Source organism: Acipenser ruthenus, chromosome 27 (assembly GCF_902713425.1).
Source record: "Acipenser ruthenus chromosome 27, fAciRut3.2 maternal haplotype, whole genome shotgun sequence".
Classification (NCBI taxonomy): domain Eukaryota; kingdom Metazoa; phylum Chordata; class Actinopteri; order Acipenseriformes; family Acipenseridae; genus Acipenser; species Acipenser ruthenus.
The window spans coordinates 21,259,584-21,386,238 of NC_081215.1; the positions used below are offsets into that span (position 1 = coordinate 21,259,584).

The 126,655-nt window shown below is 37.0% G+C and overlaps 3 protein-coding genes across 5 annotated transcripts; 1 reads left to right on the plus strand and 2 right to left on the minus strand.

The window, feature by feature from the left end:
• Positions 1 to 7,099: 7,099 nt before the first annotated feature.
• LOC117432034 (polypeptide N-acetylgalactosaminyltransferase 18) lies at positions 7,100 to 99,423 on the minus strand. Of its 2 annotated transcripts, XM_059002213.1 has the most exons (12): positions 98,807 to 99,423; positions 57,287 to 57,479; positions 54,618 to 54,784; positions 43,786 to 43,969; positions 42,349 to 42,546; positions 40,666 to 40,780; positions 36,047 to 36,136; positions 34,382 to 34,567; positions 27,810 to 27,947; positions 25,162 to 25,257; positions 11,874 to 12,038; positions 7,100 to 7,863 (listed from the first exon to the last, which is right to left on the minus strand). In XM_059002213.1, exons 1-12 carry the CDS (start codon positions 99,042 to 99,044, stop codon positions 7,717 to 7,719), a joined length of 1,917 nt encoding a protein of 638 aa, XP_058858196.1. In that variant the 5' UTR covers positions 99,045 to 99,423; the 3' UTR covers positions 7,100 to 7,716. The 2 variants fall into 2 exon arrangements, with proteins under 2 accessions (XP_058858196.1, XP_033909325.3); XM_034053434.3 differs by lacking the exon at positions 36,047 to 36,136 and having other exon boundaries at positions 7,101 to 7,863; positions 98,807 to 99,421.
• Positions 99,424 to 110,475: 11,052 nt separating this feature from the next.
• On the plus strand, positions 110,476 to 113,470 carry LOC117435142 (phosphatidylinositol N-acetylglucosaminyltransferase subunit Y-like). Of its 2 annotated transcripts, none has more exons than XM_034904930.2 (2): positions 110,476 to 110,622; positions 112,911 to 113,470. In XM_034904930.2, exon 2 carries the CDS (start codon positions 113,133 to 113,135, stop codon positions 113,346 to 113,348), a length of 216 nt encoding a protein of 71 aa, XP_034760821.1. In that variant the 5' UTR covers positions 110,476 to 110,622; positions 112,911 to 113,132; the 3' UTR covers positions 113,349 to 113,470. The 2 variants fall into 2 exon arrangements, with proteins under 2 accessions (XP_034760821.1, XP_033914023.2); XM_034058132.3 differs by lacking the exon at positions 110,476 to 110,622 and adding an exon at positions 110,725 to 111,039 and having other exon boundaries at positions 112,911 to 113,201.
• Positions 113,471 to 113,870: 400 nt separating this feature from the next.
• LOC131701868 (uncharacterized) lies at positions 113,871 to 116,897 on the minus strand. The gene is made up of 2 exons (XM_059002426.1): positions 116,745 to 116,897; positions 113,871 to 115,797 (listed from the first exon to the last, which is right to left on the minus strand). Exons 1-2 carry the CDS (start codon positions 116,835 to 116,837, stop codon positions 114,205 to 114,207), a joined length of 1,686 nt encoding a protein of 561 aa, XP_058858409.1. The 5' UTR covers positions 116,838 to 116,897; the 3' UTR covers positions 113,871 to 114,204.
• Between the last annotated feature and the right edge of the window lie 9,758 nt (positions 116,898 to 126,655).

Sequence of the window (126,655 nt, forward strand, 5' to 3'; positions counted from 1 at the left end):
CCATCTTTGTTGTATTCATGTGTGAAAGATCGTGCAGCATTACCAGTCATGATTATATAGGTGTGTTGTTCCTCTGCTGCCAGTGTTTTGATCTGTAGGGTGAAGAATAATACATTGCCAGTCCTTTCTTGTAAGTCACGGAGATAAAGAATTGCAGTATTTTTCTGGGAATATGCAAGCCCATTTTTCATGTCTAGCCTAAATGTATAAATGAATGCAGAACTTTGTCATGAAGAGAGCAAGGAAGGCAACGGTTTTCAGGAATAAATGAAAATTTAGAATGAGAATGCGCTTTTGAGAATGCGCTTTTATTTCGAACAAACATCTCTCAAAGTAAAGCCATAGCATAATATGACACATATTTATTTTGTAAAAATAAATAAATAAAATAAAATGTTATATATATATATTTATGGTAAAAACGCAAACTGAAGCTTATTGGCAACATTGAGGAGGGGTGAATGTTTTCCCCAGATAAGAGCCATCAAGCAAATATCTGTATAAGAAAAAACAGCATTGAAATGTTTTGAGAAAATCTAAAGAGTTCGCCTTGGAGTGTTGCTTTGCTCTTGAAACAATTGACTCTGCTGTACAATTTAACATTAACACTAGATTGTAAGTTTTCAGATCTTTCCAAAAAACACAACACAAAAGTGATATAAACTATTTATAAGATCTATAGAATCAGTCAGATGTTTCTGAATATGGAGGATCAGATTCTCAGGGCTAGAGAAGCACATAGGCACCTGTTCTTTATGTTACCAATGCTGTGCCCATTAAAGTGGGACAGCAGCAGAATGCACCCCAGAACCTGCACAAACACGATCAGAGCCATGCTTTCATCCCTGCCAGGGCCTTCCCCCTGGCATGACGGAACATTTCAACATCTGGGATCCTTTTACTTTGTGAACTAATGAGAGTGATTAAATATTAGAAGGGTTTACGAGTTTCTGAAGAAGTAATAAAGTGGTTCTTGTCTGTTGTTGTAATGATTTACTAAATTGTCATAAATATAATAGGTGGATTATTGAATAAAAAGCGGACAAAAATATAGTTAGTTTTGTTCTGGATCATGGTGCTACAATACCATTGGTTCATATTTCTCAGTGTTCACATGACAGTGATGTAGTATTAACCTATTATCTGACCCTACTTGTCATGTTAACAATAATTCTGAAACCATCAGTAACTTTTAGGGGGTTCCTCTGTGAATATTTATTAGGATTGAATGTTTAAAGTGAGGTTGAACTGCATATTTTAATCTTTTCTTCAGTATATTCTTCCACTTTTGGCAAACTTTTTTTTTTGTTGTGACATCTAAGATAATGATGTTAAAACACACTGAAGTAGCATGGACACTGTTTAAAAAAACCTTTTGTGTAATATGTACTTTTGTTTCAGCAATCATAAAACTATATAACCTTACCTTGAGAGAATACATAAATGAATACATACATAGATGTTCTGATTGCAGTTTGAGCTTTCTTAAGAAAATATGATGTGCATGGTGTAGTATTGCTAATCCATTACCTTCAGTTACAGTTTTCATATCTGTATCTAAAATAGATTTGACTTATTTCAAAGACTGTCCTGCCCAAGACATTGGTAATGCACAGCACATTCATGTACACACTTACTGTACATTAAAAAGCTCCATCATACAGTAGTTCATTTTGACCAGTCTGTTAGTTGTCAGTCTTCAGTCTGGCTTTAGTTCAGCAATGCAACCTTATGCAATACATGTAAGCGGCTGTCATTTTGCTCTGGTCTGGTAATGCTTTTAAAAAGGGAATACATAATCATGGAATAATATGGCTAAGGAAATTCCAATATGGAATAATTCATTTATTATTATTATTATTATTATTATTATTATTATTATTATTATTATTATTATTATTATTATTTATTTCTTAACAGACACCCTTATCCAGGGTGACTTACAACTGTTACAAGATATCACATTATTTTTACATACAATTACATTATTTTTTACATACAATTACCCATTTATACAGTTGGGTTTTTACTGGAGCAATCTAGGTAAAGTACCTTGCTCAAGGGTACAGCAGTAGTGTCCTCCACCTGGGATTGAACCCACGACCCTCTGGTCAAGAGTCCAGACTACTCCACACATTTAAGGAATGTAACATTGTGGAATAATTTTGTTAATTGTTATGGTTGTCAGTTTTGTTTTGTTTGGAGGCCTTACGTGATTGTGTTATGCTTTGAAGTAGAATAACTAATCCTACAACTTTCGTCATTCTCTTAATGGAAATGGTATACTCCTGGTATTAAATTACTATGCAACTTAATGGGCAGTTGATTAGCTGCCATAGCTATGTATGAGATGAAAATACCCAAGGTGCATACAGTAATTACATTTTCAAGGCTCAATTTAAATGCTGTGTGTCAATTGATAACTATTCAGACATCAAATAGAGTGTTTACAATCACTCAGGTATTTTTTAAATAACCTTAATTTGAAAGCTGTTTTCACATTTCTCATGAAAAGCCTCAAATTGATGTTTGGTCCCATGGAATCATTCCCTTACATTTTCTGTTTTGTTATAATAAATATGTAGTGTCAACAATGGAAGTTGAAGCAATCTAATTTAAAGAGAAACGTTTTGACAAATGTAATTGCTGCCAGTGGCCCTTGGCAACATACAGGCTTGTATTTAGTCTTTATATAACAGTAGGAAATATGTTTTTCTTTCTTCTATGGTGTATACTTACATTTTTATATTGTAAATTCTCAGGTTCACTGGTCATGGTTTTAATTCATACATTTAGCAAGAAGTGTTTTTTTTTTTTTTTTCATTTATGCACTAATCCTACAGTATTTATGTACCATTCATCCCTTAAGTAAGTTGCACAGAATGAAATACCAAATTTGGCAAGTTTTTTTTTTATATTACAGCTTTATAGAGCTCTTAACTTCTTAACTTGTGAAATGCTTTTGGCCAGATACCTTTTCTCTTTAAAGAATTCTAATACAGTACTTGTTCATTTCCTCTTTTTTTTTTTTTTTTTTTTTTTTTGAAGATCAGTGACAGAATACGATATGGGATTTGTGCCTGTCTCATCAGGTAGTTGTTATGGCAACAGCAACTTATTGTCAGGATCCCTGTGGCTGTGTTCTAATAAGAAATCATTTCCTTGAGGTTGGAGGGGCATAAAAACTCAGAATACCAAAAATAAGATTTTGAAACATGTAATAGAGTACAAATACCCAGGCATTGGACTGCATACTGCTTTCAAAACGTTCAACTAGAATCCAAGAATCCAAAGCTAAACTGTGTTTCTTTTACTGTAATAAAATGCATTTCGTACACTCTACTCAGCTATTTACTTGTTTAAATGACCTTACTAACAATTTTGGATGATGGTGATGTGATTTATAGACTGACCCTGAAGGTTCTGTTGAAGAAATTGGATGCTTTATATGATTCAGCAATGATTTGTCACCAGAGCGCCATATCAAAATCATCATTGAGACTTACGGATTGATTAATGTTTTATAGAGGGATTTCAAATGGATCAATCTGGTTTCTGTTAACCTTTTTAGTCATAAACTGGATTTGCTACTGACTGATACTTGTAAGCTAAATCTGCATTGTACGGATCGGATTGACTTGTTTTATTTGACTTATTTTCGTGTTGTGTTGTAATATATATGTATTGTATTCTGCTATTACATTTAATATGGTTTTTATTTTATTTTTATGATGGATTTTAATTATATGTTGTTTTTCCTGCAGTTTGGGCTTTTTTTTAAAAAATAAATGTGTTATAATAGTGATAAGTTTATTTTGATGCTTGGTATATATATATATATATATATATATATATAATATATATTGTAAACGAGCGGCCCTTGCTCGGGTTCGTTGCCCCTTTAAGAATACGACCCAGGACACTGAAATGGATTTTTCAAGCGTGTTTGCGCTGATTTTTAATAAACACAAAATCAAAACAAATACAAAAGCAAAACAAACACCTAACTCCTCTTGGAGCACTAACTCAACTTTCAGGAACACCCTTCCTAACACGGGACAGCTAAGCTGTTTTCCCGTCCTTTCAAAACCACCGGTTTGACACCGCACTTACTTTTTTTTTTCTTCCTCTGGCTACTCGGAGGCAGCGCACCTCTTCTGCCTCCTTCTACTCAGCAGCCTCGAGCAGACTGCCTGCTCATCTTTTATACCCTGCACCTGGTTCTACTTTAATAATAAAACAATTAAACAATTAAATGAAACAATAAAACAATTAGCAAACTAAATGAAACAATAAAATCAATACAATCAAACAATTAACCAAAAGGTGCATTCTCACATGTTTCTCTTGCAGGGAGGTTTTAACCCCCTCCCTGCTGTCTCTCACAACCCGCTATCTTACAATATATATATTTTAGCTCAAAGAGCCAGCTGCCCAACGTTTCGATATGTTGTACATATCTTTCTCAAGATGAAAGAGAAGGTTTTTAAAAAATGTACACAAAAGGTTTAAAAGATTAAAAATCTTTTATTTTCAGGATGTTTCGGGCAAAAGCCCTTCTTCAGCTGTTTAAAAAGAAAAGTGAACACAGTGCAGTAAACTTGTTGTTATTCAAGATTTGTAATTATACAAACATTCTGTGAATAGTGTCATGATTATTAGAATAGAATGTTCATTCCCAGGGGTTCCAAAGTTCCCAGTTTGAAGATAAACTCTCGTTCCTTTTGCTTCCGAACAACATTTGTTCCATAGCAGTGATTGTTCACCTGTTGGTTCATCAATAATACTCATAACTACTGCGACTACATTTTCAACAACTGCCATTTTTAATGACCAGGTCCGTTCTTGCGTTGTGGTCACGTTCACAGGTTCTTGGTCAAAGGTTGCTTAACTCAGCTCTGTTGCCGTCAAAAGGAATTGATTTAAGGAGGGTGCAAAACTGGCAACCATTTTTCCCTTGCATGGTATCTAATCTGGTGCTGAAATGTTCCTGCCTGTTAAAAGTACCAGCCTTCCAGTGATATCATTACTACCAAGAAATAATACATTAACTGGTTTGCATTTTTGTTTTCTTGCAACCAGCAGCGTAATGTGCTAAACTTCGTTTTATCTCAAGAGATATGACAGTGTTTATGCATGACAAAATGTATGTACTGTAAGATGTAGGTGATTTGGCATGTAACACTGTTAATCTTTAGCAAAATGCATTGGATTGCTCCTAATAGGTAATCCTATTCTGTGTTTACTAAACGGTCTTCAGTTTTAATTTACAGTATTTACAGTAGATTTTCTGAACCATGAAATGTTTATTGCATTTCAATGTAAAACAGATTGGTTCCCAGTAAGACATTAAAGGCAATTTCAAATTGTTTTCCCAGAAGAACAGCCATGTCAATGCGGTAGTGTTGCCCTTTGTATTTTAAATGTCTGCGTACTGTACCTACTCTAGGAAACCTAGGTGTGTATTTTTATTTCTGTGCTCGGTAACACAATGTTAAGGGCCGAATGCATTTTTTTTAAATTTTTTTTTTTATTAAATGCAGGATTTGGGATGACGCCTAAAACAAAAAAAAAAGTAGTTAATAACCAAGCACTTTATTTTTGCAGAGTGCTAAGAACAGATCAGGGCCGTGTCAGTTTACCTTCATCATCATCATCATCATCATCATCATCAAACAAAAACAAAACAAAAAAACACAGCATTTTTAAAACCAATTAAAATCTGCCTGCTAGAATCTAATATCCATACCCATTCAAAGATGGGGCATCACAATGGGGCATGTACTATATGCATCAGTCACTTAAGGACTTAACTCTATCATTTTCTATCTCTTCATGAAAGTGTCCAGGGACAAATAACAATAAGACAATAACAGCTGGATTTTGTAGCTTGTATTAATAGTAAATCAGTGCATACAGCAGGGACAACGAGCATCTGTGTATTGCTTATATAGACCCTTTTAGTTATTCCTGCCATGCTTGAATTTAGTTATATCATGATAAACCTTGTCTTATTTAATATATTGTCCCTTCCAGGTACTGTACAGTAGCTTAAATGGTTTTGTATTATAAATATTTAACATTATTTTGGTCTTCCATTCTACCATAGTTGGTCAAACATAAACACAAGTTGGGCATATCAAAAAGTGATAGCACAGCATTTTTCCTCCAGTCATGCAATGCTTGGCAGGATTGGCATTTTTATTTCTCTCAGAAATGCTGCTTTTTCTAGAAACTGAAAATAAATTACATTTGAATATGCAACTACATTTAACAAATGAGTCGAGTATGCCTGGACTGGATTTCCTGCAGTTACCGAATAAGCACACTTCTCTAAGTGTGCAGCCTCTTTAGGCAGATGGGAACACCTGAGTGTCCTTCAAACATCTTTTAAAAGGCAACTGGCTCCCAGAGCTTTTAATGTCACTCTATGGATAATACAAAGATTAAAGCAATGGATCACTGACCACATGTATTTGAAAAAATATCCAGTAATAGATATACCCAGAGACAGATAGAATCAAATATCCTCATAATCTGTCAATTATGCTCATGTTGGGTCCTATTCCCAATGCTCTAATTATTTTAAAAGCTGACATTTGACTTCATTAATTAAATAAAGTTGGGTAAACTGCTAGTGGACTGTTGTCAATAGGACCAACAACAGTATAGAATAGTCTTTAAAGTTCTGTAATTACGTCCAGTTGATTTTCAGTTTGTAATGCATTGTTGTGCCAGAGGTTGGGTTCCCCAGTCAATTTGAACAGAGTCAAAGACTGACTAACATACAGTTATTAGGCAAAAGGAACCAAAATGATTCCAGTGTAACAGGGCAGGGGCTGAGCGCAAACCCGCTACCACTGCACAGCAAGCCAGCAAGCATGCTCCTCTGCATTTGTGGTTTTGAAGCTTTTAACCTAATCTCACCGACAGGGGACAGAATCCGTAACGGCATTGCCAATTACACCAGCACTTACTAAAGCTGGACTGTCATAATATATTTCTTAGTGTGGGTACTCTTCAGACAAGACCATTAATTACCATTACTGCCTATTCATCTGCAATGGATATAAAAATAAATAAAACACACTACACATTTTTCATCAATACTGATTTTTTTTAATGTCAGATATTATATATATTCTCAATTTAATCAATATTTACATTTAGAAAATATTTTAAAATCTTGCGTCTGACATATTCCATCACACCATACAACTTGATTTCATAATAAATTCTGATCCTACTAGTCTGAAACACAAGAAGTAAAATTACAGCAGGAAATGTTGCAAACATGTGCTACACAGTAGCAAAAAAGTATCAAGTACTGAATGAGTGCATAAGGTCAATACAACAATACAACCCCCCAAAATGGACTTCATCATTTTGAAACAAAAAAAAAGTTTATGCATCTCTCTCTCTCTCTCTCTCTCTCTCTCTCTCTCTCTCTAGCTGCAAAATATATGAATCACCACATCCTGGTTGATTTTATAAGCACATATAACTAGAAAAATGTTCAACATTTACAGTATGAATGAGGTTATTATATGTATGCCAGGACACCAAGATGATAGAAATAGTTCTGTCAATCCCCCCCCCCCCCAAAAAAAAACCTGTGTTCAGAAGGCATAAACTTTATTGAGTCTTTCCTCATCAAACAGTCTCCCAGTCCCGCAGTTCTGAGACAATGCTTGACCTCAGCGAGTTAAGACTCTATCATAATGACGACCCTGTCATGAGATTTGTGATAGTCCACCGCTGCCCTGTACACTTTTGGAGAACAAGCTGGAACCCAAACTCATTATCAGTGCTTTCCTGGAGCTCCAGACAACGTTTTGATTTTCTATTCTGGATTGAACCTCCCTGAAAGAGAACACATGGAGATATCAATTCAGGTTTTGCTCTGAGATCATGCCTGATGGACCTTTGCCAGAGGCATCTAAAAATGTAAACAAACACTTTATTGAAAAGGGGAATCAAAGAAATAAAGAAACAACAGAGAGACCTATTCGAGTAACGTTTTTTAAGGACAGATTCTATACCTATTGTGTTCGTCAGTGCCTTCATATCGCCTATATTAAACAGCCAACCAGATCATTACTGGGTGGTTATAGACCTCAAATAGGGCAGTAATGTGCACAGCATCTACCACCGCAGACACTGAAATCCACTTGTTTCTCACCGAGCTGTTTTCTCTTTATTTCTACATTGAACAGACTGCTCCCTTTGTCATCATAGTTCATATTATACAATTTTTCCTTTCATATTATACCATTTTTGTTTTTCAAAACCTATAACCCTACAGAGCACTGGCAGCTCACAGACACAGTACTGGTATTGGAAGAGGATTCATTGCAAATGTCCAGATGAATCTCGAACTTCTTGGCAACACTAGACACAATTCAATTTGGTCTTATTTTAATGAGCAGTTATAGCCATTTTTTGCTCATTCTGATATTCTTAGAGTTGGCCAAATAAGTGTGTATGCACATGGATGTTGCTGTAGCTCATTTAGCTAGTTTTCCCAATAGCTTTAAACATTATTGCCTTCTTATGAAGCAGCTCTTGATAAACATAATACATGAAATACATGTTAGGCACTGTAGAGAGGCTTATTCAGTTGGCATAACACCACTGCATTCAAATTAGTGCAATTACCAAACCTAAATTGAGAGAAACCCAAAGAGAAAAATCTTGTTGTGTACAATATGTATTTTCTCATCCACTGCTGCTCTCCTTTCATGGAGTATATGCATTAATCTAACCTAGAATATTATTAGTTTTTTTAATTTTTTAAACTCTAATCCAAATCCCATTGTGAGCTGATTTAACCACGATCACCATAGCAACCAGTCTTTAATGGTTGGTAAGAGCTCTGTTTTGCCAGATTGCCAGTACCACTCACTCCCTTCTTAGGTCCTATCAAAATACAGTTTCAGAGAATCGGGTTTAGATTAAAAAAAGAATGGAATTGCAAATGGAAATGACTAAGATACATGTATATGGACACATTGTGTGCAGTTGTGCAGATTTCCAACATGTGTACATTTTTTGAGAATACAAATATACTTTCCCATCTGTGACTGTACTGTTGTAGATATCAAGAAACTATGCCTGGCTATATTGTAATTGCAATACATTTTCCTCCAAACAGATAGAAACGATAATGAACCACCAGAATTCACTAGTTAGAGTTAACAAACTGAATCTGATGGAGGGGTGAATTCTGAAAGCCTTGTGTTCAACATAATTCACCTGTCTCAACCAGGGGCACATCAAAGCCTTGAGCATTTCTCTTCAAGATGAAATACAGTTTTGTTTTGTGAAATAGAAAAATCGCACACCTGTAACACGTCAGGTTTGAGAATATTTTTTAAACCTGAACTCATATTATAATGTTTGAATAATGTGTTAGTTTGCATTTCTTAAAACCCTTATAATAACCTTTTTTAAATAGTCAGTTGTCAAATTAGTAATCAAATTACATTAAAAATCTGATGCAGCAGACACCCAAACTGAAATGTAATTGTCCTGGTTTGGAGGAGGCAGGATTAAATTACAGAAGATTACAATTTAACTGTACCTTGTGGGCTCATGGTCATTCAAAAGGTGGTGAGACATTTTTCACACTGAAGGCCTTCAGTCTTTAATGTTTTATCTGCCCCGCAATTATGTGTGTATACATAACCCTTGATACATGTTAAACTTGTAAATGAAGGAGTCCCGTCAGGTTCCAACGTGATTTCCGACAGCATATGTTAACATGCGCCACTAAGATAAGGACTGAAAGGGTTAAAAAGTCCTAAATGCAGTCACCAACTTACTTTAAATCAAGACGAAGCTTCTTATGAAAACACAAATGTCTAAGGGGGGGGAATTACACATCAAATGAATTATTGCAATGACTATTAAAGTGAAATAATGTCAAGCCAGGCTTGGAGTGATGGTTCAGGGGTCACTGCCCATCAGTTTTGCTGCACTGCAGATGTCTCCTATGGCTGATGTGCCTTCAGGCATTACTTCAACCTCCACCGAAGTTGCTCCAGTGAGTTTATAGTTGCCTTCATTCATTTCTGTTAATTTCCAATGCCCTTTTACCACCTTATTAACTACATTAACAAAATTGGCTAAGCAGAACATATGTTTTTTTGTTTGTTTTTTTTAGGTGGAGTCAGAGCTTTTCATTTGGCATGCTATTTAGTTCAAAACTAAAACGCTAGATATTATGATATTATGATTCATACATTGTTGCTGCTTATTACTGTTTTTTTTGGTGAGGGACTGATTGTGTCCTCAGAAACTGAACCCTTTGGATATTTTAATCTCAAATATACAGTAATGGGTATTTAAAAGAACTCCTCCTCTCCCAATGTCAAACATATTTCAAATTGAAAGAAAAAAAAAACCTCATTATTCAAATCTACCAATTAGTCTTTTAAAAGATTAATTGAATGTTTATACCCGTCCTGGGCAAGATTACATTTTTCACAATTCTTTTCCCCAAAGCTGAACTCTCAATTGTCAAGTCAGTTAAGCAGTCTCTGACACATGCAAGCCCCCAGAGGCTGCAGCATGTGGCAATGTGCCCCGCCCCTGTGTGCATTTGTGTGTTATATGTTGCGTGTGGTGTGTTAATGTTGGTGTATTGCAGTTGGTACACGGGATATAATGTGGGTAATAAGCACGAGTGTTTAAAATGTATAATTGTATTTAGGCACGGGGATTGCACTTCACTTCACGTGCATTTAAAGTATGTAATAATATGTGAGCACGGGGTTGCACAGAATTAGTTCACGTGCTGGGATTCAAGTGAATAATTAATTAGTAATTGAATCCCGGCACAACAGTATATATAGATGCACAAAGCACTCACTCGGGGTTGTGTGATCAGTGAGTGGAGAACGTATTTATTGTGATTTGTGACACCCATCCCCATGATTGAAATGCAGATTCTACTTTGTATTCTTGTAGCTTAAGCATTAGGGAAGAAAGACGTAAGACATAGCTACTTATGTCATTAACTTGTATGCTTCAGTTTACACCCCTTTGTAGTTAATTAATAATTACTGTACTGTGTCAGAGCTGACTGGATTGTGTGTGTCTTTCCTAATTGTTTCACATCACTACTGAGGCACATGTAAAACTCTCATTATACACTCACAATATAGATAAAGTGGGCAATAGGAACAGATGTGCTTCAAACTTGTACTTTAACAACTGGAAGGTAAATGGAAAGCTAAATAATTATGCAAAAGTTGTTTTTTGTTTTGCAGCATTTACAGACTTTTCCTTTCAGAAAAAAAGTGTAATAAATACATACGTCAATGTTCACAGACGATTATTGCTCAATAATTATAAATGGTCAGAGATTGAGTAACCTACAGTACATCGCTGATCACCTACTTAGAACAAGATCATTGTTTTCCTCCGTATTTTAGATAAGGTTTATGAAAGTATCGGGAAATGTAATGGTTTGATGTTATTCCATTGTTGTGTAATGGTGGCTGCCAAATAATTCATCTATCTGTCTCTTATTGGGCTTGACACAAGTAAAGGGATCCATAATTCCACGGCAAAGTGCCCTGTGGCTCTCCATTATTATACTGTGGAAGATCATTCGGGTAGCAATGTGCACTGTGACATTTCTTAATTGCACTGCAAATGCTACTCCTGCATCTCCTGATCCCATGACATACTGGAGTGATTCCTAATGACACTATAAAGCATTCTGTCATGCTTCCTAATGACTTAGATCAGTGGGAGCACCCTAGTGGAATAGCCCAGCCCATTGAAAATAGATGAAAAAAGCTACAGTTTTTGTAATCGGGATAACTGCAGTATTTTACGTTGCTTAGTTTCTGGTTATTGCTTACCTGAGTAAACAGCCAATAGAGTTTCATCCTCTTTGCTTTGGAATAGCTGCACTCAATTAGCTTCGGCCTGCTGTTGACATCCACCAGGCACTTATTGTCATCATCATCTACTGTAGGACTCAGGACACCAACATGGAGCTGCTGGCTACTGGTATAGTAAACATTCTGCAGTGAAAGAGACATCGTATTGAGTAAAATATCGTCAAATATATTGATCTATTTTATCCCATATATAAACAGCAGTCATCTGTAAATTGTCCCATATGTTGTACTACATGTTTCACTTTAAACTAAAATATGCTGTAATTATGCCGATATGATTTCTTGTCATGTAATGGTCAGCAACATATATAGCACGCAAGGTTTACATAACCCTGTAAATATGAAGTCCTTGCCTCAAATGGTTTCTGAGATATGAGGCTTTGACACTGTGATGATGGCAGCTTTATAAAATAACTTGCTGTGTGGGTCCAGTGGTCAAAGAAAAGGGTGAGACATAATTGTAAGTGACTCTGCAGCTGATGCATAGTTCACACACCCTAGTCTCTGTAAGTCGCCTTGGATAAAGGCGTCTGCTAAATAAACAAATAATAATAATACCCACAATCAAATTGGACTGAGAGAGTCACAGCGTACAGCTGTGTACCAACTATGAAGCCAATATTTTAAAGGGAAAGGTCTTTATCATCTGGGAAAACACTTGACCCCAATACAGCGACCTTCTTGGGTCACAGGTCAGAGTGAAGGAAGTGGTTAGACTTTGTGTAACACTTGTATGTATGTAATGTATGAAGATAAACACTGACTTCTGACAACAGCTGTCAGCTATAAAGTAGTTTTTCAGATGCTTGTCTATCAAGACATGTTCATTAAAGGGTCAAGATTAAAATTTTAAAGTGTATCTTGCCGGTCAAACACACCAATACATTTCTGTATAAATATGTATTGGTATGGTGTATTGCATTAAGCAGTTAAAAAATATTAATAAACAACAAAGATATGATGGATTTTGTGTGGTGTATGGCCACATCCACTCAGAAATCGTGCTGGCCAGAATAAAACCAGATGTTGCGTACGAAAAGGTAAACACACATGGCGACTGCTGCTGTTATGGCCTATAATACTCATTTTTGTCTGTGATCACAGGCCACAGACTGTCACAGAACAGCAGGCCACTGACAGTGACAGTGACAGTGAAGTCTTTTCAAAGACGATAAATTACAAACATTAAAATAATGTACAGTAGACATAAGGATTGATAAGATGGCATTATATAAAGCAGGTAAGACAACTTCAGCAATGAATATGGACAAATAAACGTTTCTTTACTCACCATTACATCAGTGGTACACATTTTCTGATGCAGTAAAGTTCAGATAGTTGTTTGTAATCCAGAAATACAGGTTTATATTCCAATATGGTAATGCCAGAACAACTATTTACGTGTTTTGTATCCTGATGATGCACACACAATAATTCTACCTGAAACTACTTATTAAAAACAAATGCACATCCTGTAAAACCTGCACCACTAGCATGTAAGTGTCCTGAAGCGTCATTAGTAACTGAAGAGTTGAAACAGTTGCTCTGATTTGGTGTAGGAAAGGTATTACTAGCATCGTTGTCACAGCAAGGGGGGACTTGTTCCTGAAGACTTGCGTGAAGAAATGTATTTATTTCCCTTTTCTGCATCTCATCCGTGTTTGTCGCGTAATGCTTGAGACTGAGTTCACTCTTGTGTCCAGAAACTGAAATAATGTGCCTGTCTTCAACTCCAGCATCACTTAAAACTTGGCAACAAGTGGCACAAACACAGTGGTGTATATTGTAGAGAGAGCAGCTTCGACTGAGATTTTTTTCATTAAACTGGCAATAAATGTTTACCGATGGGATGATTCTCGTACCAGATGTCATCTGATTATTTTTTTTTCATGGAATTTGAAAAAGCCTTGCCTCTACAGCTTAAAGCTTGGAGATGTACAGCTTAAAGCTTTTTCAGGACAATTTTTGAAGTCTGGCTGTGAGTACATTCGTATATCAGTGATGTTGGGACTGTCTTTAGACCACCTTGGTGATTTGTGGTCTGTAATACTGATGTCTGAGTGACATATTCACGGCCAGTGACATCGGTACGTAATATGTCCCAATTACTAGTTATAGGATTTTCCATTTTGCTATGTTTTTATTTAGAGCGTTTTATTTTTAAAATACCGATTCTATAGTTGTAGATAACAAAAGGTAGTCTGAACTACGGACTGCTTATGTAGTTTTTTTATCCTATTGTCTAATAAGATACCACATGAAAAGGCAGCTTTTACAAATGTTTCTATTAGTGGTTAAGAGACAGCTCATGATGAATGAACAGGAGATTCTGAAGTGAATTTTTCCACTATGAAATTGTATCTGGAATTTTGACTGTGAAATTGTATTCATTGCAGTGCTGAACAAATACTGAATTGATTCTCATGGGCTTACTGTACAGTACATGAATCATAGAACTTCCTTATTCTGTCCTTTATTGAAAACCTGCACTGTAAGAAGTCAGCTGACATAGAACAAGTCTAAAATGGATGGTCTAATCATCACACTTAAAAGCCACGCACAACAGACTTTAGACTGTGTGAATGTTCTCTCTTAAACAAAGCTTTTGGAAGCATCAGTCAAAACTCTGCAAAAGATAGAACTTCCCCCTCTATCAGTCAGCAATTGCAGAAATAATTCTGTCAGATTTCCTCTGAGATGTTTGCAGTCTTATTCAGACTGAGAGTGAGTCACTGGAAAGAAACAGAAATACTGTGTGCTCTGAATCTAGTCTAGGATCCGTCCCTGGATTCTTTGACTTCCATGTGGTTAAACCAAGCTAGATACTATTCACTGAAAATACTCATGTTTATTAATTAGTACATTTCTACTTTGAAAGGTTTAGTAATTAAGATCAAAACCTCTTTAAAAAGATGTATGAGCTTCCAGGCTGCAGAGTTTAATCAGAAATACTCAAGTGTTATCTAGGGGATACGATCAAAAGGCACTCAGGATAAGATAATAATGTGCACACAGATAAAAAAAGAGACTTCAGTAGACCTTGCATCTTCAAAATATTCTTACGATGCAGAGAAAATAATTGTAATGTGGCATCCTCATGTTTATTCCTCCAAATTACAGTTAGCACATGCAATTCAACGAATAGGGTAGTATAAATACTACCCTATTCTACAGCTAAATACCAGACCTCTAGTTTCAGTGTGTATTGTAAGAGGATGGTTAGCCATTGGCTATAGACAATGAGCCTGGCTTTTAATTTAATGCCCTCCAGGTACCGATGGCAAGTTATAACTCTTTACTTATCTGCAAGACCAAGCATGATCTGAACCACAACAAAGATTCAACTGGAACGGAAAAAGATGATTCTGAATAAGCAGCACTGTAGATTTTTTTTCCATTGAAATTCCCCAAAATGCAACTGTGTTTGTGTGTAAGTTTTTTTTTTTTTTTTGGTGTAGCACTTTTTCTTCCAAAAAGTAACTGCAGATCCCTTCAATCTAAATTGAAATGTTTGATTCCTTGATGGCTATGGAACCCCCTATTGGGTTTATAAGAAGCTCAATCACTGAACTTTTGCTCCCTCTTGCCAGAACGCTGCTGGTTCCCACAAAAGCTATTCATTTCAATCAGAGCAGTGGTGCTGTTTCAGGGTGCCCCGCAGCTCTTCAATATAAAGCTATTATTTCAACTGTACAAAACTGTTTCACTTAAACACGATTTTAACAACCTATAAATATTATCGATTAGAAACTTTTAACACTGCAGAATAAAAAACACAGACATTACAGAATGTTAATGTGTAACTTGGGATACCACATTTCTTTTGCACAAAACTATCACTATCACATATTGCTTAATGCAAAACCCAGTTTCGTAGTTAATATTATTTAAGAGGTTTATAATTTTAACAAGGTCTGCTGTGTGGAGGCTAGTTGATGGTAGATTGTTGTAGAATCACTCTTTGTGGGGAAATATATATTTATGTTAATATTGATGTTGCATCACGCAGCTTTTATACTTATGGCAGATAAACAGCAAGATCAGATGAAGAAAAAACCTTTAAAAACTATTAATACAAATTCATCGAAGCACTATGACGTTGAATAAGTTCCCTCAATAATTTTGAAAGCCATCCCAGGGTTGCAAAGCACAATTTAAACATCACCCCAGGAGACAATTTCATCGGTAATACCTTGTCAGAGAGTTTAGGGTCGATTTGAACAGTTGCAGCAACATACTAGGCTTGCCTGTTCAATTATTTATGACTTGTGAATCATTGTGACCAGAATAGTTAGCGATCTGTCATGGCAGTGTACTGTAGATGTGAAATAACACATTCTAAAGAGTAAAATACTTAAACATGCATTAAAACTATAATGTCCTTAATCAACTAGAAATGTACGTCAATGTGTTTTGTATTAATGCTACAGCAAGTCAATTTGAAAATACTAGAAATCGGTTTTCTGAAAAGCTAAATTGTGATACTGGAATCATCTTGTGCCTATTATTCCAAATGTCCAAATGTTGGCAAAGCTGTTCTTTTTTCAGTACAGATGGTGGTGGTTAATACTGCAGCTTTTTTTTAAAAAATTTTCAGCCTGCAAGCTTTGCTTTATTTACAAAGTCTGCTCTCTACATAGGAAAATGCACCTTTTCAATTCTATTTTGAAAACCACTGTAACAAATTGCTTGTACCCGAGTCCCACATAAAATGTTTCATTTCGGTTTCTTGTGTAAATAATATAGGCTTCCAATCTAGACATTATCTGAAAAAACATGTTTGTATGAAGTGTTCTGCATCTGCTTTAGGATATTGTGTCCCGTCACCCAGGTAACTCGCCAGAGCTCAATCAAGCACAGTATCCCTTCTGCTGTGATTCTTGTTAGTTCTGGAGGATGGGGTAATTCAATAGATATGTGCTGGTATTGATACAACAACAGCGAGGATCCTTCTCTGGAAACAATTGGAATATTAAATTGTATATTTTTTCTGATTGTCTTTTTATCCCAAGGAGAAGAATAAGTTAAATTATTGATCTGAGTAGTTTCTTTCTAGCTTTAAACTTAGGAACTTCAAAATAGAGATCTATTAGGGCTTAATGAAAGGCACCCATCTTTGATTGCCTTGTTGTTTCACTAAACTTTCACCTCCGTGAATTTGTCCTTTTTTTCCCACAAGCCGCTGCCAAAATACACTTCAGAGAGTTCTGAGCAGATTACATCATCTGTTTAATGGCATTTTCCCACGAAGTGAAAATATATTCCATATATATATAAGGGCAGCAGTGTGGAGCAGTGGTTAGGGCTCTGGACTCTTGACCGGAGGGTTGTGGGTTCAATCCCCAGCTAGGGGACACTGCTGCTGTACCCTTGAGCAAGGTACTTTACCTAGATTGCTCCAGTAAAAACCCAACTGTATAAATGGGTAACTGTATGTAAAATAATGTGATATCTGTATAATGTGTAATGTGATATCTTGTAACAATTGTAAGTCGCCCTGGAAAAGGGCGTCTGCTAAGAAATAAATAATAATAATAATAATAATAATAATAATAATAATAATACTCAATTTTTCATGCTGTTACTGTAGAATGTGGTGCTGATTCATGAGCAATCCGTTTTAAGCTTCTTTCAGTGTAGGACTATCAAACAAAGTTACATTTACTTTAAAACGAATCTATGTTAACCTGTTTTGAAAAACCTAAAAGAAAGCAGCAAACATGTTTTTCCAATTACTGTTGATTGTTAGTCAATTTATAACTATATCTGGGGAAAACATGTGCCAAGCGCACACCATCCAACACACATGTACACAACTGGAAAGTTCATAGAAATTGATTATACTGCAACTTTTCTATGCAAAGTGGTTTATCTTCTTATTTACAGTAGGTGGGGAAAAGACAACACTGTCTAATCAGTCACACGAGGCTAGCTTCATAACACAAACATGTGTGGTACACGTCACAGGTGTTAATTTGTATTTGTGCCATGCCTGTATATTACTGTATACAAATTAAAGTATTTTAATGTGATGAATGACTTGTATTTTAAAACAAATATGAACATAATTAAAACGACATAATGACAGAGTAATTAGGATGATATACAGTATTAACAACCAAAAGCTCTCAGGTTGTCATAAAAACTATTTAATTTTCGTCTGTCTTCTTGTAGTAGATGTTTGTTGTACCAGTTCTTGTTTATAACATACTACGTTAGTTAAGAACTGCTTCAATGATTTCCTTTGTAAGCAAGTACAGATAAAATGCATTTCTTGCCCTTCTAATCCCTTTGCAATTAACACAGGCAGTGTTACTTAGATAATGTAATCCTGTTTCTCTGAATTTCAACATCCATTTATATTCATGAGTTCTGCAAGCTAAGACTGGTAGAAAGAAGTCAAGATTTAATAAGCTCAATGGCTGTTAGTGTAAAATACCCTTTAACCTAGGATCGTCTGATAAAATAGGCTTAAAGCCTGGAAAAAAAATCAGGATACTCATAATTCGTAAGGTTGGCAGAAAAATTAGATTTGCCATTTCCTTTTTCTCTGTTGCAATTACAGCATTCTGCCACTGGGTAGCACTGCACACAAACATTTGGTCAGAGGGTAACATGTTGTCCAGTGTAAAACACTATCTGGATCAAAAGTAAAAAGACTGTGGAAATTTAATCTTAGACCTCCTTGCTGAGAGCTAATGGCTTTCCACATTTGCATGATAGCTTTCCACATTTGCATGGTACAAATCAATTCACTAATAGCTTTAATGCAAGTTTTTTTAATGTACTGAAGAACAGTATATGTTACTGTGATCGATTAACTGAGCACAGACGAAACAGTAAAGAAGCTGCAGTTTATGTTTCTTAAACTATATTAGGATACTGGGATTTTCCACTGTACATAGAAAGGTATATATTACTGTAAACTTTACTGCTACTACATCGTTCAAAAGTAAGGAATACAGATCCACTGATGAGGCCTTATGGGTTGAATTGTGATTATTATTTGCAACAAAAGGCTTATTCTGTAGTGGATGTAAAATAAAAATACAATGGATGCTGTACGTGTTTTTAAGCTAGTCTGTAGCTGTGGTATTTTCTTTTTTTAGATTCGCTGAGGTGCTCCTGAAACTTTTTGGATTGTCAGCATGAGAGACTGAAGTCCTCCCACAGAGCACATGCAGCTCCAACAGGGGCCCACATTGTCCGAAGTGCATGCATCAGACCTGCTTTGGATGGTTCCCTCTCTTAGAAGGAGAGTGAGCAGTTTTGTCTTTATGCCCAGTAACTGTTTCTTTGTGATAGTCTCAGCACGGCATCCTACAAGTTCCTCTGTACCCAATAGGCTGGGAGGCTGACCCCATCTGTTTCATTTCAGTACAGACACTGGAAGGGGTAGTGGAGAACTCAAGCATTAGTAAAAGCATAGGTTTTTAATGCATCCAGATTCCATATAGAAGAGTTTATATACTCTATCCAGCATGCAGTAAGAAACAGCTGTGGCAAAACTTTGGCTGTGTCAACCTGTTCTCTTAAGAAATTGTAGTTGGAACATGTACTGTAAATCAATTTATCGGAAAATATGTTAAATAGATGTAGTGGGATCAGGTAACCACACAAATTATAATATACCTGTTTTATATATATATATATATATATATATATATATATCTATATACAGTGCCTTGCGAAAGTATTCGGCCCCCTTGAACTTTGCGACCTTTTGCCACATTTCAGGCTTCAAACATAAAGATATGAAACTGTAATTTTTTGTGAAGAATCAACAACAAGTGGGACACAATCATGAAGTGGAACGAAATTTATTGGATATTTCAAACTTTTTTAACAAATAAAAAACTGAAAAATTGGGCGTGCAAAATTATTCAGCCCCTTTACTTTCAGTGCAGCAAACTCTCTCCAGAAGTTCAGTGAGGATCTCTGAATGATCCAATGTTGACCTAAATGACTAATGATGATAAATAGAATCCACCTGTGTGTAATCAAGTCTCCGTATAAATGCACCTGCACTGTGATAGTCTCAGAGGTCCGTTTAAAGCGCAGAGAGCATCATGAAGAACAAGGAACACACCAGGCAGGTCCGAGATACTGTTGTGGAGAAGTTTAAAGCCGGATTTGGATACAAAAAGATTTCCCAAGCTTTAAACATCCCAAGGAGCACTGTGCAAGCGATAATATTGAAATGGAAGGAGTATCAGACCACTGCAAATCTACCAAGACCTGGCCGTCCCTCTAAACTTTCAGCTCATACAAGGAGAAGACTGATCAGAGATGCAGCCAAGAGGCCCATGATCACTCTGGATGAACTGCAGAGATCTACAGCTGAGGTGGGAGACTCTGTCCATAGGACAACAATCAGTCGTATACTGCACAAATCTGGCCTTTATGGAAGAGTGGCAAGAAGAAAGCCATTTCTTAAAGATATCCATAAAAAGTGTCGTTTACAGTTTGCCACAAGCCACCTGGGAGACACACCAAACATGTGGAAGAAGGTGCTCTGGTCAGATGAAACCAAAATCGAACTTTTTGGCAACAATGCAAAACGTTATGTTTGGCATAAAAGCAACACAGCTCATCACCCTGAACACACCATCCCCACTGTCAAACATGGTGGTGGCAGCATCATGGTTTGGGCCTGCTTTTCTTCAGCAGGGACAGGGAAGATGGTTATAATTGATGGGAAGATGGATGGAGCCAAATACAGGACCATTCTGGAAGAAAACCTGATGGAGTCTGCAAAAGACCTGAGACTGGGACGGAGATTTGTCTTCCAACAAGACAATGATCCAAAACATAAAGCAAAATCTACAATGGAATGGTTCACAAATAAACATATCCAGGTGTTAGAATGGCCAAGTCAAAGTCCAGACCTGAATCCAATCGAGAATCTGTGGAAAGAACTGAAAACTGCTGTTCACAAATGCTCTCCATCCAACCTCACTGAGCTCGAGCTGTTTTGCAAGGAGGAATGGGCAAAAATTTCAGTCTCTCGATGTGCAAAACTGATAGAGACATACCCCAAGCGACTTACAGCTGTAATCGCAGCAAAAGGTGGCGCTACAAAGTATTAACTTAAGGGGGCTGAATAATTTTGCACGCCCAATTTTTCCGTTTTTTATTTGTTAAAAAAGTTTGAAATATCCAATAAATTTCGTTCCACTTCATGATTGTGTCCCACTTGTTGTTGATTCTTCACAAAAAATTACAGTTTCATATCTTTATGTTTGAAGCCTGAAATGTGGCAAAAGGTCGCAAAGTTCAAGGGGGCCGAATACTTTCGCAAGGCACTGTATATATATATATATAGGTCACTGCAGCACCCTATAGGAGAACAACATAACCATAGTTAATGAGAACCCATTCTCAGTGATGAGATCGAGTTTAATAAAATAATTGATTATTTGACTGAAGACTAATTCAATCCAATTTAAATGTATAAAACCACTGATAGCAACTGTTCATCCTTCCAATTATAGGACCAACATTGAGAATATTCTAGTACAAAAAAAATAAAATGGTCAGGAAATGTACACCTTCTAAGACTCATTATACACCACTCACAATATCCCGAATGTAGGACATGCTGTAAAAAAAAAAGAAAAAAAAGCCAGGCTCAAAAAAGTGGTAGGAAAAAAGCATACTCATTTGCTTCGTAGAGATAGTTCACACTGTGACACTTGCTGGTGCTTTAATTACACAATCGGAAGACAAATGCACACAAACAGTTTCATTATAAGAAGACGGTACAAAGTCAAATTAAATGTGTTATCAAGGACTTTAGGGGAACAAAATGCAAGATTCCACCTCGTGTTACTAAATTAGCTGTGGTCTAATCTCACTAAAAGTCAACTCTCAATCACCCAGAGCAGAAAAGCAAACCAATGAATAACATGAAACAGCTAACTGACAGAGCTATATATATATATATATATATATATATATATATATATATATATATATATATATACATACATACATACATACATACACACACTGGTATTGTATACAAATGTTGTGCTAGAAATTAACTTTCAAACCGCTAAACACTTACAGTAGGTGATGTAACAGGAGCAGAATGTCCTCAAGTTGACAGGAACGACTGCTGCCAGTTACAAAGACGCAAAATCATTTCTAGGGCCCACTCTGGTCATGTCAACCATGTCTCAATGTCTGCTGTCAGCTAGTGAGGATTAATGAACAATAAATCTTCTGGAATAAAGGACAATTACCAAATAGAAATATTACTCTGCAATAAAACTGCATGTACCTAGCACAGTCCACTCTACTGAAAGGATCAGAATAAGACTTTGTAGAATTTAAACTCAAGTCCAGACAGAATTTTGATGGGGTATCTCGGGATACCTTGTAACAAAATGTTTGCTGCTACTCAATATCTGTTTACCCAGATCCTAAAAAAAATAAATTAGCGACAACTGCTTAAAATTTAAAAAAACAAACAACAAAAAAAATTATAATTTTGCACTGTATCAATTTATCTGTCATTTCCATCAAACTACCCATGGCCAGAAGTCAACCTTCAACATAACTGTTTCGGTCCAACGCTTTCTGTTTATCCTGATGTTAAACAGAGATTTTAAAGAGTCCGGCACTTGAAGAAAATGTATCATTTTCTGACAAATAAATGAGTAATTACAGAATGACATTCTATTTCATAATGTTTGGCCTTTTAATGATTTGTCAAGAACAAGACTCAAAATGCAACTATTGAATTGGCTCAAGACAACCAGAACACTAGTTTTCTGTTGAACTGGCCCTTCTGTTATTTGCATACTATTTTTGTTGTTTATTTTAGCTCCAGGAAATACTGCAAAACCTAACAACACATATAACCTTCTGTTGATGATCAGTTTCACCCTGTGGGATGGATTTAGTGAAACAAGAACAAAAGAAAATATGTAATGTTCTCATTTTTCTAAATACCTCAGTCATAATCCTTGATCTATAAATAGCATTTTTCTTTCCATGCTTTGCATTTCATAAGAAAGAACTATATAAAATGGCTGTGAGTCCCAGTCTGTTTTACGGAAACTGTGGCATGATACAGGGATTAATATTTTCCTCTAAAAGAGACACTGTCCATCACAGAGTGGATTGGGCCAGGCTTTAGAGATGTGTCTTCAGAAGTGTTTTGAAAACAAGTAAGAACAATAGGGACAGTTATTGGGTACTGAAGCTAATTAAGAGCTGTCAAAGTTAATTTAAAATCTTTAAGAAATGCTATTTTGCATTACATTTGGTATGATGGGGCTCCCGAGTGGCGCATCCAGTAAAGGCGCTCCTCGCAGGATGTGCCCTATAGCCTGGAGATCGCAGGTTCGAATCCAGGCTATGTCACAGCTGACCGTGACCGAGAGTTCCTAGGGGGCGGCGCACAATTGGCTGAGCGCTGCCCGGGTAGGGAGGGCTTAGGTCGGCAGGGGAATCCACGGCTCACCGCGCATCAGCGACCCCTGTGGCCGATAGGGTGCCTGTGGCTCTGCAGCGGAGCCGCCAGATCTGTGTTGTCCTCCGGCACTATAGGTCTGGTGGCATTGCTGTGGATCTGCAGTGCGAAAAATGACGGCTTGGAAGGAGCACGTTTCGGAGGACACGTGTTCCAGCCTCCGTTTCCCGAGTCGGCGGGGGGGTTGCGAGCGGTGAGCCGGGGATACAGATAATAATTGGGCATGCTAAATTGGGGTGAAAACCGGGGTAAAAATAATTGGTGATGACTAAATTTAAAAAAAAAACAAAAAAAAAACATTTGGTATGATGGTAATCAGTTCCTGACAACTGTAACTGATGTGCAGAGCCACATGGTCTCGGAACGCTGAGTGCAGTAACTTCAGTATCTATTCTCTGGAAGTTATTCAAGCTTTGCAGTGTCATTTAAAAAGATGTTTTCACTTTATTTACTTTACTTTATAAATCCTCAAGTCTCTGGCCCCTGTTGAAAATTTCAGACAGCCCTGGATTTGAGCCTGTCAGAGTTGGTTGAATGGGTTTTCATCTGGTCATACGCTGCGGTCTTAAGATTATCAAATTGACAAGATTTCAACAATATGTAAGGACTTCCGTTACTTTAATGTGCATACAGTTGATCTGCGAATATATCATTTGACACTTGGCTTGTCAGATGCTTGAAGGCATTTTGTTTTTATGTAACCCATGTTCAGAAGTCTTAGGATGGATAAAGCATGTGTCAGTTACCTGTCTGCAGAATGTGCTGCGGGACACATAACAACACACACTTGACTAAAATACAAAATAAAATAACTCCCTCTCTATAATGCACATATAGTGAAGCAAAAATGTAACTTTCCGTGAATTAACCATGCATAAAATCAATGATATATTTTTTACAACAAAAAAAAAAAAGGTAACATTCCCACTCGTGAATCATTTTAATTCGCTGTTTTTAAACTATAAATAGCCTGGCTAAATGGAGGTCGGGAGTTCAGTTCGGAACGACAGACAAGCAAACCAAGTGCGAGAAGGCGAGCGGGTCGGGAGAGGGGAAGAGGGAATGGGCTCGCCCCAGGTTCGGCTGCCGGAGCGGGGCTGAAGCGAAGCTGAAGCATCTTGTCTCCCAGAGAAAGCTGCAGCTCCTCTCACAGCAAAAAAGTAAATACATTAGGAAAGATAACCACGTAACAGGCCTAATATTTATTTAGTTATAAAACAAATGCTGAACAAGATGTCTGTGTTATAAAGTGCCAGAGCAGCATTTCTTCAGTTCAGATGTCAAAAGGGAGAGACAGAAACGGAAGTTAGACTGAGAAGTTGTTTATAGTTTGACAACACTGGTACTGTAATGAATCACTAGTATAGGGAATTGGGGGGACATGCTGTAGGAGTGTTATATCCGAGGCTCGTTATAACTGAGAGCCTTATAGCGAGGGAGCACTGTGTGTGTGTGTGTGTGTGTGTGTGTGTGTATGTGTGTATATATATATATATATAAATATACAAGTATATTTTTTTCTTGACAAAGCCCTGTCCATTGTTGAAAGGGTGTTGCTCAGTTTACTCCAAGTAGTTTACAAGTTTATAAAATAAGTGAATGAGAAAGTTCCCCAGATACTGCTGTGATGAGTTAGTTATGCACTCAAAACACCTGTTTCACAGAGCAATAACCATTGAATAAAACTCCAAGGACCTGCAAGTAGAAGTGCAGCTTGCAAGGCAGGGAGCAACGATGAGAGCTTTTAGACACACAGACACTGACCTGAGGAGTCATTCCATGGCACATGTACATGATTGGAATGTTATCGGTGTCTGGCCCTTGATCAAGGCACAGGTCACTTTTGAGGGAATTCTTCAGCTGAAAAAACAAACAACAAAACAATAAAAACAGTTAACATTATTCATATCATATCACATTGCTCGTCTTGTTGCCGTCTCTAACACACTGTAATCACTGCAGAGGATAAGGGTGATTAAGATATCAGTTCAAAGTTGGACACATTTATAGCTTCCCAGCTTAAGCAGATGTGTCCTAATCTATGTTTGGCTCATCAGATATCGGATATTGGTTTTGGCATTGGTCCACCTGTTTATTCTTTGGCTTTGAAAAGCACAAATTGGTTTAGCATAATGTTCTGAAATACCATTAATGCTCTTCTGGGGTGAGAGCCAAATATAAATTCTAAACCAAATGGGTCCCACTCCCCTTCAGTTAAAGCCGATTGCTAGGCCTTCCGTCCATTTAAGACCATGTACTCAACTACAGTAAATACCGATCAACAGATTTTGATCTGTGACTGCTAAATCCGCCTACTTGTCAGCAGGTTGAGACATTATCACGTGACTGTAAATGTATCACTTGACTGTAAATGCAGCAGAAAGTGAGCTAACTGAGGAAGCCTTAAAGTTAAGAAGAATGTCTATCAATACCATGTTTACGTCAGGAAGCTGACATCCCTGTACGGGGGTACCATATATTAGTTACTGTCAGTTCTGTGTGTTTGAACAACATCCTAGGCCTTCTGCTTGCTAGAAGACATTGGCTTCACCTGCAGGATCAGGTTCAGCGAATACACTACTTACATATGCCACACTTAGAGCTGTGTATATATCTTGTGAAGCACTTGTCCAATTATAATTAATAAAGACCCTCTTTAGTCCATCTTATTGATTATGTCATAATCTCGGGGCATACAGAGCCAGGCTGTCAGTCTGTCTGTACTGTAGGTCATTTACATAAACAGTACATAGAGTAGCTCTTGCAGCTGTAGCGTGGGATGAGTCTCACTGATATGTTATTACTTGTGGTAAGCGATTGCTGATTAGAATTGACCCATTTATGCCAGTAGAATCTGACATATTGCCAAATGATGCCCATTTCTTGGTCAGCAAAATCCAGGCCCTTTCTATCTGTCGGTATTGATCAGCAGAATGCATCTTTCCAAGTGTGCTGTTTAATGAATGTTTGGAATCCGATCACACTGCCACACAAAAGGTCTTATCTCATCTGCATATGGATAACAAATGGATGGCCAACCAATAATTGGTGTTCAAAACCACAACATTTATGTAATTACCATAAATAAGACATTATAAAAATGAGTGACCCTGAACAGTATGATCTACAGGGATGTTCAATCAATTTTAAAAAGGCCCAAGCTAAATGTTATCAATTTGAGGTAAACAGTTCAAAATCATGCATAAGGTCACCGTGAGATTGTATTGCTCTCGTGTATGCGCAAAAGAATGTCAATGTCCCAACAACTGGAAGTCTCTGTACAGTAAAAATGTACCAGTAAGTGTGACACCTCCACTATATCTGTGTTGCTGTGAATTGTCTTTTTAATAGTAAGGCAAACAGTCCATCTAACACTGTCTGTATTTATGAATCTCTGGGGCATATAAAATATGATAATTATGTGACGGCTATTACTTTATGTGGCTGATTTTGATAAACAGTCTAATAAAAAAAAAAAAGAAACTGCAGAGTTATTTTCATTAATTACTTTGCCGGGATGGTGGCAAGACAGGCAACAGGTCATCAAGCCAAGGCTCTGTGACAGAACTGCTAAGGAAATCATGATTTCTAATTAAGAAAACTGTACGGTACTAATCACCGCCTTCCAAACAAACTGACCTGTTCTTCCACTACAAGCCAAAAATCCTTAATTGCAAGGCTGGTGCAATCCCACGTGAAGATGCAGAGCAGCATATGAGGGAGGGGTGCTGTTGTTTAATAAGTGAAGCTGACATTAACGTATTGCTCAAAGGCTCACAAAGGACCCGTGCAGGATGCTAACAAATCATATATACTGTAGCTGTCTACATCTAGCTAATTTCTGTTGGCTTGTATTTGGATTTATTGTATTACTTGCAGTTCTTTGCGGTCTGCAGCACAAAAAAAAGGGAGATCATTCACAAGTGTGTATCAGGCTCAAAATATGTGCATAATAAATAGCAATTTAAGTCAGCCTAATTGGCTAACTTTCCAGAGTAAGACCATGAACAGTTCTGCATATCTGTGTAAACTATGGCAGGTTTTACTCATAATTCATGTCCCAGTATTTGGTCTCCTAGAGCAGGCACATTTATCGTATGCTTCCATGAGCAACTTTCACAGACCGATGCTTGCGCAGTAAATAATCAATGCTTACACACACCAGACAGCATTTCCAGCTTATCAGATGTATCTCTGTTCATCCATTCAAAATGTTTGCAGTGATTTTTCACTTTCAGTTTTGTGACACATTGTCTATATAGAGTATAAAAACTCATTGACAGCAAGAGAGTGAATCAGAGGTGCAATTTCTTTTTTGTTAAACCGAAGTCGAATAACCAGACTGTGGCCTGAAGGCTCCAAGCAATTTTAAGTCTGGTGATCCAACAACAAGGTATAAAAAGGTGCCTTACCATTCCATAGGCGATGGTGTCTGTGTACATCCTCATTTCTGAGTAAATGTTGACAAGGTACCATCGGAACGTCTTGCACTGCAGCCTCTTCCTGAGGGCCTTCCTCTCTGAAATGTCACCGATGTCAATCCCAGAATCCTAGGTAAGCAAAACAACGTTTTGCCATCATTTTGTAACCCCCCAGAAATCCTCATCAGTAGGTGTGTGCGTACTTGTTTTGGGCTTTATTTCAACAAACACAATTGAATTTAAAAAATACACGCCATTTCATTCTTTCTTTCACCCTTTTCTGATTCGGAGAGATTCATGTCCACTGTGAGGTCTGCTGTGAGCAGCCTGTCTTCCTTTCTCTCAGGCCTTGCCAACAGAAAGAAAGCAGTCACAGCTGTGTATGTAATGTCTGTTCTCTCTGTCTGGCAGCCCACTATCATTTAGTCAATTGCCAGTTGGGAATGGATCTGAACTCCCGCTTGGAGCAGGTCACTACTGGCAGTGGTTGTGAAATGGCTGCCTGTTGAGATCCAGCCCTGGTGTGGGCAAATGAGGGGGTAACAACCTCAATAAAGTAGTAGTAGTAATAATAATAATAATAATAATAATAATAATAATAATAATAATAATGATAACTAGAACTGCCAGGCTTCCAAGCTCAGTACCAGTTGGAAATGTTGGCAAGCTGTAGCACTGAAGCACAAGTGTCAGCAACAGATGAGTTTTATGGAGCAGTTTCAATTCAAAATACTGCATTAGTTCATTATTTCATGATGCTTTATAACTTTAAACACCACAGTAACAATGACCCTATCTACACACTGTAAGGAGTTATAAGCTAATTTTACAATTTACCTTAAGGGGAGGTCAAAGGTCATGATCAAGGTCATTTTTGAATACAGCATACATGGGTTCCTAAATGTGTCGTATAGTAACCATAACCCTAGGTGCATTGTAAGGACTTATAAGCTAGTTTTACATTTGACCGAAGATTTTGAAAGGTTTTTAAAGAATTGCGTCATGTGGCCATATTGGTTTATGCACAAACACCATTTTTGAAAACAGTCCATTGTATTGACACGGGGATAATGCTTGTCAACTTTGGAGTTAATCAATTAAACCCGTTTTCAACTGAAGCAGTTTTAAATTTAAGAAGAAAAGGAAGGTCTGGTGGCCATCTTGTTTTACAAAAGAACACCATTTTGCCATATTTGAATTCCATTGTCCTGTGGATGATGCCTACCAAGTTAAGAGTTAGTTGGTTAAACGGTTTGCAAACAGAAGCAATTTGATGTTTGGGCACGTTCAAGTGGGTTTGGTTGCTGATGACATATGCAAAGTTTCAGATCAATCTGTTCACCGGTTCACAAGAAAAAGATTTTGAAATGTTTTTCCAAAAAAGACGTCAGGCCGCCATCTTGGTTGATGCAGAAGCGCATTTTTTTTTTTTGCATCTTAACAGTAATCTACACGGGAAGATACCTATCAAGTTTCATGTTGGTTGTTGCACCGCGTGCAAATAGGAGCAGTTTAAAGTTTTGGGAGGAAAAACGACAATAATGATAAAAAAAACAATCTATACAATAACAATAGGCTTCCCAAGCCAGCTTAGAAGCATAATAATAATAATAATAATAATAATAATAATAATAATATTTGCTGGTTTTGTTTCCTAGGCAGTGATGAAAGAGTTAAACACAGTATTGTCTTGTTATTTTTACTGAACAATTCATATCTAATGTAAGAGGCATTCCTGTAAGACAAATACCTGCACCGATAGGGATGCACATATTGTCCTTTTCATTAGTGCAGATATTAAATCCTATTATTCAGTCTGGAGTAAGGGATGATGCTTCAGCGATTTATTTCTTATGATTAAGCAGTTCTAGTGCAATGCAATTGCTCGGTCTTAATTTCACCCAAGCATTATGCTAGTCCACAAATAATTATGTTTAATGTAATAAATGGGCTACTTCAAGACGCAGCAAACTAGCACATTTAGAAAGAAGGTGTCTCATTACAAAGTGCCAGTAATGATGTTCAAACGAACAATATCCCTACACACTGAATGCCAGCAATGTGGCACAACTGACCTGCAATTTACAACCTTGAGTTATGTAATGTCAGAAATGGATTCCTTGATACTGGAGATGGACTGGTTTTTATTTTACATTTCCAATGCCAGGCTAGAGCCTTGGAGAAGATATTGCCCTGTTTTTATATCTTCATGTGTATACCAGTAAGTGCTTGCTAATCTGGCATCTATGCAAACACTATGCACAATGCATATATATATATATATATATATATATATATATATATATATATATATATATATATATATATATATACAGACATGCTCAAATTTGTTGGTACCCTTACAGCTCATTGAAATAATGCTTCATTCCTCCTGAAAAGTGATGAAATTAAAAGCTATTTTATCATGTATACTTGCATGCCTTTGGTATGTCATAGAATAAAGCAAAGAAGCTGTGAAAAGAGATGAATTATTGCTTATTCTACAAAGATATTCTAAAATGGCCTGGACACATTTGTTGGTACCCCTTAGAAAAGATAATAAATGATTGGATTATAGTGATATTTCAAACGAATTAGTTTCTTTAATTAATATCACACATGTCTCCAATCTTGTAATCAGTCATTCAGCCTATTTAAATGGAGAAAAGTAGTCACTGTGCTGTTTGGTATCATTGTGTGCACCACACTGAACATGGACCAGAGAAAGCAAAGGAGAGAGTTGTCTGAGGAGATCAGAAAGAAAATAATAGACAAGCATGGTAAAGGTAAAGGCTACAAGACCATCTCCAAGCAGCTTGATGTTCCTGTGACAACAGTTGCAAATATTATTAAGAAGTTTAAGGTCCATGGATCTGTAGCCAACCTCCTTGGACGCGGCTGCAAGAGGAAAATCGACTCCAGATTGAACAGAAGGATAGTGCAAATGGTAGAAAAAGAACCAAGGATAACTGCCAAAGAGATACAAGCTGAACTCCAAGGTGAAGGTATGAAGGTCAGTTTCTGATCGCACCATCCGTCGCTTTTTGAGCGAAAGTGGGCTCCTTGGAAGAAGACCCAGGAGGACTCCACTTTTGACAGAAAAACATAAAAAAGCCAGACTGGAATTTGCTAAAATGCATATTGACAAGCCACAATCCTTCTCGGAGAATGTCCTTCGGACAGATGAGTCAAAACTGGAGCTTTTTGGCAAGTCACATCTGCTCTATGTTCACAGACGAAAAAATGAAGCTTTCAAAGAAAAGAACACCATACCTACAGTGAAACATGGAGGAGGCTCGGTTATGTTTTGGGGCTGCTTTGCTGCGCCTGGCACAGGGTGCCTTGAATCTGTGCAGGGCACAATGAAATCTCAAGACTATCAAGGCATTCTGGAGCGAAACGTACTGCCCAGTGTCAGAAAGCTCTGTCTCAGTCGCAGGTCATGGGTCCTCCAACAGGATAATGACCCAAAACACACAGCTAAAAGCACCCAAGAATGGATAAGAACAAAACATTGGACTATTCTGAAGTGGCCTTCTATGAGTCCTGATCTGAATCCTATCGAACATCTATGGAAAGAGCTGAAACTTGCAGTCTGGAGAAGGCACCCATCAAACCTGAGACAGCTGGAGCAGTTTGCTCAGGAAGAGTGGGCCAAACTATCTGTTAACAGGTGCAGAAGTCTCATTGAGAGCTACAGAAAACCTTTGATTGCAGTGATTGCCTCTAAAGATTGTGCAACAAAATATTAGGTTAGCGGTCCCATTATTTTTGTCCATGCCATTTTCATTTGTTTTATTATTTACAATATTATGTTGAATAAAAAATCAAAAGCAAAGTCTGATTTCTATTAAATATGGAATAAACAATGATGGATGCCAATTACTTTTGTCAGTTTCAAGTTATTTCAGAGAAAACTGTGCATTCTTCGTTTTTTGTGGAGGGGTACCAACAAATTTGAGCACGTCTGTATATATACAGTGCCTTGCGAAAGTATTCGGCCCCCTTGAACTTTGCGACCTTTTGCCACATTTCAGGCTTCAAACATAAAGATATGAAACTGTAATTTTTTGTGAAGAATCAACAACAAGTGGGACACAATCATGAAGTGGAACGAAATTTATTGGATATTTCAAACTTTTTTAACAAATAAAAAACTGAAAAATTGGGCGTGCAAAATTATTCAGCCCCTTTACTTTCAGTGCAGCAAACTCTCTCCAGAAGTTCAGTGAGGATCTCTGAATGATCCAATGTTGACCTAAATGACTAATGATGATAAATAGAATCCACCTGTGTGTAATCAAGTCTCCGTATAAATGCACCTGCACTGTGATAGTCTCAGAGGTCCGTTTAAAGCGCAGAGAGCATCATGAAGAACAAGGAACACACCAGGCAGGTCCGAGATACTGTTGTGGAGAAGTTTAAAGCCGGATTTGGATACAAAAAGATTTCCCAAGCTTTAAACATCCCAAGGAGCACTGTACAAGCGATAATATTGAAATGGAAGGAGTATCAGACCACTGCAAATCTACCAAGACCTGGCCGTCCCTCTAAACTTTCAGCTCATACAAGGAGAAGACTGATCAGAGATGCAGCCAAGAGGCCCATGATCACTCTGGATGAACTGCAGAGATCTACAGCTGAGGTGGGAGACTCTGTCCATGGGACAACAATCAGTCGTATACTGCACAAATCTGGCCTTTATGGAAGAGTGGCAAGAAGAAAGCCATTTCTTAAAGATATCCATAAAAGGTGTTGTTTACAGTTTGCCACAAGCCACCTGGGAGACACACCAAACATGTGGAAGAAGGTGCTCTGGTCAGATTAAACCAAAATCGAACTTTTTGGCAACAATGCAAAACGTTATGTTTGGCGTAAAAGCAACACAGCTCATCACCCTGAACACACCATCCCCACTGTCAAACATGGTGGTGGCAGCATCATGGTTTGGGCCTGCTTTTCTTCAGCAGGGACAGGGAAGATGGTTAAAATTGATGGGAAGATGGATGGAGCCAAATACAGGACCATTCTGGAAGAAAACCTGATGGAGTCTGCAAAAGACCTGAGACTGGGACGGAGATTTGTCTTCCAACAAGACAATGATCCAAAACATAAAGCAAAATCTACAATGGAATGGTTCACAAATAAACATATCCAGGTGTTAGAATGGCCAAGTCAAAGTCCAGACCTGAATCCAATTGGGAATCTGTGGAAAGAACTGAAAACTGCTGTTCACAAATGCTCTCCATCCAACCTCACTGAGCTCGAGCTGTTTTGCAAGGAGGAATGGGCAAAAATTTCAGTCTCTCGATGTGCAAAACTGATAGAGACATACCTCAAGCGACTTACAGCTGTAATCGCAGCAAAAGGTGGCGCTACAAAGTATTAACTTAAGGGGGCTGAATAATTTTGCACGCCCAATTTTTCAGTTTTTTATTTGTTAAAAAAGTTTGAAATATCCAATAAATTTCGTTCCACTTCATGATTGTGTCCCACTTGTTGTTGATTCTTCACAAAAAATTACAGTTTCATATCTTTATGTTTGAAGCCTGAAATGTGGCAAAAGGTCGCAAAGTTCAAGGGGGCCGAATACTTTCGCAAGGCACTGTATATATATATAAACAAAAACTACATGATGTCTTCTCTAACAAAAAAAGTCTGTTGAATATAAATTAATCGATCATTTAAAAAAAATGTGTTTTCTTTTCAATGGAAGTCATTACAAGCAGAGTAATTTAGTCTAAATTGTAACATGAATTAGAGCAAACCAGAAGCGCTATTTGAAACAAGCTTGCTAGCTGATCAGCAGTAACGAGCAATTAAGCAACCGAAAATTAACTTGTCTTTATTGTAGAGCAGCTGTAATTGAAATTTAGGCTTGGGACGTGCTAAGAGCTGTTCGGGCAAAATTCAAGGCAGTATAGCTATCAAGAGTGGTAAGAAATAAAATGTTATCTTACCAACTCCAAATAGCTTGATGTTTAGTATTTCTGTGGATTGAAAAATTATCAGTCAGATTTGTGGCTAGGGGTTAACTTAATCTAGTAAATCTCAAATCTGTACTAAGGGGCAGAAGAGATACACACAAATCCTATTGGGCGAGTAGAAACACAGGCATGGGCAGGATAACTCCAAGGGTCCCTGATTGTGATGGCATATGTAACATTTATGTACAGTATAGGATGATGCACCTTATTGTTCAACTGACTTTAAGAGTAATTATACACATTTTGCACTAAGTAAAAGAAATATAATTAAAGTTGCTTTTATTACTGTTATTTAAAACCCCAAACTCCTTACAGGGAAACATAAATACACTTTCTGTGTCCCAATTCTGTCAGGTTTGATGTCCCCAAGCTAATAGAATCCAAGGTACAAACCCATGAGGTGTGTAATTTATGGCACCTGTACTGTGTCTCCATTGTCACAACAGAGGCACCCTCTTGTTTTTGCTTTGAATAATCTGATCCAACAAAACATTGTACCTCATTCTATTCCCAGTACCTTCACATATTATCATATCACAGTGTGGGCGGTGCCTAGCTTATGAATAACTGACTTACCTCCTGGGGTATGTTCCAAGCCATGTAGACATGGCTTTTGAACTCATCCATCCAAACCTCTGCCACTCTCAAAGCATTTCTTCTAACGTGACCTGTCAGGTCTTCAGTGTATGGTTTGTGGGCTCTCTCTATGTGAGCAATCCTGGAGCAAGGGAGGACCTCCACGCTGCCCCCACACTGCCACACCTGGTAATGACAACACATTTTTTTTTAATAATAATAAAAATAAAAATGTATACAACACTTTGAATGGTAACCTGGTCTACTGCTAACAGTTCATTAGGGTTTTCAAGGCAACAAACAAGATGTTTATGTAAATAATGTAAACCACAGCAGAAATGCGGCTTGTGTGTTTTTTTTTTTAATGGTTTATATGTTATTGCCTTTTCAGTATTTATTTAAAATGTTTTCAATTTGGTCAAAAGCATGGATGTCAATAAGGCCTGAGTTTACCCCAAAAACCTGATGACAAATAAAGTCTGAATACATCTACGGCATGAACGATCAGCCATTTTGTATAATGATCACGGGCGGTTTTTATATTTGTAAGGGATAAAAAAAAAAAGTGTACTTAGACGAGAACATGGTACTTGGAGGAAAAGAACACTTCTGAGCATGATTAGGATGCCATTCAAATGCTACAGCCCTCAGGCTTGCAAAATGCTACATTTTACTTTCAGCCATCTGAAATGTAACAAGGAACGCAGATAACAAAACTTGTAAGTCTGCTATACCATCCAACGCTCTCACACCAAGAAATCTGCATACTTTCACAGGAGATAATTACAGAGCTGTTACTGCTCGACACGTTGGTGCTAATGTGTAATTAACTCCTGGTGCTCCTTATATCCTGTTAACCTTGTTCTTCATATCTGAGAGCATCAATACAGCATGTAATTAATCAGCTCTGTGAGGTAGCTACAGTGAACATGTTAGGATTGCTTCTCGATAAACCCGTATTTACCCTTATCAGCCATCTGCTCGTATTAACAGTTAAATCAGTAAACTGGTCTTTGACTCTGGCATAAATAATTGATAATCTGCATCCCCTTTCATCGCTTCAGTGGTTACAAAATGACTCCAGACCACTCATTACAACAAGAGGTGCAATTGCAGAGTTGTGAGTGGGATGAACTTAATCACATCTTCTGCACAATGAGGCAGTGACCATATTTTTGGATCAATTTCGTTTGATTTACTGGATCCTGCAGGGACCACAATCATGCTGGTAATCACACCCATACTGCAGAGTGGACATAAATTAGTACAGGTAACTATTAGAACAGCATTGGGGCTTCATTAAATATAAAAAGAATGACATTGTCTATGGGGGCGGTCACTTTTCCAGTGTGGTCTTTTAATGTAATTCTGATTTGGTGGTTGTTTGGATGACTAATGCTGGGTCAACATCTGCACCATTAAGCCAAGCTTTAAGAAAAAAGTTCCTCTCATCCAATATGCAAGTAACCATTAACAAAATTTCCATGTCAGCATATAGAAATAAAGAGGATTGGTATCAACGTTGTCCTTGGTTCGTCAAGCACCAATATGCATCATCTTCATACAGTATGAATGCTCATTACAACCTCCTCCTTCAAACGGTTTGGAGAGGCCTATTTCTGCTAACTGGGTCTGACACAAGTCCCAATTCAAATGGGTACTTACGGGAACAAGCATGACTGATTTTGAAATGCTTTCCAATTGGTCCAGGTGGTAGATGGAAAAGCAGCATTCGATGCTCAGGGTCACAGCTGTCTATGAGTAAAACATGACTGAAAGCAGCACGCTGTCAATAATGCACAAAAACAAAAGTCTAGAAACAATACTTTCATATCAAGGTTAATGTGGTAAATAAGCTTAATAAGTGCTGTCTTCAAAAATATAGCCGCCAATGTTCTTGTCTTAATGCTAAGGCAAAGCTTTCAACACTGATGGTTCATAATACTAGTTGACAAGGTTATTCAAACGCTTACATCTGATGATCAAAATGTCAGTATGGCAAAAATGAGTTTCCTCCAGTCATTGAAAAAATGCCCAATTATTCAAACTGTGCTCAATACAAGTAAAAGGATCTTAATCGCAAGCCAATGGGCTGACACAAAGTTAAAACTTTAAAAGCTCACAATGCCATCTGTCTGTGGCAGGCTTGCCCTTCCTAAAGGGGACTGAGAAGCCTGTTTAATGCACAGGAACTTATTAATTGTCACAATGCAGTGAGCAACTTCTTTGCATAAAGTCATTGCAGCAAAAATATACAAGGAGCAGTCAGTGTTGGCATTGATTAATGTCTTTGCTTGCTTGTAAAATTCACCGGACCGTGGAGTCTGCTGACATCCCTCCTAGTGTCTTCTTTGCCACTCTTACTGCAAACTGGAAAATAATTTACAACTAGACCCCGTAGTTTCTTCAATGGCCACACAGTGTCTGTTCATCAATTCATTGAAGGTAACACTGAAGGTTTCACCTGTTTTGAGCTTACAAATGATACAAAGCTTACAGCACAGTATTCTTTTGATGACTCTAAAAACTACAAATCAGTGAAAAGTAGTCATGACACCCTCTGAACATACTTGTTGAGATTGTTATATGATAAAAAAGAAAGTTTGAATATGTTAAAACAGAAAATAAAACTCAAACATATCAATATGAATCCAGGGAATTCATATATCTGGTGTGTCTGGACTCACTGCAGTAGAAATCCATTATAAAAATATTCACAGCAATGATTATAATAAGGGTCAGTGCAGGTGTTGAGTACAGAAAGTGATTTTTACACATGCACCTAGTTCAATGACCATGCAAGAGTCTTTTTAATCCTAGAATTCATAAACTAAAACATGATACATGAGCAGCCTGGCAAGGCTATTTAAGAGAGCAGGTATAGATGAACAACTGCTGAAGCATCCCAGAAAAAAGAAAAAAAAAAAACCATTAAGAAAACCGACTGCGCTGCAATGACTGCCATTATCACAAGAAAGATTACAAGTAAACATTATGATATTTTCATCAGAGCGTAAGATTGCAAAATGACTTTGAATGTTTCTACTCTTTACTAGGGCTGTAACGAAGGGTGCATTTTGACCTTCGAGGGTTCGGGACACATTACCGAAGGCAGGTTCGACTTTCGATGGTACTCATTTGCATAATTTTCTGGTGACGTCACCATAGCTACTTGTTTATATTTGATTGAAAATCCAGTTATTTTACAGGTAATCCATATAATTGGAATACAACATTCACATGTAGTTTAAAAATATGTTCTATAGAACAGTAATAATGTTTTTATAATTTAAATAAAAATAAAAATACACGTTGTTTATGTACATGTAATTGATGCTTGTGATATGTACAGTAAGCTTGCATTGCAGCAGCACCTTATTGTGGCCAATTAAAATAACTGCAGCTGAAAAACAAAGCTTTATTTAACAGTCACCATTCCAAGCAGGTTATCAGTCACAGTCACATTTTACTACTACTACGACTACTACTACTACTACTACTACTACTACTACTACTACTACTACTACTACTACTACTACTACTACTAATAATAATAATAATAATAATAATAATAATAATAATAATAATAATATGAACTTATGCTTGTCAAGTGATCCCGGAGATTGGTTGTGTGACACATTAAGAGTCGCTTGCACGGTTTGAATTCAACTTTTCTTTTTGGTTGTCTGGGCATTTAACAAAAAAATCCCAAACAGCAGAGGGGTTTCGAGACATTTCTTTCAATGCAGCTTACGCTATACAACGCTTTGCTGTCAAGATGGCGAATGAAGAAATTAAAGTCCTGCCTCCGGATAACATGAACTGGAGGAGATAGGCGGACGGTGCTCAGTTTTCTAAATTATAATTATACGTGTTAGTGTATATTTGGTATGTTTCAAACATATTCTACCATAGCACTTCTCTTACACTGTCTTGCACACTAGGTATTCAGTACATATTTTACTGAAGCACTACAACCGCTATAGGTACCCCCCCGTGCTTTGGCATACTTTACCCTGCTCCAATACACAGCAGCGGCACCATATAGAGTTGCTACGTATAACGATAGGGCAGCAGTGTGGAGTAGTAGGGCAGCAGTGTGGAGTAGTGGTCAGGGCTCTGGCCTTTTGACCGGAGGGTCGTGGGTTCAATCCCAGGTAGGGGACACTGCTGTTGTACCCTTGAGCAAGGTACTTTCCCTAGATTTGCTCCAGTAAAAACCCAACTGTATAAATGGGTAATTGTATGTAAAAATAATGTGATATCTTGTAACAATTGTAAGTCGCCCTGGATAAGGGCATCTGCTAAGAAATAAATAATAATAATAACGATTTAGTAGTGGATTTTAATACAACAACTTTTGTTTAAGTAATATGCATTATACAAATCAAAAGATCGAATTGTGAGTGACATTTAATGTGTGATTTATAGTATTCACACGTTGTCAAACAGATTGACTGTGTTCACACAGTATTGGGAAGCAATGCTAAGATCAGAAGGCCATTTGTGGAGCAGGAATTCTTCACCTAGATACAGGTTTCAGGTTCATCAGCTGGAACATGTTTAAAACCTGGAATACTTGATAGTTATGTGCTTAGTGAAAACGTTTTCACAATGACATATTCACTGTGTAGGGAGCAGCTGAGCATTAATCACAGTCACCTACATGATTGACTGTATTAACAGGAAACCAAAACAGCACTGGGTATAAAAACTTATTTTCATACTTCCTTCTCAAGGCAATCAAAGAGACACATTGTGTATGATTTGCCATAACTGCTGCCTTGTGTGAAATCAACTGACAAAAGTTATATGACAAGCAGAAACCTGATATATGTAGCACAATGTGAACATGGTCTGTCCTTAATGTGATGGATTTATCCTGTAAAGCCCTGTAACTAGATTCAGTTTCTTGTACAAAACATTTTTTCCCCCCGTCTGGCAACGCATAATCTACTGCATATGTGAAGTTGGATTAAAAAAATAATGATATAGATGGGTGGCTAAGCATTGTATTATATGTGATACAGAAATGGGCATTACAGGGTTAATTTGCCATCCTTGCTTCCTATAGTGACGTGATTGACAGTGTTTAGGAAGATGATTGTTTTCCAGCTGCTACGCTGTACATACAGCTGTGAATTGGAACTGCAACTCATCTCCTCAAAGAAGTAAGGATTCTGTACCTGCTTTCCTGCTTAAGCCTACATTGTGGTTTGAGTGGGTAGGCAAAACTGGAAAAGACAAAAGATTTCAAATGCCTAGTTTAAAAAACATGATCAATAAATCCACACAACACTTCCCTACAGCCATTGTGACATGCAGAGCTCATTACAAGTCGAACGATTAGTTACATTTATAATTCTGTGTAATAAATAATGGCATTGAAGTCAAGTAGCCTGGTATTACAGAATGGACGTTTTTATAACAATCTATAGATAACTCATTCTAACTACCAGAAGCACTTTATTTTAAAATGGTCCTGACAAATAAAAGTGGGTGAGATCTGCAGAATAATTAGATGCTGAAAACCTGTAATACAAATTACAGTAATTTGGATAAAAGGAACAGACAGCTAATTGCATTCCGTTCTAGAATGCTGTCAATTTTCTGAAGCCCCCTATTCGGACTGGTGGATAAGGATATGCTAGTCTAGCACTATTATATGTGATACAAGTTGCTATTCCAGCTCTTTGGTAGGCTAATCCTTGTAAGATTTCATCTCACTGCATTACTTTCTATCACATGCTTCATTAAAGTTATGCCAACCCCTTGAAGAATGCCTATGGGACTAGGAGAAATGAGGCCTCCGCAGGCACACGTTCTTATATTGGGGTCATGCAGGGGATATTTTTTTCTACAATGCTAACAGCTTGCAATTGAATAAATGACTCGCTAATAAACTAAGATGAACCACATAAGGACGTTCAATAAGGAAATCTAGAATTGAAACAAAGTGAATAACATATAAAATGAGATGACAGATATTATACTAGAATCTGAAAGCTCTGTAGGGTAGGGTAAGCTGTAGCATTTCCGGAAACATGTCTGTATAGGGGGTGACAATAAATTCAACACATAACAGGCCATTCAACTGCCTTATACCACAATACAGGTATAAACTGAGCACCCTTGTCCAGGAATGGCATATTCCACATTCAAAGAACTGTACCGACACCTGATACACTTCACTGTCTTTTTTCATGTGTTAATCGGGTCTATTCTAATAATATAAACAGCCCACACTCGATAAATGATAGAAAACAAAATGAATTATTTCTTACCCTGATGCCAAGCTCCACATTTTCTCCACCATAGATCTCCATTCCTTCATCAAGTAAACCAATCTCTTCAAAATACTGTCTGTCTACCACGAAACAGCCAATTAGTGCAGGGCTTCTGAAAGAAGAGCATTAGATAGAAGGTAAGAACTATATAAAACACACTTCTCTGATTATTAAACCTTCTGTTATATGCATACTATCATCTGACATTTAAATGTCATTTGCAGACTGGCTGTCTAGGTGAATTGGAAAGCCACTGTCATTGGAATAAGGTAGTGTGTATAAATGTAGTGTATGGAAGGGTTCCTTTAGTTTGTGAATACGATTAGAAAAGTATTTTTAAAAATAAGTCTACAGGTTTTATAATTCAGCTTTGGTGCATAAACAATAAACAAAATTAGTTTCAACATGTTATTTTTAATTGCAGTTACTTTTAACATAACACATGGAGAGCTAATAGATTAAATAGATGGTCAATAAACTGTTGGGGGCAGCAGTGTGGAGTAGTGGTTAGGGCTTTGGGCTCTTGACCGGAGGGTTGTGGGTTCAATCCCTGGTAGGGGACACTGCTGCTGTACCCTTGAGCAAGGTACTTTACCTAGATTGCTCCAGTTAAAAGCCCAACTGTATAAATGGGTAATTGTATGTAAAAAATAATGTGATATCTTGTAACAATTGTAAGTCGCCCTGGATAAGGGCGTCTGCTAAGAAATAAATAATAATAATATTTAATGAGCAGACTCTAGAAGTATACATATCTAAACAAAAAAAGAAAACCATTCAGTTATTGAAATACTATACACCAACACAAGAATTAAACTCATTATTGTAACAGCATTCAAATATTTCCATTTTTATAAAGCGATGTTTAACCTTTTCATCTTTGTGGTGGTTTCTCAGCTACTGTACTATGTTATTTCGTATCATTACATATTAGACACAGCCATCCAGTAAACTGATGTAGAAACTGGGTGCAAATTTCTGTACTCTATGCAATGAAATCTAAAAAATATCAATGTGTTTTTATTATACCAATCTGATCGTATTATATCACAAATGTTACTTATGACTAAGCATAATGGTATCAGTTTAATTTACAAAGTTAATTAATAAGATTTCTCCCTCTATTTAATTTTTTTAGGTTTTTGTTTTAGGAAAACAAACAAACCGTGTGTACTTTAGTCAGAATGTATAATAGTTAGACCTTAAAGACATTATACTGTAAATGTTAGTCACAGAAATAAACCTGTTAAATCCACCAAACGCAAATTCCACAATGCATTCTTAGTTTATGAATGTTCTCGAATAATTATTGATGGTATAAAAGAGAGGTTCCACAGTGAACTTTGATTTAAAACTCTGATAAAAAACAGTGTCTACTGTAAAGAACATTGATTTTTTTTTTTTTTCTATACCGTAGTCTATACCGTAGAGTGAGTTTTTATTCAAGTTGTATTTCTGGTTTCTCTGGTATGTTTTATATACATTTATTCTTTGTAACTTTTATACATTTTTAGAATAATATGATTAGCGTTGTTTCTTTTTCAATAGCATATTCCATTTAACTTTGTGTAACTGAAGGTATGCGTTAATTAAAAGTAATTGTGAGTGGGTGTTCTTGCCACCACAAAAGATCCCTTAAACAAATAGTATTCTAGTAATTTACAAAACAACAAGTTTTACCTTATTGGTGCAGTAGAATTTCCCAGGTTCCACCAGGACTTTGGGGGGTTAAGATATCGACACCAGAGCTCCCAGTCAAAGCCTTGTGCTGACAAAGGATACTCCTCAATCTCAAAGTTATCGTACTTTATGTTATCAAATGAAGGAGAGATGATGCGAGTCCGGTCCTCTTTGATTCTCAGGAGAATGGGCTCAGCCCTATGAAAAGACAGAGTATATGGGCTTGTGTTCATCTAAAAGAGTGCTACACAAACCAATAAAAACAGATACAGTGGAACCCAGTGCCACATTGGTTATTTCTGTTTATCAAAGGCTAAAAGTTTCCAAGTTTGCCATGCTTGCCCAGGCTTATACCAGGTATTACCATTAACATGTTTTTTTTTAATCTTTTACGATATCATGCTATAAATGTTTCTGTGGTTTACCGAGCTTGGCTATGCTTTACCACATTCTGTGCCATACTTTTCCTGTACTTTACTACACTTACAGCCAACCTCCTTTAAATCACGGTCAACTTGTACAATGCTTTATTGCTCTGAGAAACATCTATGACCCTATGACCCAACCGCTGATTAATTGCTGAACACTAGAACACAGTGCAAGATCTACCAGGCATTAAACCTCCCCAGTTGTAATAGACATACTGATAAAGATATGTAAGATCTATCTTCTATGATAAAAGGGGAACAACATATAGTCCTATTGAAGGGAGAGCTCCACATTGAAACGGACAGACACCTGTACAGTTTTAATGATTTACTGTAATTAGAAAATGTGATTGTTTTTCAGTTATTAGCAACCAAGTTTAGTCTTTTACTTCTGCTAATATAACTCAGAAACGAGAGACAGTGATCATCGATCACCAACATTTTATAAATCTGTGGCACAGTCTAAAATCCTGCTAGTATTGCTTCCTCTCACATGAATCACCAGACATAATCAACTGACTTAAACTACTGTTAAAAAATAGCGTCTAATGGGACTGCCAGACTTTCTGTGCTGAAAAGCTGTGTTTCCCCCCAGGGCATAAATTCAGCTCTAGTAACTCATTCCCCCCTTGTAACAAAAGACAGGCAAGCACAATATTACAAGTCTTTGCTTTGGGATTTAATTTAGACGACATCACTACAAGCAATTCAACACAGTTCAAGTCTGAAGTAAACAGGAGGTGGAATATACATGGCGTATAGAAAATAAAACACAGTACTTCCCTTAACGTTGATTCTAAAATCTGTGTAGATACATCAACTGTATTTTTTTTTTTTGATTAACTGTTACAATAAGGACTACTTTAGGCAGTTGGCTATGTATTCAAAGTGGCTCTGTCATAACATACAACTTCTCATCAGACAACCTGTTCTGTGACCATTTACTGGGTTCCCATGTTGGGGAGATGCAGTGTTGAAAGGGTACAAGAAAAGGAGGATCCATAATTACCACCCAACGTTGAACTCCACATGGGCATCAAAGAGGGCGACGACGGGGGCTGTGGCAGCTCTCCAGCCACTCACCCGGGAGCGGATTAGCCCTTCCTGCTTGTTGTGCCGGACCATCTTAATAAACCCGGGCTGACGGCCGTTCATCTCCTCCACGGAATCACTCAACTTCTCCTTCAGATCCTCTGCAAAGGAAAAAATAATCAACGATCATATCAGTAAACATAGGCTTACATAAACTCACAATAACTCATAATGTGATTCTTGAGGTGCTTAGACCAACTGGGATGATACAATTGGATTAGAAATACAAGAAAGATCCTGCTTCCTTCAAAATAAGTTGTAACACCAACTACAACTGCAGGTGCATCGCGGATAAAGAAAAGGTTAAAAGAAGACGATGTGTTTTTAAAGGTTAAAAGAAGATGTGTTACTTATCAAGATGGAATCTATGGAGTGCAGTTACTGGTGAGTGACTTGTTTTACAGCAGGGCTAAATGTGAAAAAGATTTCAGGAGACGTCCCTGGGTAACAATGGAAGTGTGTCACCCATTCAGCATTCGAAACAGCATCTTTGCTCTTAGCTGTCTGTTCTAATTAGTAGGCCACATTGCCTTCTTAAAGTGTTGGAGTTGTAATTTGGAATAGCTTTGGCACCACAGGGCATGGCTGCAAATGAACAGATATAAATAAAAGCAGTTAGCCCTGCAGAAGCACATAATTGCTTACAATGGCAGGGCTGGATTATCTAAGCACACAGACAAAACAGAAGATATCCTCAGTTTTGTCGCCTGCGCTGTCAATCATCCACAGGCCGCGTGTTAACTTTATGCTATTACTGTTGTATAATTGAAGGCTGGGGCTAATTATTTCCAGCTAATGACATGCAATGTATTTCTGACACATTTCTGAGGGAACCAGGGTCTTGTTTCTGCAGTGCTGGGTTTGGAGAAGTTTAAAAAAGAGTGCTCAGGGTTGTTTGACTAACAAAGCACAAGGATGGGATCAAAAGGTGGCCATTAAATCTGTACATATGTTATCCAGCAAAAAACAAAAATCTTTACAGCATTTGTAGATGTTGTTGCACAATAATAACTACAAAATTAAATTGCAAAAGTCTACTGTAGGCCATAATAGTAGTACAGTATTTCATGTTAGATTTTGAAATGTCACAATTTTTGTCAGTTTTTTGTTAAGTATATGAAAAACTACAAAGCAGTATGTAATTCAATATGTTAACGTAACATTATTCAGCAGGTTTAGTTTGACTTTGTGAAGCAAAATTAGTTAGTAATTGTTATAAAACCATACTAACATGAAAACTGTTCTTCACATGTGTATTTGTGCCAGCTAAATGAAATGCTATTCTATTACATGGCCTGCAGCTCATTGACGACATGCATCAAAGCCAATGGAGGGGACACCAGCAACTGACTGAACTGTGGCTGTGTGAATAATGCTGATTAAAGTGCAGTGCGTTCTAACCCCCTGCTCATGAATAATGGATAATTGACTCGCACAAACATTGCAAACATAGTCTTTGTTTGTTTGTGAACGTCCTACTCAAAAACGGTAAGGCACCACACACATCTGGTGGGCGTAATATGTAAATTGTGCCTAAAAGTAGATACATGCTGTATTGGTTGTACAGAACATGGTATAGCACAGCATTTCAGAATTCTGACTATTTTTCTCAGCTACGATGGCAGCACTTTAAAAATGTAACACTGACCTTAGTGTGTTTTTATCCTTGCATATAATGGGAGTAATTAGTAATAAATTGTGTTTTGGAATAACTTAAATAGTTAGTTAGTGTTAAATTAAAGGGTTATTCAGTACAGCTGAAATACTACTGACCATTTCCTTACCATTGAAAATACAATTTATTTTTCTGCTTTAACATTCATGGTTCATTGGTTAACACATACTATTCTCCTCCTCAAACATTCCCCACAGTTTATATGGATCATTTACAAGGGATAAAATGATTACATTTAATTTGCTTCACAGGTTTGGGGGGTTACATGCCAGGCAATGTATTGTGCAGCCTGTTGTTCATTTCTTAATATTTGGGATTATGTCAAGGCCATGCCTGTTGTACGTACTGTGAAAATGCCAGCATTAAAACACAAAATGAATTTTTTGTCAATTCTTATTGACGTTAAACCACTTGACATCTGCTCAGCAGAAAACAGATGATGACTTTCCTCTCCCCTAAGCCCTATCTGCGTCTGTTTGTTCCCATTCAACAAGCAATCAATGCTGTTTGAATACCGTATACCAGATGGCATGAGTACCAAGTGAACTGCAGTTTTACCCAGCATATATTATCACATACATACTATACACTGAAGGATTGCAATGTTGGTGGAGTACACTTGGGGCTTTCAGCACACTGCAAATGGATGTTGTACAAAAGCAGCAAGACAGATGGAGGCGTGTGTGTAGGCTGTAAAAGAATACTATCATTTTAAACGTCCTCAAAAAAAAGGATATTACAGTACTTGACACAGCTATGTTCATTGGCTGTACACCGTCATTTTATCAGCTAACTTCGTGGGCTGATAAAACTATATGAAACCACTGATTAGATCAAGCTCTTAAGTCACTTTGACTGCATGTCAAGGCTGTTGCACTGATTGCAAAACCAATAAAGAATAATGTGACACCTTCATCAGAAATCAAAGAATGTGTGTTCTAGTTGGCAACTATTGGTAGTCTACAGATAATCATTGTCTGTTTGAATTTCAAATAGGGAGACACAGCTTTAGCATCTGTTTACTTAAAATTAATACTAGCGGTAATAACAGTCTATTAGACTATTATTTTATTTGTGTTAATTAGCAGTTTGGATTAAAATACGCAATATTTATATCAATTATCAACACAGCATTACATGTTAGTTAATACATTGGGGGAGTAAATAGATCATTAATATGGTACCTAGACAAAAAACTTGATTTTCTAATTTACAGAAAGGGGGTTTACTTGAGTCCAAGCAGTGCTTGATACTTTACAGGAGCACTGGTCCATCAACCCTTCACCAAGACCAACAACTGCATTATTATGAGAAAATATGAAGAAATAAAAAAAGAGAGGGGCTTAGGCTTCATCTACACTGAAGATGCATACCATCACATCCAGTGTGTGGGCTTTATAGCGGTTAATTCAGTTCAACATCTTATCTAGATACACTGGAACATTTTGCCCAAAGATTTCTTAGTGCCATTTTTAATGCTGTCCATGTGGCAATTTAATGCCAACATTCAGCAAAGACAGAGGTCACATTTTATCCTATGGAAACAAGACATCTATTACTATTACAACAACAGCAACCAAGAGTTATAACATTCCCTGTAGGTGAGCACATACCAAAGTGACATTTGCTTTCTTTTTTTTATTTTGCAGCCAATGCATTTGTGAGAACAGATTATAGGGGTGTATTGATATCCAAACAGTCTAATTTCATTAAAACAACTTTGGTTTCCAATGAAACAGTATGATTGTACCACTTACTGATTTAATTACTAGGCTCTGATAGAATTCAAGGGTACTTTGGAAGCATATTGAATACCGGTATATAGTATTAGAGTCTCCTTGTCTTTTGCTAGAAGAAAAAAAATACATCGTCCCATCTGTGGAGTCAAACCTCTTAGTCCTACTGCCCAAAATTAAGACATTCATGATCCAAGGGTTTTTCAAATCCCTTCTTCCTGCAGTTTCTTGCTACTGTCTGTCATTTTGTAAATATTTCAATCCTGACTCATTGTAACCTGCACTGAGTGGTTAATTCAGGTGTTAGATTGTATCCTTGTTAAGTCGGCAAAGATAAAAAATCAGGATGTTTGACAAGCGGGGTTATCACGAAACAGTTGGCTGTGGAAGGCAACCACCCCATTGACACTTTGCTGTAACAATGATTAATGCTCCTTTGTATTGCCCATTCAATGGCAAAGTAAATCAGACTGTGGAAAACCTGTGATCCAGCTACCTATAATATGATTACCGCAGCTAGCCAACTATCTGTATCTGTCTATAATATTATTACTGCTGTCACTGACATGGTCATAATTCCTTTGTGTCTTTTAACAGACAGTAAAGCAAACTTGATTGTTTACATTCTCCAAACACAGTTTCTGCTGTTTGCAACTGAAACTAAAGCCTGCTGGAATGTTTATCATAGGGAATAGACATTATGTTATTGCTGTCAATAGCCCAAAACTCAGAGAGGAATCTAATTTACAAGGCTCTTTATTTGTTTGACAGAAATTTGAAGACCCAGCATTTTTGATGATGCCAGTTGTATTGTGATGCTAATTTGATAAGCCATTACCTCCAGGCATGCTTGGCAGCTTTGATCCAACTGGGTACCATCAATGGCTACTGTCCATGAATTGCATTATAAATAAGTCAGTAGTAGGGATTAAGAGGGAATTTACATAGAAGACTTATTGAGTGAAGAGCAATGAAATTGCTTGAGGTACTATGGAAACTGAAGTATCTCTTTGTCTACAAAGAGTATTTTGGGATAATTCCCAAGATTTGTTCTTGGCAAAAAAACAGTGCAATCAGACGCAAAACATAACAAATACAATAGAACATAATATTGGCAATTCACTCCACACTTTACTTACAATCTATTTCCATCACTAGCATTAGATTTACATCACTGTCACACATTGATAAATTACACGCTTAAGAACTTGTCTTAAGTCAATGATTATTGGCAATGTGCCACAATCTGGGCTATTTGTCCAATCTATAGTACATAAAACCTAGGCTAGAGAGAAGATTTTCTGACAATTCATTCTAGCTATGAAATGATGCTTTAACAATCGGCTGACACTTCTATGGGACATTTGCATGACATACACAAAAAACAACCCCTACTTCTGGGGAGAGTTGACAACACAATTCTATAAGATTTCTGCATTGCCGACAGCAGCTAAAATATTCCTACTTTTAATTTATTCACGAAATGAACGACTTAGCCTTTTACACATATTTTATTAATTACTTTGCTCTATGGGCCCTCTGCAACATAATGGACTTGTGGTAATAAAGCTCTTCAAGCTCGTCGCATAAAGCGAGTTCACCGATTCCTATTAATCTATCACTAGATGTCAATAAATAAGTTGGCATAATTTGCTAATTTAAAACCTATGTAATGTGTTGAATATTCTGCTTTTTATATAAAGAATGTTCACTTTATTTGGAAAAATGGGCTAGTAAAATATAACCCCTTTCTTTCACAGATACCCTTGCCAAAGTCTACCCTGTAGTAAATGCATATAATAATCACGGAAAATTCCAAAACCTTTAGTGTATTGTCAATACATACTGTATAGAGCTGCACATTCCTTCAGGTTCCAATACGCTTTAAAAAGAACACTAGACCATTCCTTCAGGTTCCAGTATTCTTTAAAAAGAACACTAGACCATTCTGTCAGCTGTGGAAATTGTATAGGAGAACCAACCTATTAGGGTTTTTGGCTAGGATTTTGCAGTGACATGCCACGTGGTTGTCCCTGCTTTGCATACAGTAATTCTGAATTATGAATAGATGTGTAATGTACTTAACTGTAGTAATTATTTATTTATTTATTTATTTTGGTGCAAAACAAATTGAAACTAACCTAGCAAACCCGTTTGATATCTTTATTAGCAAATGAAGAAAGATTGCAGTTAACTATCTTTAAGTAATGTATCCGTGCAGAGACTGACTTCAAATACACACGCAGGTTAAAAAAAAAAAATGTTTTCATATACAATAAATGTGGCAGGTTTTGATGTGGGATTACTTATTTAAAAATTGAAAAGCTTGTTTTATTTACAAATGAGTTCTGGGTATGACCTCTTCACAAGGGATGCCAGCACCAACAGCAAGTTTTTGCAATTTTGCAATGCGATGCACTCCTCTTAGACTTTACTCCACTCTTGCAACTGACCCCTTACTCCCCTTTCATATTAATGAAGACGTAATAGGCAGAACACCCCATTAAGATTTAAACTGGCCCTATGAAGTTTCTTCCCCGCAGGACTCAGCAGTCATGCACAGTCTTCTTACACTGAGATACTTCACTCACACACACATACTGTTGAATATCAAAGTACAACTTCCAACACTTCCAGTCCGTACTCAAGCTGTGGATATGCTACTCAAAACAGCTCAAAATAATCACCATTGTTTTGATATTTGTATTCCTGGGTCATAAATCATCTAGGGAAAAGCAAGTTGCCATCGAATTTGTCAAGTGAGTGTCATCTTACATTACTGTAATACGACTGACTAGGCAGGGCATGCAAAAGAAAAGCCTTGTCTAACTTGTGAAGAAGGAAAGGAACATTTGATCAAAGGATTAATTGAGGTCTTCAGCAACACACCATGCTTAGTCAAATGTGAAAGCAAGACAATCTGTGATGGGTTTTTGACATAATGAGGTAGAGAAAACAAGATATTTAGGGCAAATCTGGAATATGAACTAGATAGCATAAACAACATCCCAGTAAAAGCAAACTTACATTTTTGTCCTGGAGCTTTCTGAAATCCCCAGTCACATCCTACATATCGTATCTTATATTGAACTGCAGCCTATTGGATAATCAGCATGTGATATAAGCAATTTTGGTGGAGCCACTGCTCTACAGATATATATAAAAATAGTCATCATTTTTTATGTTTTTATTAGTTTGCCCATTTATAAATTTATTTTCTATAATATGTTATGTAACACCCCCATATGATGAATATATAGCAGGTCTGACCATAAAATGGAATACCTTTCATAAATAAGAATAATCTGACAGGAAGGGGTGAAACCGTACATTTATTCTCAACAATTCCCTCTGCGTATTACAACGGCCATGCCGTAAATAAGAGACATGTTCTGAGTTGAACAATGCCACTTTGTTCTTCTAACGACCACCTTCTCTTCAGAATGCAGGTGTCATAAATAAGACATATGCTCTGCAATTAAACGATGCATTGATATTGTTCTAGCAATTACTGCCCCCCATCACAAGGCCGGTGTTGTAAATCAAAGATGTGCTCTGCATTTCAACGGTGTGTTCTCCAACCTCCTTTCACCCCTCATAAGAGCTTAAATCCATAGAAATAATGAGCATCACCTAATGCATCACAACCACTTCTCTTCATCATGTTCAGCAGTGTGGCGTAGTGGTTAGGGCTCTGGACTCTTGACCAGAGGGTTGTAGGTTCAATCCCAGGTGGGAGACACTGCTGCTGTACCCTTGAGCAAGGTACTTTACCTAGATTGCGCCAGTAAAAACCCAACTGTACAAATGGGTAATTGTATGTAAAAAATAATGTGATATCTTGTAACAATTGTAAGTCGCTCTGGATAAGGGCGTCTGCTAAGAAATAAATAATAATAATAATAATAATAATAATATTTAATGAGCAGACTCTAGAAGTATACATATCTAAAAAAGAAAACCATTCAGTTATTGAAATACTATACACCGACATAAGAATTAAACTCATTATTGTAACAGCATTCAAATATTTCCGTTTTTATAAAGCGATGTTTAACCTTTTCATCTTTGTGGTGGTTTCTCAGCTACTGTACTATGTTATTTCGTATCATTACATATTAGACACAGCCATTAGACAGAGCCATTATTAATGTAATTGTATGTAAAAATAATGTGATATCTTGTAACAATTGTAAGTCGCCCTGTATAAGGTTGTCTGTTAAGAAATTAATAATAATAATTAATAATGTTCTTTCCTAATGATTTACTGACGGTTATTATTACGCACAGTGGTTTGCTTTTAAAAATGAGCCGGGATTATCTTGTCAAAATCTCAGGAGGTCAAGGTTACATTGAGTGAGCTCTTGTGTGGAATTGCAAACGAACATGGCAATGCTGCTGGGGGCTAGGTTGAATTCAGCTCTGTTGTGCACATTTCTAGATATATAAAAAGAAATATCGATTATAGCACTTGAAAATTTTTAAAAAAAACTGAATTAGGAAACGATTCAGTGCTGCATTGAAGGCGTTTCCATTAAGCAGGGTATAATTAAGAAGAAATAAACTTCTGAACGCCAGTTCTGGTGTGCGATCCCTAGTTGGTTAAGGTAAACAGCACAGACAAAAGAGCAGTCATACACGCAAAGTTGTTTTGTCTCAAAATGTGAGGTGCAAGGTATATTCTGATGAGAGCTATGGTGATTAATGTTCTAAAAGTGTACTGTTTTGTTCTAGTTTATGGGCTTTTGGTTTTGTTACTCATGAATATTTAGTATAAAGACATTTCTGTTGAAGATAACTATTGAACAAATTCTGTTCGGGAATGAAAGCTGCAAGGCCATCTACCGAACATACAGAAAACATCAAGCAAGATAACAGCCACTGATTCAAAGAACTGAGAAAAATTCCTTTACATAATGATTTTACCTGCAGAGTACACAGGAACTGATTTGTCAAAAAGAAAAAAAAAATACCCAGATTAAGTGTTTTAGTTTACAATATCTAGACATATTTACCATATGGACATTAGGAAAGGACATTAGGTAAATCATTAGGAAAGAACACGATGAAGAGAAGTGGGTGTGATGCATTAGGGACATTCCTTCCCTCTGCAGTAGAGAATGCACAAAATATTGTTCACTACATAGCTACCTGTAATCACCCAAAAGGTGATTGAATGAGAACAGTATAAATGTTAATTGTACTGTAGTTGGTATGAATACGCTTCTCAATTAAGTTTTAACTTTTAACAAAATAGTCCTTCAGTAATATTCATTAGATCTTATTACACATCATGCAAGTAGTCACACTGCACATTGTATTGTGACCTGTATACCAGTGTACCCATCATACAGTGACCTGGTGCATCGTTGCATCCCTACTGTTCATGCATACATTACATATTATTCCATCCCTTTTTGCAGTTTAACAAATGTGAAATTCCAACTACTTTCTAACTTCAAATAGAGCAGCATGTTGTTATACATGCAGAGATTGTGTTGGCTAAAGAGTATAGCTGTGTTGGGAAACTGCAATACAGAGCCTTAATTGACCAAACTAAGAATCTATCAATGTCCTGAATCCGTCTTGTATTAACATCCCCATTGATGCTTGCCGAGGAGATGCTCTTTGTATTAGGAGTAACTCCAGAAATGTAATTGCACTGGACTTGCTCCAGTTATTCAGGTGTGTGAGTGTGTAGCCATTCAAGTGCGGGCTATCTAAATAACTCTGGTGGAGGACACAACGGCACGACATACTGTATAATTCAGACAGACTGAACTAGATAAGTAGGTTTGCCTTAATTTCCACAGAAACGGTGTCTGACATCTGCAGCATGAATTCAAGGACCCCAAACATCAAGGTTTGCAGATGGACAATGGTATGGCATCGTGCCTGGCTTTGGCTTCTATTTAGTTTGCTGAGAGATGTTGTGCTAAAAATATATTAGGACTCCTCAGCTGTTTTTGCTGTAGGTAAATTGGCAACTATCCCCTTTGACTGATTTGGCTTGAAAAGCCAGTATCATGTTAGCTATGTCTTTTTTATCCTACCATGCCCAAGAGGTTAATGACATAATTACTTTCCAGGCATGCCACAGGAGGCTCCTAGGCTGCAATGAAGGATGGAATTAGTTTTAAAAAAAGGCAATTATTAGTTCAATTTTTTCTTAACAAAACTGCAAATCCACCTCACCAAAGACAATACAGTAAATGGACTTACATGGGAGCACCTGTGCAGGCAATGAAGGTTTACTGTTCCAAGAGGTAGGCTAATTTCAAAAGAGCAGAGTTAAAAGCTTGTAGGTGTTTTAGAGATGTTCTACTACTGGGATCTATCTCCCTAGCTACAGAAAGTGGGGTGAGGGGGTAAGTACAAAGACAAGGATGAAGTTTGAAAAATCAATAAGAAACTATATCATGAAATTACAGTAAAGTGGCTAGATTCTACATGTCAAGAATTGGTTTGGCCATATTTCCTTGTGCTTTGTAGTTTCAGCACCTGGGGATCAGATTTCACAACTTTTAAAAAACAATACTTTACCATTAATCATTCTTACTTTGATTTATTATAATAGAGATATTTGCATAGCAGCTGTATGCACTAGTCTCCAGCCAGCACTGGTACACTAATATGTGGTAGAGGTTAGTGATTTTAATGAAAGCAGGAGTGCACAAGGATTCAATATCAGGATCTAACTCATTAGGGAGAGCAGTCACTTGTGGCCCTGTACTCCAGACAATACTGCTTGAGGGAATCTTGGGTCAGCTCCATCTACAATCAACTCAGCAGAAGAGGTGTCGTTAACCAGATGTCCAATTTGCAAGAAGGTTATTAAAACTACACTGGCACGTGTAGAAGAACAGAAATGAAATTTGTAACCCCGGCCAAATTATGGCAATTAACATGAAACCCAGGATGAATTACCGCTATTGGCAAGCCATTTCCTTTACCAACATTGCCTCTTTGTAAAACAGATTGATTCTTATTTTTAAAGTATTTCTTCCCAGCTAATTTACTTTTGTATTCTCCTACATCTAATTCCATCACTGGAATGGGTTAATTCTTACATTTCTACTAAGTAAAATGTGTGTTATTATTTTAATATATATATATATATATATATATATATATATATATATATATATATATATATATATATATATATATATTTAGACTTGCAAGAGTGAAAACTGAGGCTTTGGCAAAACCCTGGCAATGTTAGTGAACACCATGCAATTACCATCCCAGAAACATCTAACGTATCAATTCAATTTGCACATTTACAATACCTTTCGACTGCTTCTCTCAGCAATATTACACAAAATAAGCACTTACCATCATTGCTGTTGTCATCCACCAGAACAATCTCCTTCAGCAGATGAGCAGGGGTTCTTTCTATGGCTGAATGAATGGATCTCAGGATAACAGACAGAGCTTCATTTACAAATATGAACACTATACTGACTTGAGGGAGGTTTGTTGGGTGGGAGATGTTTTTGCATCTGAAAAAAAAACAAAAAAAAAACGAATTGTAAAAGCGTCTACCTTTCTAATGCTTATTTCCGGTACAGCTTAATTTGTCAGGAAAATTAACGACTAAATGTGTAGTATACTACAGCGCATATTGATATGACAGCTGCTTTGGTCTTTCTCTGTTTTAAGGTCATGGTTTTCAACCGAATCAGCCATTTGGCTCTGCAACTGCAGTACATTGTCAACGGATTCTATATGACGACTGTTTCTCCAAACCATTTTGTTTTCGCCATTTGGAATCCCTATGAGAGTGAATGGCAGAGAGACTTCACTTGTCATATATTGAACAATAAAGACATGGAAGTGTTTTTCTGGGGTTTATCTGATACAGCCTGTATTTACATGTTTTCTTGACAACTTATTTTGAACCAATTGGAAAGCCTGGCTAATGTGCTTGCCATGAAACCTGATATACAGAAACATCTCTTTTTTATATAACACATGCATACAGTAAGAGGTATCACAGTTTTGTATAATTTTCATATCCAAGTTCTGCTTACATCTTTTACTTGCATTCGTCACCTAGACTGGCTTACCTGACTTAATGATTGAAACACCGACAGTTACTGTTGCATCTTCTTTTTTAGATATGCCATACTAAGTGTTAGGAGCTGTCTATCTAAAAGTAAAACACTATTAAAGACTTAAGTATTATGCATGTAATAGTCTAAAACGCTTCTCTTCTTGCTCCAAAGACAGACTGTTCCTTTATAAATGTCACACAAAATCTGATTCTATCAGGTAATATCTGACATTTCAGCTTTAAGGAGAGTTCTGTCTTTACATGATAACATTATTTACTTTTCAGCTGGAATAAAATGACCTCAGTAGGGCACATGCTTAAAAGTATTTGATTACTGGAGCTAAAGAACAATTGTTGCCACAGTAACAGGAAACCCACCGAAGGTGCCATTGTTCTATTTTAAGGTGAAATAAATACTGCACTCTAAAAGAGACAACAGTTAACAGATTTGACATCAAGCTGTACAACAACTTTTGCGCTGCAGCATTTCTGACCTTTGCTGTACTGTAATTACTAAGCAATGATCCAATGGTTGGACACAAAAAACACTAAACTGGCGAACAAAATTTACAAAAAGTTGACAAGAATCTAAAAAATTAAGGATTATGCTATTTTTTTTTTTTTTGCAGATCAACCAGTTTTACACGAACCGTAAGTACATAGAATTCTCTGCATGTTATGGGCGGGGGAGTGGGGTGGGGGGGTGGAAGCTCCTGAAAGTAGTGCATATACGTAGAAACAGGCAGCAATATAACGTTCTAAGAAGAAATTTCTGTGATGGACAATGAAATTGCTTCTGGAGGAATCCCTTGGATGATCCAGCATATATGCACATAATAAATATTGTTGTTTGCATTTAAAAAGAAACTGCAACAACAGTAAACAGAGCAAATGTCAGGCTGTGTTGTGCAAATCACTCGTGGTAACCTTGACAAGTCAATTACTGTAAGCTTCCTGGTGGAGAAGAATCTCCAATAAATAGAATAGTGAGGGTCTAAAACAGACCAAGCAACCTTTACCTTGATACAACAGTGGCAGCAGCATCCCCATGGTAACCAATTTGAAAAAAAATATATACAGACTTGCAATGTAGGGGCTGCTTTGCTGGCAGTCTCAAGGAAACTTTTACACCTTTACAAAACTTGAAAGGTAGGAATGATGTAAGCTGATTTTATTTTTATTATTTCATGAAAAAGAGTACTCTCTTCTGTGTGCTCCTTCGGGAAATAGTTCTCCTATTATCTGTAGTGCAGTCCAGTACGTTTCTAAGACTTTGAAGCCTCCATATCATATGCTGACAAGTTGGGATAAAACTGTAATCGATTTTTTAAAGAGGTTGTTGCAGCAAACATTTGCCACAATTAAAGTGAAGGATTGTCCAATAAAAATAAGCATAAAAAGAATCCCAAATCAAACCAAAGTAAAACAAAAAAGCAGGAAAAAAAAAAACTCACTGTATGCATAATGCTATTAATAATATTTGATTTCTCAGATTTCTAAATGATAGGTTGACCTTCAGAACAGACCTAACAATCCGAATTCTACTCATGAAACTGGACATTTTTATCAACATTTTCAGTTTCATAAATACCAAACTTAATTTTATTCATGAAAGCTCTCTTTAAATAACCATTGAGTTCAAGATTTGCGAGTAGAGCCCATATCTGTCAGTCAACATTTTGATGTGATTTACAGCAGTTTTATATACAGCACATTAATGCAACATTTACACATTTGGAAAATGTAATAATGTATAAGCTGCATTAGTCACTGACTTACAACTTACAGAGTATCCGATAAATATAAGCTTATTGATTATGTTCACAGACATGTTTGCTTGTGTTTATATTTGTGCATTAAGTGCATGACGTGAGAATGCTACCTAAATACAGTTGGTCCATATATTCGCGCATTAGCAAGAGGGAGAATAATTCAAAGTATCAGTTACCCATCAGGCCTGAGGTCAGGTATGCTTCTGTCCAGTGAAAGGCGATCACTCAGGTAGGCATTGTAACCATAGTATTGGAATTTCTTGAGTGCAGTTCTCCGGTTCTCTGGACTCAGATCTTGTCCCCAGTGAGCGAACAATGAGGAATCGGAGAAGGATTCCGCAGCATTCTCGTCAATCTTCTGAGGCGCTTCTAAAAAGCATAAACACAATAAAAACTTCATTTTAACGGACGTAGAATGGAAATGTCATACGAAAGAAAATGTGTTGGTAATGTTAAACCAGTTTGCTGAAAGTGACTTTGACACAAGTAGAGTTGCTAAGGTAACTTTAAAATAATTGGGAGAGATAAAGCATGTGCGGAAATGTATGGGAAAGTAAAATATGGTAAACAATTAACTACAGTAACCTTGTGAAAGAGAGTAGTTAATGGTTGGTTGCACTAGAATGGAGCAACAACTGAATAACTAATTTCTATTGATAATTAGTAGGTAACAAGCACAAACTCTAGTCATGTATGTTCTAAGCCTGCTATAGTATAAATACCAGGCATAGAGGCAAACACAGACAGAGAAGCCTTTAACACCTCCAGGATCATCATGTATTATTATTTTATTATTTAAATCATGTATCGATGTATCATGATTGATCAATCGATGTATCGGCCTGAGGGCTCTCCAGGGAAGGTAACTTGATCAACTGCCTTATATTAGATGCACATATTGCATCTAAACAATAATATTCAATACAGAATATAATGTGGGTATTTGGAACTAATAAATGGAAAACAATAAAACAAAATTCAACATGGTCTGGTCTCATCCTTATAGTTAACAAAGTAGTTAATTCCATATTTACCTTAATTCATAAACCTTACAAAGACGATTCCGTCAACCCAGCACCCAAGATTATATTATACAAACAATATTGAGCAAGTTTGTTTTCAGCTTTTTTTTTTTTCCTGGAATGTTTCCATTAATGCAGCCCTTTGCAGCTTGGATGCTGGATATAAGACTGAATTACACATTTCTTGAGTTTGTTGCAGAAACCAACTTAAAGCAGTTAAGTTAATACCTTAGACAGGGGGAAATGTATGCTTGTGCTAAACTTAATGTAATACTTAAAAGGTGTTTTATGCAACTGGCCACAGGACCCGAGATGACAGTATAATCCTAAACACTCCCGGATTCAGCATCTCTAACTATTGCTGTCACTGGTGTTATGATGGAAAGCAGAATGAAAGGCAGAGTTCTTTATAAAAAGTCATTTTAATGACGCAAAATTAAATCAAGCTCTTTATAAAGATAAGAATGAGATCTTTAAAAGAACAGCGTACAACCTGAAACGATTCCAAAGTGCAATGTACAGGAAGCTATTATAAATACATCTTCTATGGATACATAAATAATAATAATAATAATAATAATAATAATAATAATAATAATAATAATAATAATAATAATAATAATAATCATCATCATCAGCATCATCACGTTTGTAATCAGTGTCTATCATCAGGAAATGCTGAGAAATAAAGGAAGCTTACATTGCAGCAAACGAAAACGCTGTCTGTATTTCTAACTATTGCCAATGCAGACAGCTGATGTCATACTCCAATATACTGTTGTAATCCGTTTCTGGCATCCTCTGTGGAAAGCCTTTTTTTTGGTTAATCGTACTGTACAATTGTATTTGCTGCACTTCAAAAGTCAGTAGCAAAACCTTTTCAAAATGAAACTAATAACCCTTGGAGGATAGTATGATCAACTTCTTGGAAAGAAGCCTAGTTTACTTAAAGATACAGTAAGTAATAGGGTTACATTACGGGTTAAATTGAATTTAAATTGCTTCTGGTTCTGCTTTAAATTTATAAATTGCTCCACTTCAGTCTCTACCGGCTAAGACTGAATTCAGTATAAACAGAATGACAATACTGCATTGTACAACGTATATAATATCTCATGTGTGCTGATGTGTTGTACCTTTTAAATGTGCCTCACCTTGAATCTCAAGACAGTGATATTGACCAAATAGTAAATAGTAGGCATGCACAGTAAACACAATCATCTGATTTGACAAACTCAGACTAATACTAGTCTTTGACTACTTTATCTAAGGTAACATTATCAGGGTATACATGCAAAGCTATGCTAAGGGGTATTCTATTACAAAGTTCACTTAGGAGGAAAATAAGTATGACTCCTAGTTTTAAAGAAACGCAGATTAACTTTTTTTCAGAATTGCAGGATAAAACCATGTTCTGTCTATTCAGAAGCCTAAAAACGGATTATGCATTTACAAAAAGGGTAGATCTGTCGCAAGCAAGGCTCAGGATGGATGTAATTTTCTTATTCATAGACATCCTATTCTAAAATATATTGTTACAGTACATTGAACAGGATATAAGGTTCTTGTTTGCAAAAAAAATCATCGCCCCTTGCCAGACAAAGAGGTCTCCCCATTGGAAACGAGGTCTAGAATATCATAGGTGTTTACCTGGTCTGAAAATTTCATGAAAGGAAATAAAGACCCAAAGATTTCTGATGATAAAAAATGAACCATGCTTTGAACTTAAGCTGTACATCAACAGCTGACCTTCCAGTACTGATAGGATCTGAAACTAGAGTCCCAGTACTTTACAGCTCAGCAGATTCAGATGGCATTTGTCTTAGTGCTCAGACTCGGTTAGTGCGGGTCAAAACCTTGAAACAATGAACAGCTTGTTAGCTGTCAGCGATAGGGAGGTCTCAGGATAAACTACAGCAAATGAAGAATAGGCTTATTCCAAAGCATAGGATGAGGGTTGTAAAAGTTGGATAAATATTATAGCAGTAACATTCCAGTATTACTGCCCTCACAAGTTCAGTAAAACACATTATTCTAGATAATATACATGTCATGTTTTGTCATGTGTAGCACAGAGATGTAAGGTAATATGGCGACATTATGGCTCAAAAGAATTTTTAGCTAATGTCAGTCAAATTCATGAGTCTGTTCCAAAGAATGAAAGTAGCCAGGTAAAAAATACTAGTACCCAACTTAAATATCGACCACATTAAACACAAGTGGCAGTCAGTGAAGATCTCATTATCCCCAAGTTTAAACCAATTTTACCCATCTAAAATTTTATTGGATGAGCGAAAACAGAGTGAAAACGTAAGTATATTTTTTTTGCAATAGAAAAACTGTAACTGAGCCCACAGTAATCACTACCTTGCTAGTGCTATCCTATCCATATTCTCCTTATATCAGCACACTGTGTTTGATTCATTTGAGCTCCTTAAGAAAACACCTAGTCTGCAAAGTTACCTCTTTCACTTGTTTAGGCATTGCTGTGTATGTTTCCTGGTTTCACCTGACATTTATAACTGCTCGCTAGCATTCTATCCAGAGGAACTTACTTGCCTATGAGTACCCAATTTTAAAGGATGTGTGTCAGTAAAGATAAATGCTTTCCTTCTCATATTACCATAAAGCACGGATGCAGTTTTGACTAGTTGCTCTGAAAAGCCAGTTGTAAAAGCAGTAGGTAATTAATCCTTTGTAGCCCAGCCAACCATAACTTGAAATCTGTCTAGTTTCTCAAATTCTAGCCTTTTATCACAGGCAAATAAAACAGAAACAAGGTATTTTATTCACCACATACTCAAAGTTCTCATGCACTGTAAAGCAGTTCAGTCAAGCTGGTGAAATATCCAGTTCTTAAAAGACAAATACCAGTGACGTTTCATGGTTAACATTTCCGCCATTGATGGAGCACCACTTAAAATGACTCTAATACTTTGACGTTTGTTTATAAAACAGATAATGGAGAGTTTTCAACATGTTAGAAATAAAACATACTGTATACCCCTTGCCATGAACCCCTTCATGAACGTATGAATCACACATACTGTTATTAGCCTTGCTTTGGAAAAACAAAAACAATTAAACCAGTGGCCATAAACTCTTTCAGATCTTAACTCCTACCCAATCAATAATGCATTTCATTGATTGAGAGAAACACAAAGTCATCATTGGGTGGTAAAGGGCACCAAAGTGTACACATGTCTAATTGATTGGAAATTCCCAATGCCCATATATTCCGAGGTTCTAAGTCTGCCATACAAAAAGAAATGTGATAAAATGTTTTTCCCATTGACAGAACATGACAGTTCTGCTTTTTTTTTATTTATGTTCAGTAGCACTAAAAAAGAAACTTAGCAATAAAAGTGTACAAAGTTTAACAAGTCTTTATAAACACCTTTCTTGTTTTAAAATGTCTAAACGTTTGTCAAGTATAAATACTATAGTATTGTTTTAAGTAAGTTTAGTTTTAGTAAGTCATCAACATATTACACTGAAATAATTAACAAATCATGTGCATATTTGTTTGAAAAAAGAGTATTTGGTGGAAAGATAATAAAGTACTGTAAATCTTTGTAGAAATGCTTCTGTTGCGTAAGTGCAACATTCAACAATACTTCTGGATTCATTATCAAAATTAAAATATATATCAATATATATATTCAATATATATCAAAATTAAAAAAAATAATAATTGTAATGGTGTACTTTGTGACAAAGGCCTACAACAGTGCAAAACCCATACAGCAGGAAACGATTTCTGAATGAAGATTGAGTTTAACACCTGAAATGCATTTTACATAATAGTTTCAATGAATTTACAAAAACATTGTTTTATTGGAAATACCACTTTGAATCATTATTGCCATTTCAAAAATACCCTGTTTTAGACACACAATGAGCTTTTGAAATAGTAAAAGGTTACCATTCATTGTAGACTGCTTTGTGTTTGAGAATAATGATTGTTTTTTGTTGTGGTTCTTTAGAATAACTTTATCTTTGCCTGCTGTGTTTCCTCTCCAAAATCAATGTTTACCCCTTGGAATGGAACACAGGCTGTTTGACTCTGAGAGCCTATTGAACTTTTATAATGGCCCCAGCTGTTTTTATAAATATAAAGTGCACTTTCATTTGCATTCTCAACAAGCCCATTTTTGTGAGTTATAGCTATTGATTTTTACATGGAAGAACATTGCCATGCTACTTCTAATTTGAGGGTGTCCCAACTTTTCTATTACCAGAACTGCTCTTGTAATACAGCTCCAGGTTTGCTTCTTTTTTATTGTTGTACACATACTACATCAAAACGGAACATTTACAAATATACAGCACTGTACATTTTCACATTTATGGTCTCCCCTTCCATCAACCCCACAGCAATGGTATCCGTCTCTTCAGTTTAAGAGTAGTGAGTCCTATCTAGAACTTTAACTGGTTGGAATGGTACAAGAAAATAAGAACGTCCTAATCTACAGGTTTGCTTCTTAACATTACTGGCAGTGCTGGTCTCTCTGCTAAGGTCTGACACATCTTGCTAGGTTTCAACTTGCAATATAGTATTTTACAGTAGAGGCTTTAAATTGCTTGCCGTTTCTTTTTCTTGAACCAGCATTGCCAGCTCTTAACCTCCATACAGCATCTGACACTGCACGGCTTTATGTGTTAAACTCATTTTAAACTAAAAAAAATATTTTCCAAAGTTTATCTCTTTATCCTCTCGAGCCAACGCCCCCTTTATTGCAATGTAACGATTCCTTTGCAAGGAAAGACCTGCAGCTCTCTGTTGAAACAGTTCCCATTCACAGTCTTTCATTAGTCATTGCAGCAACACCTTGTAACCTGATGATGGAATGGTAAATCCATATGGCACATTAAAAGAAACTCTCAGCAACCCTGCTTAAGGGTTTATTCTTTAACTTTATGCACTACTGATTCATCAGTCAGCATTTAGCCGATTCCACAGCACTCAGCTCTGCTGTACTTTGGGGGTCATGGGGTGGTGTTCTGAAGACTCTGTAACCAAGGTAACTTGTAGAGCTCAGCGTGTTACCCAGGTTTTTTTGTTTGAAAAAAACATTTTGTGCAAATGAGGATGTCCAAGCTGGTCCTGAATAGGATTCAACTCAATTAAGGGATTGGTGGCAAAGCCATTAGCGGCAGACTCCCTGCTTTCAAAACATTAGCAAATAGGGTTTGTGTGGAAGTGGCTTTAAAAGTATATGCAATTTGAAGATGCAGCTGGCAATTGAAAAAGAACATTGCTGGTATTTTTTTTTTTAGCTTGAGCAATGTGTATTGTATATACAGCACATACATTAATGTACAGCTCCCCTCTGTCCTAAGTCTATCTCCACTTCATTTCCAACCGTAATAGGACACAATACTCTAAGTGCGGTCTAACCAGTGCAGTATACTTTCTCATCATAACTTCCTTCGATTTGACACACACGTTCTGCTATATACCCAATCATTTTGTTTTCCTTTTTGATTGCTTTGCTGCACTGTCAGATTGCTGACAGTGATGAGTGAGCCAGTTCTAGTTCTATATCCTCCATTTGCTATTTGTGTCTTACATTGTATGCCATGTAACACTGATATTGGACAGAATTTTGTGGGCTCAACGAGGGTAAAAGTAACAATATCTATGTGCATGTTTGTGTAACAGTGGGATTTTAAAAATGCAGGTAAAACAGCAGCACAATCTCACAAAAAGTGTTTTTTTTTTTTTTTTTAATGTATAATTCAGGAAATCATCTAATTTCCCAGAAACGCTCTCTCTCTCTCTCTCTCTCTCTCTCTCTCTCTCTCTCTCTCTCTCTCTCTCTCTCTCTCTCTCTCTCTCTCATTAAACCACAGCTGTCAGAAACAAATTGTACTCTAAGGTCTTGCTTTTGTAGCCATAACTATGGCAACCAACCTAACAAACTCTTTTAGGATGGTACAAACGTAGACAGGCCTAAATTAAATAATAACAGAGACTCTACTAGAGCTTTAGCTCAGCGAGGATCGTATCAGCAGACACCACTTGAAACATGTGTCTATTGTAATTATTCTGTTGAAAAGTAAATGGGGCCAATGGTGTAGCCACACAGGGAAAAGCAGATGTTGCACAATTGTGAATTCTTTATATCCGACAACAGAAAAACAGGGCTACTGCACTCAGCTTTCATAGTATTTAACGATTGCTATCTCTCTAAGTTCTGTTTAATAGTGGAAAAAATACTTTTTTTTTTCTTTCAGGGTGACTCATGCAGTACTAAAAGTATGCAGACAAGAAGTAAAAGAAAAACAAGTTCTTAGATGTACTGAGAAAAAACATTTTATGCAGCTTGTTTTTCATCTTTATTTATTTTACCGTGATGCATAAAGTCGCGGCATAAGTCATTTTAAGTTACAGAAGGGACATACTGTACATGTCCTTAATGAATAGGGCTTTATCAGTGAACACAGTTCTTACAAGTTCTTGATTTTCAGGGCTTTAAAAACATGTTTCTTACTTATGGTAATTTCAGTTTGACCTTTTCTGTGTTTTAGTGGCTACTGTACAACATTTTTCTAGCTCTATCAACTGGCAGCCCTGGTTCACTCATCTTTGAATGGGAACCTGGTACAACACTGGAAACCAATAGCACAGTATATGGTGCCTCCACTTAGGAAAGGAAATAATAGATATTGAATAGAATACACAACAAATAGGTGCTGTGCTTCTTCGTGCAGATACATTGCATGTAATTATGGACATTCTGTACTGCTCTGCTTAGCCCTGCAGTACCCTTGTTTATGCTAATGTCCATCATACTGCCTAGCACTGTGATAATCTTCATGGCAAACACCTTCTGATGGTCACAGACTACACTTCTGCTTGGTCACCTGTGAATAGGGGGATTATTATTATTATTATTAGTATTTATTTCTTAGCAGATGCCCTTACCCAGGGCAACTTACAGTTTTATACAAAAAATATATATCAAGAATTACAGTACAAGTAAGAGCAAGATACAAAATACAATGACTTCAGTCCTAATAAGAGCAAATACAAAACACAGTACGATTTGATATCGGGGCAGTTCAAGCGCAGGTAACAGTGTTGATAGTTACATCAGGGTTAGATATGAGTGCAAGTGAAATACAAGATACTAAAGATTGGGTTAAGTGCAGGATTAAATACAGTAAAATAAGAAGCAGATAAGTGCAAGTTAAAGTGCATTAAAGGCAGAGTGCTATATTGTCCAGGAGGGAGGAGTTGAGTTTTACAGGTGTAAGGTGGTCAGGGACTGAGCAGTCCTGACATCCATAGGAAGGTCATTCCATCACTACGGGGCGAGGGTGGAGAAGGAGCGGGCTCTGGAGGCAGAGGAGTGTAGCCCAGATGATGTAGGTGATGTTCATGGCTATTGATTACTGCTAATCCTTAGCTGAACTATTCTTGCAGTGTAAGTCATTTCACACAGAAGCTCAAAGAACTAGCTCTGAGGATTACTTTAAGAGACACACACTATATATACCAGTTGGTTTACTACTTCACATGGCTCTTCTGTACTTATTTCAATATTATCTGAAAGCAGTGATTCCAAGCCTTTCTCATTATATTTCTACATTTGAAATGGTTTAATCGAAATCTAATCTAACCACTGCTCTACTCCCCTTCATCTCCTCCCTCCTCAACACCTCTCTACTTTCTGGCATCTTCCCCTCTGCCTTCAAAAAAGCCTCTATCACTCCCCTCCTCAAAAAACCTACCCTCGACCCCACCTCCCTCCAGAGCTACCGTCCTGTCTCCCTCCTACCCTTCCTCTCCAAAACCCTCGAGCGGACTGTACACCGCCAGCTCTCTGCTTTCCTGTCCAACCACTCTCTGCTTGACCCTCTCCAATCTGGCTTCCGCTCTGCTCACTCCACTGAAACCGCCCTTCTGTCTGTCACCAACTCACTTAAGTGTGCCCGAGCTGCCTCTCTCTCCTCTGTCCTAATTCTCCTCGACCTCTCTGCTGCCTTTGACACTGTTGATCACTCTATTCTACTATCATCTCTTGCTGACCTGGGGATCTCTGGCACTGCTCTGGCCTGGTTCTCCTCCTACCTCTCCAACCGCACTTACCAGGTAACCTGGCGTGGAGCAACCTCCACACCTCACCCTCTCTTGACTGAAGTCCCCCAAGGGTCAGTCTTGGGTCCTCTCCTGTTCTCTCTCTACACCCGCTCCCTGGGCCCCCTCATCGCATCCTATGGTTTCTCATACCATTTCTATGCTGATGATGCTCAGATTTTCCTCTCCTTCCCCACCTCTGACTCCACCATCTCCTCCCGTATCTCTACCTGTCTGTCTGCTATTTCCTCCTGGATGCACTCGCATCACCTCAAACTCAACCTCTCTAAATCTGACCTCCTTTTCTTTCCCTCCTCCTCCCCCTCCTCTGATCTCTCTATCTCTGTTCCTCTGGAATCTACCACACTCTCTCCCTCTTCCTCAGCTAAGAACCTTGGAGTCACCCTGGACCCCTGCCTCTCTTATTCCCAGCACATCTCCACTCTGGCACGCACTTGCAGATTCTTCCTGAGCAACATCCGAAGAATCCGACCCTTCCTCACCAACTATGCTACCCAGCTCCTGGTCCAGGCCCTGGTACTCTCCCGCCTAGACTACTGCAACTCCCTCCTGGCTGGCCTCCCTGCGTCCGCCACCCGTCCGCTCCAGCTCATCCAGAACTCTGCTGCTCGCCTGGTGTTCTCTCTACCTCGCTTCGCCCACGCTACTCCACTACTCCGCTCGCTCCACTGGCTCCCGATCACCGCTCGCATCCAGTTCAAGACTCTTGTACTAGCCTACAGATGCCTTGATCAGACTGCACCCAGCTACCTCCAGACCCTCATCTCTCCCTACACCCCCACTCGACCTCTCCGCTCTGCCTGCACTAGAAGACTGGCTCTACCTCCGCTACGCTCCCCTGCCTCCCGAGCCCGCTCCTTCTCCACCCTTGCTCCGCAGTGGTGGAACGACCTTCCTACAGATGTCAGGACTGCCCAGTCCCTGACCACATTCCGGCGCCTCCTTAAGACTCACCTCTTCAAACAGCACCTGTAGAACTCCTCTGTTGTATCCTGGGACACTATCACCCTTCATTTAAATATGCTTTATTTTGCTCTTATCTGCCCCCTATTTTACTGCATTTAATCCTGTACCTCAGAATATTGTAATCTGCCAAGTGTTTAATCTGTAGTATTTTGTACTTAATCATATCCTGATGTAACTATCACTACTTAATCATATCCTGATGTAACTTTCACTATTATCTGCTGTATTATTGAATTGTGGTTTGTCACACTTGAGAATTATTGTATTTCTTGTTCTTATTGTATGACTTATATTGTAACACTTGAATGTATTTGTATTTGCTTGCGATTGTAAGTCGCCCTGGATAAGGGCGTCTGCTAAGAAATAAATAATAATAATAATAATAATAATAATAATAATAAAATACAAATCATTTTTATTCATCCTTGTATTATTTCACTGGTACATCTCAATGTATAAAAAAATACCAGTCTGACGGACAATAGTTGAATATGTATTATGCATATGTTTTTTTTTTTCTTCTTTTTAATAATGGTACTAGAAGTGTATTGGGAAGGCACTTGAGGCATGAATTTTAGTAAATGAAAAAGCAACAGTTTCCCCTTTTACACCCACCTCTCGATTTCTCATTTAATTAAAACACTTGTGGGTTCTTGAAGGTAAAACAGAGTCCAATAAATGATGGAATATAACCTGCATTGTTTTCATTAGCTTAATGGTTCACTCTCTGTTCTGAAACTTTTATCAAACCTGTTCCAAGGGCATTTAGAAAGCAGACCCCTGTCTCCTTATCTCTTTAAGCCTCCTCCAGATGATAGTGCCAGTGTGTTTAAAGAGTATTCACAACAATGAAGGTATCTGCCTTGAGTAATCAAATTGCATTGAGTGCTGCTGTACAACAAATACCACCATGTTTGTCATGTGAGTTAGGGAATGAGCCTACTTGAACAATGTTTAAGTTTGTCATATACAGTACACAGTAGGGTATCAAAACTATTAACATACATCCAGACTTAAGCTGCTTTTTAAAAAGCACAATCTTAACTTGTGTTTTTGTAAGTGTTGCATTCCTGACTGGGATGATGATAAAGTGATAACACAATGCTCATTCAACATTTAAGCTGTGTACCACTCTTTGACGGCATGTATAAATAAAGCATTCTGTGAAATGCTTAAAGACATTAACTATTTAGGCTTTGATGACATACTATATCAATATTTTTTATATGAGATTCAAAGAATCACAGACTGCTTTAATAACCTTATTTCCTCTGTTGATTTCCGATAGCAATATTAACAAGAACAGAGCCTTCCTATAATTGTGCAACTTCGATGCTAAGCTGGCGATAGAATATATTTGTTCTAAAGATTGTTGATGTCTATAATAGATCAACAGCCTTTTTAAAGAAAACTAAAAAGGGGTCAGTCTGCTAATCAAGTAGGCGTCTAAACCTGGGTCGCAGTCTCTGTTGCCAATTAGCAGACTGCTGGGGGGTAAGGGTGTCTGCTATCAGAATTCCACACAGAAACATTTCAGCACGTGGCTTTTGCTAATTTGTGGATAAAATGCAAAGCATAGCTTTTGCAATCACATTTGGAAAGTGAATGAGAAGATATTAATTTAAAAAGCCTTTAATCTAAGAAAACTTCAAAATACTTTACTAACGATTAACTTACTGATGATTAATGCAACATAGTAACACTTCCTGAATGGAATACAGAGATCTCAGATTAGGTGAGCTAGGTGGCAAATCGAATATCGAAATTTAAAAAGATACAATACATGGAGTCGGCATCTGAACTATGATGGGCATAGCTGTTTAGTTCTAGGAGTTATTCAGAGTTTAACACTATGATTGCCTTTTTTATCTTAATTAAACTTTAATAGGGAGTTCCTTTAAATCTGCAGTACAAATTGGTACTTAGAGAAAGTTATCCTGCTGTATCTACTAGCTATGAGAGAGTTGTTAACGTATTCACAGCTGCAGACAGACTGACATGATCACCAAAGTGCAAAAAGCATATTCCTTACTCTACCATCTTTATTGCATCTGTACTGGTGTTTAACACTCAATACAGTACATCAGTGGTCTCCGTGGCACTTTACCTGACGATTACATTCAGTCCTTTCACATTTTTATCTGTCATAGGTCTAAAGAACCAGAAACATACCACTCAGATCAATTATAATTTTAAAGCCTCTCTGAGGCTGCTTTCAATTTGTATGTCAGTCACAACAGAGTTTGGTTCTGGCAAATAAAAAAGTCATTTATATTACTTGTCAATGTGGTTAATGTAAATTAATTTCTGCTTGGAATAAGTCTGTCAATTATCATGTGTCAAAGGACCAATTTACAGGTCCACTTTCCAGACTGTACAAATTACATTTTTTTTCTTTTCTCAGACTGAAGTTATCACAAAGTACAGGCACCATCTTGTCAAGCATGTCAAAGGGCTCCATTGAAATGGACCTTTACATCAAAAGTAAAATATGGCTTTAGTGGTACAGATTTTTGAGGATGATCCTGCACTTCTCTGACCTGGTTTAATATGTAAATGTAGCCATCACCCGTGTTTCAGTAAATTTCCTTTTAGTATAAGTGGACCTTCCACTGGGAGGAGAATGCGTAATGTTTCTCTTGGACAGGAAACGGTTCGGTGGACAATTTAGACAATTATGCTGGCAGCTTGTCAGGTTTGTTTTTTTAAATATGATTACATTTCAAAATGCAATCTAAAGCTCTGATGTTTTGTGCTTAGTATATCAGGGTTTAAATTGATAACAGTTTGTATTAGCTTAGAACAAAATGGTCTGTATGATTCCATAAAGAAGATTATTTTACTTGAATGTATAACGATAAACATGACCTAGTACAGATCAACAGTACCATATTAAGTTTCTCCCGCGCTTTATTCTCAATATTGGTATGGTTAACTGCATAGTCAATTCAAAACAGTCACATCAGATACGTAACAGAATTCCCTTCATCGGCCTTTTGCCTCTTTGAATCCATGTGCCAAAGCACTAAATAATGTGTTTATATGGTTAGAAACACTTCTAGTTGGATTTTGTAATTGACATATTAAGAGTAAAGTAGTATTTAACTTTATAAGATGTAACAAAATGAATATAGCATTCACTTTCAGCTGATATACAGAGCTTTACTGCACCACTAAAAGTATGCTATTACTTTATTGCATTCCAGTTTTTCTTTCTATAAACAGCTACATAGGAATTAAAATAATCAAGTTTGAAAATCCCAAACCGCAAAGCTAATGTAACAGAATGATCAGCAACTGCTTTTCTCATTACTTCTTCCAAATTATTATTAAAGCACAATGAAACATGCCACAGAGTTTCTTTGTTTCAAAGCATGTTAGATTTTTTCTTATAATGTAATCAGCTCTTTTTGACTGAACAAGCATATTCTGAAACTCTTCTCAATTGCTGCTAATGCCCCAGAGTTTAAGAAGAGAAAAAAATAACTTTTTTAAAACTCACATTTAATATTTCTTAGTAACCCAAGACAGTTAGTTTGTTTTAATATATTTTGTAGTTACTAGTGGGTGGGTGGACGGGTAGTATATAAGCATGCAATAGCCCACAGTGCATACTTTAAACGCCTATAGGTCCTTTAAAAGAGATGGTAATCCACCAGCCTTGTTTCTCTTTAATTGTTGTTTGATCTTTTTTTTTCACTGAGGGGGCCATGTGGATCACAAAGAAAGCAAGAAAACAAATGACTGTACTTGATGAGGTTGTTTAAAATGCTGACCTGGTGTCTTGTAAGCTGTATTGAATCTACAGTGGTGTACCCAGATTGTATAGAGAAAAAGGCTATACAAGAATCTAAACTTGAGGATATGTACTGCTGTCTTTCTGCAAAAACACAAAACCATTCCAGAAAAGTAAATAGCCACTAACCACATGATCGCTTTATTTAATGGACCCCGCAATATTATCAGAAAGGAAATGAATATGATATAATAATAACTCATTTTACATACAGTATACCCTGTTTTACTGTAGAGTGCATCTCCCTCCCAGTTCAGAAAGCAGCTTCTGCAAGTTGCAAAAAAGGTTGCTTTTTCACCTTATCCAGGCAACATCTGAATTCCTTCTTAACTGCTTGTTTTAATAGCCCCCTGAATTTCAATAAACCAAAAAAAAAATGCATATCGTACAACTCCAATAAATGTGAGGTTATCACTGCACCTCATAGGAGATGGTCTGTCCATATGCCTGCACAAATATACAAGTTAAGAATTAACTGTCAGGATTCTTAAAGAATTGTAACATATCGATCTGTTTGTAATAACGTTTGTGTTAATACTTCATGAGATGTGTTTCTGTTATGCTATTTCTTTAGTACCATGTCTAGTTCATTGCGTTGTTTTTAGTTGATTAATTTCTTCTAGACTTCAGGAGTTTATCTTTAGGATGTTGTTTTCCTACTACCAGGGAAACTAGGGAAGTTTTAACACCTACTCTCATGTAATGGAAATCAATATAATGGCCTCTTTGAGGAAAATGCAGGTGGAAGGTACTTTCCCATTCTTTTACTCTGTTCTACTGAAACCCTCACAGCCAATTGATTTTCACGGAACACTGAAAGTTACAAAGTTACAGCCTTTCAGAAGTTTCCATTGTACTTGCCACTCCGATGTGTCTTCAGAGAAGAATAAGTTCATGGATCGCTCATGATTTAAAAAGTGTTAATACTTCACCCCAACAGCAGGGCGCTTGGTTGAAAAGATTAATGAGCTATCTGGAAAACAGAGGATCTGTAATATTTTATATCCTTCGAAAGGAACATGAAGCAGTAAATGGATCAAAACCAGTGCTCGCACCGTGACACTTGATTCTATGTTGGCCTTCAGTATCTCAAATTGTCAAGGCCTTGATATAGTCTTGAATAGTGTATGAGAAAAATTGTGAAAGTATCTAGGTGGAAATCTTACGTCTTGTGCATTAAAACGCTATTTACAATACCACCTTACATAGTGGCTTGATATCAAGCCTGTCATAATGTTATGGGCCAAGACATTCCTGAGCTTTGGAATGTCGTATTAAAATGTCCTCCTGTTTGACTGTACCTAACAGTGTGAATGAAGCAGGCATGTGCTGACCATTAGAACCAAACCCACCACAGTGTACAATTCACAGAGGTTATTGGGGCTGGAGCTATTTAAGTCCTTATAAATTATCAAATGCACCATTAAATCTGATTCTGATGGTTAACTGGAAGCGAATGGAGCTGTGCAAGTTAAGGAGTAACATTCCGGGGGAGCACACGTTTAGTCAGGATGTGATGAAGACTGTTGACAGCTTCCAAACAAAATATAGGCAGCCAAGCAAAATTGAATCCGTTTCAATGAGCAAATCCGAATCAATGGACGAACGACCCAGTGATGACTATGTGTAATTTGTATGAGTGGCCATTCAAATATAGAAAAAGCATAGCAAAGTGTAATAAAGCATAGTAAAAGCATGGTAAAGCATAGCAAAGCAGTGCGGTATCGTAAAGTGTATTAATTAACATGGTAAACCATGGTAAACCAGGGTAAATTATGGTTAATACATGATATTACCATGGGAAAGCATGGTCAAAGTGCAATAATACCATGCAAAAATACCATGGTAAACTTGTATACACAGTGTTTCATTTCCAGTCTATTTTCTAAATGGAATAAACTTGTACGTTTTTGCCTGGCTTATCAAATTTCCTGAAATGTTGTTTGATTTACTTGGTTCATATCAAGCATCCTAACAGATTATTTATCATCCTGCTACCCCAAGACAGGAACGCACCATTACTTACTACTGAATTCATAAACTTGCATGCTGGTTTGCTGCACATTTTTCTCAGAATGTTGCCCTTCAGTCTAATGCAAAGTTCAGACCCTCTGATATATGGCTATATTAACTATGCATATATTAAACCATTCATAAACTTCATAAAATATGCATATGTGTACACAGTATTTCCTTTTTATATACACACACTCACAATCCATCAAGAAATAGCTATTTTCTTTCTTCCTTGGCCATGCCGAGTTCTGTATATAAATCTGCAGTCTTGACGAAGGACTCACAGCTGAAACATCAGCTTTAAACTTATTTTCTATTCATCAGTGTTCCCTGTATAGAGCCATTGAGTCCTGTTTTCAGCCAACATGCCAATGCAGCACACAACCTTAAGGGAAGCCTCTTTTCAAAGGGCTGGATTTAACACCAAATTTAATGAAAGGGATCTCTGAGGAATTCTCTCCCTGATCCAGGGCTACACCCACTTGACTTGGGTGTGGTAAATAATTTGTAGCCGACTAAAATAAATCAAAAGTGCATTCAAGGTTGAAAAATGCTTTTTGATGGGTTTTATTATGAAAGCCAGTGGATTTAGGCTTCAGTTCTGATGCATGCTAAGTGCCCACGCCCAAACAGAAATCCAGCTGTGAAGGGCACCTGGTCTAAACCTTTCTGGGTACCAAGGTTACAGGAACAAGTACCAGTGCACAAACCTTCTAGTGTAAACCCCTGAGCCCTCCAGGCAAAAACTAGTGATCTCTGTTTTATCTGCCTTGAAGACAGTTCTCAACACGAAGAATACATCATCAAAAGATGACTCAAAAGTTATTTTTTCAGCAAGGCAACATGCACTGATGAAAATAAAAAATATCAATTCCCACATGTTCTTTCTTGAGCTTTGAGGATTTCAATTGTGTTTCTGTCAAGTTAAAGAAAACTTGTACATTATAAATCTTTTATTTTTTCTTTTGTTTTTTAAAATGAAAACTTCTGAAAAGAATTATAGTTCAGTAGTGTATTATTTATTACATATGATAGGGGATATGCAAACAATCCAGAAATGCTCTATTTAATCCATTAGAAAGTGGCAAAACCAAGGCTAATCTAATCTTTACTTCTATATTCATTTGTGCCTCAGAACTCAGGGACCACACATGGTTTGCCCTGCCTGTAGGATCTGTATCTGTTCTGAATATTCTCCACCCTAAAATGATTCCACAGTCTTATGCATCAACCTAAAAACTACAGGGGGGTGGCTATGGTTTCATTTTGATTCGGCTGCAAGCAGCAGGTGCATAATCAATTTAGGAAGGGATCTACACTGTGCCTTTGGCACAAGAGTTACAGCAGAAGGTTACACTCAATACCCCAGATCATTTCTTGATATTAACCCATTAAGTGCCACTGTCCTCAATTGAGAACAGGCTACTTAGCAATTTTTTTTGGAGCATTTTTTAACTGGCACCTACCTCTTATTTAAATGTCCTCTTTAACTACATTGTTATGATAACTTACTCAAATTTTACTCTAAGTCTAAATGCAATGTATCAAATTACAAAAATGTAGCTTGTGTTCTGATTTTTTTTTTTTTTTGGTCAGGTTTTAAAAATGGCTGTTGAAGCCTACATTTTGGTTTTCCTTTTCTCTCTTTTGAAATTCCACTCTGGAGGAAGTGCTGACAGCACTGTGTTATTCTGCTCTTCAATGTCAGGCGAGATGAGAGGCAGGTCTCAACAGGAGATAGTAGTCCCTCCTTCACCTGAGATGTTGGTGTTGTTTTGACTGAACACCTCCTTGGAATCCACTTTTAATCATTCGCCAGAGCCAGCTTTACAGGCCTGTTTTTACTGCTTGGAATGAGAAGTGCCAGGGGGTTCTATTTTGAAGCAAGTGATCAGACAGACATGCTGTAAGGATATATCAAACATACATGAAAAGAAATGACACTCCGTGCAGACTCTTGGTCGACTCAATTCAGCATTTCTTTCCTTTCAAAAAGCTGAGAAGACCTGCATTTCAACACCTCTTCCAAAGAGACTATAAAAGAAGTTCTCTTTGTGGCCATTCTGTGAATTAAAATGTCGGGGGCAAATAAATTCTATTTAATATAATCATTTTCGTAGTGAAACAGGCCCGGTGCTTGGTCCCCAAGTGAGTTTCCGAAGTTTAATAAGCTGTGCCAAGCCACACTTTGAACCAGTTTACTGACAGGAGGCTGGTCTGAATGGAAGCAGAATTTACAGCTTCTTTTTATTGCTTGTTTAATGTAATACTTTTTTTTCTAGAAGGAATCAAAACTTTCAGTCTGCTGTGAAGTTTGGACTTCCTTTGGACTGCAGTGCCAATAATGTCTGATATAAAACACGCCAACTAACTCTGCCTGTATTATAAAGGTATACAGTCCTACATGCAGGTCAGTGGTGGGGGTGGTGCTGTCTTTTTAGGTAGTAATGACAGTTAAAGGGTCCTGGTTAATAAACCTAGCATTGCTGGAGAAATCTGAGAAATGTAACCTTATCTGTAAAATGTAGTCAATGCACTATCACAGATACAGCGATTTTATAAAGCATCAGATTAACCACCAAGGGACTAGTAAACTTGAAGCTATTGCTGGTTGCCAGTAGCTCCATCAGAGAATATTCTTATTGTGGTTCTTTCATGCAGTTGTAAGTCTTCCATTCCTTTCATATACAGAGGGATGCAAGACTAATTGAAATCGCCCCTGTTGTGTGAATTAGATTAAGATAAATATTTATCGTCAGGCCTAGCGCAGAGACCTGCGGCACCCTAAGGGGGTGGTGTAGGTCAAAAGGGAACTTCAAAATGTTACTTTTAATTATTAATACTTCCATTGGGTCATTTCAACCAAGATCGTGCAACCAGCTTGAAAGCGTGCATTATGGAACAGCTCTCAAGGATTCTTTTATCTATTTGAAGAGCTTAGTGATTCAGCTAAGGGACTCTCGGGGGGGGCCCAGTGGTCTGTGATTTAAGTGCCTGAAGAGATTGTGAATTACAAAAATGCTTTCAGGCAGCATATTGCTTTTTTTCTCCATTTGCATCAAACAAAAGTGGAGAGATACCAAATGTAACCTATTAACCTAAAAACAGAAAACAGCCTGACACAGAATACACTATGTAACACAATTTTTGTTCCTGGGTAGTAAGTGTTATTTCCTAATTGTTTATGCCTCAAACGAGAACATGATGGGAGACTACATTTGGGGGCTGATTCGTGAAAGTGATTTACAGTATAATCGTAAATCTCGAAAAACTACTCACTTCTAAATCTTTTGTAGTCATTTTTGTATTACTTTAGTATAAATACATGTTAATTTGGATTCATATGTTGTTTTTTTCTGACTTTATGTGAACGAAAAGACACAAATTCGCCCGTTTTCTCATTGGAAATAGGTACATTTCAAAATATCACTGTCCTGGTCACAAAAGCAAAGTTTGTGGGGAATAATAGCCATTTTCTATACTTTTGAGGCATAAGCAATTAGGAAATAACACTTACTACCCAGGAACCAAAAAAAATAAAATAAATTGTTACACGGTGATATCGGTTTTATATAACCATAATAAAAATAACTGTATCTAGTTGTGTGAGGGATACCAAACTAACAGCTGTGGGACAAAGCACAGGTGACAAAGCACATTTGAGAATGCACTTTTAAATATCCTGTTTTTAGTAACCTAAATCGTGGTTTAAATGCATTGGATTTCTGATTAAAAATCATGCTGTCAATGAAGAAAACACTTACAGGTTTACAGATGACACATTTATAATAGGTTGCTTTATATGTGTTCGGTCCAGTGGCTTACCGTTTATCTTTAGAATAAGGCATGTTAAGGATTCCCAATCTCAACTGCTACTCTGAATAACATGGGAACTCAATTGATTTCATTTGAAACTGAAAAGACTGGTCCCTAAATCAGCACTTTGAAATAATAGAACCCATTTATCTGTGACAGCTCTCTTATATCCTGCACCTGTAAGCAATGCAGGTGGGCTTTGACAGTAAGCACTGCAGGTGGGCTTTCACTGTCACTGTGTCTCTTCCCCTGTCATTAGGATAACACAATCAAGCATCTTATTTACTGTAGTTGCAGCATTAAAACACAATGATGGGAGATAGACACATAAGCTATTATTATTAAGATGATTCACTTGCATGTTTTTGGATGGTACTACATACCGTTTATTCACTGGATACATCCGCTTTATCAGATAGTGTATAATTGTGCTGTTTTATACTAATGAGTTCTCTGATAATACAGATGCCCACATTATGACTGTGAATGAGATGCGGTTACTCTGTGAACTCTCCATGGATACCTTTTTTTAGTCTTCAGTGCAGGGCTTGGTCTAAGCCTAAAGAATGAATTTAACGCAATACATGGATTCAAAGTGAAACAATGGGAGAGAGCAGTTAATTCAAGTCTCTAAGCCAGTTTTTAATCTCTGGCAGTCTACCCCACAGAACATCTGACCCTCTCATTTAGGGATTGATTTGAAAGCATCTGTATATTAACACCTAGGTCACTCCTTGATGTTTGCCGCTGCAGTATTTCGCCTGATATCGCATGCATTTCAGACTATGAGGGTTTGAATGTGCATCTGCGGCTGAGGAGCACTATCAATCATTCAACTGATTCCCCCCTCAACACAAGCTATTAGGCAGTTTCAGATTAATTCTGTCAAATGCATTAAAAACAAACAACCAATCCTGTACCAGCCCTGGCTCCTGGCCAGGCTCCAAGCAGCAGGAGCAGGAAGGGTGCCCAGATGTTGTGTTACAACAACACCCCGGCTCAGCAGAGCCATGTCACGGCAATTGGCTTTCTCAAAACAAGCCCAAGGATAATGAGAAAAAAGGCGGAATGCAGAACAACTTCAAATCAGAGAAGATTTTATAAGTTCCAGTGGCTTTCCTTCCCTCTCTGAAATACTGAATATAGGAGACACATCTTTGCTGATGTTAGTTCTATGTGATCATACTTGTGATACTTATGTATTTTGACTCCCAATCTGTGATTTTGACTTGTAATTATAAAAATGATTCTATCAGTGAGATGATGGCAGCACAGCCTACACTGTCTCCCACTGTTAAAACTGGAGATTGTTACTGCTTTGGTGCTGTCACATCCTAGGCACACATAGAAGAACATGTTAAATGTGGCCTGAAATTGTACGAATTGTATGAAATTGTATGAAATAATAGACTACAGTTTCAGCAGTTGTTTAAAAGTGTTACTAACCATTTAGGTTTGTAATTCTTTTTATTCCAATTTTCCAGTAAAATATTCAGTTACTGCAGACTAACAGATTATTAAGTACAGAGATTCTTTTTTTTAAGTTACAGTAACTCCATATAATAGAGATATATACACATCCATTTGAATATACAAAAATATAGATATTGTATACAGTATTATATATATATATATATATGGCATACTATTATACTACCTAAATGGCATAAAGTGTTTACAATTGAGTAGCACGCATTTTGTTTAATAACTGATTAATGGTTTACACTTTTAGATAAAGCAATTTAGCATTGCCCTGTCCTCCAGCAGAAGTTATGTTTTTAGTAAATTAAGAACATAAGAAGAGAGATGCTGGGAAGTAGGAGAAGATGTTCGTCCTTAGCACTGTGGTCCTTGACAAGCAGTTATCAAGGGGGAGCTGAAAACATCAGTGCCTTGCAATGCTTGTGGTGACATTCAGCACATTAGCGTCAGTCCAAATTTCACAGGAAGGCTTCTGCAGATTTATTTAATTACAGGATAAAGTGAAAAGGTCCTGAGCTTGCAGGTGCCCCTGGTCACATAATAACTAACCCACCAAACACACTGGATAAATGTACTTGCTCCCTGTGTTTAGTTCTTTCTGGAATTGCAGACTTTATATCTGCAGGCAGCAACATGAGGCATTTAGCACAAAACCTTCAATTCTGGAGCTTGCCTGCTGTTCTCTTGTCTCTCATGTTCTGACCTGTTTGCTTTATTGTCAGCCCACTGCCGGGAAAGAAATATAAGTCTCTCAAGGTGAAACCAGGTACTGTGGCTGACATCTTGAAGGGGATCTCAGCGCTGGCACGTCTCTAAAGAAAAGCAATATATCACACCTCCAAAAAAAAATTTTTTTACTACAAGGCAGTCCATTAAATATCAGGAAGGGCACTGTGCACTGGTCTACAGCTTCATTTTTTTGTCCTCATCATACTAGCCAAAGGTGAATTGTGATTGAGGACCTGGAGCAGGTTACAGTGGATTATTGTATCACACAACTATTGTGTAGAGATGTGCGTTCTTAAAAGGCAGTACAGTTCGGCAGTAAATTGTAGCTCATGGATTTCATTTCTGCTTGGTATTTGGGTGAATAGTATATGAAATTTCAGAATAATATAATTTGAAGAGGTTCGAGGAATTGCTGTGTTTGTTCAAAGTTTGATTCCATGTGTGCACTGTGTTTATGCAGGTAGTCAGCCTGGTGTGTAAATCTGACAGCCAGATGCAACTGCCAGACTTAGACAGGCTGGCTGCAGAAACAGGAAGGAAAAAGCAGTTTTCACAATGTAAAAGGGTTGTACCTGAATGGCATGATGCAGCAGAAAACCACACTGTGATACTGCTTGCCTGCTACCAGATTCAAAGGGTATCGTGCCTGACGGATCTGTTTTGATTACAGGGGTATCGTGGTTCATAGAAAACAGGAAACTCAACAGGAGGTTTTCACATCTCTACCGTTCTCCTCCGTCTAATAACATTAATCTTGTTTCAGTACAGTCTTCAGAGCACAGGTCTGCATTTCAGGATGGCAAATTGTTTACCAAATGCCTGCTCCTTTTTAAAAAAATTGATATTTATGATTCTGTTTACCGCACGTATGCCGCTAAATAAGGTACGGCGCTGTGTCTAAAATGTTTTGTAAAGCAATTCATCACGAGAGGAGTTGGAAATAGTGTGGAGATGTGATTACAGTTTTCAGCCTACTCTATGAAAGGCAGCGGATTTGATTTTAAATGCTGAGCTTTTATTCATTTAGATGCGTGACTCCAAGTAGAGGCAAAAACTGTTCAAAACTGAAAAAGGAGCAAGAGGGCTGTGAACTTTATGGAAATGTAAACAGGTATGTCAAAAAAGAACTGCAGAAAGCAAAGATATGTTTTTAATGGTTTGAACTCCTGTGCGTCTCACATTGCTAGCTTAAATTAGAAAGAAAAGAGGCATCCTGAAAAAAAGATTCTTCTTCTACTAAAGCAGAGGTTTGACCATCAGAAGCTGTCCATCAGAAGCTGTCCATCAGAAGCTGTCTTTGTATGTTTTTCCCCTCACAAAATAATGTTGTGACAGGACAGGTAGTGAAAGGGTAATAACTGATAAAGAAGTTAACCCTATTACATAAAACAAATACTCAGCAGTTTCTCAGATTTACCCAATTTATCTAGATAGGATATTGAAAGACATTTTACACTCATCAGTATGATCAAGGCTGGCGGTAAAGTCAGTGCCTCAAGGCCTGCTTTTTGAGGTCTGTGAGAAGGGAATGTTATGTGTCAAATTTTGATTCCCTACACCACCTATGGGCATGTGAGCACACACACACACACACAAACAATACTAGCAAGACTGTATCATCAAAGTCCCAAATGGATCCGCTACAGAATAAAAACGAGTTTAATTGATCTCGCAGTGCAACTCCAGCATTATAATAGTATTAAGAATCATTGGAGTTGCAGTAAAATATCTTTCAGAGTTTTATGTTTAATGAAAAAGGAACCAAGACTGTAAGCCTCTCTGGTGGCTTTGATGTGCAAATCACATCCTATTGAAGTATGAACACAGAATTCTGCTTAGATCTCCAAAGAGGGCTCTGTAATTAGATCGAGTTGTTGTATGCAAGAAAATGAGCCCAGATTCCAAGGTCAGGCAAGTTTATTCAGTACCTTTATAGCTGAACTAGGCAAGTGACTGACACCACTCAAGCATGCCATTAGCAGCTGATTCCTCCTCGTGAGGTTGCAGGGCAAAGGATAACATTAATATGCTATCCTTTGAAATTAATATGACGATCATAAAGGAAAAGCTAAGTGATTAGGAAAATTCAACTAATCTAGGAAAGAGATATTGTGATATATATCACATGGCGACCTCCATATCGCGAGACGCTATCACATCGTGAGATTAGTGCATCGTTACACCCCTACTGGGTTGTGCAAAAACAATCAGCGAGAGATCGAAAACCATGGTGGGAATATAGAAAAATCAACCTTCTAATTAAACTGAAGAGGTTACTGACTGAAGAGCACTAATGTATGGTTTCACAGTCCCCATTAGCACTAATCTTGGACTACCCAATGTTCATTTCTGTAAGGTATTCCTTACCTGAGAATAAAGCTAAACGGCATCTGTGAAACCAGCTGTAAAGGAAAACGTAATCAATTCAATGACAAACCGTTCCACTCAAAGTCTTTTTCAATGTCTTCTGATTCTACGGCACTGCCAAAAATATTAAGCACCCAATGAGCTAGCTACAGTATATAAGACACCATTTTGTTTTCTACAAAGCTTCAACCAGATATCAGGTTTATTTCTATGTTGTTTCTTACAACATTAGCATTTTTTTTTACAAAGCTGTAACTGGTAGCTGGTTTTCTTTCTCACCCAGTGCGAGTGCTACAAGCATCTGCTCAGTAAATATATGGGCACTTTAGAGCAGAGCTCATGGCCTCTCACAAATCTGACAGCTGAAATCCCAATATGAGCCTGCAAGCAATGTTCTCTCTGGAACCTGCTTCATTAAAACAAATCAACTGCTCAAGTCTGGGAAGACCAAAAGCAAATGCATTTTTGTATAATTATTTATCATTCTTCAAAGCATATGGCCAATTATCTCGGTAGCTACCAAAATGGCACATCCAAAAATGTAGTCATTGAAATGAAAAGGAATGTGTGTGAAGAAGGGGGGGCTGGGGCTAGAACAAACTGTGGAATGTCATCCTGAGTTAATCTCATATTCTAAAAGGTCACTGTGTAATATCCATGCCAGTGTAACTGTTGAGATTGTGAAATAATTGCCATCAATTACATTTTGGTAATTTGTTATTAGCCGCAGATTCTGGTCTGTGGTTCTTTGTATTTAGAATACTGTTAACATAACCTGCAACTGCTGTGAAAAGTGAAAGGACTGGAAAATAATGTCTGAATGATCAGTTGTAGCTCCTTGCACAGCCTGTGGTCTCTTTCGTTTATCGAATTGCCCTTCGGAAGGTAGCATGAGCTGTTCCAAGACACATTAGTCATGCTCTATTAGCAGACCCTTATTCCAAACTTTTGCATGACTGCACATTTATTAAACATACATGGTAGAAGGGCAATCTGGCATTGGGTGACTGTAACTCTCCATCCTTACATCATTGTGTTCTATTTAGCAACAACCAATAATTAGAATTGCTCTTAATTGAATTGCATTTCAAAACCCCAAGCTGTCCAAAACCTATGGAATCGGGTAATTGTCCTAATTGAAAATAAACTTTACCTAGGAGAGAAAATATACAGTATAAGAAAATAATACAAAAATAGAGAGCAGAGTACATGAAATAATAAATATCTGAATATACTGTACTAAGCATGTATAGCTGGCTCCAAGAACTTGTTACAGGACTCCTTAGTTATCAATACAAAATGTATTTGGTCTGTACAAATCTTTACCTTGTATTCCACCTAATGGGGTTTGGAATGGTGAGACATAGGAAAGGGCTTCAATTTCCAAGATTTCTGTTAAGAGCTCTTGATAGCTAGAATTGAATTCTCATGTATTCTGGAGTTTTGTCTGTGATATTCTGCATTTAAATGAGGAGGTAGAACAATCAGTTTTATTCTTATAGCCTGGGATAAGCTCAAGCGGTAACCAAGACAAAATCATTAAGACACTAAGCTTGTTTTCACGATGGGTAAACTGTAAGTAAACACCAGCAGCAATATAATTAGGGCTTCTGATTTTCGGTTTTAACAGATTAAACTCGATAAAACACCCCCAATACAAAAAAAAAAAAAATGAAATTGGTGGATAGCCAATAAACACCGGAAAACACAGGGAAAACTGTGGAAATGGTTAATCAATTCATGTTGACTTTACCCTTTTCCCATTAAAAAATAAAACCTACTACAAAAATAATAATAAATACTTTTACCAGTGCTGCTGGGCAATGTCTTGACTTGATTCGTTCTGAATAATTTAAACCCGCCCCAAATACTGAGTGACAGCACATTCCTACATTTCTATTGGAGACTCCGCTTGCGAGATTTAAAACGAGATTACAATCAGGAATGGATTGTGCCCAGAAGAATGTGCCCGTGACCATAGGGATTTCGTTGTGGAAGACAGCAAAGGAAAGAAGGTACAACTTAAGTGTGCAAGTACTGTCGGGTTACTATACATATTTTGACAGAAAAAAAAACAAAACTCTAAAGCATTTTGGAAAGTAACCGAAAACACAAACTTCATACAGTATATCAAAAAAACGAAAGCCGATTGACATAAAACTCGAAAATAGCTAAAAATAATAACCAAAAAATACAATTAATAAAAACTGAAAAACAGAAGCCCTAAATATAATCAATTTGTTTCTTGAAGATGGTCTTTCAGGGTATTTCATTTCAGCATTGACAGCATAAAAGCAGAAACACACACTCAAACTGGTATTAGTGTAGATTACCTATCTACCTGAAACACAACAAAGCTGGGTTTTGGTTGAGGAGAATAAGAGTTTTGTTACTGTGTTTCATAAAACAAGCAGGAGTCAAGGTAGAAATAGGGCAGCAGTGTGGAGTAGTGGTTAGGGCTCTGGACTCTTGACCGGAGGGTCGTGGGTTCAATCCCCGCTGGGGGACACTGCTGCTGTATGCTTGAGCAAGGTACTTTACCTAGATTGCTCCAGTAAAAACCCAACTGTATAAATGGGTAATTGTATGTAAAAATAATATCTTGTAACAATTGTAAGTCGTCCTGGATAAGGGTGTCTGCTAAGAAACAAATAACAAACAAATAGAAATATGGTATGAAATACTGAAAAAGCAGCTGAAAGACAGGTGGTGTGGCACCAGACAGCAATGTTCCAGGGGTCCTGAAGTTTGCAGCTTCGCTCCTGGCAGACACACTGGCATTGGGATTCACATCTAGGCTTGGGATGTTAAAGGCTGAAGTCCTTGCTGCAGTTGCTTGCTTTGGTACAGTAATATTTTATAATTAGTGTCTGTAATTACATTTGAACAAACCTTTGATTTTCTATTGACATCAGTAAATTCATACTTAAATCCTAAACTTCCATTATTTTAATCATGAATACACATCAATAAATGAGTAAGTATCGAATGTATCCTGAATAATTGTATTTGAATTACCATGACATATTTTAAAGCCTTGTTTAATTACTAAACTATTAACAAGGCTTTTGCTGAATCTCAGAACTTAATATTGTACTTTTTTTGTGCAGTAGCTTCCAAAAATGATTGTGTTTTATAAAGACAGTGATGGTTCTGCAATATTTCTTCAGGTAGACTGAGACCACCTGAACTCAATGCACTTTGCCCACTTGCTGGATTAAACCTGGTCATAGAGTAGAAGGACGGTGTCCTAAGGCCAATAGCACTGTCCGTTTCAATGGTCATGCTGATTTTAAAATAAATACATCAACATACTGTACATTTTATTTGGATATTTAAAATGCCTTGGGAAAATAATTCCAATGTAAATAAACAGCATGCTATTTTCTTTTTCTGTATTACTGTGATGATCTTGTACATCCTAATTCATTTCTACAGTATATCCTCGTACTCCCATATGTAACGGAGATGGATTTACCAGTGAGCAGGAGGATGATGGGAAATGTAGTTCTGAGAGGTCCTGCGGATACATGTGAAGCTATCTTAAGGCAGGGAATGCAACTTAAAGTTTTAAAAAGTGGTCAAAATGTAAATGGAACATGTAACACAATAAAATAAAAAGGTCCTTATGTACCCTTTAATGAATCTTTAAACAGCATCCCTAGGGACACACATGTTTTCTTAACTCTGTAGTGTTCCAGTTATGTTTCTAGGCAGTCAGTTTTTTTTTCTCACTGCTTTCCTTCAAAGTAATGGTACGTTATGAAAAACATTGCAACATAAATTTCAGACACGAATAAACCAAGAAACATCTATTTACTTCCATAATAAAAATTATACTGGTTTACTGGTAGAGTAGTTAATAAAGGTGTCCATATGAATACAGTCAGTAACCACATTAGAAAGTATGTCCCAAAGTGGTAAGCTATTAAAAGTAATAAAAAAACACAAGAGAAACAGCCATAGAAACAATTTTAAGCAAAAACCACAAACATGGAATGTCTTAAATTGATGTCTTTATGTAAAGGTGTGATGGCTTGCTTAATTCTGAACGCTTGCTGGAAGTACTGGTGTAATGAATTAGCATCTCAGCCCACTTAATTGACTGTAAAGGCAGGGGCTGGACGCAAACCACAAACCATACAGTTCAAAGATGAATGTCTTGCCATTCACCTGAACAGCAAGCTCTGTAGTCGAGAGGTAAGCACATGTCTTATGCTGATGTCTGTATTATTAGCTCACCAGCCACTAGGAAGAGATTGATACACTATGACAGTATATTATAAAGTTATTGTAGCTAATGAAACACTAATGAATGAAAGCTCTCTTTACATAGGAGAGTGGAATTGTTCCCATCCCTTCAATGCCTTCTTTCCTGTTATTATCAAACCAGCAGCTTTCACTGACATGCCTTGCAAGCAGTTACATACCCATAGTTACATACCCAGAAGACACTGGGAAAGACACATTAAGTGTAACTAACAGGAAGGCAAGAAGATTTCTCTTAGCCTGAAGGTTAAATAAATAAAGATGTAAAGTTTATTACATTGCCTTACAGCAATTGGGAAACACTGCAGGGAGTCACCCTCAACTCCAAGGTCAGGAACTGACAGTCCTGCACACAAATCTAATTTACCATGCCGGAATAGGTCTAAACCAATAACAATGGCACACATACAATAATCTAGAACACCCTGGGAGAGACAAGTGAAGTTCTGAATTCAGACCGGGATTCTCCCCCATGGGAGCTGTACCCGTATTTAGCAGGCAGACCATGTTCACCCAGCAGGCTGCCTCAGAGCTTTAAAACGATGGGAGGTTTCTTCACACACTTTGAAGCAACAGCAACTTACTGCATCGAATACCAAGTTTAGAGCTGACAACAACAATGCAGATCTCCTGATCATACCAGTGCAATCCCCTACAGAGAAGAGTATTGCAATCCAGCTTGCCCTGTACTCTGTAAAATGTGGGACATATTCCCTGAATATGATAATTATACATGAACGTGTATTGGAAATGTAACTGGATTAATTAATGAAACTGTGTGTCTTGAGAAACAGGGTAAACTGCTGTGTCTTGAGAAGAGGGTATCTTTTTTGCAGACATACTGCCATATTCTTAATCTATATACCATTAATAAGCTTAATGTGATATATTCTAAGATTGTCTGCATCTTTTCAGTTTAGGCTGTGTGTGTGTGTGGGAGTGTTATGTGTGTGAGCAAGTTACTAGCTATGTCACAGCCTGCTTGAACTAAGGAAGTTGCTGCTTGGTGTGTGAGGAGATAGGCGGTGTCATATTTCAACTGCCCTGCTAGCCGCATGAATGCAGTGAAAGCTTTTGACTTGTGTTTTGTGCTTAGAGACTAAGAGATTTGCTTTCTGGCTGATTTCTGTTTAATATTTGTGTACTTAATAAAACACTACTATTGATTAAACATTCCTTGTGTTTAGCGTGTGTAACACATCAATTAAATAATATTAATAAGAGAACTAATCAACCCAGACAAACTCTAAATTATCAATTATTGAATTGTTTCTACAATATGTCACAGTTAAATCAATAAAGATTAGAAAAGCAGCTAAAGAAATGAACCAGGACAGACGTTATAGGTGGTTGGAGGAAACCATAAATTGATAAGGCAGTGTCTTCTGGTTTTGGAATCACAGCACCACCACTGAGGGCTGTGTAAGACTTGCAGTTCCATCAAGCTGTAAAGGTAGGAACTTACTGTGCAGGACGCAAAGAAAGATCTATGCTAAGCTAATGCAGTGGCATAACTCAAAATGTGATACAAAGTAGTATATCTAATATACCCAATGGAGACTAAGCTGTAGCCAAACAAACTATTAGAGCATGCAATCTGAGACTGACCCAACCCCTGGATTTCAGTATTGAAAGTGCATTTGTCTGCAGTGCCATCTGATCATTTGAGCTTGAACAACTAATCATATTACTGTGCGTAATAAAAGGCAGAGAAGGTTATAGAACTTGTGTTACTGGGGAAGAAGTGGATTACAGATGCAAGGCACTAAAAGGTGTCAAGGTGAATAACCCACTTGCTTTCGTTTCCCATCAAAAGAGGACTAATATGTATCATTATTTAATACCAGAGTTCCTTTCACATTGAAGATGGTGTTGTCACCGGAAGGATTTAAAGGTAGAATTTGCCCTCTGCTCTGCCGTAGGGTTAGGGAAGAAAATCACACCGCAGGAACCTGGACTGGTCAGGCATCCGGATGCAAGGGTTCAGTTGCTTGGTAACATCAGCTGCTAAGGCTCAGCTGATGAAAAGATGCAATTTGCCTTACAGCAGACGCTGCTGATCTTCATTCATCCTGATCAGCAAGTGGGTTTCAGCAGTGCAGCACCATTCATTTTAAATAAGGGATAACAATGGGGTAAAATTGATTTTAAAAAAATGATCAAATAAAATTAATTAAGAAACTATGAGTACAATGCAGAGGTACAACCGAATGCTTTGATAAATAGTGTCATTTTATACTTTGATTTAATTCAGACAATTGTGTGTGCCCGATTAGTTTACCGCTGATTTTCTCCCCAATTTGGAATGTACAATTATTTTTTTCTCCTCAGCGCAGCAATTCCACACACAGCTCAGGAGATCAGTAGGCCAGCTTCCACTTTTACACCCAGGAACTCGAGAGTGGATGTCAGCAAGCTACCATCCTCTGGAGGATAAAGACCGGCCCTGCAGGTGTCCACTTTGAGCTCACTAGGAGGCTGGCCAGCAGGGTTCGCTGTATCGCGATGAGGAGAAGCAGCCCTTGACGGTTTTGCCTCCCTAACCGACAGAAGCGCCAGCAGTACTAAGAAAAAAAACTTTATGCAACCAGGTGACTCAAAGATGAGTCTGCATTAGCCGACAGCCCCTAGGGAACAACCCTGATGCTCTGTTACCTAGCTATGTCAATTTTGTCCAAACTAGTCCATTAAAGACCTGTTTAATGTAGTCCTCATACAGTAGAAGTCAGAAATACATGGTGGTAAAGTGTTATCTGTAGATAGTAAGACATTATCTTAGCAATTCTTTGTAAATAATTAATATTAGTAACATCTAGAATGCGTTATAAAGGATGTTGAAAAGAACTATGTATGAAGTAGTATGTTAGTTCATGAAGTTGCATTAAGTTTCTTCACAATAAAAAAGGGGTTCAACATGCTACATGTTTCTGTGCTTAGCAAAATATATTTGAACTAATGTTGTATCATGCCCCTTTTATTAATTATACACAATCTCCCAAAAATGTACATTCTAATAGTGTGGCTCCTATGATTAACAGACTGGTTAGTGACCACCACTATATACTGGCCCTGGATTATTGGGTTTCTCTTAATAACACTCTCTATACTCATTAATAGAAAGCCTTCAACAGAGCCAAGGCAAGCGTGATTAACATTTACCATGCCTGCTTTCAAAAAATAATGACAAAGCACTTTGATTGCTATAACTTAGCAGATACACTGTAGCATGGACAAGATGATGCACACCATTTTCACAGGTGCTGATGTTTATTTTATTGTGAACATATTGTATTGCAGAGATATCTTAATAACCTAGCTATCTAGTGTACGTTTTTGCAGACATGTACCCATACAGTCCAAAGGAATGCTGTGTGAAAAATTGAATTTATTTAGGCTATTCACAGGCAGCTATATTATTATTTAAAAAGCACTTGAATAACTGCATTCATGCATTGATCTAAAAACAAGTCCAAAAAATGATGGACAGTAACACTGTATAGAGACCATCATTCTTGAGGATGATTAATCAAACACACTAAGATTATGGGGATGTATATTTCACAGTGTCTGATTTAAACAATATTTGCAGAAATATTTCAGCAATGTAAAAGTAATAGCTCGTACAGGAACTTGAATTGAAAATGTGTTACATAATGCTGTCTAATTATGCACACAGTCTAGCAAGCTCTTGAAAATTAAATGAACCTGTTTTCAGGTAGACAATCTCAAGCACTGAGACAGTTGTATGGCTATAACAACAAATTAAACTAGACAAAAATACTATACTGTGTTACTGTGGGCTTAATGGAAAACAAAGATATGCAGGGCCAGACTTCTTATGAATATTACATCAACAGTGAATTTCAAACAGCTTTGGATTACTAAAAGCTAAACCACAAATAAGGCAGCAACACTAAAGTCTCTATATAAAAAATGATCAATTAGATAGATTGAGATTGACTGGATCCTCTAGTTTTAAAATGTGGAAATCATTTGTATTTTTTACTGTATCTTCAATGATACCTAAATAAAAAGTATGCATCATACTGGATGTTTACTGGAAGGATGAACAGTACTTTGAACAAGAACACTTTGTAAAACCTCCCTTTCATTATAATAATACTGTGTGAATGCAGACATCCACCAAACGTAATATTGCAGAACTAATACTGTATAATAAAACACTTTCCATGGAAGGCAGTTAGTTTACTGAGTGTCTTCCCCATCATTACTTACAAAGACCCCTTGGGGAAAAGCAGGAACTTTGAGTAATACCCTTTAGACTTCTGAGAAATGGTTCCTTTTTTTTTTTTTCATTAAATAATGTTTTAACAGAAATGCAATTTACCAGGTGCAGGTTGGGTGACCCAGCACCCTACTGACCTGTCACTATGATGCAGCGAGCTACACTCTCCAGTGTACAAGTGAGTGTACAAGGGTGAACGTCAGCCTGAGACAGAGGCTGGTATGGGTGGAAGTGATTTCAGGCAGGAAGGAAAAGAACATAGGAAATTGACCTGGTTAGTAAAGCAAATGCCTGAAAATTGGTTTTATCTATCCAAATGGGTGCACTGTATAGAGCTAAGTGGCTCAGCTAGGATACATAAAATAAGATGAAGAGTAGATGAAAAGTAGTACTTTGAGCTTCCGAAGAGACTTCTTGTTTCTTTGACCTTTGAGAACCTACAAGGATTCTCCAAGTAAGGTTAAAGCTGATGAGAGACAAGAGATGAAACTGAAGGAATCTCATTCTCAATATTGGACTATTAAAATATCATAACATCATACTAGTATAATAAGCCAATGGAACATTTGAAGCACTGTAAATTATTATTTTTTTTAAATGAAAGAAAGAGTTGGTGTCTGCTACATAGTTATTAATTAATGGTGGCACTTGTTCCTAATTTTTCTGTGAGCTGTGTTTTGGCAACCTTTTCTCTTGCCCTTGTCCAATATCATATCCATAAAAATGGCTCCTTTACTTCACAATATCTAATGAGGTTTTCTAATTTGGGACTGCATCGAGGATGCAAAAGAGGATTAAGCTTTATAAACCATCTTCTGAAAAATCTAATTTTCAGAGCAATACTTACAGCATTGCTTAGCCCAGACAGTCCAATCTGCTGGAAATAGAATGCCAGAATTCAAGCCTATTTCTTTGACTCTTCTCAGTATTAAAGTTTAGACTATTGTTCTGGGTTGAAACATTTGGACTGACTGGATTACTACTTTAGTTAATCCCCATGTTATCTAATGAATTGACAAGATGCAATCTGTCGATTAGCTGTGCAATTTTTCAAACTAAATCATACTTGTTTGATTCTGGGTATGTCTGTGCTGTGAAGGTACAGACCAGTTCTAATCTCTGAAATAAATTGGCTTCCCTTGATGTGTATCACTCATGATTAAAAACATTCCATTGTGGAATTTGCACAGTGGATAATAATAGAAAAGAGAATCCCAGGTGTTTTTTGATAGCTAGCAAGAAAGACACATTATGTTTCCAAAAATGTTAAACAGATTCACTCTCTTGGTGTTTGTATTTTAAGGACAAAAATCAAGTGCATTGCCTTGATACTGTTATAAGAAGACCCATTCAAATCCCTAAATAATCTCTCCCCGCTCACGAGAGAAAGAAAAAAAGGATTAGCTTTCACCAATGGATGTGATGAATGACCAGCTAATAAATTACAAAGCGCTGCTACCAAGACCTCATCAGATACACTTGGGCAAACTGCAGTGCATACTGAGTGTTGATCAGGGTCATCTCAACTTGATTTAATGTCAGGGAACTGAAAACTGTTGCATTTAAGAGCAGCCAGCCAAGAGAGAATATAGAGAGAGATTAACTTTTCAAATAATATTTGTATACAGTTTGATAAATGTGCTGATCATTCATGCAGAATTGTATTATTGTATTTCTTGCTCTTATTGTATTACTTGTATTGTAACACTTGAAATGTTTTTGCTTACGATTGTAAGTCGCCCTGGATAAGGGCGTCTGCTAAGAAATAAATAATAATAAAAATAATAATAACTGCGTTGCACATCCCTATAATGATGTTAATACAGCTTTTTGTCTCAACAGTTCTATTCTATTTCCTAATATCTCAGTACAACACTTTTATGACCAAACATGTACGCCGAGCAGCAGCCCTTTATATCACTTGCACAGCTCTGCTGGGGCTCTGTGTAAACCATCCCATAAAACAGATGAGACTTCATATTCAGACACCCTGCAGATCTATTAAAAGGTGGGGAGGGATATATTAACTAATAACTTATTTATGCACTGCACACAGATCCCAAAAGATACAAAAAAGCAATTTAATAGAGATCCACATACTTATAACCTATAGGCTCATTTATATACAAGTGTCTCTTGCCCAGGGGTACATCAGTTCAATGACCTGCATTCCCTTCTCTTGAGTCTGCTGCAGCAGGAACCTGACTTATTTAAAACTGCTCTGGTATTTAGTGTGTCGATCTCATGAAGTATAGATAGATAACAAATATCATGTTTGCTCGTTGAGCAGAGAGGTTCCAGGGCAGTAACATACCAGAACAGTTGTTAGCGTTGCAGATTGTAAAGGAAAAGTCATTTCCTGTAGTGCACCCGCAGGTGATGTATAAGATAGTGTAAGATATTGATCTGCAATTTATCTGGGGTGTGGGACTCCCAATACACAATTATACAGATCAGAAACAGACAGCAGCCCAGGATGGCACACTCCATCAACTCCTGCAGCTGCCTGAAAGAAAAGAAAGTCTTCCCACAGGCTATGTAGACTTACAGCTATGGCCATAGCTGTACAGTGCAAACCACACATTAGATGTGCTTTTCTGTGACAGAAAGAAATCGCCAGCACTGCATCTGAATGGCTCAAAAATAATAACTACCTTTGGGCTCTTGGAAACACGTTTTCATCTAATTGTTTTATCCAGGTAAAATCATAGTTTCTATTTCAGTATCCTGAGTTCAATACAACCCCAAAACACCTTTACCACTTATCAGTGTTATGATATGATCTGTTTTTCCAGCACTTATTCTATAGCCAACCAGACAAACGTTTTAAGTACATGGTTTAAATGCAGACAGGACGGCGCCTGTGTAAATGCTGTGTCTGCTGTTTTTGGTGGAAGGTTGCAGCTCCCTCTAGGACCCAAGGTGGTAATCCCAGAAAACTGTAGCCTTCCATCTGTCAGTCTTCATTACACTGCTGAGCGGAGTGGCTTTATAACCACACTGAATATAACACAACAAGATTACCCAAACATCAGCACAGCACCAAGGAAGAGCAAAATGAAACTTTGCTGATGCCAGACAAAGGATTATAATCAGCATCATTATTTCCCCCATTTACTAATACTAAAAGAAACTTAAGTTAAATTAATGACTAATGTTTTGACTTGAATGTTTTCAGTTTTTTCACTTTGCAAAGAAGAACAAAACAAAAACACTCCCAGTCTAATCTGTGTTGACAGTTCATCTTGTCGATAATGCACCCTGCCTTAAAAAATCTTGACAATTGATTCAATAGCTTTTAACTATGGTCTGCCCATAGCCATGTTTAATTATTTGGGTGACAGACTAATTCTAACGGAAGTTACATTGGTTACATTGCTTTGCAAATTACAGTAAATACAAAATAAACAACGTGACTGTTCTGGATAACAGTATTCATCTGGCTGCATTCCAGGCAGGTTCTATTGATAACTCATTCTAGTTTTCAGCTGCTGGCAGTTAATGGTTATTTTGTCCTCCATCACATGCAGTAATTGACACAAACTGTAACAGTTAAGATATTAGGAGCTACAAACCATTCATCTACTTCCAAGGGCCTGGTACACATGCCAACATTTTACAGGAATCAGGCGGATTAAGGCTTTCCTACTGATGGTGTACAAATTGACGAATTGGAATATTAAAGCTGAATTCTCACTGTTTTAAAAAAATAATAACTTTGTTTCTCTTGTTAGACAAAAATGTTAGCTGCAAATGTTTTGTATGGGTTGGACCACATGTTGTAACATGAACAATAAAATGTAAATTCATGGTGAGTGTAGACTGCAGCAGGCACCCATCACTTGGGACGAGTCCACACTAGTAAGTGTATATTAATCAAGTTTCAGTAAGAGACGGTTCAAATCAGACGGTATAAATCTTCTTGAGAAAAGTCAGAAGTAAAGGCGTGCAGTCGAGAGACAGACCTACCCTGCTGGTCTTTGCACCCGAGGCATCGCTGACTGATCGGTCTTGTCATGATAGCTATTGGAAGTCTCACTTTTATGTCTACCAGAACAGTTTGATAATGCCTTCTAATAACGCCTGAAGTAAAGTCATCAATCAGACTGAAACTAGGGCCTTCACATGAGTGTGTTTCGTCCATCAACTGGTCAGACAACTTGCACAATCTATTAGCCATCCTGAGCAGCCAAAGTGTCCTCCCTGGGACGAGTAATTAAAACAAGGTCAAGGCATGTCAATAAATACAGTGGAAAGGTTCAGGAATCTGCTGCAGGCTAACCTTTACCTGCTGCTGAATCCATTTCCAGTACTGCTAAAGGAAAAGAAAAATGCAGAGAAATTTCACGCTGCTGCCCTGTGGTAAATTTTAAATCACATGTTATCTTAATTGTACAGTGCTGCACAGGTTTACAAATCTGTATCTCTATCTTAAGATGATTATGTAATCAGATCTACAAACTGTGAACACTGAACTTCCAGCAATTAATGGATTCTCCGAAATATTTTGCTTAAAGAAATACCACCAATTATAAAACACAAAAGGTCACAAATACTGTACATTTTTACTTATCTGAATTCTATTGTTTTTAACCAGGACATCAGTGGCTACTGCACTACTTTATATAATATAGATATGTGCAAACCAAGCAGTTCATTTGTAACTGCTTTCACTAACTTCTGTCAAGAGCATGCTGTTAATTTGATCAGTACTCAATCTAAAACTCCAGGAAAATCCACTCTTTGAATCTCATCTGTTGAGAGCGAATGATATGCTTTCAACTCATTAAATTAGGGTTAGAGACTTGCATGCACTGGATGTTTGATTCTCACAACCTTGATTCACAAAAGCACTGTGATTTTCAGCCCCACATAATATATACACAGAGGATACATGAAACCTGTGCATGTGCTTGAACATTATTCTAGGAAGGGAGCACAGTATGTTTGTCATGCTGTTTCTCCTTGGCCCACTTTGGGAGTTCAGGTCTGGCCCATACCTATACTCTTACATGCAAAAGTTATTGATCTGTAATGAGGAATCCACATGGCACCTAGCTGAGATCTTAAAGCTTGGGAACTAAAGCAGAATTTGACATCAGTTGTTTCCTATGCGTCCTATATCCTCCGTCCAATCAAAGGTATCTTAATTTTAGATGGGATTCTAATACAATTGCACTGGCCATGAATCTATTCTAGTAAAGTCTGACAAAATAAATGATCTACAGAAAAATAATAAGAGATAATGAAAAGTTACCAGTGTTTCCTCAGGTGGATGTATTGGTTACTCCATGGATATTATAAATTAGATTTTACAAATGTATTTTTATAAAACACAGATGGACATTTTAATTATAAAAAAGTCAGTAGCAACTACTGTAATTTTGTAATCCAATACCAACTTCAGCACTGTGAACTCTCCAAAGACTTCAGGAACAGAAAAAAACAAAGGGAGCAAACTTTAAGCATTAATTCAGTAAGGCTTACAAATGTAGACTTCTTGCTTTTGTTTTTTCTTCAAGCTGACCTTTAGCATAAACACACCACTCTGCTTGGACAACTAGATGACTAGTAAGGTATATGCAGTACAACACTCAATGGCGCAAACACACTCAATTTCTTATGACAGAAACTTAATAACTGGCCTTTAAATACTTACGACAGCCGTGGTTTCAATTACTTTTTCAAAAGATAACGGATCTTGTGCAAGCACTATTTATAAGGGTCAAGAAACACAAGAAGACGAAGGTAACATACATCACATATAGATGTAAGGATATACTGTATAAAACACACATTAACCCATTACGTTCCAAATTAATGCTTCTTTGAAAAATTGTATTTATGTAATTTGATACATTCTAAATCAATATTTCTTCACAGAAACAAAAATGTTTTTGGCTACAAACTGCTGCATCCTGTTTTAAAGACAGTCAAGTTAGATGTGGTGGTAATCAGACAAGTGAAATCTCACACTGGCTATGGTGAAGCTGAATACATTGAAAATTGAGCTTTATCATCACAGTGTAAACCAGTGTTAGTCCTTGGAAGGACTAACACTGGTAGTCCTTTATGGTATGCTATATGCTACAATGACAGTATTTCATGCGAGAAGCTCACCTCGTTGATGCAGGACTCAGCTGGTTTGAGGATTTGACCGTATCTTTGGAATTTTAAGAATGTTGTATCGGTTCCAATAAAAAATATAATACAAATTTTGCCGAGTTACATATTTTGCCAAGTGCTAAAATTACAAAGGTCAGCAATTCCTGTTTTTCTTACACCAGTTCAGTACAATGACTTTTTGTTTTCAAGGGCTTAAATTGGTGCCACGATACCCAACAGAATATATGGTCATTGTCACATTACTAAACCCTGTTGATGCCGGTTGATCTTGAGCAACATACTGTACTATCACACCCCCCAAGCCAAACACGTGTATATCTGTCGAGTGAGTGGCAGTCTGTTTCTTTAAGATCACTATCTACTCATTCTACAATGATTACATGAATCCATTTCTTAAAACACGCTGGTAGTATTGTGTTTAAGATTAGTTATAATCCGGGTTTATGAAAGAGATGTAACCTTACATTGGGGTAAAGCTATATGAAACCAGGTCAAGTTGGTCAGCATTTCATCTGACCACTGATGAAGGTATTAACCAGGCTTTTTATTTATTTATTTAATTATTTATGTATTTATTTATTTACTAGGTTTACCCAAATGTTGTTTTTTTTAAGTCTTCCTTTAATATAAGTTACTTATTGTTGTAAGAGATGTCATCTCGTGCATGTTGGGTTACAGGACCACAAAGCGAAGCGGAGATGCTCAAAACTATTTTTGCTCATGAACATAAAAAGTGCTATTGTTCCTTTTAACTACAGAACTCTGCTGTGCGTTCTGTGCATGGAATGACATGTGTTCACAAGAGAAGACTTACTGGAATTTTGATACATGTCATGTGAAGATTTATACATTTCTTTTTTATTTTTTTAAATGTATAGAACCAGACAGTGCTCCCACAGACAGTGCTCCCACAGATTCCAACAGTGACCTTGTGCACTTTGTACCAGGCTAACTAGACGCCGGTTTGTTCTGGAAACCTGCCTGCATATTATTCCCTCTATGGGATGTCAAGATTACTTCCCGAAATTGCTCAGATTACTCACTGCCAATTATGCCCAATACAATTTTCCTTTTTAGATCTGAATCATACCTGTCACATGTTTTATGTGCCTGACATTATTACTTGGTCAGCTGCTACAATAATCTGGAGAGGTTTGACATATGAACTTTTTTACACCCAAATTTCAAAGACTTGTTTGTTTGCAAGGTCCAGTTGATTTTCCTAATAGCTCTTTGATTGATTTCCCACCCTTTGTTTGCACTTAAACCGTCTGTAGCCCATCTTTTTTCTGCCTGTGGTCCTTAAAGACATACTGAAATCATTTGCTTTTAAAAGGGCTTTCTGTCTAATTAAACCTTCAGATTGTAAGTACTACTCCAATTGCTGTAAGTATTAATGGCAGTGTCAAAGGTGCAGAGCACTTAATGAAAACATTTACATGCACCCTACACCTGAAATACGCCTTTTAACGACAGTGAATGAGACTTGCAAGCAAATGTAAGAATAGCAAGTTCTTGAAATATTTTGCACAAGCCGACATTGGTCCAAATCAGCCCTATTCAAAACAGTTTAAAATATGAAAGTACTATACCGTCGCCAACACGTAGAATTTTGACGCATGCCACACAGCTAACTATAGTTTTTCTCTTAACCCAGATTTGTATTCAGACCTAAATATAGTACTTCCTGAGCACTAGAAATATACTCGTTATAGTGTGAAGTTTGTGTTATGTTACAACCGTATGTCAACAAATGGATAGTTCAAAGCAGCCCACAGTTTGAGTATAGCACGTGTTTAATGTTGAGTATAAAAACACAAATTACTGCTTCTTCTCACTATCTACGTCGCGAGTGGGAATCTGTATGATGTACACCATTGCTGTGTAAATAACACGAAAATGATCCATATATGTAAATCAGTGGTGTAACTATATAATGATTCTTTACTATTTACACAACATATCTAATACTATTACATTTGATTTCCTTCATGATTGCCAATACCATGATCATTACACAGACAGATTTTTGGTGGTATAAAAAGGGGAAGAATTGCTTTCATATATATATATATGTGTGTGTGTGTGTGTGTGTGTGTGTGTGTGTGTGTGTGTGTGTGTGTGTGTGTGTGTGTGTGTAGAGAAGGAGAGCGATAGACAGAAATATTTTTTTTTTAAAAATTGCTTTCATTGTTGAAGAAAAAAATGTCTGTAGATAAGCAATGCTTTGGGGAGCATTGGGCAGCGTAAAGGAATATCCGCTAGAAAGTGTCCTGAGGGCATCAGAAGATTCTAAGGCATTTGCCAAGCACTCCCACCTTTCACTTCCAGAGCTCGGCAACTCTACGAAATCAACCCACCCTGACCCTAACCCACCCCAACGCTAACCTTAAGCAACCCCAGCCCTAAAACCTAACCCCAACCCAATACCTTCCCCTATACTTAACCATTAAAAATCATCTGATGCCCTCAGGACACTTTCTAGTGGATATTGCTGCAGAGGACTGGCGTGGTGCTGTTGCTATAGTTCAAGATTTATGTCCAATTAAACAGCATCACTACTTTGAAAATGCGCTGCGTTTCTACAACCTTATTTTATTCCAGCAAACAGTATGATTTAGATGTATAATGCTGAGCGGTATTTCATCTAGTATAACAGATAATTGCTATGCACAAAGATACCAGTGCTTAATGATCAATGCATCCGTTTTTTGATTGATTGTTTAGACATGATGAAAGGATGCAATACGATACCTTGTATGTGTTGACTGACTACATTCTCCAGCCGATCCAGTCTTTCTATAATCCTCAAAGTTTCCCCTTTGTTGTCTTCCTCTAACTTTTTCTCTGGCACCGGTTCTTGCACTTTGATATACACATTGGCGACGTAGTTAGTAACCCATCCCACGTAAAGCAAGCACACTATATTGGTCATACCACTCAAGATCACACAAGTAGACACCACCGTTTTGGTCTTTCTGGTGCAAGCCATCCTGAGATCCCTCCATATAGACTTCAGAGCTTGGTACCAAGAACAGAAGTGCCCTGTAAATAATCCCCACTCCTTGTAGCTCTGTCAGTAAATTTCCATTCAGGCAGGTAAATTCCTTACATGGATATATGAGAGATCTCCGATTTGACAGACCCGAACCAGACGGAGCTCTATGCAGGGTGGAGCGTGGAGGAGAGCAACACCGACGCTCGATTCTTTTGAAATGAAGCGGAGAACATGCACGGGGAAATCAGTACGTGCAAAGTCCTGGAAACTTTCCTCCCGCTATCTCCGCACTTGCACCCTTTTCCTTGCAATCACCGCCAGTTTAAACTAGATAGCTTTACAGCGTTCAGTGGGACCCATATAGCACAGGTCTGGTGGCCAATGAGACGCAGAGCAGGGTTCTAAATTTCCTATTCAGTTACGCGCTACTCCAATGAGGTCGGAGAAGGGCGTGTGTTTGTACTGTGAATGCTAAAGCTGTCGAGGAAACAGTGCATCAGTCTCTCTCACAGTTTATAGATAGAATTATTTTAAAGCTGTGTGTTGACTGAGTGAATGTTTATCATGCCTTGTCGACTTTGCAGAAAGAACATTTATTTTTGATTGACATAGTATTGCTAAAAAAAATAAATAATAATAATAATTCACTGAGATTTTCTTCCCGAAATGGACCCCTGCACCTTAGCCCAGAGTTCGGCAGGTGCTTTTTTCTTTACTTGAAGGAGGGGTTGAAGTGCCATGCACTGCCTATTTTATTGCCAGGGTTTTGGAGACAGTAGTTTATTTAAAGCGTCAGTAAGGCAGATGTTTTCTTTCGGTTCCTTTAAATCCTCCTTTTTTTCTGCTCAATTTAGCAGTTCATGTCATTTCAGACTCGCTCAGCAACCATCATGTCCATTGGCAGGCTGCCCCAGGACGAAATATTATTATTGGTGTGCTTATTGGCAATTGAGTGGCTGCGTGTCGTCGCGCCGTTGCTCTATTGCATGTTTAGTTTATTGGATGAACATGTGGGCATATATTAACAACTTAAACATGCAATTAAGAATGATGAGATACAGTATATCTTACAGTTTCAGTATAGACAAAGCGCAGTTCTGGTTTTAGTCTGCAAGGAAATAATAAACGTTTGCCACACAGGCAAGTAAAGGTCTAAACTGAAAACTGTCTGAAAATCTGAAGCAAAGATCTTTGTGTCAAATAGCGCATGTGACTGCCGTCTCTGTCGACCTTTGCCTCGCTGGAATCATGTGCATCGTTATTTTTATGGTATGAAGTGGTGTAAGTGTTCTGGACAAATAAAGACTTGGATAATACGCCGTGTCTGCTCTTAGTTTGTTGTTATAAATGTAAGTGTTTATTAATTGCTTTTCGAATACTGAGCTATACATCATAGCCCCTTTTTTTTTTGGGGGGGGGGGGGGGGGGGGGGTGTTCAGTCGTAGTATAGGCTACATTGTGGAAATGTCATATTTATAATAATAATAATAATAATAATAATAATAATAATAATATAGTTGTATACTGTATTTCATTAATGTTCTTTTCTTCTTTAGAAACAGTTTAGAAAAGTTTCATGAAAATCTAAATATATTTTATTAATGAAAACTAACTAACTAGTTAAATCATTTCTGGATATGCCTGATTATAAACGAGAATAAATGTTAGATTCATATTTGATTCATATTCATATTAACACACGTTCCTGAATATATATATATATATATATATATATATATATATATATATATATATATATATATATATATATATATATATATACTAAATTTGTCCACAAGATGGCACATGTTGATCCTGTAAACTAAAGATAGAATACATGGTGAGATATAGTAGATAAGCACCTGCTTCATTATAATACAGTTCAATAAAGCTGTACAGAATTATTTGACTTTATCATTACTATCAACCTCCCTTGCTTGTGGCTTCCAAAAAAAACCCCAAAAACATTCAAAGTAGTTTCACTCCTTACTAGTTTTTTGTTCTTTTTTCCCTTGATTTTTTTTGCTCCCAAATAATGTGCATTCAAAGAGAACAAGCACTTTAAGTGTTTCAAAACATTCCATGTGGATATCAGTCTTGAGCATTGCATGACTCACAAGATTGTTATACACATGTTAAACATCATTTCTAACATGCCACACATGTTTCAGTGCCATTATATATATATATAGAGAGAGATCTATCTATCTATCTATCTATCTATCTATCTATCTATCTATCTATCTATCTATATACACAATGTTCTGAAGAATCCTCAAGACTGAAACGTTGTCATAGTAAGGGATAGTCTTTATTTTACTGGGTTTGTGTAAAACTTTCAAACCTCTTGCATTAGGGATAGGCCTCAGTCGTGTGGCTCAACAGAGCATTCATTTCCAGACAAAGGCCCTATTCAATGTCTTTCTCCTCCAGTTGCTAGGCAGGGAAATGCAGATGTACCTTGTAACAACATGGCAAGAAAGCTTGACAATAAGCCTCCACACTCACAAGACAGAGCTTCCCTTTTTGTCACCTTAATTTGTCATTTCTCTGTATAAATGTAAAAATAAAAGTGTTTCTTATATATATATAAAAGAAACACAATTGTGCAGTCAAGCTGGAGAAATAAAAATAAAAGATGATCTTATTGTGCTTATATCGGCTATGGCAGTGAAAAAAGCAATAAGGCTTAACATTAGATTTTTTTTTTTTTTTGGCACAGTCTCTATATTTAGAACAGAATTGCTTCAGACAGTAGTGCCACTTTCATTTATATTGGTTGGCCTGTTATGTTTAAAGTTCAGACTTTGGCTATGTTTACAACGACCTTTGGCAACTATACTGGAACATTCTTATTCTAGAATTTTAATGTCATCATACTGTCATTGTAGTATAGTTTTCTAGATTTTGGAAATACACATTCCATGCATGGAATGTCTGGAACATAGAACTATTTCAGTGGTTCCCTGTGATTGTCAGAAGTACATTCTTAGAAATGTAACAACAGATTTCTCTGAATAATCTCAAAATAAGTTAATCTGTTCATACTGTACATTTCTTTTACAAATACAATATAAAATTGAGAACCTTCAAACTCATTAAAAATACACTACATTGTGTTAATGCACATGCCCTCCCCTCTGATGGCCTGGGTTCCAGTCTGGTTTAGGTCACAAGCAGTGCTGAACACAGTTAATAACAGCGATGAGCAGGTTAAGGATTAGATGGTCCAATCATTCTCGCTGAGCTGTATGGAATCTTGCATCCATGATATGACTCCCAACTAGTGAATGCAGATTATTATTGTCATTCTGGAAGATTCAGTAAGATTCCAAGTTCCGGCAGTGTTTCCATCATTAGTATTCCAGCAGAATCTGGAAATCATGCCCAGCCATCGATCAAACCCCTAGGAAGCTTTGACTCCATTGGAGATCAATAGATGAGCTGATATAACACCGGTTCTATCTATTGAAAAAATGGCCATGCTTTTCGCTGCAGTACTGCTTCCCATCTGTTTCCTTCAGAGGTATTCAATTACATTAATGACAAAGGGGACTAGTTCTGACTTTGAGGAATCAGCCAATAAAATATTTTTTAGTATATATTTTTAGTATATATTTTTAAAAACACATGTGGCCCATTATTGGACAGTTCCCCCTGTAATGTACTGTTAAGGTTTGTTAAAAACTAGAAGTGCAGTTACAGAATAAAATATTAATTATGTTTTTGTTTCCAAATGTTTTTTGCTGTAATTGTATTAGTAGATCCCTATTTGGAATCAGAAGAGCTAAAAAGAATAGTGAAACACTTACAGCAATGAATCATCTTCACAATAAGACTCTGGGTCTGGGATGTTCTAAAACTAAATTATAGGAATAATACAGTTGGTATAGTAGCGATAGCAATGACAGATGAATGTGAGCAGGGCATTTTCAGCTCCTATAATTAGCTTAGAAGACAAACGGTACGCTTTGACCATCCCAGAATTTCAAGAATGTCATGTCTCACTGCTGAAAGACAATCCATTATACAGTACCTAGCCAAAAGGTATAAATGTCGCTGTATAGTTTAATGCAATAATAAAATAACAGCTCATTAATGTGTGATGGCACTGAAATTCAATATGAATGTGGCCACACTCAGAGCAAAGTGGTTCATACAGTAATTCGTTGTCTTTGGAAAATTTAAGAACCTGCCTTGGTTTTTACACTCTACTTTATGTTATAGTCTCCAAAACGCTAAGCACTATTTTTTAACCCTGTGAAGTTTAACAATGGTTTCAGTCTTATTACTGTTCTTATTGTCAATATTACTGCACTGCAAGATAAGTCACATAAAAGTATGGTTTTCCATCTCCACTATTACTATTATATAAAACCAATGTAAAAAAAAAAAGTAATAACGTGCTAAGACGTCGATCATAGCCCTGACCTAGATATGTCTTCTTCACTTTCACGCTTAGTGAGCTTAGAAATATATTCATGTGCTTAAAATATTAACAAAGATTTCTCAGGGCATTGGTAATGGCATTTTAAGAGGACAACAAGAAAAATGGCTTCTGGTAAATGATGGGGTCTACAGAACAACATGCTCAGGTTAATGGCTTCACCCTGGTGTATCGGCTGGGCTTTGAGTTTAGAGGTGATTCTGAGAGCTTGATTGAGGCCACAGGAGTGCTTTCAACTGGAAAAAGCCACCAGGATGACAACTGCAACACAAAATGATACAAAGAGAACTACACAGCAAAGCTAATACATTAGTTCATATAACTCTGATATTTCCCACCCACATGTGTGCAGTCAGCTTCTTGTGTGACACTACAGAAGGAGGCAACATGCTGAGTACAAAGCAAATATTTTGTTTTTAAAACATAGGAACATAAGAAAGGTTACACACTCGTTTGGTTGTTAGTAGCTTATTGATCCCGGAATCTCATCAAGCAGCTTTTTGAAGGATCCCAAGGTGTCAGCTTCAGCATCACTCCCACAATTCTCTGTGTAAAAAAGTGTCTCCTATTTTCTGTTCTGAATGCCCCTTTATCTAATCTCCATTTGTGACCCCTGGTCCTTGTTTCTTTTTTCGGGTCGAAAAAGGTCCCCTGGGTCGACATTGTCTATACCTTTTAGAATTTAGAATGCCTGAATCAGATTGCCGCGTAGTCTTCTTTGTTCAAGACTGAATAGTTTCTATTCTTTTAGCCTGTCTGCATAGGGCATGCCTTTTAAACCAGGAATAATTCTGGTCACTCTTCTTTGCACTCTTTCTAGAGCAGCAATATCCTTTTTGTAGCGAGGTGACCAGAACTGAACACAATATTCTAGATGAGGTCTTAGTAATGCATTTGTGATCTAAGTATGCCGAACAATTTGATGCAAGCTAGCAGCTTCACTATTTCTCTATTTCCAGTGTCTTACGTGGCATTTTTAGCTCCGACAGCAAGCTCTGGCTTGTTTGAGGGAATGTCTGATCATCCCAACACCGGACAGCTGAACAGCAGGGAGGAAGTGCAACATCTCACACGACTGCCAACAGAGGGCACAACCACTCACATCAAACCAGCAGGCGGTTAAGTAATGGATTCATATCATTAATACATTATCTATTCATACGACCTTTGCTTTAGAAATCGTATGTCTAGTCTTAGATACTCTCTGCAGTTTCAATTTATAGATCCACTTGGCACATTTTCTTCATGAGCTGCTAAATCAGAAGTTTACTTCTCAAGCTAATTCACTGTCATCTTATTGAGTTATTGGCATTGTTTCTCTTCCACTGTATCGTATGGAGAGTGCTGTTTATTGTCAACAAATGATATTAGTGTTATGATTCAAGATTTTTCCTTGTAAAATTTTATTTTTAGTTGCTCATTAGTGCCATCTTCAGGATGAAAACAGAAGATACGTTGGATTTACTTTAATTTCTTATGCTTTCCTTATGTTTATCTGTTTTGCAATTGCATTTACTTTGAATATAAAATTAAATATTGCATTCATAAAATTTTGCATTTTATAAAATCATAAAAAGGTATGACAGTTTTTAAATAGTATATTCCAGACACATCCTTTTAACTTTTTTCAATGCCTCATACCTTATTTTTTATTTATGAATTTACATAATAACAATATTTATCAGATATGTAGAATAGGGACAAAGCATTGTTTACATGGTTATTAATCTTCTTTCATGGTGAAAGAAGCCTTTTAACAGAACTTAATATTTTTTTTTTTTTAAATCGACATTTTTATTTAAACTTTATTTTTAAGGAAACCTGTCTCTCTATTTCAAATTGCATCCAAAACACATTGCTTAATCTAAACCATTTGGATCCTGAATTTTCCCCAGGGCCTGGTAAAATGAGGGGAATGACCTTCAATGCTTTTCCTGTCCCTTGACAACATTACTGTACAGAATCAAACACTGTGTAGCTTTCTTTTATCATGAAAACAAAACACAGATGTGAAAATGCATTTGAGAATAAAATTGTGTTTACTTGAACTACACCAATTAAAAAAAAACAAGGGCATTGATAGCAGACTGTGTGAAGAAAGCTTCTATTATTGGCTTCAAGGAGTAAACGGAACAGGCATTATAATAAGCATATTACAAGACTGAAGTAGGGAAGATGAGTCACTGACATAATCTTCAGGTCAATTGGGAATCTTTGGTCTTGTAGAGGGAACCCATTCAATGCACAATAAATTATTTTTATAATAGAACAATGAAATATATGTTTGTCATTGCCATTCAACATCTAAAATGTAAACCTACATAAACAGTACAAGTGTATTTTTGTCTTCTGAAAACTATAAAACAATAGGAAAAGCCCTACTGGTAGCACAGCCATAACCAACATGGTAATTGGGTGACTGGGTAATGTTTTCTGATCTTAGATGGTACTGTATCGACTGGTGGAATGAATGTATAATACATGGAAATGACCTGTGCCATGTGTAACCATGTATTTACACCAGGTAACAAAATGTTGTTCACAAGGCCATGCACAGTAATTACCATGTAAGAGCATAAGCATGCTACAATTTAATTATGCAGCTATGCATGCCCCATTTTACTGGCTGTTACCTTTATTTATATGTTGCTGTTTAGCTAAATTGATTAGGACCCCATACCCCCACAGCGTTTTGGTTTATCCTATCTATGAGACACTGCAACTGTCAAAGATTAATTCTAATTACCATTATGAGCTCAAAAGAATCAGATTTCTGTCTGATATAATATTCATTTTCTGAACCAGGGTGATAATGTGTTCATGCAAATGATAATATAGAATGTAAACTATAAGGTATATTAAATGACTAGCTCTGTTTGGCTTAAAGTGAACTATCTTACAAAAGTGCACTGATTGATAGTCTCTGAACAGTAGGGCAGAACATTAGGCACCACATTGTTTTTTAAAATGGTTTGACTTCAGTTACTACCACAGAGACCAGGAGCATCACAGACAATAATGGAATGTTTAATGAGTGTTTCTTCTTTTTGCCAGGAAGGAAATGCCTTGAATCGGTGTGCGCTATAGAAATATTATTTGCTATTTCAAACAGCAAGGTTTAATGTTCCCGCACTGAAATTCTGATTGACCTCAAAACGAGTAAAATGACAGATTGGGTTTAGCTGAAGCCATTTTTCATAATTAGTACAATCTTCACTGAGATAACATTCAGCTTGAATCTTAAGTATCCTGAATCACAGCGTTGAACAGGATTTATTAAGCAGCGTGTGACTCATTCACAGATTCAAGAAGAGCTGACACAACAAGCACAGTGAACTTCAGATATTACAGGTTTTCATCCAAAACACAGGGCTATTCATTGCTCTTGTTAAAGTCTCTTAATAAGGCAGTGTTAAAGGTTGGCATTTTTCTTTGGTTTATAAGATGTAAAGCAGTTTTTCATAATCCAGGGGGCATTAGCCTCTCAATGTTTCAATATTGTGGATGTGAAGAATTCTCTCAAGTTTTGCAACTAAATAAAGCACAAGAACAGGGAAAAGTCTCAATTATGATATAAATCTGTTTGATACCAGGCCTGTCTCATAAGCTATTGTCAACTGCATGACTGACATCACTAAACATGGTTTTGTAAGCTATGGAAACTAGTAGTTGGAAAAGGGGCTCAAAAAAGTGTACACTTCCAACTACCAGCCAACAATCTCAGACACAGTTGCTCAGCAACATACTCTTATGACTCTATAGTATCACTGAGATTTTTTGCTGGAGATTGGGGGCCAACCATGTCAAATAGAATCAGAAATGGCTGGAATTTCAATTGCGTTTCAGATTTTGCTCAGATAGTCTGTTCACTCCCACACAGATCCTCTGATATTTGTTTAAATGTTAATGATAGTTAATGGTCTTCCATTTGTTAAATTTTAATGGCTTCTAATATGTGCATTGCCTGTAAAGCTGGCTGTCAGTTTAGTGTAACTTTATAGCTGTAAATCGTTATTTATTTATTTTTTTTTAATTAACTCTGTATCAAACACATTCAGAGATTCGGACATGCATTTTGACATGGTTCTTTCACAGTTAAACAATTTTGAACATTTTTATTGTACTTTTTTCTTTCTTTTTTTTAAAGAATGATCTTTAAGACATTTCATTTGGAGCATTAATGAAATTTTACGCTCAGTTGATTATTTCCATTATAGGATTTAATGGAGTAAAATAGACTTATTTCCAACAGACAGGAAGGGTTTTTCCAGGCACAATGACAGCTTCATGCGCGCACCTTAATATTGACCCTAGTACAACCTAGTACAACCCTTGCCGTTATGTGCATCTCTCAAGGAGTTGCCTGTTTAATGGTTTCATTGGTTAAAAAAAAAAACTCATGCAACAATTTTAAGTCGCCCTGGATAAAGGTGTCTGCTAATAAATAAATAATAATAATAACGTTACATTAAGTAAGTTTAATTATTATGATTTATTGCCTGAACTGCATTTAAATGCAGAGGTGAAATGTACCACATGTTATTAAATTAGCCCCCTTGGTTAGTGTCCTGTGTAATTTACACAGGGGGACATATCCCCCTCACTTTTTCAATGCCAGGGAAATGTCTCCCTCACATTGCAGCAGTAATTAAACTTTTATTTCTCAATAATGTATTTGTATAATCACTAGACAGTACCGCAATCTCTATTGCGACCCAGCGGAAACCAAATCAACTGAGGCAGTGTTGGTGTGCAATGCATTATGGGCGATCTCAGACACAGAGGAGAAAGCAGAGCCGAATAGCAGAGACGCCGATCTGAATGAAATGAAAAGGTGTCAATCTAAATGAACATTTATTTTTCATTGTATTACTATATGCCCCAGCTACTGAAACTGTCCCCCCCGCCCCGCCCCCCAACACACTTTTTAAACCAAAGTTTACACATTGGTACTGTTGATGGCCTCAGCCTACAATGAATTGGAATGCTCTGATTGGTTAGAACCTGGCTGTGAATCCAACTTGGGACATCTAAGTTAATTAGTTTGGAATTTCAAGTTTCATTTGGAGTGTTGTAGAGTAGAGTGTTTCAAGTTTTGAGTTTCTCTTGTGCTCAATCCCCCAAGCTCATTTGGTCTACAGAACACACTGCTTTTATAAGCAAATGTGGGTCATCTGCCAAGGTGAATTGCATTAAGATTGCACTTGCTGTACCAACATGTTAATGTCAGATGCTAATGAGCAGAAACAACAGGATTGCCACTGACAGGGATTAGAAATGTGTTCTGCTTACACTTCAGAATTTAGGTGACTGTAAAAATATAACAGCTGGCTTGACTATAGCAGGAAACAATCTTGTCAGGTCATTGGTCAAAGATATACTGTACTTTCTTTTCTATCCTTATTAATATTAAGTTGTCAAAACATTACAAAAACTTTAATATAAATAGTCAAACTATTGTGGTAAATTTGTTATATTTATATTTCACTGAACACATTTCACCTGAAAAAATTTATTTAAAGCAGATGTTTGGAGCTCCATGTTTTCTTGGACAAACTAAATGTAATGCTCATCCTCTCAATTGATGTAATCGGTAGCACTTTAATTCTGTCTTACTATCACAGGAATAACACTTGAATATAAGATGCACTTCCTGTGAGTTCTGAAGTAATTCATTTTGATACCATGTATAAGGCACGCATTAGTGCATGAATCAACACTGCTCACAATCCCCTGAATACATGTCTTATACATACAATCAACATCATTTGTTACAAGGAAACATGGAATGAATAAGGGTAATTAAATCCACATGAATTAACAGGGCTAAATTCAAAATGAATTACTTTAGGAAGTGCAAAATATATTCAGGTGTTGTTCCTGTGGTATTCAGTCGGAATTCATGTAATCTAGTTTGCCACCCTCAGTTTACAATTTCGAGAAGTTTACAAAAACAGCCTCAGCATATCGTCTGTTCTGTAAAACAACTTAGAAAACGAATTAAGATAAATAGAATTTCATTAAGGAGGTGTCTGAAGGGGCACTTCGTTTTTCTTCTTGGAGTAATGGAGATTTATTTTTTCCTTAATCGAATATTGTGCATTGTGAAACTATTTATAAACCAGTGGGATAGGAGAAGATACCCTGTGGTCTCACACTGCAGGACACAATGAACCCAGGCTCTCTAAACAGAATTAATTATACACGCTTCACTTGGACTGTCGGTGGAACTCACCTTTTTCCTTGCATGACTGCACAAAAGACATTATGTGAAACTGAAACAGAATCGGGAGAGCGAAGTGTGCAATAGTTTAAGCACATGGCAATAGTTTAACCCTAACCCTAACTATGACAGAGTTGGATACTTTCTGTGCAATGTGTGTTATTTTAAGTGGATCAAACAGTGAAGTTTCAATATTTAGTTTTGCACTATGAAAGAAGTAAACTACATGTATTATTGTGCACGTTACAGCTACATTTAGGCCCTTTTCTAAATGAGGCGCTATTTGTGTACTTGCTGCTGGCATTTTTTTTTTTCTAAAGTTGAATATACCCACCTCAGTTAAAGGTAAGATGCATTATTTAACAGGATGTGTGGTACATCATGTATATCTTACCAGCTGGTAAAAAATATAAATGCACCTCTGACCTGGTGCAGTGAATTACTCCCTCAAATTAGATTTAATGTAAGACATCTGTGGCCTGCTTAGGGGAAAACACAACCAAACAGGTCCAAAGAAAACCCCAGTAAATGTGACTGTACCAATAATACCGCAAGCAGCACGAATGCATTGTTTTCCTTAGACACCACTGCCGTCTAATGGCTGAAAAATACACTAAAGTAGCCTACACATAAATATGCACAAAACGCACGGACTTTGGAAGATAATAGCAGTCCCTGTGTAGTATGCAACATTAATCAAATGTGTTAATTAAAATGGTATTAAGCCCAATTTCACAGAGGAGGGTTTCATATTGTTACTAGTGTGGTTTTAATCGCCTCCTGTAGTCCTCTGACTTTACCAGACTATTCTGCCGACGCATCTATACTTTAGAATAATTGTACTGTTAAGTACACGTTGATATGCTAAAAGCAAAGAAATGCAATATCGCAGTACACTATGGGTAAGTGTTTCCACTTATATTTGAAAAAAAAACACGGTAATACCTGTGTGGGGGGAACAGAAAATTTCCATCCGCAAATAAGGGGACTTTCTTAATGATGCACAGGAAAGTGTTTACAGATTTATATCCCCTTTGGATATATTTTTTTAGAAAGGCTGGTTGTTTAATCAGTGGGTGCAATTAATATATATATATATTTAGGATCATGATGCAAAATGTTTACAGAAAGTTAGTATTAAACGCCACCAGAAACCAGGCGACCAGCATATATTCTCCATTTGTGCCTGCTGTCAGAAAATTACAGTGTTCGGCGATTAGATTGTCTGCAGACGGCGTGAAGGGCAACGAGCAGAACAAGGGGTTTGACGCTTCGCTCCTCGAATACTTGGTTTGCCCCCTGTCAATGAAACCGTTGCGGTAATTTTATTATTTTCTTTCGATTGAATGTCATTGTGGCACCGCATATTGCTGGCCTGTTCTTTGACTGCTTTACATGTTTTTTGTTTTTTAACCGTGTTTAATAATAAGTTACTTTTAGTTAAGAAACTTTGTATCTGTTGTAAAGTCCAGTCGCAAATACCTGGCAATTATTGTTTACCAAAAATACCCAGTTAGTGTATTATTTTAACCTCTTCAAATCATTATTTCAAAGTGTGCTCTTTGGTCAACATTTGGTGTACATGTTGGCTCAATTAAACCACTAGCCGTAATAGTATACCAAACCAATTAAAAAATTTTCGGGTTTAAAACATGATTTATTGATAACATGGACTCGCAATCAAATGCATTGTTAGGAATAACGTCACTGGCACTGAGTGTAACACTATAGATATTGGGTGCGTTCTTGTAGCAGATTTCCGCAGTTCTGGGAGGGCTGCTGCGTGACGTCACGAAGCTCCACCCTCAAAAATATGTACAGATCCAGCACAGCCCAGCGCAGCTTTGAAAAGTAGCTGCGGGAGGCTGGCTGCATCTGTGAATCAAAGAGACGATGCAGAGATCACGAGTGACCTGCCAATCGTAATTCAAATAGCTACTAAAACTACTGCTCCCCTTGTTAGTGGAGGGGAACGACATGTTATCTTCATGCAAAGAAGGGTGAACAGCATTGTCAAGGCTATATTAAATAAATGGTAACACTAAAATACGTGTCTGTTCATATGTAATTCACGATGTATTGCAGACACAGAATTACATTATTAGAATTAGAAATGTATTCCTCATGAATTCCAATTTTATCATGCTGATAAATTGGTTCATACGTAATTACAGAAACTTATTTAAAAGTGTTACATAAATAAATTAATTAATCGATGTAAAATAGTAATTAATAGTAAATCAAACATAAAGTACTAATCCATGATGAGTAATATATAATGTTGCAATACAGTTAATGTTCAACAATTACATCAAACTGACTCTGATAATCCAGAAACTAACTATGGGACATTTAAAAATTAAAATTAAGTTATAATGGACTGCAAATGAATACAATCCCCATGTGTGATACATTGTGATAAATTAAATAATTAAGTGTAATTACCTTTCATTATATAAACTAAACAAATAGAATAAGTCGTTAATTATGCAACTATAATATAAATAGGTGATGTTGCTGTTAAGTTTCCCAAAGGTTTGGAGAAGGCGTTACTAGTAGCAACGTGACGTCAAACAGAGAGCAGCCGCGCGCAGCAAGCACAGCTTGCTTTGGGATACGAGAACACACCCATTGTTGTGGGTTACTTTGTATTGAGCCACAGTTGTGGACGGGACAGGTAAATGTCTCACACCGGAAACAAGTTTCGTATTTGTAAAAGATTCTGAGTTGCAAACATGAAAGTGACAGTGACCAAACCTGTAAGCAAACTAGCTATTTAATAAAGGTTTTGTGTGTTGTTAAATCTACACCGAGTTGCCTAAATTGTTGTTAGAAGCAGCAATGAAACACCCAGGTAAAAACACTGTTGGAATCTGTATGGCCTGCAAGGAGGGGTATTTATGATACTAGTACACATAAGAATGACCATAAGTAAATAACAAGTTAATATTCCTTCGTGATATTACATTCATACTTTGTATTTTCCTGAACCTTAATATGGAAGTCAAGGATATGTCCAACATTTCATTTATGTAAATGAATTGCTGTACATTATAAATGTGACACAAATTAAATTTAGGAGTGCTTAATGACAATTAAAAAATGCTGTCTTATTTTTGTTCCACTAACTAGTTTGAAATTAAGATGACATAGTAAATATCCTTGCTATTGGTTTTTGCTTTTTTAACAGCTATGAAGCGTTAACCAATGAACTGATAAACGAGGAACTTGGAATCGCCTATCCTATCGTTGATGGTATACCCAACATGATCCCACAGGATGCAAGAATGATCCACAAAGAAGAACAAACAAGAAAAGACAACACAGCGGACTGAAATTTTTGTCTAAAGGCCAGTTTTGTGAACTGTGTATTCATATCGGTGTGGTTTAAACAAGTTTTCAAAAAAGAAAAATGTTCCTGTCATTATCTACTCTCACTGTATTGGTTCCAATTTTCTCTTTAATTGGACTGTTTTACTCAGCAACAGTAGATGAGAATTTCCCACAAGGCTGTACAAGTACAAACAGTCTATGCTTCTATAGCCTCCTGCTTCCAATAACCATACCAATGTATGTGTTCTTCCATCTCTGGAAGTGGATGGGAATCAAACTTTTCAGACACAACTAATGTACTGTATGGGCAATAATGCAAGAGCATCTGTAATTTGAAACATTTACATAAGAGTTTTTTGTTTTGTTTTTTTCTGTCTGGCTACTTCATTTTATTAAATGGTTACCATACAAATGTAAGTTAAAGTCTTGCTTATATTTGTAATATACTATTTACTGATTTACTGAGTCACACCTTGATCATAATAAAAATGTTGCTGATCTTACTATTCCAAAATGTGATTCTGCTGATACATTCTTAATGACAAATCTCTACTATTGGGTATAATGCAGTTCAGACATGCCAGTCTGCAACACTTCCCTACGTACTGTTAGTTATTTTCACACTTGTATGGTTAAAGTTAAACATTGAGACACTTCATTTTAATGGAACTTAATTGAGAAAATCATATATTAAAACATTTTGCTTAAGGTACTTCATTTTAAGTGGCAAATATATACAAATCACTACATGACAAATAAGAGCAATTCAATTTATTAACTTCAACAAGGAAATTAAACAAATATACAGATAGCAGTTCTTGTATGACTTTAGTTCCAGTTACTCGGATAAATTTGTCATATATATAATTTAAATTCTGGTTGGTCTATTAAGTTTCTTTTTTCATATCACTTTTTGTTTGCCTTGAATTTAACATACACAGCCCACTTTTTTTTTCTTTTAAATTAACATCAACCAAGATTTCACACAAGAGGCTAACTTTTTAATGTATTAATGGCTGTTTAGAAAAAAAATACTAGTTAATTTTAATAACAAAGAAATAAATGCATGCATAAACCATGTTAAAATTGTTGAACTATACTATTAAACAGCTATTTCCTTATCAAAGTTGGTATCAGGCAGACAAAGTTATTCACCGTGACTTTGGAGCATCCCATTTATTCACTAGTGGCTTGTTTTTTTTCTCACACATCACTTTCTCTTTCATAAGTGGAGCTTGCGACTCAGGGGATTGAGATTCACCTTTTAACTTAAAGAAGTAAGACTCATTTAGCCGAGTCTGAATATATTTCCCATCTTCAGATAGTCTGCAAAATGTGTTTAGGCAATTAGTTGGATTTTCATCCCCTAAAATTGGAATGCAGTTGCTTGTACGACACAAGACATATTTAGGGGAAATATGCACACCGTCACCTTCACCATTCACATGACGGTGAGAAGCATGATTTGAGGTGATTTTTGCTCTCATTTCAGACGGCAGACTCAGGTCAACTGGTTTCTCTGTACATTTGTTATCTCTCTGTGTTTTGTAAAACCCTAGAGAAGTAGCAAGTGCCCTTGAGCTGAAGAAGTCATCGGTCTGTGTGGCTTTCTCAGTGATTGGCCCTAATTTTCTACTTGAGACCAGACCGTAGTTTTCATACCTTTGTCTAATGGGTGATGATCTCAAGCATGGAAGGTTTACTTCAGATGTTCTCGTGTGCTTGATGAGTCCTGTAGTTTTCTGGCATTCTGTGTATTTGTCTCTTTGTACTGATGGTGAGCTGACACTATCATCACTTGAGCCACTTGGCAAGAAAGTCTTCTGTGTAAGGAAAAGGTCCTGGCTGTTACAAGCTTCCTCTACAAGACCACGTGTGCTTTCAGCTCTGTATTCACGTCTCTTCTTTGTGCAATGCATGTTAAATTCCTCTTCAGAGTCACAGGATTTTATTTCCAGTACAGGGCTTGAAGAAAGCAAAGGCTCTGTACAACAAAAGTCATTTTCTGGCTCCCTGTATGTTGCTCTGGTTGGTCCCTGCCTGCTTTTGCATCCCACACTCTCACCACTGAAGTGTTGTACTGCAGTGTCAAAAACAACCCTTTTTTTACAGGGGGCTACTGTCCATGCTTTGTGTTTACACACACCAGCTTGCTCGTGAACTTCTTCGTCAAGCAGATTTTTCTTAGCTGGTGGTGGACACAATAATTGATATAAAACCTGTTGCTCAGACTGAATACTGCTAATTCCTTCAGGTGATCTAGTGTGCTGCCACATCCCCCTGTGTTCCAATGTCAGATTATCATTGGTCATTTTTGGCATGATGCTCCCACCTAAAAGGTAATGCTTCTTTGTCTTCTTAAAGGACTGTGTTACAGGAATTTCAACATGAGAACATTCTGGAGTATTGTATAATTCTACTTGCATTAGGTTCTTCTGATGATGGTCTGGATCAATGTGGCATGTGTTTCTTTTGGGCTTTTTGGGTTTCTTTTTTAATGATTTTTTTTTAATTCTGTCATTTCTATCAGGACAGAAAAACTCATATGAATCATCACTCTCCCTTTTCTGGCAAACAGGTGGTTGCAATTTCTTTAGTTCTAGTTCAGTTTTTTTCTTTGCTTTTTTGTGGCTTTTAGATTTTTTCTTTTTCTTTTTCTTTGTAGTACTATTTGTGGAATCAAGTATTGTCTCAAATGAATGTAACACTCCTAAGTCTTCCTCTGGGGATTCACTCACAGAAATCTGAAAATAAGATGTAATATATATATATTTATATTGTTATACCTCCTTTCAAACACACACACACACACACACACACACACACACACACACACCCACACACACATATATATATATATATATATATATATATATATATATATATATATATATATATATATATATATATATATATATAAAAATCATTACACAGTATATATTTTTTTTATTGATAAGCTTTACTAATCATAAAGTTCATGCATATATACTGACCATTCATACAAACAACCTACTGCATCTGTAAGTATGTACATACAGTATAGGTCCAAATAGGCTAATAATCCTTGATTATGTATGTGTCATTCAATAGGTTGATATCAATCATATCAGCTGGTCGAGTGCATGTTAATATTGCTTTTTGTATTTTGACTGACACATTTGTGCTGTTCTATTATGTTTAATCTTGTTAATATTCATTTTTTGGAGTTACAGTGACCAACAATCAACACCTTTGTGCTTGTTTGCTTCCATACCGTTACCTCATGTTTACTTTAGTTTTTTTAGAAAGTAGTCCAGTTGATATTGCCTAAAATAATTATCAGCTGTAGACACATGGGCCTAAATAGAGTTATAACTGGTACTTTTTAAAAAAAAAGATATTCTTTCTAAATAAACATTTTAAAAAACGTAAAGAAAATAATCTAAATAAATTAAAAGACAAACTGCAACAAACTGCAAGTATTTTTTTTTCCATTTGAAGACAATGAAAAATACTTTGTCCCATTTGTCACTAAATGTATTTACTCTATTTTAAAATTTTAAACTCTAAAAAGTCTAAATTTGGATGGCACAATGAGAATATTAAAAAATAAATCTAAATTGTATGTACTGCCTTTTGTTGCTCCTGTTTGTAAAGGTAAGCAAAATCTATTAATGCAAAATAAAATGTCAGTATTTTTCTGAAATCATACCAGATATTCCTCACAATCTTCAGCTTCGTTCACAGATGATGACAGACATGGGCAGCATCCACGTTTCTTCTTTTTCTCGTGTTTTGGTGCCATATCTTTTTTTTTATCAGTAACTAAGATGCACAAATAATATAAATATCAACAAGAGACAAACAGAAAAACATCTCTATAATAAATCAGAACCAAAAAGTGGGAACAGTCTGGAGTAAAACAACTATTTGCGAATCCACAGAGTGGAAAATGCCCACAATAAATAAATAACCTAACGGGATGCGATACACCACGAGTAATTAAAACTACAGAACGAAAAAGAATAATTAAAAAAAAATTTAAAATCCTGTAGAAAATTTCCATTTAAACTACTTCAAAACAACTGCTATTATCTTTCGTTCACATTTTATATAAGTAACATACCTATATGTGTATCTCACCAATTAACGGAAAATAATTTATTAATACAAGAAATTATAATATGCATTTTCCCCCCTTAAATCCCGCTGGATTTCTGCAAGTATTAACGGCTGTCCCATAGCTTAATAGAACAACCGAACAACACCCAGACATTTTCACTTTCCATTGGTTTTACTAAAAGGGATATTCATACAAATTTGAATATTTGACTATACGTTGTATTTCTTACATTAAAAATAACCCGTCACTTTTTTTTTTTTTTACTTACGTTACAAACAATGTTTCGGTCTCTCCAGCCCCCGTGGCTCCAACGTGCCTCGCAGTTTTGAATTATGCGGAGGCTGAAATATTGATTTACGTTAGACACTCGCTCCCAAGAGCGAGCTGTAAATAGCCAATCAGCAGTTAAGGATTTGAAGACAAAAAAGGCGCCAACACAACTACAGATGTAGCATTTTTTTATTCAGGAGCATTAAACACCAGTAGCTTGTGCATTTGATATGGACAAAATATAAAAATATGTAATGACACAACCAGGTAGCTGTTTCGATTTCAACAATATGAACGACATAAAACGTAACCAAAACCCTTAACGTTAATGTTGTTCAAAACCATAATGAACAGTTTAAATTAATATGTAGCAGGTTAGTATAAAGAAGCAACGTCAAGCATGCTGACTCTCAGAGGTGTAAAGCTACAATTTATCATTACAAGAGATTTGTTTTAATTTAGTTTTGCAGTCTGCACATGCCATTTCCACGTTGCAAACCTATTTGCACACATACAGTTGTGTATTGCTAAAAATGTATTTCAGTCACCCTTTCAAGCAATTCCACGTTTGGAAAGCATGACGAAAGTACTGTATCTGGAAGCATTAAACAATTTAATTATGCCAAAACCGACTCCTTTTGAAATGACGACCCCTGTATTAACTTATGAGTCACGTTGTCCATTTTTATATTTAGCCACATTTCGTGTAGGTATGGCCTTTTAGTTTTTTCAAAGGATTCCCAAGACATGAAGTCAGATGCATACATGCCAGCAGGTATTTTGATGTTCATGGTCAATTAGTTGATGACACGACACCAGAGGTTACATTTGGTAACTTCATCATTGTTTTGTGCTTCCTCAAGATTGATCCCATGCGTGTGTGTGTATCTTATTCACACTGGCCATTTTTCAATGCAATACCAACCTTGTGTTAGTGATATACAGGACAAACAACTGGAGGTATTGCAGTAAAAGAAAGGACCAGGCGGCACTGGGGAAACAATCAGTATTTTGAGAGACTAATTATATGCTAATTTGCACACTGTTCAAGTGATGCATTGCAGAAATTTGCTGAGTAATTGTAATAGTGTATCTTGCATTATAATTTCTGAGCAATAATGAATTCAGTAATTTACGTATTGTATTTGCTGTTGTTGTTTTTAAACCAAATTTGTACAGTATTAAATGAATCATTTTGACCACTTCTCTGCAGCAACATGGAACTACCGTTAGGTCGGGAAAATGGAAAGTGTTCATACAGCTACCCCCGCCCCCAGTAGGGAGAGATAGCCTGAAACGGTTTGCATAGAAACAGAATATGTTTATGTTTTTTTGTGGAATTAATGCACATTTTAAAGAAGATTTGTATTGATCAACGCTGTTTCTAAACGAAGGAAATGTCTGTCTGAATAAAAACAGACCATGCACAGTACCATATATTGAGCTAATCTATCTATCTATCTATCTATCTATCTATCTATATATATATATATATATATATATATATATATATATATATATATATATATATTACATACATACAGCTATGGCCAAAAGTTGTGCATTGCCCGATATAATTAACACATTTTGCTTCATAAAGTTGAATGAAACCTGCTGAATAATGTTACCTTAACATATTGAATTAAATACCGCTTTGTAATTTTCCATATACTTAACAAAATACTGACAAAAAAAAAAATGTAACATTTCGAAAGCTAACATGAAAAACTGTACTACTATTATGGCTTCCGGTAGACTTTTGCGATATCATTTTGCAGTTCTCTTTGATTACATGATGTTAAATAAAATATCTAAATTATGTTCATATACTGTGTATATATGTGTGTGTATGTATATATATATATATATATATATATATATATATATAGAGAGAGAGAGAGAGAGAGAGAGAGAGAGAGAGAGAGAGAGAGAGAGAGAGAGAGAGAGGTGGGTGTCTGACAATGCACCGACTGATAGCTTTACGTTACTTTATGAATCACAAAAAAAATACTATCTTGCTTACATTACAGTTTGATGAAATGTGTCTGAGTTGTTTTCCATGGCAGCTACCTCCAAAGCAAATGCCTTTTCACTCATTAGAGCCAGTAAGTATCCTTTCATCATGTCCTTTTTACTTTTATTTTTTACTCATTGTAGTGTGGGAAAGATTCAGGAGAAAATGGGTCATAGATTTTCTCCAAAGGCTGAATGAGGTCACATGGTTTGGAAATCCTGGAATGATCAGGGTCACTGAATTCATGAGTGTGAATTTTGTCTGGGTAAATAAGGTCTTTTTTTTTTGCATAATCAAACAAAGAAAATAGAGATTTTATTTGAATGAACAGCATAAGCCAAGACATTTCACCGTTTCACAGCTAAAATGTAACATGCAGCAGTTTCCTTTGTCCCCTGTGTCCCATGTCAAGCCCTCCACACACACACACACACGCGCACACACACACACACTCACAGAGGTGGATCTTGACCTTGGGGATAGGGGGTTCCTTCCAGCAGTTTATAGTTTCACTATCATGTCAAGACACTCCTGTTTTTATATAAGTACTACAGGTAACATTTTAAACTGACATTATTTCATCTGAAAAAAAATCTTAACTAAAGCTTTGATATTAATCACAGTAAGAGAAACAAATTGCATTATATCATGCTTAACCCTTAAAGAAAGCTGTCCAGCCTCCATGACTTTACTAGGGCAAAGAAAGTGCAATGTGACTTTCTAACACCTGTGTTTTACGCTCACTCGGGAAGGACAATGATAAAGGTATGCGATGGATGAAAGGGATTTATATTTAAAGGTCTGCAAAGAAATGCCATTGATAAAGTGTTTATTAGACTGACTACATGAGATAATAGGGAATCATTTATTAGCTGTATAATGGCTGTGGAATAGCAATGCCGCTCTCATCTTGGCAGACCTGAAAACAGTCAGCCGTAATGAGACTAAATGATTAAAAGATTGTTATATGACATTGAAACATTTATAGTCACTGAACATTCATTGCATTTTATCTTCATGTAATGTTAAAACAGCCATCTAGATTGTAGTTACATTTACTGTGGGAGGAATACTGGGTATTGCTGATATACTGTCTTCTACAACACTATTTCTGAAAAGAATTGCACAGTAAAGATCTGAGCTGTTTATTTCTAGTTTTGAATTGTGGACATTTATTTGTTTCTATTGTAAAAATGTGCCAGAGCAAAAGCACATACTTTTCACTCTTATGTAGTTTTATTTACACCAAAACTAAGACAATTCATAAAATGGTTTTATAATGTCTTGCTTTAGAGAGTTGCTTACTTTGAAAAGACAAACCAGCATCGGGAATCACATCATCGCCTTGCTGCTAAAGGGGTGAAACACAATAGGGCACATTAGTGGTGAACCTCTGCCACAGATTCCCATAACCCTCATAAAAGTTTATTTGCATGGTTTCCCATGTTTTACCCACATGCCTACTGCATTTACTATGCTTTCTCATGGTTTGCAATGATTATACAAGGATTTACCATGCTCCACTGTGCTTTACCATGTCTTTACTGTGGTTTTACTATGCTTTATTACACTTTGCTATGCTTTTAACATGGTATTCCTCAGTACAAAGATTTTTGCTGAAGATCCAATGGGTACAAATCATAATCCAGTCCCTAATCCCATCTGTATCTTTCCAGTGGTATGGAACGCTCATCAATATGTGTGTCTTGTGCTGCTATAGTCATAAGCATAGGTTTAGTTCAATTATACTCCACCCCTATTCTGAGTACTTACTGTATTGTTTCCAAATTTAACCACGATACATGTGATGAATACTTTAGTTTATCTGTCAACACAGAAGCAATCCAGGGAAAAGGTCCATATTCCCATTTATTCAAGTGGTATTCAAGTGGTAATTTTTTTTTTATTATTTGTGAGGTACATAAAATTATTCTCCAAAATAAATAAATGCAAATATTTCTAATTCAATTCAAATTATTTAAAAAAATAAATAATTAGAACTCAATATATATTCAATAAAAGCAAGATTAATATGTTATTTAACACTGATACTGTTTAAACTATTTCTGTTTTTTATTTTCAATGCATCAAATCATTTGCATAGATATCTATCATAAAAACATGTAATTAGCTTTTTGTCTTGTTACTTGTAAGTAAGCGTGTCAGCAGGCTGGAGTCCACCCCTGCACTACCTTTTCATGACATGAGCAATGCAAAGTCAATCTTAAAATGTTTAACATGCCCCAGGGATTTGTTTTATGTATAGATCTAAAATGATGAATGTGCTAAACAACCTATTGCTTATTTTTGGAAGCAAACATCGCCACTAAAGTGCTGAAACACATACCTGCTCATGAGCTCCCGAAGTAAGACCTCTTCACAGCATCACTGATCCGACCATAGACGGCATGCAGTGTCAAAACCTATAGATCATTAGTTAAAGAATGGGATTGTGATAATCATTACGCTTGTTAACACCTTTGCACATGACAACGTTGCAACGGTGTTTCACACATTCTCTAGTTACCTGGCTTTCTCTTGTCACACAGGGGCCACAAGCTGGTTCACAACTGACTCCAGCAAACAGCAGACCAACTAGAGATCCTTCATCGTATGTAATAAACCATAAACCTATTTAATAAGAACTGGGACAGTCCTCCTGATATAAAGTCCTGTCTATTATATACAGCTACAGTATGTCAAGAAAGATTGCACTTTTTAATCATTTTGACCATTTTGCATGTTTTGGACTAACCAGCACTGAGGTTATTTTCCTGCTTATTTTGTTGCTATGGTAAATTACTATAAATAATTGAGATATGATGGCATTTCATGGTTTTGTGATGATCGCTGGTGGTTCTCAATGTACCGAAACTGAATCCTTCCTAATGGCATGGTTAAATATCTGCTTATTGCTTCATGCTTTTTGAAACAAAAACATAGAATGTATGACAGTATCTAAAGTTGGCCATTGACAGCAGTTGTTACCTTAAATAGAATACGAAGCAAGCATGTAACACATTGTCAAGTTTATTTCAAACATAAACGAGTATAACAGGTCAGCAAAAGCAGGCCCTAATTAACTTAACATCAGTGCTGAATGCTTCTTCAGAGACTCCCAAAGAACTAGAGTGTGGACTTATACAATGATGACATCTCCCTCTGCAGATGTGCATCCAATCTATCATGTTGCCACTGGGTAATGCAGAGAGCCTTCTGTTGTTTGACTGAAAGACCGATTGAGTTAATGGAAATGAAGCACTTCAGCACCTCATATTCTGGTAAGAATAATAGTGTTGCTGCTGCGTGAGTCATGCTGGAAAACACAGCGGATATTCCGTCATTCCATCCATTATATGGTCTTTTCCTCCGGTAAACCCTTATTGTTTCAGTTGTGCAGCTGATGCATAGGTGAGATACCTGATGTTGAGCACATGATTATAGATAGTACACCCATCAGTTTGGTTCTGATGAACAATAAGTTATAATTGCTACCCTTCCCAAAGAGTATGGAGAAAACATAATTGTATCCAAAATATCACACAGTATTTGTGTTTTACTACTTTGTGTCTAAGTATGTCCTGTAATGTATTAGTGGAAATTAATATTTTCTTTTAAATCTTGCTGCAATAGCCTAACTTACGCACAATGAAATCACTCGTCTGTATCTGAACACATGGTTCTCACATTCAGTCCAAATGAAAGGCTTTTTACACCGTTAGCACTGTAATATATGTTTACAGTCATCTTCTGGAAAGTGTTTGAAGACCAAAAGGGCTTCTGGTGTAACACCCAGCTGATGAAAGACATGGTTTTCAGTGTTCACGCTGTGTGAGAATTCTGTTAATAAGACCATTTTTCTCATAAAAAGGGACCTGACTTTGTGAGTAAGCATATTAGGAATGCCAATCCGTTTAACAAACGTGTCAAAGACTGAAATGTTAAACAGCTTTTGAATGATACTGTACTTCATTATGTGACACATCGTAGGGTTTGTTGGTCCACTACGGAGTGCGGGGCTGGAATAGATGTATTGATTCAAGATGCACAGCAGTTGCTTATTAGCCTGTTAATGTCATTAGCGCTGGACTAATATGAGATTTAAAGAACAGGAATAATCATGCCAGTGCTAGTAAGAAGTAAGAACATGGTTTTTGAAATTTGGTTAGCACTCCTTTAATCTGTAATGTTAAAGTGACCTCAACATTATCTGAACAATATTGAACACATACCCCTGGCAGCTGCATTGCATACTCTACGGGTATATGGTGCTTGAGCAGCAGCAGACTGGGTCTAAACATCCACAAGCATGCCAGCTATTGAGCTAGAATGGTGAGACAATGCCTTTGAACATGGCATGTAAGGTGGCATCACTCATAGTCTGTGGCAACCCAAATCCTTCTAGGGAAAAAAAAGGGTTCCATATGATGAGCTCAGCCCAGAGGCAGTACCACGCACAGAAAAACTCATTACTGTTCGTATCAATAAACAATAGCAAGTTTTACAGTTTGGAGATGCTTATTTCTCTGTTCCTTGGTACGCATACCAGGGTTTTAATTCAATATGACAGAGGTATCCAAATTCTCACTATAATAGGAAGGTAAGAAAAAAAAAACAGCAATGGCGAGGGAGATAAACTGGGTCCCCATAGCAGAATAAAGATGTTAATTAATGCAAACTCTATAATGCCTGTTGAAAGAAAGATGTAGTGCTAGCAGATGCACTCTCCACAGGAGTGGTGCCATCTCGCCTCCAGATCAATCAGACTCCTCAGACTTCTCGACAAGCTGTTTGAGCGACTGCACCATGCACTTTGGGTGGCACCAAAACAATAGCACACCAGACAACAAATTGTAACAAGACCCTTTATTTGCAACACATAACTGATTAACGCTAACATTGTGGACTATTTAAAACACAGTACCCTTATCAATGAATTAAACATTCTTTCAGTGAACATTCCACCTGACAAATCTGGAATGGCTGGGTTAGCAGTACGGTAGACTGGAATAGAAATTCCATTACTATAGTGCATTTCATATTCACAAAGACATAATCTCAAAGTATATTGTTTGGTTCTAGCTTTATCATATTAGCACAGGAGTTAATTAAAGAAAGGAGTAAACGCTTTGAAAGTATACACTAGATCAATATCTTTTAATCTTAATTCCCACATCTTTGTAGTGAACCAGGTTATCCCAATCCTGATGACTTTTTATTCTAATCCCTTTTGCATTCCGCTGTCCACCGTTAGTGTTGCATCTGAAGCATGGTAGGCATTGTGCAAGGATGAGGTAATGAGGACTACAGATTGGGGGTTGAAGGTGTCCCTCTGTGCAGCTATATACTGCTCGGAATTGTAAAGCAGAGGTTTAGAATCTCAAAACGTGGTGTGCTCACTGTGGATCATAATAATATCATATGTAAAGAGTAACACAAGCCTGTTTCAATGTGGGCTTGTCTTTTCATCCATTTTAAAATATTATAGGAGCGCGAATACCTTCAATTGTTTTCATATCTTAGGACTATCCAGTCATATAACTGCTAGCATATCATGGTTTTAAATGATACATTGATGTACATTTGATAATGTTGTGCATGATTACATAAAACAAATACTGAAAATGTTTGCGTTGCTACAGTACATGGGATGTGCTATGTCTTGGGTAATGTACATAGCCCATTGTGAAATCCAACCCTGTTTCAGATCCCTTTTTGCAATCGTGCAACTATTTTAATAGGAACTCTAATAATTAGGCCCATCATGTTGTGCAAAAACAGCTAGAGGTGTCACATGGATGGTCTAGCTGTCCCTGCACTGACCTTGCTTTAAATAAACTATAGAGCAGGGAGCTGTTAGTTAATCAGTCTTAAAAATCTCAATGATCAACCACTATAATGACTGCAGATGATTGAGCCACAATAAATACTGAATTCAAGATGTATCATCCAGATATTAGATAAGGGTCAACTCTCTTGTAGGTTTAATATCAAGGGAGAACAGATGCAATGGCATATATTTAACACACCTGACTCTGGACCACACAGACAATGTGGAGTACAAATAAATGTGCTCAAGTTGACACTTTCCCTGGACTACTCTTTATTCAAGGGTCCTAAACCTGCCACATATCTTTATTAACTATAAGACACCTGCTATCAAGTCCCTTACCTCTTCTGGTGGACGTGACAGAGCCTCAGGCTGCTCACTCAAGGAAGACCTAAAGGCTAATGCTGCACAGTTCATCTCAGGGACATGACATAGTCATTCCTTTGCCACATTTAGAAAACTTGTCTCACAGTCATCTGATGTGTCAATGTTTGACCAAATAAAGTCATTGGCATTCTTAAAATAAATATCCCTAATTTTACACAAGTAAAACAGCATGGTGATATGCACAAACTCATTCAAGACTTCTGTTATTTTGCTTTTAAATCTCTGTCTAATTTGTCACATGGTTATAAGATAATTTTTGCTTGTTGTGAGTTTGATGCTCTAGACAGCTGTACATTTTAGGAGGTGCTAGCCCCAGGGGCAATCATTTTCAAATTACAAATCAAATGGTACTCGCTGTAGTGCAGGGCTTTACTCACAATGCATCAAATAGCATACCATGAAGCTTTACACTCATATTACTTTATGAAAGCATATTTTACTATATAGTAGTAAACAACATGCCATATACTGTATGTTTTAATAGAAAATTACTTAAATACATTCAATGTAATCAAATTGTAGGCATATTGAGGAAGTCATATGTAAAGAAAAGGAGCAGTCCTGGATTTCTAAGTGCCTTGGGGTGCCTTCTACAATCTGAAGGGAATGCGCTCACTGCATTTGGTTCTGGCAAGTGGTATGCATGTTTTTGACAAGGCTAGGCTGCTGTTAAGATCTGAGTTCTCTCTCCGTTAGTCAGCACAGGGTTTTTATCACTGTGGACTTCCACTGTGCACCTAGAGGTCAAAATCTTCAAATGCCACCGTGGAGTCACACTGTATGTGAATTTTGCAGGATCCTTCTAAAATGTTTTGAATATTGGATTGCTTAGCTATACCTCCAATGGCATCTCCCATTGCAAACAATGTGTTTGGCTTTATTGGAATGTTCTAGCGTGGATAAGGGTAGTTTAAACCACAGTAAACCCATGAACCTTTTGTACCACAAATGTAACGTGAACACATAGACTGCACTCTGTGTGGCAGCCTGGATGGGTCC

Bases quoted from the DNA above. Each gene is read 5' to 3' on its own strand.
- LOC117432034 (XM_059002213.1), bottom strand. From the start codon at position 99,044: ATGGCTTGCACCAGAAAGACCAAAACGGTGGTGTCTACTTGTGTGATC. The intron at 40,781-42,348 runs GTAAAACTTGTT...CTCTTCTTTCAG, and splicing joins AATTCTACTGCACCAATAAG to AAGCCCTGCACTAATTGGCT. The intron at 34,568-36,046 runs GTAAGTACCCAT...TGTCATTACCAG, and splicing joins AATCAGTCATGCTTGTTCCC to GTGTGGCAGTGTGGGGGCAG.
- LOC117435142 (XM_034058132.3), top strand. From the start codon at position 110,828: ATGATGCAAAATGTTTACAGAAAGTTAGTATTAAACGCCACCAGAAAC. The intron at 111,040-112,910 runs GTAATTTTATTA...CTTTTTTAACAG, and splicing joins CTGTCAATGAAACCGTTGCG to CTATGAAGCGTTAACCAATG.
- LOC131701868 (XM_059002426.1), bottom strand. From the start codon at position 116,837: ATGGCACCAAAACACGAGAAAAAGAAGAAACGTGGATGCTGCCCATGT. The intron at 115,798-116,744 runs GTATGATTTCAG...TCTTATTTTCAG, and splicing joins AAGATTGTGAGGAATATCTG to ATTTCTGTGAGTGAATCCCC.